The following is a 144179-nucleotide window of genomic DNA, read 5'->3' as shown; positions in this document are numbered from 1 at the left end:
TCCCGTAGCACGCACGTATGGTGAACCGCTATGTTAGGTAGTCGGAGCATAATTGATCTATTGATTGTCATCCTTTGTGTTGCGGTCGGGATCGCGCGATGGTTAACACCTACCAACCCTTCCCCTAGGAATATGCGTTTAGCACTTTGTTTCGATTACTAATAAAACTTTCGCAACAAGTATGTGAGTTCTTCATAACTAATGTGAGTCCCTGGTATAGATGCACTTTCACAATTCCACCATTGCTAGCCTCTCTAGTGCCGCGCAATTCTCGCCGGTACACAAACCCACCATATGCCTTCCTCAAAACAGCCACCATACCTACCTCCTATGGCATTTTCATAGCCATTCCGAGATATATTGCCATGCAACTCCCACCCTTCCGCCTCATGACTTGTGCCGTCACTCTCATATTACCATTGCATGATCTTAAGATAGCTAGCAATATGTTTCATTGTCATACGCCAAGATAGATCGTTGCACATCCCGGTACACTTTCGGAGGCATTTCCTATAGAGTCGTCACCGTTCTGACCTTTGAGCTGTGAGTAAATAAAAGTGTGATGATCATCATTATTAGAGCATTGTCCCATGTGAGGAAAAAAAGAAGAGGCCAAAGATCCCAAAGAAAAAAAGAAAAAAAAGAGGCCCAAGAGCCCAAATATAAAAAAAGAGAAAAAGAGAGAAGGGACAATGCTACTATCTTTTTCCACACTTGTGCTTCATAATAGCACCATGTTCTTCATGATTGAGAGCCTCTCGTTTCGTCACCATGATATGCTAGTGGGGATCTTCATTATATAACTTGGCTTGTATATTCCAATGATGGGCTTCCTCAAAATTGCCCTAGGTCTTCGTGAGCAAGCAAGTTGGATGCACACCCACTAGTTCTCCTTTTGAGCTTTCACATACTTATAGCTCTAGTGCATCCTTTGTATGGCAATCTCTACTCATTCACATTGATATCTATTAATGGGCATCTCCATAGCCCTTTGATACGCCGAGTCAATGTGACCATCTCCTCCCTTTTTTGTCTCACAACTACCACCACACTCTATTCCACCTATAGTGCTATATCCATGGCTCACACTCATGTATTGCGTGATAGTTGTAAAAGGTTTGAGAAAGTAAGAGTGTGAAAACAATTACTTGGCCAATACCGGGGTTGTGCATGATTTAAATTAGTTGTGTGGGGATGATGGAGCATAGCCACACTATATGATTTTGTAGGGATAACTTTCTTTGGCCTTGTTATTTCAAAAGCTCATGATTACCTTGCTAGTTTGCTTGAAGTATTATTGTTTTCATGTCAATAGCAAACTATTGTTTTGAATCTTACGGATCTGAACATTCATGTCACACGGAAGAAATTACAAAGGACAACTATGCTAGGTAGCATTCCACATCAAGAATCCAGTCTTTATCACTTCCCTACTCGAGGACGAGCAGGAGTTAAGCTTGGGGATGCTTGATACGTCTCCAACGTATCTATAATTTTTGATGGTTTCATGCTATTATCCTTTCAAACTTTGGATGTTTTGTATGCCTTTTATATATTTTTGGGACTAACTTATTAACTCAGTGCCAAGTGCTAGTTCCTGTTTTTTCCGTGTTTTGACCCCTTTCAGAGGAGGATTTTAAACCGAGTCCAAACGGAACGAAACTTCCAAAAAGATTTTTTCGAAATAGAAGAAGATCGGGAAACTTGAGAACCAAGCAGGGGGCCACCAGGGACTCCACAAGCCCGCTAGCCACGGCCAGGGGGGGCGCCACCCAGGCTTGTGGGCTCCCTGGGCCACATCTGCCCTAGGTCTTTCGCCTATATATTCCCAATAATTCCAGAAAAAATCAGGAGATCATCGAAAGTACTTTTCCACCGCCGCAAGATTTTGTCTCCGCAAGATCACATCTGGGGCACGTTCTGATGCCCTGCCAGAGGGGGGATTCGGATACGGAGGGCTTCTTCATTAACACCATGACCTCTCTGATGATGCGTAAGTAGTTCACCATAGACCTACGGGTCCATAGCTAGTAGATAGATGGCTTCTTCTCTCTCTTGGATCTTCAATACAAAGTTCTCCATGATCTTCATGGAGATCTATCCGATGTAATCTTCTTTTGCGGTGTGTTTGTCAAGATTCGATGAATTGTGGATTTATGATCAGATTATCTACGAATCTTATTTGAGTTTGTTCTGATATCTCTTATGCATGATTTCATATCCTTGTAATTCTCTTCGAGTTGTGAGTTTTGTTTGGCCAGCTTGATCTATGATTCTTGCAATGGGAGAAGTGCTTGGTTTTGGGTTCATACCGTGCGGTGACCTCACCCAGTGACAAAAGGGGTAGCGAGGCACACATTGTGTTGTTGCCATCAAGGGTAAAAAGATGGGGTTTTCATCATTGGTTTGAGTTTATCCCTCTACATCATGTCATCTTGCTTAAGGCGTTACTCTGTTCGTCATGAACTCAATACACTAGATGCATGCTGGATAGCGGTCGATGTGTGGAGTAATAGTAGTAGATGCAGAAAGTGTCGGTCTACATGTCTCGAACGTGATGCCTATATGTATGATCTTTGCCTTAGATATCGTCATGACTTTGCGCGGTTCTATCAATTGCTCGACAGTAATTTGTTCACCCACCGTAATATTTGCTATTTTGAAAGAAGCCTCTAGTGAACACTATGGCCCCCGGGTCTACTTCACACCATATTTTCAGCCTTACACTTTTTCTTCGTTGCACTTTCTGCCTTCGGATCTCACTTTGCAATCAATCTTGAAGGTATTGACAACCCCTTTATAGCGTTGGGTGCAAGCTATTTTGTGTTTGTGCAGGTACTCTGGACTTGACGAGATTCTCCTACTGGATTGATACCTTAGTTCTCAAACTGAGGGAAATACTTACTGCTCCTGTGCTGCATCGCCCTTTCCTCTTCAAGGGAAAAACCAACGCAAGCTCAAGAGACGACAGAAGATTTATGTTGCCGTAGCAGCTAGCCGGCGATGCCAGAGCCATCCCACGTCAACTTTAGGCATTAGGCATGTCACGGTCTTAGTGGGTCGCTCCAAGAATTTAACCACATAGAGAATGTTCTTGATATACCCAACAAAAGCTACTTTAATAGTCTTGCTCCACAAAATAGACAAAGAGTCAATACCAAAGAATGTACTAAAACCCATGAGTGCAAGTTGATGAAGCGAAAGTAAATTGTATGCAAGGATCTCAACAAGCATGACCTTTTCAATGGTAAGTTTTGGAGAAATTACCACCTTGCCAAGACCTAATACCTTTGAAATTGCATCATCACCAAAAGAGACTTGGGTGTCCTTAGACGGGTCGGGATGAACGCCCACCCCCAAGTCCTTGCTTCCGGTCATATGATTCGTTGCTCCACTATCAAGCAACCATGACACTCCACCTGAAGCAAACTCATGAGGGGAACCAACAATTTTAGCAAAGACATTTCCACCACTAGCACAACATAAAACATTAGATGGGTTAAAGTCGCTGACATTGTTGGGAAGGAGAGTTTTTTCCCTTCGTGACATTACCACCCATAGCTTTGTCCTTCTTCTTCTCATGAGTGCCCTCCCCAGCTTTAACAAAAGTTTCCTTAAGAGGGGGAGGTTGCTTGGTCTTGAGCTTCTTGTTTTTCTTGGAATTGGGTGCAAACCCAACTCCTTCCTTTGGAACCACTTCCTTTTGATTGATCAAAAGGTCATTAAGTTTCTTTTCGCCTTGAATGCATGCACAAGGCCTTTTTCAAGTTGCTCTTTTAATTTGGCATTCTCCTCCACAAGATGCACATGCTCACAACAAGGGTTAGTATCATGAGCATTATCAATTAATACAAAAGGAGAGCATGTGGCTATTTCCTTAGTGAGTTTTACTTGGATTTGAACATGAGACTATTTTAGAGAAGCATGAACACTCTTCCAAGCCTTGTGAGCCTTTTCAAGTGTGGCAAACTCTTCCTTGAGTCTATCAAGATCAACCCCAAGTGCAGCCTTTTTGGATGGGAGCACACAAGTAAGAATAAGAGCATGATCATGACCCTTTTGTAATTTAGCAAGGTCATCGTTGTGTGACTCCTCAAGAGCCAAACGTTGACCCTGCTCTTTCTCAAGAGCAATGGAAAGATCCTCTATCTCATCGGCATAGTCACGACTATGTCCTTGTAACATAGAGATAGTTTGTTCATGAGTTTCAATTAGGTCACTAGCCTCTCCTAGTTGTTCCAAGAGAGCAACAAAATGCTTCTTGGCTTTACCCTTGACCTTCCTCATGAATCTATCAAAGTAATTTTCCTCAACATTTACCTCCTCTTGTTCATCTCCACTATCCATAGGATAAGGGGTAATGGAAATTGTAGTTTTGATGTTGGAGGTTACCTTGTTGGATGCCTTGTCCATAAAGCACTTGGCAAAGCGGTTCTTGTTGGGGGCGTCGAAGAGGGACACCTTGCTTGGGGAGGAGAATGCAATAGCCATCGAGGCCATTCCCATAACCTCAACACTTTTGTCATCGTCATCATCCTCATGAGAGAGGTACTATTCTTGAGCCAACAACACCTTTTGGGTCATATTCTTGGAGAAGTTGTTCTTGTTGGGGAAGGACTTGGCTTTGTCTTTGCGAATGAGTTTGCCACCATTGTCTTCCCTCTTCTTATACGGACAATCTACCACAAAGTGACTCACGTTGCCACAGTTATCGCAAGTCCTCACGTGTTGCTTGCCTTTGGACCCACTTGAGTTGTTCTTGGAGAAGTCGGGCTTTGAGTTTCTCTTGTTGCCCAAAAATTGCCTTTACGCAAGATCCATGTGCTCGTGATAAGCATAACTGGTGTCTTTGGGGCAAATTTCCTCTCCCTCTTCTTCATCTTCCTCCACAATAGCCTTGGACTTCAAAGCAAGGTTGGGGGAGTCTTTCCTTGACTATTGGACACGAGCTAGAGCATTGTCAATAGTCTTGTTCAGTATTGTGACGCCCTCAATTTGATCGTACGCTAATCATACACGCAAATGCATACGACCAAGCTCAAGGACTCATGGGAAGATATCCCAACACAACTCTAGACACAAATAAAAACATACAAGCTTCATATTACAAGCCAGGGGCCTCGAGGTCTAGAATACAGAAGCTCGGTAAACACACGAGTCAGCAAAAGCAACAAATATCTGAGTACAGACATGAAACATGATAATGCCTTAGATAAGGCTATTTACAAAAGATACAATGATCGAACGAGGCGAGGCCTCTTGCCTGGGAACCTCCTAAACTAATCCTTGTCATCAGCGGCCTCCACGTAGTAGTAGGCACCATCGGGGTAGCAGTCGTCGGCGGCGGGATACGCCATCTCCTGGGCTCCACATCTGGTTGCAGCCACAAATCAAGGGGGAAAGGGGGAGCAAGGAAACAGTGAGTACTCATCCAAAGTACTCGCAAGACTGACATTAGAACTATGCTAAGTATGCATCAATATCAAAGGAAGGGGTTATATGTGGACTGACTGCAGCAATGCAAGAATAGAGAGAGAAGGCCTAGTCCTATCGAAGACTAGCATCTTCACGAGTCTTGCAGCAATACACGAGAGTAGAAAAGGTAACACACTTAATAGTCATATTGTTGCAGCAATATTAATTAAAGTCATGCCCAGAGATTCTTCCTTGACTCCCTATGAGAAAGCAATCTTGGAGCAAACATTCCAGTTAAATAACAGTTGTAGTCGTATAAGATCGGGGCACAACTCCAAGTCGTCCTGTAACCGTGGACACGACTATGCGAATAGTTAATTTTCATCCCTACAGGGGTGCACCAAGTTTCCCGTCACGATCGGTAAACTCTGGCCGGACACACTTTCCTGGGTCATGTCTGGCCTCGGAACACTGACACGTCGCAGCCCCACCTGGACTCAACAGAGAGGCCAGCCCGCCGCTCTAAATCCTAAGCGCGCAGGGGTCATGGGCCCATCACCCTTTGCACTCCTGCATGATGCGAGGGCGGACGATGTCAGTCCTGGCACCTCTTGTACAAGAACAATGATAATCCAGACCACTCGGGCACGTGCCGCTCCATTGCTGACGTCTAAAGAGCTTTAGCTGATACCACGATGTCGAGTACCCATAATTTCTCCCGCATAGCCGGTTAGTGCGAAAAGGTCTTCGACCAACCCAGATTAAATACCTAAATCCATTATAATTTTAATTAACTCATCAACACATCCACGCGGTAATCCACCCGCCTAACATTTATTCATCAATGTTCCCAGTAACACGGTCAAGTAACTGTGTGGTTGTAACATCATAGGGATCCGAGGTATCACCCTCATTGGATTCCAAACGATGTAACCGTCAAGGTGGCCAGGGAGGAATCACCCCCGATGGGCCACGCTTGATGTGTTGTACGACAGAGTCGTTATCGAAAGTGGTGAACGAGGAATCACCCTCCAAGAACCACCGCCGGTCAACTACACTACAATGCTAACATCAAAGTACGTATAGAGGTATCACCCTCGGTACTTGATAGTAGCTCTGCAACATTGTACAACTAAGGGGGGGTGCAAGTGCGGTGTCGGTTCAAGGCTCGTCGATCATGTGATGGAGACTTGACGAAAAAGCGGGGGCAACTGGTCAAAGAGGTCAAAGGGGATGACTGCTCCACCTATACTAAATAGTTTAGATTGCGGTACAGTAAAGTAGCAGTTCATCAAAAACAGACTATGCATGAGAATAGGAGCTATCTACAACAGTAGCAAAATTCTAATGCAAGTATGAGGGAGAAAGAAATAGGCGATATAGGAATGATCAAGGGGGGTTTGCTTGCCTTGTTGCTCCGCGACAAAGGCCTGGTCGTCAGGTGGGTAGTCATACCCGGCAACAGCGTCAGTCTCAGGGTCTACCGGAGAGAAGCGGGGGAACAAAGAATAAATAACAGCAATAGGTGCAACACGATGCGTGACATGGAAATATGCAGGGCAAGGCATGAGCTAACGCAGTATCATCCGTCATAGACAGATCGGGAAAATATCACACGATATTTCCCGGATCTCTGGCTACTACAGGTCAGGCGAAACAGATGGAGAAGTTCCACGTTCGCTATGTTAGGGACGCGAGACAAACAAACGGATAGCGTGTCCTCGTTCGTCTCGTTTTTCTCATCAACTTTCATGTACAAATTATTTTTATCCCACTTATGGTTTATTTTATATTAATTTTTAAAGTTTTAATAATATCCAGAAATTAAAATAGATTATTTAAATGTAAAAATCAGGATTATGACATCAGTAGGATGTGAGCATGACATCATGAGTCAACACCCGTGTTGACTGTTCAAACTGACAAGTGGGTCCTACATGTCATTGACAGAGTTTTAAATTAATTTAATTAGTAATTAATCAGGTTAATTAGTGAGGTGGGACCCACCTATTATACACTGCTTAGGATAATTAATTAATAGTTTTAATTAATTATCATAGTGGTTAATTAATATAATAACCTTAATTAAGTTAATTAACTTATTACTTAATTAATTAATTAAACGAATTATCTAATTAATTCATTTACTAATTAAATTATTTCTAGTACATATTTTTTTTATCCAAAACATTTTTAGGGGGCACTGGGCCCCCTTTGTCATAGGGCCACGGGGTGGGGGTTAATCCCCCACCAATCCAACCGGCAGGAGAGGCTGGGGCCATGGTCGTGGCCGAGGCCAGGCTTGTGGCGCAGTGCCGACGACCAGTGGCGTGGTGGCCGTAGGGAGCGATGGCCGGCCGCAATGGGCGGGGAGGCCGCCAGCAGCAGGGCGTGCATGCGATGCGGTGGCGGAACGCGAGCGTAAGCGTGGCACGGGGTAGCGAGCGAGCGCGCACGCGGTGAGCAAGGTCGGAGGTGCGCGGGGCTCGCGCGGGGCCGGATTGTGGCCGGCAGCGGTGGTGCAGGGAAGGGGCAGCGGGGCCACGGTGATGGCTGCAGGCGGCCAGAGCCGCGGGGGCTGCGGGAGGCGAGGGAGAGGAGAGGAAGGGTGGCTGGAGCCAGTGGGGAAGATGTTGGGGAGGACCGCCGCGGTGGAGGACAGCGGTGGGGGCGATGGCGGCCGGCGGCGGGGCACCGGATCCGGTCGGTCGAGGGAAGGGCACGAGAGTGAGACTTAGTGGCTTTGGGGGCTAGGGGAGGGAGGAGTGAGGGGGTAGGTGGGTTAGGGTTAGTGGGGTGTTTATATACCCCCAGGGTAGTTGGGCTGGTGGGGTTTGCTGGGCTGGCTGGGGCCGGTCTAGTGGGATTGAGTGGGGTCTTTTCTTTTTAATTTCTTTTCTTTTCTTTTCCCTTTTCCCCTTTTTGTTTTATTTACTTTCCACATTAATTTTCTGCAGCAAAAATATGTAACAAGTTCCAATAAATACCTTGCAATATTCTGTATGGCCACACCAAGTTTGGGCATTTTTAGAATTTGTTATAATTCCCTATTTGAAGTTAGGAGCACTTTTAGATACTTTAAGCTTCTGCTTTGGTTGGTGGGGTCCGCACCAACATCAGGGGGATGTTGTTTTCCTTAACATTATTTGTTTTAATATTTTCAACAACTGTGCAACATTTTTTCCATGATGTTTGAGGATTTATTTTATCACAATAGATTCCTAGGGCATTTAACACGGGAATTTGAAATGAGATATGAAATCCATATTGATCATGCACTGTTTAACAAAATGATTAGGTACTCATCAAGGGGGTCACTGTAGCTTAATTACAATGATCACTATAGCATAATCCGAGGATGTCACAACTCTCCCCTACTAACAAGAATTCTCGTCCCGAGAATTTAGAGGTAGAAGGAAAGAGCTCGTGGTATTTGTCACGAAGATGATCCTCGTGTTACCAAGTGGCCTCATCTTCAGAATGATTTGACCAGTGCACTTTAAGGAATTTGGTGACCTTGCGACGAGTCTAACGTTCAATGTGATCGAGAATGCGGACCAGATGCTCTTTACAGGAGAGGTCTTGTTGCAGCTCAAGCATATCATGATCCACTGCTCGAATATGATCTTTGAAGCAGCGACGAAGCTGAGACACATGGAAGACATCGTGAACGTGAGAAAGGTTCGCGACAGTTCCAATTGATAAGCTACTTCTCCACGCCTTTCGAGAATAGTGAATGGACCAATATAGCGAGGAGCTAACTTGCCCTTGATCCCAAAACGGTGTGCACCTCTCATTGGTGTGACACGAAGATAAGCCTTTTCGCTAGGTTGATAGACCATATCTTGATGATGACGGTCATACTAACTTTCCTGACGAGACTGAGCAGCCTTCAGATTCTCATGAATAATGCGGACTTGATCTTCAGCATGTTGGATAATATCCGGATCAAAGAGTGATCGTTCCCCAGTTTCTGACCAATTCAGAGTAGTTCGACACCTTCGTCCATACAACACTTCGAAAGGGGCCATCTTCAGACTAGCTTGATAGCTATTGTTGTAGGAGAACTCGGCATACGTGAGAGATTCCTCACATTTCTTAACGAAAGAAATGACATAAGCTCGAAGCATGTCGTCGATAATTTCGTCGACTCATTCAACTTGTCCTTGGGATTGAGGGTGAAATGTGGTGCTGAAGGACAAATGGGTCCCCATTGCCTTCTAAAAACTTTCCCAGAATTTTGAAGTGAACAAGCTGCCACGGTCCGAGCTTATTAACAATGGAATACTGTGAAGTGAAACAATCCTGGACATATAAAGATCTGCTAGGTGGCTAGCATTAATTGTTTCTTTGACGGCCAGAAAATGTGCATCTTTGGACAGTCGGTCAACAACGACAAGAATAGCATCATTACCTTTTTGAGATCTAGGAAAACCAGTGACAAAGTCCATTTCAACATGGTCCCATTTCCATTCAGAAATAGAGATAGGTTGCAGAGTTCCAGCAGGCTTTTGATGTTCTACTTTGATTCGCCAACAAATATCACACTCTGCAACATAGCGTGCAATGTCTTGTTTCATATTTGACCACCAGAATCTTTGATGGGTGTCTTGGCACATCTTGGTACTACCCGGATGTATAGACAACATGGTATCATGAGCTTCTTTCATCACCTTTCCGGTCATTCTGAGGTTTTCCTTTTTTACTTGAGGCGAATAGGCAACCCTTGAAGTACAAGGCGCCATCTTCATCAACAATGAAAGAAGAGGGTTTACCTTGTCTAAGGTAGCATTTAATTCTTTTGACATCATCGTCATAACCTTGTAGAGTCTTGATGGTGCCCACAAGACCTGGTTCAACAACCAGGTTACTGAGGGAACCCTGATTAACAACACGGAGGTTCATCTTCCGAAACTCTTCGGGAGGGGGGAATAAGATAACCCTCAAGAACAATATGGAGGTTCAGGTTACGAAATTTCTCTTCAAGACGGTCATGAACCTTATGAACCTGGAGGTGGTTGCAGTATGACTTGCGACTCAAGGCATTAGCCATTACGTTAGCTTTGCCGGGGTATATGATATACCACAGTCAAAATCTACTACACGCTCCATCCATCTCTGTTGACACAGATTCAGATCCGACTGAGTGAACATATACTTCAGACTTTGATGGTCAGTGTAGATCTCACAGCGATTACCGAGAAGGTATTGTCTCCATTCTTTCAGTGAATGTACAACTACGACAAGTTTGAGATTATGAACTGGATAGTTCTCTTCATGAGCACGCAGCTGACGTGAGGCATAAGCAATCACTTTGCGATCTTGCATCAGGATACAACCTATTCCTTGACGAGAAGTGTCACAATATATAACGAAATATCTTTTTGTATCTGGAGGAGCAAGTACTGCAGCGGATGTCAGTTTGTCCTTGAGTGCCTGGAAACTTTCCTGACATTTATCAGTCCACTCAAACTTAACACCTTTGTGAAGCAGATTGGTTAAGGGCTTTGCAATCTTGGAGAAGTTCTCAACGAATTGACGACAATAGCTGGCGAGTCCGAGAAAACTCCTAACTTGCTTGACATTCTTCGGGGGAGTACAATCAAGAATAGCTTGAACTTGTTCGGGGTTGACCACAATACCATCCTTGGAGATCACATGACCAAGGTACGTCACTTCGTCCAGCCATAATTTACATTTGCAATACTTCGCATAAAGTTTATGCTCCCAAAGCTTATCCAGTACAAGATGAAGATGTTCGACATGATCTTCTTTATTCTTCGAATATACCAGAATATCATCCATATATACCACGACGAATATGTGGAGGTAGTCCATGATTATATAATTCATTAGCTGACGGAAGGTTGCCGGTGCATTGGTTAAGCCGAAGGACATGACAGTGTACTCGTATGATCCATAGTGAGTAACAAAGGCGGTCTTTGGGATATCCTCCTTACGAACACGGGTCTGGTGGTATCCCAACCTCAAGTCGAGCTTAGAGAAGACTGAGGAACGAGCAAGTTGATCATACAAATCATTTATCCGAGGAAGAGGAAATTTGTTTTGAATAGTGGTCTGATTGATAGGATGGTAGTCTTGAACCAAACAATTTGTTCCATCCGTCTTCTTAACAAAGATAGAAGGTGCTCCTCAAGCAGAGGAACTCGGACGAATGGAACCCAAACGAAGCGAATTGTCAATTTCTTGCTTAATTTCATGAAGTTCATGTGGTGGCATTTTATAAGGACGTTTGGCGATAGGAGTGGTACCGGACACCAAGTCAATGAAAAATTCGACAGCTCGAGCAGGGGGAATCCCTGAAAGTTCTTCTCTAAAGACATCCTGGAATTCCTGAACAACATGAGTGTTTTCGACCCCTTCAAGAGGAGATGCATTTAATGCATTCAAGGCATATAGCCCTGCCTCAGCATCTCAGATGAGATGAGCATGATAGCTTATTAATTCATTTGAAGGGTGCAGGGGGTGGACGGTCTTGGTGGCACAAATGGTTGAAGCCTTATGAGCTTTCAACCAGTCCATTCCCAGTATGAGGTCAATGTTGGAAGAACTCAATAACATGGGAGAAGCAAGGAATTCCAATCCTTCAATTTCAACAGGGACACTGGAACAGATCACAGAGGGTCGACATTGGCCCGCGGGGGTGTTTACCACTATAGGGATGTTTATCTCTTCATACTTAATGCCATGCATGAATGCAAAATTTTCTGACATGAAGGAATGCGATGCTCCTGTATCAAACAATACAGAAGCATGTACTGAGTTAACGAGAAGTGTACCCATCACGGTAGCAGGATGGTCTTGAGCTTGACCCATATCAATATTGTTGGCCTGACCACGAACATAAGCACGCTTCACATTGTTGTTGCGGTTCTGGTTGTTGCCACTGCCAGTTGAAGGAAGTGCCAGCTGGTTCGGATTCTGCTTGCAGTCTCTAGCACGGTGACCTGGATGGCCACACTTGAAGCACATCCTGCCTCGGGACAGGAAGGAGGAACTCGAGGCGTTGGAGCTGGAAGCCTCGTCTGCCTAGGTTGTGGGGGAGGCAGACGAGGTGGAGCATAGGACGACCTAGGAGTAGGAGCAGGTGCATGGTGCATGTTGTGGGGAATCCAGATCTTCCGCTTCTGTGCAGATGGGCTCGAAGATGAACCCATGTGATGGTTGTGCTTGCTGCTATCCTTGTATTCCTGCAAACCAGTCTCAACCTGAATGTCCTTGTTCAACAGGGTGGCGAAATCGGCATAGTCCTGAACAAGGAGCGCCAGCTTGATGTCAGGGTGGAGGCCCTCACGGAATTTCTCCTGCCCGCGTGCATCAGTTGCAATGTCTTCTTCAACGTAGCGGGACAAGTCCAGAAACTCCCCTGATAAGCATCCATAGTTTTGTTGCCATGGTCAAGGTTGCGGAACTCACGCTTCTCCCGGTCCATGATTCCGTGAGGAAAGTAGCAAGCACAAAAGGCAGCCTTGAACTCCGTCCAAGTGATGACAGTTCCAGCGGGCTAAGAGCGCCTGTGACTATCCCACCATTGATTAGCGGGACCCTTCAAAAAGTAGGCTGCAAAGTTGACATAGCTCACCAGGGGCACATTGGTAGACTCTAGCTCATAAGCAATGTCACGGAGCGAGTCATCAACATCAAGAGGCTGAGTTGAGGTGCAGTAAATCGCAGGGTTGAGGCGGCTGAAGTCTTGTAGTGTCACGCCTTGCTGCTGATTCATGTTCGGCCTTTGGAACTGGTCCATGAGCCATTGCATAACCGGTGGTTCAGTTTAAACTGTTGGATCATCCCCACCATATATTCAGGAGGCGAGGGTGGTGCATCATTGGCGGGGCCATGCGTGCGGCCAACTGGTCTAACCATCCTGCTAAATATTTAATACGGGTAGTTTAGCATAAGGTAATTGCAAAGTCATTGTAGTCATTCATGAAGTAATCAAGCATGACGAAATGGAAATGCGATAGATACTCCATAGTAGTTAAGTTCGACATACATACCCATACATAAGTTCGATTATAGACCATCGGTTACAAATTCGAAATTTGGCGATAACCTGGACGCATTAGATGATTATCTGGACTCACTAGGAGGCACAAAGGCACGCGGTGGAGGGATACAACAACAAGACATAACGATAAGGCTACATCAACGTCGGAGAAAACGACTAAATCCAGGTAGCTGATGGTGACATTGAGAGGAGAACCTAGGAGCGGGATTCTGCATCTCGTGGTGACTCATGTGCTCATACCGCATTGACTCGGGGAGCAGAGGTCCAAGTGCAGGGGTACGTCCTCCAACAACAGGCCACTCTAGACCTGGTGGTAGCTCTGTCCTACACGACTGGAGGATGAACGCATGGTGGATCCTCGCGTTGACTGCTGGCTGCAGTTGTGTCAATGCGTTGTAAAGACGGGTACGCGTGGCGTACAACTCCAAAGTCTGAGCTCAGAAGGCATGATGCAGCACCTCAGTGTACTGCACCAGAACCTGTGAGTCGTAGCGATGACTCACGTATGGGGTACATAGATCGATGTAGGACCGGTCGTTGCGCTCACTGAGCAGTGTAGGCAGTGAGATCAGATCCAGTCTCATCCCAAGCCGGAGTATATGGGGTGTATTTGAATGCAGTCTCCTCTAGGCAAGGGTACGCTCCATGGAGGCGGGTGATAGCAATATAGGCCGCATCATGGACGGCCATATCAATCGACATCCCAACACCACAGAAGGTGTGGAGCTCGTTGGTGGAGGTGTGCGTCCGATCGAAGATGCGAACCTCCGTCTGGTACTGGTACTGGTTGAACTCAAGGAAGTCCTCGTACACCGTGTACTTGGCGTACGAGCGATATCCCAAGCTAGTGAAGAGGTCGACCAGAACGGCCGGGAACCCAATCACATCGATAGCCATAGTGAGGCGTACGACGTGCCTTGCGTGACGCATCTGAAAAGGAAGATTTAAGGATGTGAAATGACAGTGTGTGTAATATATTATCAGAAGAACAAAAACAGATAATCCAGCTCTCCGTGTCGATGTAATTATGAGAACCTAATGTTAGAGTTAGCAAAATATTTAACCCGAAAGAGAAGAGAGATAGAACCCAGAGTATAGAAAAAGTGTACAAGATACTAATACCACCCGATTGAGATTTGGGCCCATAAGCCACACAACAATGTTAGTAAAAGTTTTTCAACTACTAGACTCAACTTTGGCCAAGCAGTTAGAAAGGGGGCTACCTACAAGCAGTTGGCTCTGATACCAACTTGTCACACCCTCGATTTGATCGTACGCTAATCATACATGCAAATGCGTACGACCAAGCTCAAGGACTCACATGAAGATATCACAACACAACTCTAGACACAAATAAAAATATACAATCTTCATATTACAAGCCAGGGGCCTCGAGGGCTAGAATACAGAAGCTCGATAAACACACGACTCAGCGGAAGAAGCAAATATCTGAGTACACACATGAAACATGATAATGCCTTAGAGAAGGCTAGCACAAAAGATATAGCGGCCGAACGAGGCGAGGCCTCCTTCCTGGCAACCTCCTAAACTACTCTTGGTCGTCAGCGACCTCCATATAGTTTTAGGTACCGTCGGGGTAGTAGTCGTCAGCGGCAGGATACGCCATCTCCTGGGCTCCATCATCTGGTCGCAGCAACAGATCAAGGGGGAAAGGGAGAGCAAGGCAACGGTGAGTACTCATCCAAAGTACTCGCAAGATTGACATCAGAACTATGCTAAGTATGCATCAGTATCAAAGGAAGGGGTTATATGTGGACTGACTGCAACAATGCGAGAATAAAGAGAGAAGGCCTAGTCCTATCGAAGACTAGCATCTTCACGGGTCTTGTAGCAATACACGAGAGTAGAAGAGGTAATACACTTAATAGTCATATAGTTGCAGCAATATTAATTAAACTCACGCCCAGATATTCTTTCTTGACTCCCTGCGAGAAAGCAATCCCGGAGCAAACATTCCAGTTAAGTAATAGTTGTAGTTGTATAAGATTGGGACACAAGTCCAAGTCGTCCTATAACCGTGGACACAGCTATCTGAATAGTTAATTTTCATCCGTGCACGGGTGCACCAAGTTTCCCGTCATGCTCGATAAAATCTGGCCGGACACACTTTCCTGGGTCATGCCCGGCCTCGGAACATCAACACGTCGGAGCCCCACCTAGACTCAACAGAGAGGTCAGCCAGCCGGCCTAAATCCAAAGTGCGCAGGGGTCATGGGCACATCACCCTTTGTGCTCCTGCATGATGTGAGGGTGGCCGATGTCAGTCCTGACGCCTCTTATACAAGAACGGTGATAATCCAGACCACTCGGGCGCGCGCCTCTCCATTGCTGGGGTCTGAAGAGCTTCGGCTGATACCACGACGTCAAGTATCCATAACTTCTCCCACGTAGCCTGTTAGTGCAAAAAGGTCTCCGACCAACCCAGATCAAATACCCAAATCCAGTAACATTTTAATTAACTCATCGATACATCCACGCGGGAATCCACCCGCCTAACATTTATTCATCAATGTTCCTAGTAACATGGTCAAGTAACTGTGTGGTTGTAACATCAGGGGGATCCGAGGTATCACCCTCGTTGGATTTCAAACAATGTAACCGTCAAGGTGGCCAGGGAGTAATCACCCTTGATGGCCACACTTGATGGGTTGTATGACAGAGTCATTATTGGAAATGGTGAACCAGGAATCACCCTCTGAGAATAAACTACACTACAATGCTAACATCAGAGTACGTAACGAGGTGTCACCCTCGGTACTCGATAGTAGCTCTGTAGCGTCGTACAACTAAGGGGGGGGGGTGTAAGTACGGTGTCGGTTCATAGCTCGTCGATCATGTGATCGAGACTTGATGAAAAAGCGGGGGCAACTGGTCTAAGGGGTCGAAGGGGATGACTGCTCCACCTATACTAAACAGTTTAGATTGTGATAAAGTAAAGTAGCAGTTCATCAAAAATAGGCTATGCATTAGAATAGGAGCTATCTACAACAGTAGCAAGATTCTAATGCAAGCATGATGGAGAAAGAAATAGGCGATATAGGAATGATCAAGGGGGGTTTGCTTGCCTTGTTGCTCTGCGACAAAGGGTTGGTCGTCATGTGGGTAGTTCTACCCGGTAGCAGCGTCAGTCTCGGGGTCTACCGGAGAGAAGAGGGGGAAGAAACAATAAATAATAGCAACAGGTGCAACACGATACATGACATGGCAATGTGCAGGCTAGGTATGAGCTAATGCAGCATCATCCGTCATAGACGGATCGGGAAAATATCACATGATATTTTCCGGGTCTCTGGCTACTACCGGTCAGGCAAATCGGATGGAAAAGTTCCACGTTCGCTATGTTAGGGACACGAGACAAACAAACGAATATAGTATCCAGGTTTGTCTCATTTTTGTGATCAACTTTCATGTACAAATTACTTTTATCTGACTTATGGTTTATTTTATATTAATTTTTAAAGTTTTAATAATATCTAGAAATTAAAATAGATTATTTAAATTTAAAAATCAGGATTATGACATCAGCATGACATCATCAGTCAACACTCGTGTTGACTGGTCAAGCTGACCAATGTGTCCTACATGTCATTGACGCATATTTTAATTAATTTAATTAGTAATTAATTAGGTTAATAGTGGGATGGGACCGACCTGTCATACACTCTTAGGATAATTAATTAACAGAATTTTTTAATAGTTTTAATTAATTATGAGAGTGGTTAATTGATATAATTAACCTTAATTAAGTTAATTAACTAATTAATTAATTAAACTAATAATCTAATTAATTCATTTAATAATTAAATTAATTTTATTTAATTATTTTTATTACATATTTTTTTATCCAAAAACGTTTTTAGCGGGCACTGGGCCCCCTGTGTCATAGGGTAAGGGGGGTGGGGGTTAATCCCCCACCAATCCAACCCGCAGGAGAGTCCGGGGCCATGGCCGTGGCCGAGGCCAAGCCAGTGGCCAGTGCCGTGGTGGTCGGAGGCGGCGATGGTCGGCCGTAGTGGGCGGGGGAGGCCGCGGGCAGCGGAGCGTGCACGGTTTGCGGTGGCGGAGCACGGGCGCACGCGCGACACGGGGTAGCGGGCGAGCGCACACGGTGAGCGAGGCCGGAGGTGCGTGAGGCTCGCGCCGGGACGGAGCATGGACGGCAGCGGCGGTGCGGGGAAGGGGCAGCGGGGCCGCGGTGGCGGGCGTCGTGGCCGGCAGTGGCTGCAGGCGGCCAGAGCCGCGGGGGCTGCGGGGGGCGAAGGAGAGGAGAGGAAGGGTGGTTGGAGCCCGTAGGCTCACCGACGTTGCCGGGGATCGGGGGCGGCGAGGCTCGGTAGAGCCGGTGTGGAATAGGTTGGGGAGGACTGCGGTGGGGCCGATGATGAGCGGCCGTGGGGCGCTGGAGGTGGCCGGCAGCAACCGGCGAGTGCGCCGGATCCGGCCGGGTCCGGTCGATCGAGTGGAGGGCGCGGGAGCGAGCCCTGGTGGCTGTGGGGGTTGGGGGAGGGAGGAGTGAGGGCGGTAGTTGGGTTAGGGTTAGTGGGGGGTTTATATACCCCCACGGTAGTTGGGCCGGTGGGGCTGGCTGGGCTGGGTGGGGCCGGCCTAGTGAGGGTGAGTGGGGTCTTTTCTTTTTAATTTCTTTTATTTTATTTTTCCTTTTTCAGTTTTTGTTTTATTTACTTCCCGTATTAATTTTCTACACCAAAAATATGTAACAAGGACCAATAAATACCTTGCAATATTCTGCATGGCCACACCAAGTTTGGGCATTTTTTGAATTTGTTATAATTCCCTATGTGAATTTAGGAGCACTTTTAGATACTTTAAGCTTGTGCTTTGGTTGGTGGGATCCACACCGACATGAGGGGGATGTTGTTTTTCTTAACATTTTTGTTTTAATATTTTCAACAAGTGTGCAAAAATTTTCCCATGATGTTTGAGGATTTATTTTATCACAATAAATTCCTAGGGCATTTGAGAGGGGAATTTGAAATGAGATATGAAAACCATATTGATCATGCATTGTTTAACAAAATGATTAGGCATTGATCAAGGGCGGTCACTGTAGCTTAATTACAATGATCACTGTAGCATAATCCGGGGATGTCACAAGTATGTTCATGGCAATGAACTCATGCAACACATCGCTTGCGGACAAGGAGTGAAAGTGCGACCATTGACGGATGACGGAGGACATGGAATTGTTGAAAGGCATGATAGCCTTGAGAAACTTACGCTTGATCCAATTGTCATCCACATCCTTGCTTCCATGATCTTGAGGAGCAACGACAAGTGTTGTCACTCTTCGGTAGAGCTCACTAGGGTCCTCATCCTCAATCAGAACAAATTCATCGACCTCATCAAGTATCACTTCATAGTTAGACTATTGAATACTTGAGCTTCCCTCGTACATGGTAATGATGTGCTCCCAACAAAATCTGGCACGAGTGAAGGGACGCAAATGAGCAAGATCTTCAATGGGAATTGCAGCTTGAAGGATGAACAAGGCAGAGTGATTGAGCTGATTGTCGACCTCTTCTCTTGGAGTGAGGTTGCTTGGATCGTGTGGGTAGTAGCCTTACTCAATGATTCTCCAAATTTGTGTTGAGCTATAATTCAAATGAGCCTTGATACAAATAACCCAATTAGCAAAATCATTCTTAACAAGTTTAGGAAGAGGATCGAGGTTAATAATATGCGGTGGGTGAACCGGTACTCCATAGACCATAGGAGGAGGAACCAAGGAAAAGGTGTTTGCCCCACTCGTTCCTTGAGGAAATTTGTTTCTATCACTACTCGCATTTTTCTTTCTGGAGTTGGTCCCCGAATCTGAAGTTGTGGGATTAACCACATGCAAGGGATTGGTAGGAATTTTGAAGCCATCAAGGAAATCTTTGAGCATGTTTTTGACCTTGATAGCCACTGCGGATCTAAAGGTGGACATAGCCTCATTTAGATCCTCTCAGGTGACCGAGTTCGCAACCGCTGCCTCGGGCTACTCCATAGCCCGTACCTCGTCGTCAACGATACTCTTTGGGTGGTGAAACCCTTAATAAAGAGACATAGCTACCAACTCAAAGGATCAATATGGCTGACTAGAGGAGGTGAATAGGCATCTAACAATTTTAAACTTTTCTTTAACAAATTAAATTAAGCAACAAAAAGGTTGTCTAGATATGAAACTAAGTGAACAATAATACCAAGTAACTAATACAAGTAAAGGTATGAAATAACCACAAGTGGAACCAATGAAGACGAGGATGTGTTTTCAAAGTTCCTTCCCTTTGAGGGGAAGTACGTCTCCGTTGGAGCGGCTTGGAGGCACAATGCTCCCCAAGATGCCACTAAGGCCACCGTATTCTCCTCATGCCCTCACACAATGCGAGGTGTCATGATTCCACTAGTGGTGCCCGTGAAGGCGTCGAACGGACCTTTATAAACAAGTTTGGGGAAATCTACACAACTGAATTGGAGGCTCCGAGTGAAACCACGAAGCTTCACCACAGTGGAATATGGCTTCGAGGTGACCTCAACCGTCTAGGGTGCTAAAACACCCAAGAGTAACAAGATCCGCGAGGGATTGGTGGGGGAAATAAATTTTCTCTTGGTGGAAGTGTAGATCAAGACCCTCTCAAGAGAACCCTAGAGTATCACCAAGTTTTGTTCGCTTGGGAGAGAGATCAGGTGAAAATGGAGCTTGGAGCAACAATGGAGCTTACGGTTAGGAAAGGTAGCCTTATGAGGGAAGAAGAACCCCTTTACATAGTTGGAGGACAAATCCAACAAATACCCATATCCTCGGCCCACACATGAGCGATACTACCACTCCAGGGAGCGGTACTACCAACCATAAGAGGTAGTACCGCTCCAAGGGGAGTAGTACTACCGCTTGGGGCAGAGGGCAGCAGTCCACGAGGGAGGCAAAGCCCGACTGTACCCCGGAGCGGTACTACCGCTGCCACGAGCGGTACTACCGATCATAAGAGGTAGTACTGCCTCCTATATCCGCTCAGGACAAGCTACAAACCTACCAAGAAGAACAAGGGGATTCTGGTGCGATAGTAACAAGCGGTACTACCGCTTGCGTGGCGGTACTACCGCTCTTCACTACCACCCGAGAAACCGCTCAGTCCGATGATGACCCACAAGTATAGGGGATCTATCGTAGTCCTTTAGATAACTAAGAGTGTCGAACCCAACGAGGAGCAGAAGGATCTAACAAGTGGTTTTCAACAAGGTAATATCTGCAAGCACTAAAATTATCGGTAACAAGTAGTTGTGTGGTGAGATGATTCGTAGCAAGTAGCAAGTAACAAAAGTAAAGATGGTGCAGCAAAGTGACCCAATCCCTTTTGTAGCAAGGGACAAGCCTGGACAAACTCTTATAGGAGGTAAAACGCTCCCGAGGACACATGGGAATTTCTGTCAAGCTAGTTTTCATCATGTTCATGTGATTCGCGTTCGTTACTTTGATAGTTTGTTATGTGAGTGGACCGTCGCTTGGGTATTGCCCTTACTTGGATAAGCATTCCACTTATGATTAACCCCTCTCGCAAGAATCCGCAACTACGAAAGAAGAATTAAGACAAAGTCTAACCATAACATTAAACTAGTGGATCCAAATCAGCCCCTTACGAAGCAATGCATAAACTAGGGTTTACGCTTCTGTCACTCTAGCAACCCATCATCTACTTACTACTTCCCAATGCCTTCCTCTAGGCACAAATAATGGTGAAGTGTTATGTAGTCGACGTTCACATAACACCACTAGAGGCAAAACAACATACAACACATCAAAATATCGAACGAATACCAAATTCACATGACAACTTATAGCAAGACTTATCCCATGTCCTCAGGAACAAAAGTAACTACTCACAAAGCATAATTATATTCATGACCAGAGAGGTAATGAGTAGCATCAAAGATCTAAACATAAACTCTTCCACCAAGTAATCCAACTAGCATCAACTACAAAGAGTAATTAACATTACTAGCAACCTTACAAGTACCAATCGTAGTCGCGAGATGGAGATTGGTTACAAGAGATGAACTAGGGCTTGGAGATGAGATGGTGCTGATGAATATGTTTATTGTGATGAGTCCCCTTCGATGAGAGGAGTGTTGGTGATGACGATCGCGACGATTTCCCCCTCCGGGAGGGAAGTTTCCCCGGCAAGATCGTCCTGCCGGAGCTCTAGATTGGTTCTGCTCAAGTTCCGCCTCGTGGCGGCGGCGAATCCTCCGAAAAAGCCTCCTCTTGATTTTTTCCAGACCGAAACCCTTCTTGTAGCAAAAGAGGGGGCCCAGTGGGCCAGCAGGGAGCTCACAAGCCCCCTAGGCGCGGTAGGCCGCGCCTAGCAGGCTTGTGGCCTCCTGCTGGCGCCCCTATGGGACTTCTTCGGCCCAGTATTTTTTATAAATCCCAAAAAAAATCCACGTTGATTTTCACAGCTTTTGGAGTTGCACAGAATAGGCATCTCAAACTTGCTCCTTTTTCAGGCCAGAATTCCAGCTGCCGGCATTCTCCCTCTTCAAGTAAACCTTGCAAAATAAGAGAGAAAAGGCATAAGTATTGTACCATGAAGTGTAATAACAGCCCAAAAAGCAATGAATATCAACATGAAAGCATGATGCAAAATGGACGTATCAACTCCCCCAAGCTTAGACCTCGCTTGTCCTCAAGTGAAAGCCAAGATCAATAAATATGCCCACATGTTTAGGGAGAGACGTGGCGACAAAACAAGATACGAACATGCAGGCATCATGATCATGATCAGAACAGCAATACCATCATATCAACTCTTATGCTAAAGTGACAATTCCTTCACAAAGTAAAGCATGGATCAAGAACCTTACCGAGAATTAACAACCGATAGCCTTTAGTCATTGAAGCAATTGCAATTTATCACAACATCGGAAAGAGTCAAATAAGAGCTTGTAAAGCAAATCCACATACTCAATCATCTTTTCGTTGTCTACAATTGCTACAACTCACGTGGTACTCATGAGATCAAAGTTTGAGTTGGACACAGAGAAAGATAGGGGCTTATAGTTTCGCCTCCCAACCACTTACCTCAAGGGTAATGTCAACAATAATAATTCATGAATACTTACTTCCAAGTTGACATATGAATATAGATCTTTCCCAAGCATATGACGTTAGCCAAGATAAAAGCGAGATAAGGAATTGGTGAAGATCACCATGACTCTTTCAGGGCAAAGAGAAAAGGTACGAGAAAGGCCCTTCGCAGAGGGAAGCAGAGGTTGTCATGCGCTTGTGAGGTTTGGATGTGTGTCCTCTTAGTGTGGAGGAACGTCACTTTATATTGCCTCCTGTGATGAAGAACTTTATTATGTAGTCTGTCGCTTTTATGTCTTCTTCATCACAGGTTCGTACAAAGCTTATTTTCCACACACTAATAGATCATACATATTAGGGAGCAATTTTTATTGCTTGCACCGATGACAACTTACTTGAGGGATGACAACTTACTTGAGGGAGAATTGCCTTGGTGTTGTTTTTGTGCAGAAATGAAAGTTCTCATAACGTCCTAAAAATTTACGGAGAATATTTGTCGAAAATATGAAAAATACCTGCGCAAAGATCCACCGGAGGGGATGGGCTAGTGGGCCACAAGCCCTGTAGCCGCCACCCCCCGGGTGGCGGCTAGCAAGCTTGTGGGGCCCACGTGGCTCTGCCACCCCCAGTCTCAGCTCTATAAATTCACTTTCGTCCCGGAAAAACTCAAGAGAGAAGATTTCGTCGCGTTTGCGATACGGAGGCGCCGCCACATCTTGTTCTTCATCTGGAGGGCAGATTTGGAGTCCGTTTTGGGCTCCGGAGAGGGGAAATCGTCGCCATCGTCATCATCAACCTTCTTCCCTCTCCAATTCCATGAAGCTCTTCATCGTTCGTGAGTAATCTATTCATAGGCTCGCTGGGCGGTGATGAGTAGGATTAGATCTATCATGTAATCGAGTTAGTTTTGACGGGGATTGATCCCTAGTATCCACTATGTTCTGAGATTGATGTTGCTACTACTTTGCCATGCTTAATGCTTGTCACTAGGGCCTGAGTGCCATGATTTCAGATCTGAAATTATTATGTTGTCACCAATACATGTGTGTTTTAGATCCGATCTTGCAAGTTGTAGTTACCTACTATGTGTTATGACCCGGTAACCCCGGAGTGACAATAACCGAAACCACTCCCGGTGATGACCATAGTTTCAGGAGTTCATGTGTTCACCAAGTGCTAATGCGTTGGTCCGGTTCTTTATTAAAAGGAGAACCTTAATATCCCGTAGTTTCCTTTTGGACCCCCCTGCCACGGGAGGGATGGACAATAGATGTCATGCAAGTTCTTTTCCCTAAGCACGTATGACGACACACGGAATGCATGCCTACATCACATTGACGAACTGGAGCTAGCCACATATCTCTCCGTGTTATAACTGTTGCATGATGAATATCATCCAAACAAATCACCGACCCATTGCCTACGAGTTTGTCCCACTGCTACTGTTACTTGTTTTGCTCTGCTGTTGTTACTACTGTTGCTACTGCTGTTACTTGCTACTGCTGTCACTACTGCTGTTCCTTGCCACTGCCGCTACTCGTTACACTGCTGCTACCTGCTACAATTTTGGTTCGCTGGTCGTTGACGGGAAAAGACAATTTCCGTCAACGGGCAACTTCTGGCGCCATTGATACAATCGTTAGGAATAGTCTGCCGTCAACAGATCGTTTCTGACACCGTTGTTATCATACTACTTTGTTGCTGACACTTTGCTTGATGATACTAATCTTTCAGGTGTGGTTGAATCTGACACATTCAACTCCTAATACTTGAGAGTATCCTCTCACCTCCTATCGGCGAATCAACAAATTGGGTTGAATACTCTACCCTCAAAAACTGCCTCGATCCCACGCGCTGGTGGGTTATTGCAAGACAATTTCTAATTGTTGAGCAACCGAGAACATCATTCGTCTAGCTATTGCCAGAGAGTGTTAGTCAGCATTTTTCTGGCGCCGTTGTCGGGGAGGTATTGCTATATTCTCTGAGTTACTTGGGATTTATATCTGCTGATCACTATGAAGAATCTGAAGGATCCGAAAACCAAAGTCTTGCCCTCAACTACGAGGGGAGGTAAGGAACTGCCATCTAGCTCTGCACTTGATTCACCTTCAGTTATGAGTAAGTTTGCGACATCACCTCCTGCTAGAAATCTTGATATGTCGCCTGTGCTTGATGATGCTTATGATACTGCTAGAGATGCTATGCCTGATACTGCTAGAGATGCTATGCCTGATGATGCTAGAGATGCTATGCCTGATACTGGTTTGCCTGATACTGCTAGAGATGCTATGCCTGATGATGCTAGAGATGCTATGCTTGATACTGCTAGAGATGCTATGCTTGATACTGCTTTGCCTGATGATGCTAGAGATGCTATTTTGCCTGATGATGCTATGCTTGATACTACTAGAGACACTACTTTGCCCGATGTTCCACTAGGGGTGTTCCTTGATGCTCATATTGCTAGAGTTACTGCCAATGCTCGTGATGCTTCTGAAACTACCGATACTATTGAGATAGAACCTGCTTTTGCTCCTGCTATATCTAGCTCTCCTAGATATGAATTGCCTGATATACCTGAGGGTTACGTTATGGAGGGAGAGATAGTTGAGGATTTTCTTGCGTGTAAGGATGCCTATGACGCTGAGAAATTACTTCTCAAGTGGAAGGAAAAATCTCTGAAAGCTAGGATGAAATACGACCCGAAGTTTGCCACTTCACCTATCTTTATCACCGATAAGGATTATGAATTCTCTGTCGACCCTGAGATAATCTCTCTAGTCAAATCTGATCCTTTCCACGGTTATGAGTCTGAGACGGACGTAGCCCATCTTACCAAACTACACGATATAGCCACCCTTTTCACTAGTGAGGAGAAGATCAACCACTACTATATTCTTAAGTTGTTTCCTTTCTCTCTAAAGGATGACTTTAAAGCCTGGTTCACCTCTCTTGCTCCTGGATGTGTGAGTAGTCCCCAGGATATGGTCTATTACTTCTGTGAGAAATATTTCCCTGCCCATAAGAAGCAAGCTGCCTTGTAGGAAATATACAACTTTGCTCAAATTCAAGAAGAGAGTCTCCCACAAGCTTGGGGGAGGCTCATCCAGCTACAGAATGCTTTGCCTGATCACCCTCTTAAGAAGAACGAGATACTTGATATCTTCTATAATGGACTTACCGATGCCTCTAGAGACCATCTAGATAGTTGTGCCGGTTGTGTTTTTAAGGAACGAACTATAGAACAAGCTGAGACCATACTGAATAACATCTTGATCAACGATAATGCTTGGACTATTCCCGAACCACCTCCTAAGCCAACTCCTAAGAAAAGAGGTATTCTATTCCTCAGTCCCGAAGATATGCAAGAAGCTAAGAAATCTATGCAAGAGAAAGGCATTAGATCTGAAGATGTAAAAAATCTACCACCTATCAAAGAGATCCATGGTCTCGATAACCCGATACAAGTAGTAGAAGTGAATTCTCTGCGTAGGTTTGATGAGAGTGATATTCCTTTTGACAAACCTGCTAGCCTATGCTTTGATGAATTTGACAACTTTGTTGCCAAACAACAGAGTTTCAATGATTATGTTAGCAGACATTTGGAACAAAGTACTCGTATGCTTAGCCATTTAAGTGCTTGTGTAGACAGAAATGTCAATGATCTTAAACTTCTGAGTAAACATGCCTCTATGATTACTACTCAGGTAGAACAAGTACATAAAGCCCAGAATGACTTGCTCAATGAGTTAAATGAAAACTCTGTCAGAGTCATTACTAGAGGAGGCAAAATGACTCAGGAACCTTTGTATCCTGAAGGTCATCCTAAGAGAATTGATGAAGATTCTCAAGGAATTAATGCTGATACACCTAGTCATCCTAAGGAGAAGAAGGAGGATGATAGAAACCTACATGCCAGTTCACCAAATACTGTCACACCTGAAGTACCTAATGATATTTCTGCGTCTGATGCAGAAACACAATCTGGTGATGAACATGAACCTGGTGACAATATGGACAGTGATGTCCATAATAATGCTCAACCTAGCAATGATGAGGATGCGGAGATTGAACCTACGGTTAATCCTGGTAACCCACAACCTAAGAGATACGATAAGAATGACTTCACTGCTAGGAAGCATGGTAAAGAAAGGGAGCCGTGGGTCAGAGATCTATGCCCTTTCCTCCTAAGCCATCCAAGAAAAAGGATGATGAGGATCTTGAGCGCTTCATTGAGATGATAAGACCCATCTTTCTGCAGATGTGGTTAACTGATATGCTCAAAATGTCTCTGTATGCCAAGTACATGAAAGATATCATGACTAATAAACGGAAGATACCAGATCTTGAGATCTCCACCATGCTTGCCAATTACACTTTCGAAGGTGGAACTCCTAAGAAACTTGGTGATCCCGGAGTGCCCACTATACCTTGTTCCATTAAAGGAAACTACGTAAGAACTGCCTTATGTGACCTTGGAGCCGGTGTTAGTGTTATGCCTCTCTCTCTTTATCATAGACTTGAACTGGATAAGTTGACGCCCACTAAAATTTCTCTGCAAATGGCCGATAAATCAACTGCTTTCCCTAACGGCATTTGCGAGGATGTGTCTGTTGTGGTTTTTAACACCACTATCTTTACAGACTTTGTTATCTTGGATATTCCCGAGGACGATGCCATGGTTGTCATCCTCGGAAGACCATTTTTAAACACTTCAGGGGCTGTTATAGATTGCAATAAAGGCAATGTCACTTTCCATGTCAACGGTAATGAGCACACAGTGCACTTTCTGAAGAAACGATATCAAGTACATTGCATCAATCCTATCGAAAAAACTTCATCGATTCTTATTGGGAGCTTTGAATGCCCTATTCCTCGTGTCAAGATGAAGTATGATTTGCTTGTTGGGGATATACATATCCCCATTGAGTGACTTATTGGCTATTCGAAAATTCTTCGTTCTCTCTTGCGATTCGAGAGGGTTTTGTCATGAGGACTTGATCAACCCCATTGACGGATTTCTTTCGATGACCATGAAATGGACGAATCAAAGAGTCAAAAATCTCTGTTCCAAGCTTTCATTTTCTGTTGCTTAGAAGAAAAATGATAGAATTAGTTTAACTTTTCCTGTTTTCTGTTTTAGTGTCCCGAAGAAAAATACCCCGAAAATAAAAGTTATCCGATGGTCCTGAAAATTTAGTATGATTTTTTCTGGAATATTTGAAAATTACTGGGCCTGAGAGCTGGCCTGGGGGCCAGACCAGTGGGCCACAAGCCGTGCAGCCGCCACCCCCTGGTGGCGGCTAGCAAGCTTGTGGGGCCCACAGGGACCCCCTCCACTCATTCCAGCTCCCATCCTCTTCTTCCACCTCCAGAAAAAATTGTTTCGCAGCTCAAACCCATGTTCTTGCTCATTTGGCTGTGATTTTCGATCTCCTTGCTCAAAGCACCATTCTCCAAACCGTTTTGGGGAAATTACTCCTTGGTAAGTGACTCCTCCATTGGTCCAATTAGTTTTTGCTCTAGTGCTTTATCATTTGCGTATTCTTGCTACCTTGGTGACCCTGTTCTTGAGCTAGAAATGTTGATTTAGCTGGTCCCAAGTAGTTTTAGCGCGTGATACGGTCTCTAGGCACAAGTAGGAGTAGTTGCTACAAGTTAGGTTAATCTCTATTCACTTTTCTTTCAAAGTCTCTAAAAGTTTTAGAATTTTTCAGATCTAGAAAAAGGAAAAGATGAGGAGGTTCTTGAGAGGCTCCTCAAGCCGTAACCCCAACGAGGATGAGAAGAACCACCCCAAGTACGTAGTTCGTTGAGTCACAGAAGTTCGAGCGTGCGAATGGCCAAGTGATGAATTTTTGCGCGCCGCTGGGCTTTATGAAGACTTTTATTACTTGGTGGAGAATGCAGGTCTTACTCCGTTCGTTGAAGATAAGTGCTCGCAATACCTCCTCCTCACCAATATTTCATTCAGAGCTTCAACTTTTATCCGAGGAAGAATCCTCCCATGGTTGAGTTCATGATATACGATTTTTGCAATGTATGCAAATTACCTTATGTTGGGGATATCCGTGACCCTCGTCCACGTGACTTGGAGGATTTCGTTGGTACTATTGCTGTTGGAGAGGAGAGAGGAGTGTCTCGCGCTAGAATTTCTAGCATACATTTTCCTGTGCTTCGGTACTTCTCACTATTTGTGGGAAAATGTTTGATTGGTCGTGGGGAGGCTGGATCACTTAGTTCTTCAGACCTTGCGGTTTTGCGCGAAGGCCTTTATAACGATAAGACTTATAGCCTAGGTGCTATAGTAGCCCAGCGGTTGAACACCAACCGTTCTAAGGATGTCGGCTATGGAGGTATCTATGCTACCCGTCTTGCCAGACACTTTGAGATACCCATTAGACTGGGAGAGGAAGGAGAGATGCTTTTCCCTGAGAAATATCTGGATTATGACAACATGGTTCGCCATGATTTTCTGGATAGAGATGCTAGTAGACGGATGATTTATAACCTGGTATTTAGTCAGGGTACTCGAGAGACTATTACTTTGCCTGCTCCTTCTTTGTTCGATCTTCATGCAGGCAGGTACACTAATATTCCCTCGGACATCTACGCATATTGGGGCTTGGCCCAACCACAGGTGCCCGTGCCCGAGCCGCCAGTCGAGTACCAGACGCCAGTTTATCAGTGGGAGCCAGAGGAGCTCACACAACAGTGGCATCCATAGTCTGCTCTGGAGTATCCCGAAGTTGGTTATTTCCCACCTTGGGAGTAGACCAAGCTAGGCCAAAAGCCTAAGCTTGGGGGAGTACGTGTTCTAACTGACCTTACATTCATGCTTACGCTTTCGCTTTGTTAGCCGGTGTTCACACTTTGCCACTTTATTATCCATGCTAGTTAGTTTTCTTGTTTTCTTGTTTTGTGTCCTTTTGAGAAAACCCAAAAAGATTTTCCTTTCTTCTTTTGCTTGTTGGGAGCTTTCCCGTGTAAATAGTTTTCTTTTCTTTCGGTCAAGGTAGAAGATATTGGTTACAATGTTAAGTGGTTCTTGCATGCTTACCTGTTTAGCTTTCAAAGAGCCATATTACTTTGTCTTCTCCTTTGTGTTTGCCTGCAGATTCAGCTTAGTCCAATGCACGAGCACTCTTATTATTGTTCACATCATTCGATCGTGCAAGTGAAAGGCAATAATGATGATATATGATGAAGTGACTGAGACTGGAAAAGCTGGTATGAACTCTATCTATTTTGTTTTTGTAAATATGACTAGCTTGTCATGCCTGATTCAGCTTTGTTGTGATAGAACCATGTTTGCAATGACAACTTAGAGATCATAGTTTCTGATGCCATGCTTAACTAGTTGAGAGCTTATAATGGTTTGTCTTGAATGCCAACATACATTTTGAGATGACTATGATGTAGTATGATAGGATGGTATTCACCTTTGAATGATTCAAGTGTCTTGACTTGGCGCATGTTCATGCATGTAGTTGAAACAGAATCAACATAGCCTCTATGATGTTCGTGTTCATGGTGATTTATATCTTGTTCATGCTTGCATTCAATGTTAGTCAAACTCATTGCGTCTTGATGACTGTTGTCGCTCTCTAGTTGGTCGCTTCTCAGTCTTTTGCTGGCCTTCACTTGTACTAAGAGGAATACTGCTTGTGCATCCACTTCCATAAACCCAAAAGTTTTTCCATGAGAGTCCACCATACCTACCTATTTGCGGTATCTACCTGCCGTTCCAAGTAAATTTGCAATGTGCCACTCTCTAAACCTTCAAGAAATAATCTGGTTTGCATGCCCGAACCGCTTATGTGGTGAAAGGGGGCTATTGGTATCTTCCATGCTAGGAGTGTTATCCTCGACATGTGTTTATTCACAGTCATTCACGGGAAAGGGGCCGGTAATTGGAATGCAAAATTCCACGCTTAAATCGAAAACATAATTGTAAAACAAGACTCCCCCGGGATTGATGTTAGTATGGACGGTACCCGATGATTCGGCTAGCCGTGGAGTGTGATTGATTGGTGGTGGGGGAGTTAAAACTTTACTTTTCTGTTTGGGAACCGCCTATAGCATGTGTAGCATGGAAGATATTGAGAACTCTTGGTCATTGCGTTGACAATGAAAGCATGCCACCCAAAATTATTATCTCTGTTTTCAAAGCTTCAGCTCTGGCACATTGATACGTCTCAAACGTATCTATAATTTTTGATGGTTTCACGCTGTTATCTTGTCTTTTTTGGTTGTTTTATGTACCTTTTATATCTTTTTTGGGACTAACTTATTGATTCAGTGCCAAGTGCCAGTTCCTGTTTTTTCTGTGTTTTTGACTCTTTTCAGATCTGATTTTGGAATGGAGTCCAAACGGAAGAAAAACCCCGAAATGATTTTTTCCCGAACGGAAGAAGACCAGGGGCTTTTGAGCCAAGCCAGGTGGGCTCCAAGGAGCCCAAAAGCCCCCACTCCGCCACCAGGGGGGAGGCGGCGGTGGGCAGTCTTGTGGCCTCCCTGGCCGCCCCCTGACCTAGGTCTTTGGCCTATAAATTCCCAAATATTCCGCAAAAACGAGGGGAGCCTCGAAAATACTTTGCCGCCGCCGCAAGCTTCCGTTTTTGCGAGATCTCATATGGAGACCCTTCCCGGCACCCTGCCGGAGGGGACTTTGGAATTGGAGGGCTTCTTCATCATCATCATCGCCCCTCAATGACTCGTGAGTAGTTCACTTCAGACCTACGGGTCTGTAGTTAGTAGCTAGATGGCTTCTTCTCTCTCTTGGATCTTTAATACAAAGTTCTCCATGATCTTCATGGATATCTATCCGATGTAATCTTCTTTGGCGGTGTGTTTGTCGAGATCCAATGAATTGTGGATTTTGTGATCAGATTATCTATGATATATATTTGAGTCTTTGCTGATTTCTTATATGCATGATTTGATATCCTTGTAAGTCTCTCCGAGTCTTGGGTTTTGTTTGGCCAGCTAGATCTATGATTCTTGCAATAGGAGAAGTGCTTGGTTTTGGGTTCTCCCATGTGGTGACCTTTTCCAGTGACAGTAGGGGCAGAAAGGCACACATCAAGTAATTGGCATCAAGGGTAAAAAGATGGGGTTTTTATCATTGGTTTGAGATTATCCCTCTACATCATGTCATCTTGCTTAAGGCGTTACTCTGGTCTTATGGACTTAATACACTAGATGCATGCTGGATAGCGGTCGACGTGTGGAGTAATAGTAGTAGATGCGGAAAGTATCGGTCTACTTGTTTCGGACGTGATGCCTATAGAAACAATCATTGCATAGATATCGTCACAACTTTGCACAGTTCTATCAATTGCTCGACAGTAATTTGTTCACCCACTGTCTATTTGCTTTCATGAGAGAAGCCACTAGTAAACACTACGGCTCCCGGGTCTATACACATCCATCGTTTACACCTCCGCTTTTACTTTGCTTTGTTACTTTTTTGCTTTCAGTTCTCACTTGGCAAACAATCTATAAGGGATTGACAACCCCTTCATAGCGTTGGGAGCAAGTTTTTGTGTTTGTGCAGGATCTTGAGATACTCCTCCACCGGATTAATACCTTGGTTCTCAAACTGAGGGAAGTACTTACCACCGCTACGCTACATCACCCTTTCCGATTCGAGGGAACACCAACGCAAGGCTCCAAGGCCGCGGGGGAAATCCTTTGCATACTTGCCTGGGAACTCCCTTATGGCATAGCCGCAGCTGAAGGATTCCTGGTGCCGTTGCTGAGGAGTATCAAGCAACACTCCTATTTCTGGCGCCGTTGGAAGGTCTTCTGTTGCAGTAGCAGAAGTATTTCTAGCACCGTTGCCGGGGAGGAGAAATCAAGATCTATCCAAGTAGGTCTCACAAACTCTTCTCTTGCATTTACTTTTGTTGCCAGTTGCCTCTCGTTTTCCTCTCCCCCACTTCACATTTGTCGTTTTCATTTGCCTTTCTCCTTCGCCGTTTTCTTTTACTTTTTTTTCGTTCGCCCTTTTTTTCCTCGCTTGCTTTCTGTTCGCTTGTGTGCCATGTGCCCTCAATATGCTTGCATCTTCGCTTGCTGAAAATCTAATGATATGAATCCTCATCCACTTGCTAGTCTCTTTAAGAGACCCACTCGTGTGGAACAAATTGCTAGTTAGTTGAGGGCAATTGACTATTTCTTTAGAGTTTTGCGTAAGATGCATGAATCTGAAAATTGTGAGGAAGAAATTCATGAAGTGATTCACGAGGGCTCCTTGGATGAAAAGCATGATTGCAATGGTTTCACTATAAATTCTATTAGTGATAATCATGCTAAAATTATGCAAAACCCTAATCTTGGGGATGCTAGTTTTGCTTTGACCACTACTTGTTGCAATAATCATGATTGGGGTGATGATCTTTCTTATGATCTTGAAAATTTGTTCAAACCCCGTGATGAATATGATAATTGCAATAATATTGGAAGTGGGTTTGGAGACGTCATGACTTTGGTTGATGATAATCCCACTATTTTTGAAGAGCATCAACTTTGCATGCATGTGGATCATGAAAAGAATATCCTATGGGATAGCTATATTGTTGAATTTGAATATGATCCCACATGTAATTTCTATGAGAGAGGAAAATATTTTGGTAGAAACTTTCATGTTACCAAATCACCTCTCGTGATGTTGAGATTGCTCTTGTCTCTTTCTTCTTCTTTGCATATGGCAACTATTGGTTGTCTTGACAATCTGTTTTCCTATAAAATGCCTATGCATAGGAAGTATGTTATACTTAGATGTGGTTTTCACATGCTTTAGGATGCTCTCATTGTGCTTCAATTCTTGTCTTTTGTGAGAGCATCATTGAATGCCTAGCTAAGGGCGTCAAACAAAAGCGCTTGTTGGGAGGCAACCCAACGGATCTATCCTTTTTGTTTCTGTTTTGTGTTTTCCACACTTTCATAATTCTGTTATGATTGTATTTTTTGTGTTTCTTTTTGCGTTTGTGCCAAGCAAAACCGTTATGATTAGTCTTGGGGATGATCGTTTGGTCATGCTGGAAAAGACAGAAACTTTCTGCTCACGAAAAGAATTTTCTTTTTTTTCTGTAAGAGCTTTTGTGTTTATTCTTTTTTCTTCTCATTGCTACACAAATTCTTGAGACTATCATAATTTTTCAGAATTTGTGAAGTACCATAGGTATACGAAATATACAGATTGCTACAGACTGGTCTGCTGTTAACAGATTCTGTTTTTGTTGTGTTGGTTGCTTATTTTGATGAAACTATGGATAGTATCGGGGGGTATTAGCCATGGAAGATTGAATGTACAGCAACCCAACATCAGCACAAGTAGAATTTAAGTTTGCTACATTACCTAAGGAAGTGGTGGTTTGCTTTCTTGTACTAATGTTATCACGAGTTTCTATTTAAGTTTCGTGTTGTGAAGTTTTCAAGTTTTGGGTCAAGTTCTTATGGACAAAGAGATAAAGAGTGGCAAGAGATCAAGCTTGGGGATGCTCAAGGCACCCCAAGAGATTCAAGGATGTCGTAAAAGCCTAAGCTTGGGGATGCCCCGGGAAGGCATCCCCTCTCTCGTCTTCAATCCATCGGTAACGTTACTTGGGGCTATATTTTTATTCACCACATGTTATGTGTTTTTGCTTGGAGCGTCTTGTATTGTAGGAGTATTTTATTTTTGTTGTGTCACAATCATCCTTGCTGCACACCTAGAGAGAGAGACATGCACACACCGTGATTGTCGAGCTTCACTTATATCTTTTGGTAGACAATTCAGCTCACATGTGCTTCATTTATATCTTTTGAGCTAGATACTTTTGCTCTATGAGCTTCACTTATATATTTTAGAGCGCAGCGGTGCGTGGCTTGGTAGTTGATCTATGCTTTGAAAGTAGTCTCAAAAGGGGTAGTTATCCAAAGGGATACGAAAACTTCCACCTTCACGTGCATTGAATAGTTAGAGAAGTTTGACTCATCTCAATTAGTTTTGAGTTGTGGTTATGGTAATATTGAAGTCATGCTAGTAAGGTGTTGTGGATCTAGAAATACTTGTGTTGAAGTTAGTGATTCCCATAGCATGCACGTATGGTGAACCGCTATGTGATGAAAACTGAGCATGATTAGTATATTGATTGTCATCCTTTGCATGGCGGTCGGGATCGCGCGATGGTTTATACCTACCAACCCTTCCCCTAGGAGTATGCGTTGAATGCTTTGTTTCGATTACTAATAAAACTTTTGCAACAAGTATATGAGTTCTTAATGCTAATGTTGAGTCCATGGTTTAGGTGCACTTTCACCTTCCACCATCACTATCTTCTTAGTGACGTGCAACTTTCGCCGGTGCCAAAAACCCACCATTAGCCTCCCTCAAACAGCCACCATACCTACCTACTATGGCTTTTTCAAAGTCATTCCGAGATATATTGCTATGCAACTACCACCATGATATGTGCCACCACGTCAACATTGCCATTGCATGAACGTAAGATAGCTAGCATGATGTTTCCATTGATGTCTATGCCATGCTAGATCATTGCCACGGTACACTACCAAAGGCATTCCATATAGAGTCATCGTTACTCTAAGTTTTGAGTTGGAAGTGTGATGATCATCATTAATGGAGCATTGTCCCATGTGAGGAAATAAAAGAGGCCAAGGAAGCCCACAAAAAAAGAGGCCAACGAGCCCACCAAATAAAACAAATGAGAGAAAAAGAGAGAATGGACAATGCTACTAGTTTTTCCACACTTGTGCATATTAAGCACCATGATCTTCATGATTGCGAGTCTCTCGTTTTGTCACCACCATATAGCTAGTGGAAAATTTGCATTATATAACTTGGCTTGTATATTCCAATGATAGGCTTCCTCAAAATTGCCTTAGGTCTTCGTGAGCAAGCAAGTTGGATGCACACCCACTAGTTTTCTTTAAGAGCTTTCACATACTCATAGTTCTAGTGCATCAATTGTATGGCAATCCCTACTCATTCACATTGATATCTATTGATGAGCATCTCCACATCTCATTGATATGCCTAGTTAATGTGACTATATTCTCCTTTTTGTCTTGCAACCTCCACCACATTCCACACCATCTATAGTGCTATAACCATGGCTCACACTCATGTATTGCATGAGAGTTGAAAAGGTTTGAGAAAGTAAAGGTGTGAAACAATTGCTTGGTCAATACCGGGGTTGTGCATGATTTAAATTTGTTGTGCAATGATGATAGAGCATAGCCAGACTATATGCTTTTGTAGGGATAACTTTCTTTTGGCCTTGTTATTTTGATAGTCCATGATTACTTTGCTAGTTTGCTTGAATTATTATCGTTTCCACGTCAATAGCAAACTATTGTTTTGAACCTAATGGATCTGAACATTCACGTCACATAAGAGGAATTACAAAGGACACCTATGCTAGGTACCATGAAAGCATCAAAAATTCATTCTTATCACTTCCCTACTCGAGGACGAGCAGGAGTTAAGCTTGGGGATGCTTGATATGTCTCAAACGTATCTATAATTTTTGATGGTTTCACACTGTTATCTTGACTTCTTTGGTTGTTTTATGTGCCTTTTATATCTTTTTTGGGACTAACTTATTGATTCAGTGCCAAGTGACAGTTCCTGTTTTTTCTGTGTTTTTGACTCTTTTCAGATCTGATTTTGGAACGGAGTCCAAACGGAAGAAAAACCCCGAAACGATTTTTTCCCGAACGGAAGAAGACCAGGGGCTTTTGGGCCAAGCCAGGTGGGCTCCAGGGAGCCCACAAGCCCCCACTCCGCCACCAGGGGGTGAGGCGGCGGTGGGCAGGCTTGTGGCCTCCCTGGCCGCCCCCTAACCTAGGTCTTTGGCCTATAAATTCCCAAATATTCCGCAAAAAACCAGGGGAGCCTCAAAAATACTTTTCCGCCGCCGCAAGCTTCGATTTCCGCGAGATCTCATCTGGAGACCCTTCTCGGCACCCTGCGGGAGGGGACTTTGGAGTTGGAGGGCTTCTTCATCATCATCATCGCCCATCCAATGACTCGTGAGTAGTTCACTTCAGACCTATGGGTCCATATGTAGTAGCTAGATGGCTTCTTCTCTCTCTTGGATCTTCAATACAAAGTTCTCCATGATCTTCATAGAGATCTATCCGATGTAATCTTCTTTGGCGGTGTTTTTGTCGAGATCCCATGAATTGTGGATTTGTGATCAGATTATCTATGATATATATTTGAGTCTTTGCTGATTTCTTATATGCATGATTTGATATCCTTGTAAGTCTCTCCGAGTCTTGGGTTTTGTTTGGCCAACTAGATCTATGATTCTTGCAATGGGAGAAGTGCTTGGTTTTGGGTTCTGCCATGTGGTGACCTTTCCCAGTGACAGTAGGGGCAGCAAGGCACACATCAAGTAGTTGCCATCAAGGGTAAAAGGATGGGGTTTTTATCATTGGTTTGAGATTATCCCTCTACATCATGTCATCTTGCTTAAGGTGTTACTCTGTTCTTATGGACTTAATACACTAGATGCATGCTGGATAGCGGTCGACGTGTGGAGTAATAGTAGTAGATGCAGAAAGTATCGGTCTACTTGTTTCGGACGTGATGCCTATAGAACAATCATTGCATAGATATCGTCACGACTTTGCACAGTTCTATCAATTGCTCGACAGTAATTTGTTCACCCACCGTCTATTTGCTTTCATGAGAGAAGCCACTAGTAAACACTATGGCCCCCGGGTCTATTCACATCCATCGTTTACACCTCCGCTTTTACTTTGCTTTGTTACTTTGTTGCTTTCAGTTCTCACTTGGCAAACAATCTATAAGGGATTGACAACCCCTTCATAGCGTTGGGAGCAAGTTTTTGTGTTTGTGTAGGATCTTGAGATACTCCTCCACTGGATTGATACCTTGGTTCTCAAACTGAGGGAAGTACTTACCACCGCTATGCTACATCACCCTTTCCGCTTCGAGGGAACACCGACGCAAGGCTCCATGGCCATGGGGGAAATCCTTTGCATACTTGCCTAGGAAGTCCCTTAAGGCGTAGCCGTAGCTGAAGGATTCCTGGTGCCGTTGCTGAGGAGTATCAAGCAACACTCCTATTTCTGGCGCCGTGGGAAGGTCTTTTGTTGCAGTAGCACACCTCTGCAAATCAATGCTTCCCTCTGCGAAGGGCCTGTCTATTTATTTTCCTGTTGAGCCATCCTCCTCTTAGATAAGCACCAATTAGAGAGCACCTCTGTCATTTTTATGCTTTGCTTTTGATTGATATTGAGTATGACTATGACTGGATCTTCATTGCTATGAATTACAATGTTTAGTCAGCCCTTGATCTTTGAAAGTGCTGTGCATTTATGTTTTGCGGTCTCAGAAAGAGTTAGCGAGATACCACCTATTCATATTGCTTCATGCTTGTTTTGATTGAAGTGTTGGTATTTGAAACTCATTATTATTTGCTCGTTAGCTGATTATGCCATTGATATTAGTTTACCGTGAGACCTTTGTGTCATTTGCTTTTGTGGTTAACTTGTGATCTTGCTGAAATTCTGGTTATGAGTTAGACATAGTTGCAACAATAAGATCAAACAGAGTTTGTCAAAGTTTTTCTTTCTCTCTCAGTTTGTCAACTGAGTTGCTTGAGGACAAGCAAGGTTTTAAGCTTGGGGGAGTTGATACGTCTCCATCGTATCAACTTTTCCAAACTCTTTTGCCCTTGTTTTGGACTCTAATTTGCATGATTTGAATGGAACTAACCTGGACTGACGTTGTTTTCAGCAGAATTGCCTTGGTGTTGTTTTTGTGCAGAAATGAAAGTTCTCAGAACGTCCTAAAAATTTACGAAGAATATTTCTGGAAAATATGAAAAATACCTGCGCAAAGATCCACAGGAGGGGATGGGCCAGTGGGCCACAAGCCTTGTAGCCGCCACCCCCTGGTGGCGGCTAGCAAGCTTGTGGGGCCCACATGGCTCTGCCGCCCCCAATCTCAGCTCTATAAATTCACTTTCGTCCCAGAAAAAATCAAGAGAGAAGATTTCTGGCGCCATTGATACAATCGTTAGGAATAGTCTGTCGTCAACAGATTGTTTCTGACACCGTTGTTATCATACTACTTTGTTGCTGACACTTTGCTTGCAGATATTAATCTTTCAGGTGTGGTTGAATCTGACACATTCAGCTGCTAATACTTGAGAGTATCCTCTCACCTCCTATCGGGGAATCAACAAATTGGGTTGAATACTCTACCCTCAAAAACTGCCTCGATCCCACGCGTTGGTGGGTTATTGCAAGACAATTTATAATTGTTGAGCAATCGAGAACAACATTCGTCTAACTATTGCCACAGAGTGCTAGTCAGGCAACTCCCCCAAGCTTGGCACAAGCCAAGGGGATTGCCCATACCCGTGCTTAGTTGTCTTCCTTTGGAGGTGATGGTGGTGGAGTTGTTGCAACATGGGTTTGATCCTCCGTCTTCCAAGGCATAGGTGCTCCATCATGGAAAGATGACCGAGTCTCCGGAATCCTCAAATCTGCAGCCAACCGTATTGATTTAAATCTATACTCATACTCACAGTTTTGGTTCTTCAGGTCATAGATCTAGGTTTGGAGGTGATCAATTCTGTCATAGAGCCTGGAGAGGTGCTTCCCGATGTCATTGGCATCGATCTTGTGCTTGTTGGTGAACTCCGTGATCATCATGTAGTTGGCGTTGAGTCCACGCTCCACCACCCCTTGGCACTTGAAGACATGTTGCTCCTTTGCTTCGAGCCTCGCCTGCATGCTTCCGGTCTTCTTGGGCCCCTCAACATCAAGGATGTGCAACATCCCCTCACACATCTCGATAGATTGAGGGTGTTGCAGCACTCCCGTGAGGTAGGGATTGATGACCTTCTCGAAGATCTTGTCCTTCGGAGCTTTTGGGGATGCCATAGCGATCTAGATCTGCAGCACAAACAGGCTCAAAACGAAAACAGAGGAAATTTGCGTGATACGAGGGTCAGACATTATGGGAGAATATATAATGATTTTTTCAGACCAGAAGAAGTACTCCGCAAGAAAACGGAGTCCGGGAGGCACACGAGGTGGCCACAAGCCCCCCAGGCGCGGTCTGGGGGGTGGCCCGCGTCTGCCAGGCTTGTCGCCTCCTCGTGCACTTTCCGGACTACTTCAAAATTTTCTATTTTTCTAAATATTCCAAAACGGAGGAAAAAATCCTACTGGAAAAGTTTTGGAGTCTGTTTACTTACCGAATCACATACCTCTTCATTTTTGGAGTCTGTAACAGGCTGATAAATATCCCTTAGGTACTCCTCCGGAGTTATGGTATTGATAATATTGCTTTCAACATTTATGGGAGTACCTGAGATATAATGCTTGATTCTCTGCCCATTTACCACTCTCGACCAATTACCTTCCGTGTTGTTGATCTTGATAGCACCAGAATGATATACTTCCTCAACAATATAGGGACCTTCCCATTTAGAGAGAAGCTTGCCTGCAAAAAATCTTAAACGATAATTATATAGCATGACATAATCACCTACATTGAACTCACACTTTTGTATCCTTTTTTCATGCCACCTCTTAACCATTTCTTTGAACAACTTGGCATTTTCATATGCCTGAGTTCTCCACTCATCAAGTGAGCTAATGCAAATAACCTCTTCTCACCAGCAAGTTTGAAATCAAAGTTGAGCTCTTTGATTGCCCAATAAGCGTTATGCTCTAGCTCAAGAGGTAAATGACATGCTTTATTGTACACCATTTTGTACGTAGACATGCCCATGGGATTCTTATAGGCAATTCTATAAGCCCACAATGCATCATCGAGCTTCTTAGACCAATTCTTTCTAGAACTCTTGACAGTCTTTTGCAGAATTAGGTTAATCTCTCTATTGCTTAGCTCTACTTGACCACTGGACTGAGGGTGATAGGGAGACGCAATTCTATGATTGACATCGTACTTAGCAAGCGTTTTATAGAAAGCACCATGAATGAAATGTGAACCACCGTCGATCATTAGATATCTAGGGACTCCAAATCTAGGGAAAATAACTTCTTTAAGCATCCTGATAGAGGTGTTGTGATCAGCACTACTAGTGGGGATAGCTTCTACCCACTTAGTGACGTAATCAACAGCAACCAGGATATGAGTATACCCGTTGGATTTTGGAAAAGGTCCCATATAATCAAAGCCCCAGACATCAAATGGTTCAATGACAAGTGAATAGTTCATAGGCATTTCCTGACGTTTACCGACATTACCTATTCTTTGACATTCTTCACAAGACAAGAAAAAATTACGGGCATCTTTGAAGAGAGCGGGCCAATAGAAACCTGATTGCAATACCTTGTGTGTAGTTCTATCTCCTGCATGGTGTCCTCCGTAGGCCTCGGAGTGAAACTTCTGTAGGATTTGTCCCTGTTCATGTTCAGGTACACAATGTCTAATAACACCATCTACTCCTTCCTTATAAAGGTGAGGATCATCCCAAAAGTAATGTGTCAAATCAAAGAAGAATTTATTCTTTTGTTGGTATGTGAAACTAGGTGGTATATATTTCGCAACGATATAGTTTGCGTAATCAGCATACCACGGTGCACTACGTGAAGTATTGATGACATTCAGTTGCTCATCAGGAAAGCTATCATCAATAGGTTGTGGGTCATCAAGAACATTCTCCAACCTAGACAAATTATCAGCTATGGGGTTATCAGCACCCTTCCTGTCGACAACGTGCAAATCAAATTCTTGTAGCAAGAGAACCCATCTGATAAGTCTAGGTTTAGCGTCCTTCTTCTCCATGAGGTACTTAATAGCAGCGTGATCAGTGTGAATAGTGACTTTGGAATCAACTATGTAAGACCTGAACTTTTCACATGCAAACACGACTGCTAAAAATTCCTTTTCCATAGTAGGATAGTTTCTTTGGGCACTGTCTAGAGTTTTACTAGCATAGTGAATAACATTCAACTTCTTATTAACTCTTTGCCCTAGGATAGCACCAACAACATAATCACTAGCATCACACATGATTTCAACAGGTAAGTTCCAATCAGGTGGTTGAACTATAGGTGCAGTTATCAAGGCCTTCTTAAGTATTTCGAAGGCTTCCTCACAATCATCGTCAAAAACAAAAGGAATATCCTTTTGCAAGAGATTGGTAAGAGGCTAGAAATCTTAGAGAAGTCTTTAATGAACCTCCTATAGAAACCAGCATGACCAAGGAAACTTCTTATACCTTAGATATCTGTGGGGTATGGCATTTTCTCGATTGCATCTACCTTAGCCTTATCGACTTCAATACCTCTTTCAAAAAATTTATGTCCTAAGATGATGCCTTCATTAACCATAAAGTGGCACTTCTCCCAATTCAAGACAAGATTGGTGTCTTTACATCTCTGCAACGCTGAGGCAATCATCAAAAGAAGACCCGTAAACGGAGAAGTCATCCATGAAAACCTCAAAAATCTTTTCACAAAAGTCAGAGAATATAGCCATCATACATCTTTGAAAGGTGGCAGGTGCATTACATAAGCCAAAAGGCATACGTCTATAAGCAAAGGTACCGAAAGGGCATGTGAAAGTGGTTTTTTCCTGATCAGATTGTGCAACTGGTATTTGGGAGAAACCAGAATAACCGTCTAGAAAGCAGAAGTGTGTGTGTTTAGACAGTCTTTCTAACATTTGGTCGATAAAGGCAAAGGGTAATGATCTTTCCTAGTGGCTTTATTCAATTTCCTAAAATCGATCACCATCCTATAGCCAGTAATAATCCTCTGTGGGATCAATTCATCCTTATCATTAGGGACAACGGTAATACCTCCCTTCTTAGGGACGCAATGCACCGGACTCACCCAATCACTATGAGCAACATGATAGATAATACCTGCTTCCAGGAGCTTTAGTATTTCTTTTTTTACTACCTCTTTCATCTTAGGGTTTAATCTCCTTTGATGATCAGCAACTGGTTTGGAATCAGGATCAGTTTTAATCTTGTGCTGGCATAGAGTGGGACTAATGCCCTTAATATCATCAAGAGTATATCCAATAGCAGCACTGTGTTTCCTCAGAGTTTTTAATAACTTCTTTTCTTCATGCTCTGAGAGGCTAGCACTAATTATGAGAGGATATATCTCTTTTTCATCAAGATAAGCGTACTTAAGAGTATCCGGCAACTGTTTAAGCTCGAACACAGGATCACCCTTTGGTGGGGGTGGATCCCCAAGCAGTTCAACATGCAAGTTATTCTTAAGGATAGGATATTGTTCTAACACAACTCTATCTATCTCATCCCTTTCATCCATATGCATATCATTTTCATGCTCAAGCAAGTATTTCTCTAAGGGATCAGTAGGAGGCACGACAATAGAAGCTAAGGCAATAGTTTCATCCTTACTAGGCAACTCTTTTTCATGAGGTCGTCTATCAAACTTGGAGAAACTGAACTCATGTGACACGCCTTCAAAGCCAACAGTGACAGTTTGCTTCTCACAGTCAATATGAGCATTGACGGTATTGAGGAAGGGTCTGCCAAATATGATGGGACAAAAGCTATCTTGGGTTTTAGCAAGAATGAGGAAATTAGCAGGATACTTCGTTTTACCACACAAGACTTCAACATCCCTAACAACTCCCATAGGACAGATAGTATCTCTATTGGCAAGCTGAATAGTGACATCAATGGGTTCTATCTCGACAGGTGCAATCTCGTCTTTGATTTCATCATATAAGGATTGAGGTATTGCACTAACACTAGCACCCACGTCACATAAATAATGATAACAATGATCTCCTATCTTAATAGAAACAACAGGCGTGCCAACAACAGGCCTATGTTTGTCTCTAGCGTGTGGTTTAGCAATTCTAGCAACATCTTCACATAAGTGAATATTATGGCCATCAACATTGTTGGATAGGAGATCTTTGATAATGGCAATGCTAGGTTCAACTCTAATTTGCTCAGGGGGTGTAGGTGTTCTAATGTAGCCCCTACGTATGACAGTTGAAGCTTTAGAATGATCCTTTATCCTAACAGGGAAAGGTGGGTTCTCAATGTAAGCACTGGGAACAATAGGATCATTATAGGCAATGACTTTCTCTTCAACTAGATTAGGTTTAACTACATTGACTTCTAAGGGAGGATGATATTTAAACCACTTCTCTTTGGGGAGATCAATATGAGCAGCAAATGATTCACACAATGAAGCTACTATCTCACAGTCAAGTCCATACTTAGCGCTAAAATCACAAAAAGTATTTGTTTCAACAAATGATTTAACGCAATCAAACTTGAAATTCATACCTGACTCCATACCTTCATCAAGCTCCCAATCTTCAGAGTTGCGTTTAATTCTCTCCAATAAATTCCATCTGAAGTCAATATCTCTCTTCATAACAGAACCGGTACAAGAAGTGTCAAGCATGGTGCGATCATCATGAGAAAGCTGAGCATAGAAGTTCTGAATGATGATTTCTCTTGAGAGCTCATGGTTGGGGCATGAATATAACATTGATTTAAGCCTCCCCCAAGCTTGAGCGATGCTTTCTCTGTCACGAGGCCAAAAATTATAAATATAATTCCGATCACGATGTACTAGATGCATAGGATAAAACTTTTGATGAAATTCCAATTTCAACCGATTGTAGTTCCATGATCTAGTATCATCACATAGCCTATACCATGTCAACGCCTTATACCTCAAAGATAAGGGAAAGACCTTCTTCTTGACCTCATCCTCGGGCAAACCTGCAAGCTTAAATAAACCACAAACTTCATCTACATAGATTAGATGCAAGTCTGGATGTGATGTTCCATCTCTTGTAAAAGGATTAGCCAGCAGTTTCTCAAGCATACCCGAAGGAAATTCATAGCAAATATTTTCAGTAGGTGCAGAAGGTTGAGGAGAAACTATTTGTGCTTCCGTTGGAGGTGAACATACCCCGAACAAGCACCTCAAAGGATTAGTTTCCATAGTGACAAGTGACAATAAATTTCAGCACACTATATAAATGTTTCCTTACCAAGTTCCACTTACCAAAGGCGCTTCACTACCCGGCAACGGCGCCAGAAAAGAGTCTTGATGACCCACAAGTATAGGGGATCTATCGTAGTCCTTTCGATAAGTAAGAGTGTCGAACCCAACGAGGAGCAGAAGGATCTGACAAGTGGTTTTCAACAAGGTAATATCTGCAAGCACTGAAATTATCGGTAACAAGTAGTTGTGTTGTGAGATGATTCGTAGCAAGTAGCAAGTAACATAAGTAACAACAGTGCAGCAAAGTGGCCCAATCCCTATTGTAGCAAGGGAAAAGCCTGGACAAACTCTTATAGGAGGTAAAACGCTCCCGAGGACACATGGGAATTTCTGTCAAGCTAGTTTTCATGATGTTCATATGATTTGCGTTCGTTACTTTGATAGTTTGATATGTGGGTGGACTGGCGCTTGGGTACTACCCTTACTTGGACAAGCATCCCACTTATGATTAACCCCTCTCGCAAGCATCCGCAACTACGAAAGAAGAATTAAGACAAAGTCTAACCATACCATTAAACTAGTGGATCCAAATTAGCCCCTTACGAAGCAACGCATAAACTAGGGTTTAAGCTTCTGTCACTCTAGCAACCCATCATCTACTTACTACTTCCCAATGCCTTCCTCTAGGCCCAAATAATGGTGAAGTGTTATGTAGTCGACGTTCACATAACACCACTAGAGGAAAAACAACATACAACACATCAAAATATCGAACGAATACCAAATTCACATGACTACTTATAGCAAGACTTATCCCATGTCCTCAGGAACAAAAGTAACTACTCACAAAGCATAATCATATTCATGACCAGAGAGGTAATGAGTAGCATCAAAGATCTGAACATAAACTCTTCCACCAAGTAATCCAACTAGCATCAACTACAAAGAGTAATTAACACTACTAGCAACCTTACAAGTACCAATCGGAGTTTCAAGATGAAGATTGTTTACAAGAGATGAACTAGGGTTTGGAGATGAGATGGTGCTGATGAAGATGTTGATGGTGATGAGTCCCCTACGATGAGAGGAGTGTTGGTGATGACGATGGCGACGATTTCCCCCTCCGGGAGGGAAGTTTCCCCGGCAGGATCGTCCTGCCGGAGCTCTAGATTGGTTCTGCTCAAGTTCCGCTTAGTGGAGGCGGAGAATCCTCCGAAAAGCCTCCTCTTGATTTTTTCCGGACCGAAACCCTTCTTGTAGCAAAAGAGGGGGGCGGTGGGCCAGCAGGGAGCTCACAAGCCCCCTAGGCGTGACCAGGGGCGTAGGCCGCGCCTAGCAGGCTTGTGGCCTCCTGCTGGCGCCCCTCTGGCACTTGTTCGGCCTAGTATTTTTTATAAACCCCCAAAAAAATCCACGTTGATTTTCACGGCTTTTGGAGTTGCGCAGAATAGGCATCTCAAACTTGCTCCTTTTTCAGGCCAGAATTCCAGCTGCCGGCATTCTCCCTCTTCAAGTAAATCTTGCAAAATAAGAGAGAAAAAGGCATGACTATTGTACCGTGAAGTGTAATAATAGCCCCAAAAGCAATAAATATCAACATGAAAGCATGATGCAAAATCGACGTATCATCCGACACAAAAAGTGTCGAGACCCAGTGGCAGCGACACTAGCTAGCGGAATTTGCGAGAGCAAATCTGCCCCAGAGTAGTAGTACCGCCCCCATGGCGGTACTACCGATCATAAGAGGTAGTACCGCTCCAGGGAGCAGTACTACCGCTTGGATCCTTCCAGGCAGGGCTGGGGCAAGGTTAGATGCTCCATTGAGGTAGGAAGGAGGGTGCGTAGGAATGTGTACGTGATGATTCCACCCAAACCTTTCTGATGTGGATCCCCTCTTATTAGTATGACCTTTCCTACGACTCAAGTCCACCGACAAACAAATGAAGGAGAGAAAACCGTCTTCATATTAAAACACCGAGGGGCATGAATCGTCTTGTGCCAAATGATAAAATACCTAAAAGGCTTAGTACACATGGTTAGTCCGCAAACCCATTGTCATAAATCACCAAAACCACTATGGTAGAAATATGACCTTACAATATTCCCACATTGGGACAAGCCGGTGCTCGCAGGGGAGAAGGCAGCGATGCGGCATCACCTGAATTACGTTGGTGAAATCGATTTTCTCCAGTAGATCGGAGATCCTCTTTGTAAGTTCCTTCAGCTCCGCTGCCTCCCCCAATCTAGGGCCTTTTCCGTTGAGAACACGAGACAAGTGGGACGGTCATATCTAAACACGAGAGGAGTTGCCTCGCCTACGGTGCGCAGCTTGGTGATATAGAACCACTCCTTCTGCCGCGACTTGATGGTATCAATGAATGTGCCCTTCGTCCATGTGGTCCCATTGATCTTGCCGATCATCGCCCCTCCGCAGTTAGTCTTCTCGCCATTAACGACCTTGGGCTTGACATTGATAACCTTCAACCACAGACCACAGTGGGGTTTGACTTGCAAGAAGGCTTCATAGACCATGATGAAGGCAGAGAGGTGGGTGATGGAGTTTGGGGGGAGATCGTGGAAGTCAATCCCATAGTACAACATGACCCCCGAACGAATGGGTGAAGGGGAAAACTTAAACCCCACATGAAATGGGGGACAAAACTACTCTTTCCCCATCTTTGTTTGTGGGGATGACCTAACCTTTCTCCAGAGCACAGTGGGCTATGTTCTCCGGTAGGTATCCGGAGCTCTTCACCTCCGGGAGGTCCTTCTTAGTAATAGAGGAGGCTTCCCACTTGCCCTTGGAACCAACACTTGTCATTGCTGGATTGATGAAGGGATCCAAAAGGATGGGAGGAGCAGGAAAACTTGAGCACTGGAGCTTAGGAGGCAGGGAATGGCGACGATGTTGCAAGATCTGAGGAGCGTGAAGGGGCCGAGATGACGGTTTAACCTTTTATGGCTTGCCAAAATACCAAAAGCCCCACCACCGCGCAGTAAACTCTGTCGTTTCCTGATAAAATCGTGCCATTATGGGCACGTGGGATAACCCAAATCATAAACCATATCCCCGAAAAAGGGGACACGATCTCCATGATGTAACGTGTCAGTGAAAACACTCTCGAATCGCTCCTTCATAAAACAATTGTGGGCCTTGGCCAACCATTACCTCTCGAAATTTATATATGTACATCTTTGTCTATGCATTTAAAGGAGAGGAAGTCATCGGTAGCCGCACTATCATCGGTTAAAGGAAGAGACGAACTCGCCTCGCAAGCCGGAGCTCCTATGACATCATCAAAGGAAGAAGATTTCATCGTTGGAGGCCAGTTCGGGTGCTGCTGAGGGAGTCCGGGATTAAGGTGTTCTTGGGCCGTCTACCTATTCTCATGGGGCGGACTCCCGGGCCTGTTCGACTGTGAGTAGAAGTATCGGACTCAAGATGGACTCTTCCAAAGATTTGGCATACAATCCAAGGCAACGTAGGAATCGACATATTCCTTCTCTATTGTAATCAACCTTGTGTAACCCTAGTACCCCTGGCATCTATGTAAGCCAGAGGGTCGTAGTTCATAAGACACATTAAGCTCATTACGATTAGGGTTTAGACCACAACATCCAATCTCGCAGTAGATCAACAATGTACTCTGTACTACCCCATCAATAACAACAAGACCATCACGTAGGGTTTTACCTCCATCAAGAGAGCCCGCACCTAGGTAAAACACCTTCTTGTTCGTCTCTTGTTACCCATCGACCCTAGATCCACAGTTCGGAACCCCTACTCGAGATCAGCCGGTTTTCACACTGACAACACCGAAAATAGTTGCTTTAGAAGAGAGAAATTACATCATGAGGGGGAAGAGAGTGTAGAAGGCACACCCGTGATAGCTAGATGTGAGTAGCCCGGTCAAGGTGAGCATGAGCCTGCTCAGAAACTGTATGATCCTGGTGATCCCAGAACCTGCATGACCACAGGTCACGATAACCTATAGTTTTGCATAACACGTCACACACAGTGCGGTTTTGGTGGTTGAAGATGTTCCTGACCTTCGAAATCTATGAGAGGAGCACCATGTAGCATTCCTCCAAGGCAAAGTTTGACACTCCCAAAGGCTGCTGAGCAGCAAGGATCACTGCAACCATTGCAGGCGGAGGATGAAGACCAACTTCCCCCAGATGGATGAGCTCAAGGGAACACCTCGCTAATAAGTGGTCACAATCTTCAGTTTCCGAACATCAATCACATTGTTCAGCGGGGGAGCAGTTCTTCTAGCACAGATTCAAGCGTGTGCTCATGCGATTGGCCGTAAGCAAAAGCATGAAGATCTTAATTTTTCAGGGGAGTTTTGACCCCCAAATCTTGACTGCATGGCATGATTGCACTGTTGGAAATATGCCCTAGAGGCAATAATAAAGTGGTTATTATCATATTTACTTGCTCATGATAATCGTTTATTATCCATGCTATAATTGTATTTATTGGAAACTCAAATACATATGTGGGTATATAAACAACACAGTGTCCCTAGTGAGCCTCTACTAGACTAGCTCGTTGATCAAATATGGTTAAGGTTTCCTAACCATAGACATTTTTCATTTGATAATAAGATCACATGTTAGGAGAATTATGTGATGGACAAGACCCAACCATAAGCATAGCATTTGATCGTGTCACAAAGCTTATTGCTATTGCTTTCTACATGTCAAGCATCTATTCCTAAGACCATGAGATCATGCAACTCTGTGACACTATAGGAATGCCTTGTATGTATCAAATGTCACATTGTAACTGGGTGATCATAAAGATGCTCTACACGTATCACCGAGGGTGTTTGTTGGGTTGTCTTGTATCAAGACTGGGATTTGTCACTCCGTATTATGGAGAGGTATCTCTAGGCCCTCTCAATAATACAACATCACAATAAGCTTGCAAGCAATGTGACAAAGTAGTTAGTCACGGGATCTTGTATTACGAAACGAGTAAAGAGACTTGGCGGTAATTAGATTGAATTAGGTATGGAGAAATCGATGATCGAATCTCGGGCAAGTAACGTACTGCTGTACAAAGGGAACTACATACGGGAATGATTGAATCCTTGGCATCATGGTTCGACCGATAAAGATCTTTGTGGAATCTGTAGTAACCAATATGGGCATCCAGGTCCCCCTATTGGTTATTAACCCTAGAGGTGTCTCGGTCATGTCTACATGATTCTCGAACCCGTAGGGTCCGCACGCTTAACGTTTGATGACGATATAGTATTATTGGGTTGTGTATGTTTGTGACCAAATGTATTTTGGAGTCCCGGATGAGATCCCAGACATCATGAGGAGCTCCAGAATGGTTTGAAGGTAAATATTTATGTATGAGGAGTCGTATTTTGGCTACCGGAAAAGTTTCTAGTTTTTTGTTATTGTATCGGGAAGCTTCTAGAAGGTTCCAAAAACTTCCGGAGGAGTCTAGAAGTCCACCAAGGGTTCCACCACGTCCCAAGGGATTGCATGGGCTGAGGGGAGGCGCCTTGGTATTATTGGGCGAGGCGCAAAAGTCCCTGAAGGCCCATGCAGTTAGGAAAGGTGGACAGTCCACCTTTGTATGGAAGGGAAGGAGAAGGGCTAGGATTCCACCTCCTCCTCCTTGGCTGTGCCCTAGGGCTAGGAGGGGTTGTTCCCCATGGCCCTCCACCTATATATAGAGGGGAGGGGGCACCCCAAGGGTACACAAGAAGACCTTGGCGCCCCTCTCTCTCTCCCTAGATCGTTTCTCTTCCGTTCACGGTTTCGGTAGCTCTCGGTGTAGCCCTGCCAGGATAGCACGACCACCGCCGCCACCACACCATCATGTTGCCAGATAACTCATCTACTATTCTGCCCTTTCTCACTGACCAAGGAGTCTGAGACGTCATCGAGTTGTACGTGTGCTCAACATGGAGGTGCCGTCCGTTCGATGCTAGATCGGGACGGATCGTGATTGGACCACGAAGACGTACGACTACATCAACCGCGTTTCTTAACACTTTCTCTTTGCGATCTACAAGGGTATGTAGATGCACTCTTACATCTCCATAAATATATCTTGGGTGTTTGTAGGACTTTTTTTTGTTTCCCATGCAATATTCCACAACAATTGCATCATGAGCTAGGACTATGCGTAGATGATATGCACGAGTAGAACAAAAAGTGTGTGTGGGCATTGATGTTTAGATTGTTAACCTCCTTAGTCTTATTTTTTATTTGGTATTATTTGGTATGAAGCAGCCCAGACCAACCTTACTTGTCCACGTACAAGAGACCGGTTGACCGACTGACATGCAACTTGTTTGCATAAAGGTGGTTGACGGGTGTTTGTTTCTCCTACTTTAGTTGAATTGCATTCGACAAAGGCGGTCATGGGAGAAGTTTAAATAGAAGTTTAATATCACCGTTGTGGATTTGCGTAGGTAAGAACTGTTCTTGCTAGTTTCCCATAGCATCGATGTAAAACTTGCAACAACAAAGTAGAGGACGTCTAACTTGTTTTTGCAAGGCATGTTGCTTTTTGATTTGGCCAAAGACGTGATTTGATATATGTGATGTATGAGATGATCATGTTTTGTATAGATTATCACGACTTGCATGTCGATGATAACGACAACCGGCGGGAGCCATAGGGCTGTCTTTAATTTATTTGTGCCATTTACTTTACTTTATCGCTATGAGTTAGCAATAGTTGTAGAAGCAGTGGTTGACATGACATCCATGCGACAACACGATGTTGGAGATCATGATGACAGAGATCATGGTGTCATGCCGGTAATGATGGATATCATGTCGATGCTTTGGATATGGAGATCAAAAGCACAAGATGAGGATGTTCATATCATGTCACTTATATGATTTGCATGTGATTATTATCTTTTATGCATCTTATTTTTCTTAGGACGACGGTAGCATTATAAGATGATTCCTCACTAAAATTTCAAGATAAAATTTTGTTCTTCCCAATTGTGCACCGTTGCGAAAGTTCGTCATTTCGAAGCACCTCCTGATGATCGGGTGTGATAGACTCTATGTTCACATACAACAGGTGTAAGCTAGTTTCGCACATGCAGAACACTTGTGTTAAACTTGACGAGCCTGGCATGTACAGACATGGCCTCAGATCATAGAAGATCGAAAGTTCGAACATGAGTCATATAGTAGATAATATCAACATGGATATGTTCACCATTGAAACCACCTCATCTCACGTGATGATCGGACTTGGGTTGGTGGATTTGGATCATGTCACACTTAGACAACCGAGGTTTGTTGATTTGAGTGGGAGTTCTTTAGTAATATGATTAATTGAACTCATTATCATGAACATAGTCAATTTTTCTTTGCAAATTATGGTGTAGATCAATAGCTCGCACTGTAGCCCCCCTGTATTTTGATATATTCCTAGAGAAAACCAAGTTGAAAGATGATGTAACTATTATGCGGACTGGGCCCATAAACTGAGGATTGTCCTCATTGTTGCATAGAAGGCTTATGTCCTTGATGCACTGCACGGTGTGCCACCCCCTCAAGCGTCGTATGTGGGTGTTGTGAACATGTGGAAGACATGTTTTTGATGTCTACTTCATAGTTTAGTGTGGCATGCTTTACGACTTAGAATTGAGGTTCCAATGACGTTTTGAACGTCACGGAGCATATCAGATGTTACAAGAGCTGAAATTGGGATTTCAGTATCGTGCCCGTGTTGAGAGGTATGAGACCTCTGACAAGTTCTTTGCCTGCAAGATGGAGGAGAATAGCTCAATCGGTGAGCATGTGCTTAGATTGTATGGGTGCTACAATCACTTGAATCAAGTGGGAGTTGGTCTTCTAGATAAGATAGTGATTGACACAGTTCTCTAAGACAGTACCACCAAGCTACTAGAGCTTCGTGATGAACTATAACATGCACGGGATGGAGATAATGATCCCTGAGCTACTCGCAATTTTTTACACCACAAAGGTAGAAATCAAGAAGGAGCATCAAGTGTTGATGGTTAATAAGACCACTAGTTTCAAGAAGGGCAAGGGAGGAAGGGAAAATTCAAGAATGGCAAGTGAGTTTTCGCTCGACTGAAGAAACGCAAGGTTGAACCCAAATCTGAGACTGAGTGCTTCTGTTCTGAGGGGAACGGTCATTGGAAGCGGAACTGCCCAGGTACTTGGCAGATAAGAAGGCTGGCAATGTCAACAAAAGTATATTTGATACACATGTTATTGATGTGTACCTTACTAGTGCTCGTAGTAGCTCGTGAGTATCTGATACCGGTTCAGTTGCTAATATTAGTAACTCTAAACAGGAGTTGCGGAATAAATGGAGACTAGCTAAGGGCGAGGTGACGATGTGTGTTGGAAGTGTTTGCAAGGTTGATGTGATCACCATCGCACGCTCCATCTACCTTCGGGATTAGTGTTAAACCTAAATAAATGTTATTTGGTGTTTTTGTTGAGCATGAACATTATATTGATCTTATTTATTTTGAGACGATTATTCATTTAAGTCAAAGAATAATGGTTATTATGTTTACATGAATAATATCTTTTATGATCATGCACCCAATGTGAATGGGTTATTGAATCTTGATCATATTGATACATATGTTCATAGTATTGATGCCAAAAGATGTAAAGTTAGTAATGATAGTATCACTTGTGGCACTACCGCTTAGGTCATATTGGTGTAGAACGCATGAAGAAACTCCATGTTGATGGATCTTTGGGCTCACTCGATTCTGAATCGTTTGAGACATGTGCACCATGCCTCATGGGAAAGATGAATAAGACCCCATTTACTGGCAAGATGGTGCGGGCAAGTGACTTATTGGAAATAATACATTTTGATGTATGCAGTCTAGTGAGTGCAGAAGCATGCAGTGGATATTGTTATTTTCTTACTTTGCTGATGATTTGAGTAGATACGACTATATTTACTTAATGAAACACACATAAAAAATATTGAAACAAGCAATTTCAGAGTGAAGTTGAAGATCAACGTGATAAGTGTCACATGCATGAATCCCTAATAGATATAGCAAGTTTGTGCTCATGTCTTCTTCTTTGCATCCAAGTAAATGAAATGAAACCAAAAGCAAACGAAAGAAAACAAAAGCAAACCCTAGCAACCCTATATTCAAAAGCAATTCAAATTGGTGACAAATTAAAGATTCCAAAATGGCTATTAGGAAAGTTCATCATTTATGATAGAAGTTGAAAACAAAATATCACGGGTGAAATATATTTTCAAAATACTTTTGGCATTTTATTTTAAATTTAAAATCTACTCAAATCAAATATATAATTGATCTCAAATAATCTAAAGTTTTCAAAAATGTTGAAACTTTTGTTTATACTTGGAAATATTCCAAATAACACTTCAACATGTTTCAAACTATTTTAGGAATAGTTTGGAGCCAAAAATAAAACAAAACCATATTAGAAATGTTTTAACAGAAACAGAAAAGAGAAAAAAATGAAAATACCTTACATGTCGCTTACCTAGCCCAGGCCTAGCTCCTCCCCTGTCGTCTACCTTCTGCCAGTCGACAGTAGGAGGTGGCCGCCGCTCCCTCCGGCGCGGCCACACACCTGCGTGCCTGCCTGGCCGCCGCTTCGCGCTGGCGAGGAAGGGATAAGCCTCCCGAGCTCGTTCCCATCCTCTCCCCCCTGATCATTCGCCCCCTGTCCTCTCCTCTCTCGGCCGCCATTGCTGCGAGCTAGACCTTGAGCTAGCCATCGCTCCGGTCGCCCTCCCTCACCTCTGAGTGTGCCGTTCACTCCGCCTCGACGAGCTGGTCGTCCCTTCCAAAGGAGAAGAACCCCCGAGCCCTGCAACGCCCTCGTCACCGTCGTCTTCAACCTTCGGCCGCCGACAAGCCACCGTTGATTCGCAGGATCCAGTGCCTCCCCGAGCAGCCTGAGCATCCCTTCATCACCGCAGTGAGCTCCGGAGTGTCACCCCCCATTTTCCCCTCTCTTTCCCGAGCTCTAGGCCTAGTTTCACCGGAGCCCGACGAGGACCGCCGATGTAGTTCATCGCCCGTGACCCTACGATGACCGGTTGGTCCAGCCGAGGCCTGCAACAGCTTCAGCTCGTCGTGTAGGTGCTTTAGCAGCCCAGCCCCGTGCGTTTTGCCCCTATTTTCGATGACCTCGACGATGGCCGAGCTTCGGCCACCGCCAAGCTCGTCACCGGCGTCGATTCCGGCCACCCCAGCCCCTGGGGTTTGTTCCATTGTGCACGCCATCGAGTGGTTGTTCTTCCTATGCCCTCTACCGCTTGAATGGTCATCGGAGATGCATTTCTGACGCCCTCCGCCGTCTCTGGTGCTGCCGAAGGCTCACCGCCGGCGAGATCGACCTCGTCGCCGGTGGGTTCAACCCCCCTGAGCCTATGATAGGTGGGGCCAGCCCCTAAGTAGTTAAGTTTAAGTTAATAAAAATAAATAAATCCCTAACCAGGCACTGACATGTGGGTCCAGCCCTGTTAATTAGCTAATTAAGTTTAAACTTAATCTAAATCCGGCCAAAGTCACTGACCAGTGGGTCCCACTGGTCATGTTTGACTTTCAACGGCGAGCTGACCTGCTGATGTCATGCTGATGCAATAAATCTAATTCTGGTTTTAATATAATTCCAGAATAATTGCAAAACTTTGGAAATTCATAGAAATTTGAATATAACTCCAAATCAGACAAATAATATATGCAAATTGATCAGAAAAATTCAAGGAACACAATGGTGCTACTTTCATGCATGAAAAACAAAGTTATGAAACAACATCATGTCAAATCAATTAAATAACTAAGATGAATATGCCATTTCAAATAATATTTGAATTTGGATTTCAAACCAGATAAAACTAAGGTTTCACCAACCAAATTGAATCTTATCACCTTTCATTTCATGCCATGTTCATGCACCATGATTGTTGCATATGATTGTTAATATTTGTATGTTGTTATTCGGTAGGCCCCGCCCCTTCGGATACGACTCATTATCCGGCCGATGGATATCACCCCTCTACTGAGCAACAAGGCAAGCAACCATTTTGATCATCTCGATAAATCCCATGTTCTCACTCCTGCTCTTACTTATTGCATTAGGTCAAAATGCTTCCAATGCTTTTACCACGTTAGCTGAACCCATTCCTTTGCATGACCTGTCTTTGTCACAGTAAATAGCTAAACCTTGTAACCTAGCATACCTGGTAGATACTTGAGCCATCATGTGTCTTATCCTGCTATGCATGCTATGCTTAGAGTTGTGTATGGTCTGTCATCTGGGTGATGAACAGGATCGTGAGATTGTGTTCAGTTAATAAAGGTTGTGTGTCGAACCTGAATTGGTAAAGGTACCGGTGAAAGGCTATGTAGGAGTACATGGCGGGTTGTTTCATTGGAACCGTCCATAGGAATTGAGTTCCGTGTATGTAATCCAAGACTAGATACTACCACACGTTGGGATATTTAATTGACCCTCTCGACTTATTAATCGCCTAGTACTCGGTCCAGGAGTTGCAAGTAGTTTCTGGTGTTTATAGTAATGCTGGAGTCCGTGCATAGTGTTGACCTTAGAGGTGGCCTATGATGCGGTAGGCAGTGGCACGATGTACCAAGTGGCACCCAGATGGTGGGCTTGGGAACCCTGCGCACATAGTTTGGGGCCGTGGCAGAAACCTCGGCCGGACTTCCATGCGGGTTACCCTCAGATAGGCGATAAACCTGGACTAGGTATTAGCGTGGTTAACGGTCGTGGTCGACTCCCTCGCTGGGCTTCCGCTTGAAGGTTGCCGAGGTGCATGACGTGCACATAGAGATAAGTGGCGAGAGCGTGTGTGAAGAAGTACACCCCTGCAGGGTTATGATCTATTCGAATAGCCGCGTCAGCGGATATGGACTACTTGGAAACATATGTTGTTCATAGACAACTATAATGGCTACTCATAAAAATGTCAAGATAAGTGTGAGTGTCATGGATGGCATTTCCGTAGGGAGACGAAATGATTCCACGATGGAGTATTGTTGTGGTGTTAGTGGACTCGTGTGCGAGAAAACAAAGTTGTCAAAACTATTTGAAAATGTAGTTTGTCTAGCCAAGAGTCAAATGCTGGCTTTGTGCATGAAACCCCACAACTCCTTGTTGATACACTGCATGAGTAGATAGATTTTTCTAAAGTCTTGTTGAGTACTTTTGTACTCACGTTTGCCTAATAAATTGTTGCAGAGGTTGTTAATGACCCTAATGGTGGGTTCTATCTAGACGTTGACGACGACGAGTAGCTGGTGTCCCAGCTACGATCTGGCCCTAGGTTGGGCCTGTAGATAGTCAGGCCATGTGCCTTTTACCTTTCCATCTGTCTGAACTCAAACAGTTTTAATCTTCCCCTGGCTTGTAAGAGTTGTTTAAATAACTTGTGATGATGGGTCGTGAAACCCCTATCTGTGTAATATTATGTGTGAGGCTCTTCCGAGCCTTCTAAATAAAGTTTATATGTTTATGGTTATGTTGTGATGCCATCGATGTATCTATGGATATCGGTATGGCATGCGTACGTGTGTTGTACTTGATATGCATGGGGTTCGAACACCTAGTCGTATGCCTTAGTAGCACTCCTTACAGGGAAATGCCCCTTTGTGATTCCATCGAGCCATGGTAGTTCGCTACTGCTCCGGACACATTGGTTGACCGGCATGTGTCCTTCTTAGCTGCTGTGTCTGTCCCTTTCGGGAAATGTGACGCGGTGTAATGGAGTCCTTGTAGCTTGCTACGACTCGTCTACACTCGCTGATGACCAACACCTGCTTTGCTGGGTCATGTATGCGTGTCCCTGTACGGAACTGCCACTTGAGTTTATGACTAGACATGTCGATCCGGGTTCTTTGACATCGGAATGCTAGCGACACAATTGCATACGCGAGTCAAAAGGCACAAACGGTCCCGGCTAAGGTAAGTCTACAGCCGCGGGGATAACTGTGCGTGAGACCGCAAAGAGATGTGATGTGTTACAGGCTGGATTCCTATGGCTTAGGATCAGGGTCCCAACAGCATTGGTGTCAGAGCCTGACTAACTGTAGGATTACCAAGCCAAACTGGTCAAAGTTGAGTCTAGAATTGCTTTAGTTATATATAAGGGAATTGTTTGTGGAAGGGAACGTAAGATCCTTGCTTCTCTTCTCAGGTCATTCTATTCTGGTCATCCTCGTCTTTTCTGCGGGGGTTAAGAACTAGGTTACTTATCTTTCTCTCAGGATTGTGTATTGCTGACCGGTAGATTATAGGACAACGAGTCGAGAATTACTTCGGGTCCTTTTATTCCAAGGGAAAGAAAGTAAGTTTTGATGACCATGGAATTGAACTTCATAGTTGAGTGGTTATGCTATCCTATCTTTTGTGGGTTATCTCAAAATTGTTTTTGAGCATTTACAACCGTTATGCTGCCCAATTTTGTCTCCAGAGCTCTAATGCCTGTGCATTACTCTCTATTTTCATATGCCTGGTCGTCCTTCTCGTAAGGTGGTCCGTCTGACTAGGTGCATTGATGTGCCGGGTCACACGGCCATGCTAGTCAGAATGATGTCAGTAGCCGGTTACCGCTGGTACCCAGAGTATATAGTGGAGGAGCAGTACCGGGATTTTAATCAGAGTCAGTATCTGTGCACTGTTAGGGTATTCCCAGATTACCCTGGAGCCGAGGAGCCGATCCATTGGTCTTATGGATTGGGGGTTACTGTTGACATGGCAGTACAAGATGCTGCCTATTCAATGTTGACCATTATGAGGGCCAGACATGCACTGCTGCAGAATTCAGAGTTCTGCTATGTTCCTGCCTCTCAGCCAAGAGAAGAAGGATACCTCAGTGGGGTCTACTTTGATTCCTCTATGGAGGATCTGCTGCTGCAGTCCACCATTGAGATGTTAGAGAATAGAGACACGGATGCTCGTGCCCTTCGTATGGAGCTCTATGCTACTCGCGCCCGTCTGTGGACAGCTTTGACACAGCTCACACCTGTAGTCCAGACAGGGTATGGAGATATGGAGATGCTGAACCCTGTCAGGACCCATCTTCCGGCTCATGTTGACTGGCCTGCTATAGGAGGAGTCACCCCTCTTCGGGGACCTCTACTACCACCAGTCAGGGGACCAAAGCCAGACCCGTGTCCTTCCGGTTCCCAGGGGTCTCAGGCTCGAGTATTTCCTGATCCGCAGGTTGAGCTCCCAGACCATGGAGGCAACCTTTATGAGATGTTTTATGCTGATGCCTGAACCCGTTAGTGGAAGAGTAGTATGGTAGTAGCTGTACTTTCACAGTCCTGTGTGTCTTGTGGAGTATGCTTATGTCGTGAGATGAGTTCCGGAGGCATAGATAAATAATGTATAGGAAGCCTGTAAAGCCTCTGATGAGTAGTATCATCTTTTCAGTAGTTTTCTCTTCGGTTAAGGTTGTACTAAACTATGTAATGGTGTGTATGAACCAAGGTGTATATATAGCACTTGCTTGTTACCATGTTGTTTGGATGTTTATTTCCGCATTCCATGTGTTCAGTGCATTATTAATCCATAGCTGGTATTGATGTTGATATTGGTCTAAGCTGTGAGTTTGTTTGTTAGGATGGTGTTCACCAGGTTGAACCGTGCCCCTGCCCATGAGCAGGAAGAGGGTAGTCAAGCACCGTAGGAGGAATTTCCTCACCCGCCTTCCCTGGCAGAAGTTATGCTTGAGGCGGAAATAAACAAAAGGGAGACCAACCGTCTGCTAGAGCATATTGAGCAAACTACGGCTCGTCAGCCGAGGAATGATGCAATGTCCCTCAATGACTTCGTGAAGCTGAATCCTCCGAAGTTCCATCACTCCGTCGATTCCCTCGATGCTGATGACTGGTTGTGCAGTATAACACGCAAGATTCGATCTGCAAATGTTTCTGAGGCCGATAAGGTGACCTTTGCGGCGTACTTTCTGGAAGGACCCGCCAATCCGTGGTGGGAAAACTTTGAAGCTATGCGTCCTGCCGGACCAGCAGCCACATGGGCGGACTTTAGTGCAGCCTTCCGTCAGCACCATATTCCAGAGGGTCTGATGGACAGAAAGAGAGAGGAGTTATGTGCCTTCACCCACGGAAAATTGACCGTGGATGCTTATAGCCGCGAGTTCGATAACCTTGCCCTCTATGCAACTGAAGAGGTGTCAACTGATGCCAAGAAGCAAGCAAGATTCCACAAGGGTCTGAGCCCTGAACTTCGTCGTGACCTGCGCCTCCACGAATGTACAAGTTTTCAAGCTCTTGTCAACAAGGCGATCAGTGCCGAGACTGGTCATACCGACTATGAAGCCACGAAGAAGCACTCCCGTGACTCTGGCTCGTCATCTGGTTCCGCGTTCCCAAAATGCAGGCTATGGGTTCCAAATAGCTCTCTGCCGCCAAGATATACCCCGAGGCCATCGTATGTGATGCCTCAGGCGAATCAGACCAACCCTCCAGCAAAAACCTATGGTGGTCCAACTAGCAATGCTGCACCACGTGCCAATCAGGTGATCTGTTATAAGTGCGGAGAACCAGGGCACTACTCACGAGAGTGTCCTCATAATATGGGTGCCAAGCAACCTGGAAAGTCCGTTGGGCAAGGCAAGTCGGGCAAAGCTTACTATGTGAATCCAACTCCTGCACGTGGCCGCGTGAACTATGTTTCAGCAGAAGAAGCTGCAGAGGATCCCGACGTTATATTGGGTACGCTCCTTGTCAATCATCACCCAGCGTCTGTTCTTTTTGACACTGGGTCATCTCATTCCTTCATTTCAGAAAGTTATGCACAGTTGCATAACATGTCCTTTTGTGATATGCCAATCCCATTGGTTGTCCAAACCCCTGGTAGTAAGTGGGAAACCTCGAGGATAACCTATGACAATGAAATTCTAGTAGACATGCTAGTTTTTCTAGCATCTTTGATAGCCCTGAAATCTTCGGATATCAATATCATCTTGGGTATGGACTGGATGTCAACTCATTATGCCAAGATTGATACTCATTCTAGAAATGTTCAGCTTACCCATCCCTCGGGTGAGATAGTCAATGTCTCTACTCGAGTTGCCAAATGCCAACTCTATTCCCTCAATGCCAACCCTCTTCCAAAACTTGAAGACATTCCGGTAGTCCGAGACTTTTCGTATGTTTTTCCAGAAGAACTGTCAGGAATTCCACCTGTCAGGGATGTAGAATTTGTGATAGACCTTGTTCCGGGAACTGTTCCAATAGCCAGAAGACCTTATAAGATGGCACCCCTGGAGGTAGCCGAACTTAAGAAGCAACTAGATGAGGCCTTGAATAAAGGTTTCATTCGTCCTAGCTCTTCTCCTTGGGCTTGTCCCGTCCTCTTCATCAAGAAGAAAGACGAAACGGATCGGATGGTTGTAGATTATCGACCAGTTGACCTGGTCACCATAAAGAACAAGTATCCGCTCCCCAGGTCAATGATCTATATGATCAGCTTGCTGGATCCTCAGTCTTCTCCAAAATGGATTTGAGGTTGGTTTACCATCAAATCAAGATCAAGAAGAGGGACATTCCAAAAACGGCTTTTGTCACTCGTTATGGCCAATACGAGTACACCGTCATGTCCTTCGGTTTAACCAATGCCCCAGCCACCTTCTCTCGCTTGATGAATTCAATCTTCATGTAATATTTGGATAAATTCGTCGTGGTATACCTCAATGATATTCTCATCTACTCGAAGAACGAACAAGAACATGCCGAGCATCTAAGGCTGGTATTGATGAAACTTCGAGAGCATCGCCTTAATGCCAAGTTTCCAAAATGTGAATTTTGGTTACCAGAAGTGACCTATCTAGGCCACGTAATCTCTGGTAAGGGTATTGCTGTCAATCCCGAGAGAGTTCAAGCTGTCCTTGATTGGACTCAACCTAAATCGGTTAAGCAAGTTAGGAGTTTTCTTGGTTTAGCGAGCTATTGTCGCCACTTTGTCGAGAATTTCTCCAAGGTTGCAAAGCCTCTAACTGAACTCCTCAAGAAGGATAAAAAGTTCGAGTGGACACCACAGTGTGAGCATAGTTTTCAGGAACTGAAAAGACGCGTGACCTCCGCACGTGTGTTGCTACCACCAGATTTTTCTAAGGACTTTTTTATCTATTGCGACGCCTCGCGACAAGGATTAGGTTGTATTGTCATGCAGGATTGTCATGTGATTGCATACGCATCTCGACAGTTGCGTCCACATGAGGATAATTATCCCACACATGATCTTGAGCTTGCAGCTGTAGTCCATGCACTTAAAACCTGGCGACATTACCTTCTTGGTAATCGTTGCGAAATATTCACTGATCACCAAAGTCTGAAATATATCTTCACCCAGCCGGATTTGAATCTCACGCAAAGACGGTGGGTTGAGTTGATCACAGATTATGACTTAGGTATAACTTACACCCCGGGGAAGGCCAATGTTATGGCTGATGCACTAAGTCGTAAGTCTTATTGTAACAATCTGATGTTACAAGGAGGTCAACCACATCTCTATGAGGAATTTCGAAACTTAAGTCTTCACATAGTTCCTCAAGGATTCCTTTCTAACCTGGTGGCAGAACCTACACTTGGGGATCAAATCATAGCCGTGCAGACATATGATAAGGGTATATCCCGGATCAAGGAGAATATTGCTAGCGGAAACGCTAGGGATTTCTCTATCAATGAGCAAGGTGTCGTGTTCTTTCAGAACCGTCTAGTGGTTCCTAAGAGCAAACGTCTGCGGCAGTTGATCCTCAAGGAGGCTCATGATTCTCCTCTCACTATTCATCCTGGTAGTACTAAGATGTATCAGGACCTACGCCAGAGGTTTTGGTGGACTAGGATGAAGAGAGAAATTGCTGAGTTCATTGCTAACTGCGATGTTTGTCATCGAGTTAAGGCAGAACATCAAAGGCATGCTGGTACCCTTCAACCTTTAGCTATTCCTGAATGGAAATGGGATAAAGTCAGTATGGATTTCATCACTTGATTTACCAAGACCAAGAAAGGAAATAATGCTATCTTTGTGGTCATTGACCGTTTTTCCAAAGTAGCTCATTTTCTTCCAGTTCGTGAGAGTATAACAGCTAGCCAGCTAGCAGAGTTATATATCTCTCGAATAGTGTCTCTTCATGGTGTTCCTCTGGAGATTAACTCCAGACCATGGAAGTATCTTTACTTCTCGCTTCTGGGAGAGTTTTCAGAATGCCATGGGGACTCACTTATCTTTTAGCACTGGTTTCCATCCTCAATCAAGTGGTCAAGTAGAAAGAGTGAATCAAATCCTAGAAGATATGCTCCGAGCTTGTGTTATATCATTTGGTATGAATTGGGAGAAGTGCCTTCCATTTGCCGAATTTGCTTATAACAATAGTTATCAATCAAGCTTGGGCAAAGCCCCTTTTGAAGTTCTTATGGACTAACATGTCGAACACCTCTTAATTGGTCAGAAACCGGAGAGAGGTAACTCTTTTGTCCGGATATGATCCAGGAAGCAGAAGAGCAAGTTCGCATTATTCGTGAAAAGTTGAAAGCAGCCCAGTCTCGTCAAAAGAGCCAATATGATCGTCATCATAAGGCTGTGACCTTTGAAGTTGATGAGAAGGCTTACCTTCGGGTTACACCTTTGAAGGGTACCCATCGTTTCAGTATCAAGGGCAAATTGGCTCCTCATTATATCGGTCCTTTTTGCATTCTTGCCAAACAAGGAGAAGTTGCCAACCAATTGGAACTTCCTCCGCATCTTTCCAACGTTCATGATGTATTCCACGTCTCGCAACTCAGGCGTTGCTTTTTGGATCCTATCCGTGAAGTGGACCACGAAACGCTTGATCTCCAAGATAACCTTTCATACCGAGAATACCATGTTCGTATTCTTGATCAGGCTGAGCGTACCACTCGACGTCGAAACCTCAAGTTTCATAAAGTTCAATGGTCAAATCATTCTCAAAAAGAGGCAACATGGGAAGGAGAGGATCGTCTTCAACTTGAGTATCCCGCGCTATTCCCGACGACTTCCAAATCTCGGGACGAGATTCTTTTGAGTGGGGGTGAGTTGTCACATCCCTGAATCCCTAATAGAATATAGCAAGTTTGTGCTCATGTATTCTTCTTTGCATCCAAGTAAATGAAATGAAATCAAAAGCAAAGCAAAGAAAACAAAAGCAAACCCTAGCAACCCTATATTCAAAAGCAATTCAAATTGGTGGAAAATTAAAGATTCCAAAATGGCTATTAGAAAAGTTCATCATTTCCGATAAAAGTTGAAAAAAATATCAGGGGTGAAATATATTTTCAAAATGCTTTTGGCATTTTATTTTTAATTTAAAAGCTACTGAAATCAACTATATAATTGATCTCAAATAATCCAAAGTTTTCAAAAATGCTCAAACTTTTGTTTATACTTGGAAATATCCCAAATAACACTTCATCATGTTTCAAACTATTTTAGGAATAGTTTGGAGCCAAAAATAAAACAAAACCATATCAGAAATGTTTTAACAGAAACAGAAAAGAGAAAAAAATAAAAATACCTTACCTGTCGCTTACCTGGCCCAGACCGAGCTCCTCACCTGTCGTCTACCTTCTCCTAGTCGGCAACAGGAAGTTGCCGCCGCTCCCTCCGGCGCGGCCACGCACCTGCGTGCCTGCCTGGCCGCCGCTTCGCGCTGGCGAGGAAGGGATAAGCCTCCCAAGCTCGTTCCCATCCTCCCCCCTCCTCATTCGCCCCCTGTCCTCTCCACTCTCGGCCGCCATTGCTGCGAGCTCGAGCTCGAGCTATCCATTGCTCCAGTCGCCCTCCCTCGCCTCTGAGTGTGTCGTTCGCTCCGCCTCGACGAGCTGGTCGTCCCTGCCAAAGGAGAAGAGCCCCCGAGTCCTGCAACGCCCTCGTCACCGTCGTCTTCAACCTTCGGCTGCCGGCAAGCCACCGTCGATTCGCCGGATCCAGTGCCTCCCCGAGCAGCCTGACCATCCCTTCGTCACTGCAGTAAGCTCCGGAGTGTCCCCCCCCCCATTTTCCCTCTCTTTCCCGAGCTCTAGGCCTAGTTTCACCGGAGCCGGGCGAGGACCGCTGTTGTAGCTCATCGCCGGTCACTGGTTGGTCCAGCTGAGGCCTGCAACAGCTTCAACTCGTCGTGTAGGTGCTTTAGCAGCCCAGCCCAGTGCGTTTTGCCCCCGTTTTTGATGACCTCGACGATGGCCGAGCTTCGGCCGCTACCAAGCTCGTCGTCGGCGTCGATTCCGGCCACCCCAGCCCCTGGGGTTTGTTCCATCGTGCGCGCCATCGAGTGGCCGTTCTTCCTGTGCCCTGTGCCGCTCGAATGGTCATCGGAGACAAATTTCCGACGCCCTCCGCCGTCTCTGGTGCTGCCGGAGGCTCACCGTCGGCGAGATCGACCTCGTCGCCGGTGGGTTCAACCCCCCTGAGCCTATGAGAGATGCGGCCAACCCCTAAGTAGTTAAGTTTAAGTTAATAAAAATAAATAATTAATTAAATCCCTAACCAGCCACTTACATGTGGGTCCAACCCTCTTAATTAGCTAATTAAGTTTAAACTTAATCTAAATCTGGCCAGAGTCACTAACGAGTGGGTCCCACTGGTCAGGTTTGACTTTCAACGGCAAGTTGACGTGCGGATGTCATGCTGATGCAATAAATCTAATTCTGGTTTTAATATAATTCCAGAATAATTGCAAAACTTTGGAAATTCATAGAAATTTGAATATAACTCCAAATCAGAGAAATAATATATGCAAATTGATAAGAAAAATTCAAGGAACAAAATGGTGCTACTTTCATGCATGAAAAACAAAGTTATGAAACAACATCATGTCAAATCAATTAAATAACTAAGATGAATATGCCATTTCAAATAATATTTGAATTTGGATTTCAAACGAGATACAAACTAAGGTTTCACCAACCAAATTGAATCTTATCACCTTTCATTTCATGCCATGTTCATGCTCCATGATTGTTGCATATGATTGTTAATATTTGTATGTTGTTATTCGGTAGGCCCCGCCCCTTCGGATACGACTGATTATCCGGCCGACGGATATCACCCCTCTGCTGAGCAACAAGGCAACCAAAATTTTTGATCATCCCGATAAATCCCATGTTCTCGCTCGTGCTCTTACTTATTGCATTAGGTAAAAATGATTCCAATGCTTTTACCACGTTAGTTGAACCCATTCCTTTGCATGACCTGTCTTTGTCACAGTAAATAGCTAAACCTTGCAACCTAGCATACCTGGTAGATGCTTGAGCCATGATGTGCCTTATCCTGCTATGCATGCTATGCTTAGAGTTGTGTATGGTCTATCATCTGGGTGATGAACAGGATCATGAGAATGTGTTCAGTAAATAAAGGTTGGGTGTTGAACCTGAATTGGTAAAGGTACCAGTGAAAGGCTATGTAGGAGTACATGGCGGGTTGTTTCATTGGAACCGTCCATAGGAACTGAGTTCCGTGTATGTAATCCAAGACTAGATACTACCACACGTTGGGATACTTAATTGACCCTCTCGACTTATTAATCACCTAGTACTCGGTCCAAGAGTTGCAAGTAGTTTATTGTGTTTATAGTCATGATGGAGGCCGTGCATAGTGCTAACCATAGAGGTGGGCTATGATGCAGTAGGCAGTGGCACGGTGTACCAAGTGGCACCCGGATGGTGGGCTTGGGAACCCTGCGCACATAGTTTGGGGCCGTGGCGGAAACCTCGGCCGGACTTCCGTGCGGGTTACCCTCAGATAGGCGATAAACCTGGACTAGGTATTAGCGTGGTTAACGGTCGTGGCTGACTCCCTCACTGGGCTTCCGCTTGAAGGTTGCCGAGGTGCATGACGTGCACATAGCGATAAGTGGCGAGAGCGTGTGTGAAGAAGTACATCCGTGCAGGGTTATGATCTATTCGAACAGCCGCATCCGCGGATATGGACTACTTGGAAACATATATTGTTCATAGACAACTATAATGGCTACTCATAAAAATGTCAAGATAAGTGTGAGTGTCGTGGATGGCATTTCCGTAGGGAGACAGAATGATTCCACGATGGAGTATTGTTGTGGTGTTAGTGGACTCGTGTGCGAGAAAACAAAGTTGTCAAAACTATTTGAAAATGTAGTTTGTCTAGCCAAGATTCAATTGCTGGCTTTCTGCATGAAACCCCACAACTCCTTGTTGATACATTGCATGAGTAGATAGATTTTTCTAAAGTCTTGCTGAGTACTTTTGTACTCACGTTTGCCTAATAAATTGTTGCAGAGGTTGTTAATGACCCCTAATGGTGGGTTCTATCTAGACGTTGACGACGACGAGTAGCTGGTGTCCCAGCTACGATCTGGCCCTAGGTTGGGCCTGTAGATAGTCAGGCCATGTGCCTTTTACCTTTCCATCTGTCTGATATCAGACATGTTTAATCTTCCGCTGGCTTGTAAGACTTGTTTAAATGACTTGTGATGATGGGTCGTGAGACCCCTATCTGTGTAATATTATGTGTGAGGCTCTTCCGAGCCTTCTAAATAAAGTTTATATGTTTATGGTTATGTTGTGATGCCATCGATGTATCTATGCATATTGGTATGGCATGCGTACGTGTGTTGTACTTGATATGCATGGGGTTCGAACACCTAGTCATTCCACCGAGCCATGGTAGTTCGCTACTGCTCCGGACACATTGGTTGACCGGCATGTGTCCTTCTTAGCTGTTGTGTCTATCCCTTTGGAGAAATGTCACGCGGTGTAATGGAGTCCTTGTAGCTTGCTATGACTCATCTAAACTCCTGATGACCGACACCTGCTTTGTTGGGTCATGTATGCGTGTCCCTGTACGGAACTGCCACTTGAGTTTATGACTAGACATGTCGTTCTGGTTTATTTGACATCGGAATGCTAGCGACACAATTGCATACGCGAGTCAAAAGGCGCAAACGGTCTTGGCTAAGGTAAGGCTGCAGCCGTGGGGATAACCGTGCGTGAGACCGCAAAGAGATGTGATGTGTTACAGGATGGATTCCTATGGCTTAGGATCGGGGTCCCGACAATAAGAAGATAAAATTTCTATGATATGATCGTGGAGGTGAATATCTGAGTTACGAGTTTGGTATACATTTAAGACAATGTGGAAATAGTCTCACAACTCATGCCATGTGGAACACCATAGTGTAGTGGTGTCTCTGTACGTCGTAGTCATGCTCTATTGGATATGGTGCATTCTATGATATCTCTTATCGATTTGCCACTATCGTTTTGGGGTTGTGCATTAGATACAACCACATTCACTTTAAATAGGGCACCATCTAAATCCGTCGAGACGACATCGTTACTTAAAGTTTGGGTTGTGATGCTTATGTCAAAAAGCTTCAGCCTCATAAGCTCAAACCCAATGCAGAGAAGTGTGTCTTCATAGGATACCCTAAGGAAACAATTGGGTATACCTTCTATCTTAGATCTGAAGGCAAAGTCTTTGTTGGCAAGAATGGATCATTTCTAGAGAAAGTGTTTCTTTTGAAACAATTGAGTGGGAGGAAGGTAGAATCTCATGAGGTTATTGAACCGTTGATGTGTACTTCACAACCTTCTTCTTATAGACTCGTGTTAGGACTCCAAGCGTAGAGTTTTGTAGGAAAGTAGCAAATTTCCCTCAAGTGGATGACCTAAGGTTTACTAATCCGTGGGAGGCGTAGGATGAAGATGGTGAAAGTGCGTTACATCGACTAGAGGGGGGTGAATAGGAGATTTCTAGAATTTCATCGCTGAGGAAATTCCTTTTGAGGAAATTCCTCACTGATGAATAACGTGCAGCAGAAACAACGCAAGATTACAGGTGCAAAGATTACAACAACACTTTTATTGATGAAGATTATGAAAAACGGCTTGCACAGTATGCAGGCACAGAATAAGTAGGTGAAGATTAACTGGTATGAAGAATTTGAGGTTGAGGAAATTCAGAGAAAGTGTTCAGAAAATTCTTCAAACAGAGACAATGAAAGTCTTCAACATACAATATTGAGGAATTTAAAAAGTTGAAGAAGTACAACCCGTATCACGATTAGGGCAGTTGTTGATGACCCAGTTCCAACTGCTATGACAGTCGTACGTCTGGTTTGGAGCGGCTTGGTATTGAAACCAAAGGACACACAGTCCCTACCGTATTCTCCTTGAGGTAAGGACACATAGTCCTCGCCCAACACTCGTGGTAAGTCTTCAGGGCAGACTTCTAAACCCTCACAAACTCGGTCACCCGGCGATCCACAATTGACTGCTGGATTGCTCTAGACCATGACGCCTAACCGTCTTGAGGATGCACAGTCCTCAGAGGTAAAAGGATTAAGTTCCACACAGGAACAAATTATTTAGTGATGCTCAATCACTTGGTTTTGGTTTGTGGTTTGGTGTTTGGGGTATTTCCTCACTGATGATTTACTCTCGAAGACTCTAAGGAATTTGGGTTGCTCTAAATGACAAGTGTCAGTTTCTCACGGAGCAGCCAACCCGCTAGTGGTTGTGGGGGCGGCTATTTATAGCCTGGGAGCATCCCAACATGATTTCAAATAAATACCCTTAAATATTGTGACCGTTGGTGTGTATAAGATCGGTGAGGTGGCGCGAATCGCGACAATGGTCGGGACTATCAACTGTGAGAGTCCTCATGTCTCTCATATTCCTCACTAGAGGCTTTTGTAGGTTTAGGCTTGGGTCGAGCATCATGAGGAAATTGATTATGTAGTATTACCTCGACCCCCTTTCATCGTATGGTGTTCCTATGACTCAAGAGTAAAGAAAATGAAACATAAAGAAAAATTATTCACGCTTCAAAGTCTTCGGACTGATTTTCTACAGGACACACCAATTTCTTCAGCAGAAGACATACATTTTTAGGGGTCGATATTAATCGTATAACTCAAACTCCTCGGCGACTTATAGAGCATGTGTACATTTATAAACACATTAGTTACTTAACCTATAAGTCTTCAAACCACCAAAATCACTAAGGGCACTAGATGCACTTACAATCTCCCCCTTTTTGGTGGTTGATGACAATAAGGTTAAGTTTTCAAAGGGGACAAAAATATGAAGTGTAAATACTGAGTTTGAGGAATTTGAAATCAAGATACTGAGAGACTCCCGCTGAAGATGTGCATATGTTGAGGAATTTTCTTGGCACAGAAAATGCACATTGATGATTTATATCATGGAGATCTCCCCCTGTATCTTGTAAATCATGCATACGTTTGACATATAAAATGAGGACTTTGAGAATGCATGATGAGAAATGGTATCTGACAAATTTCAGCATGCTTGCATTAATATATTTTGAGGAATAAGCATTCACAGAAAAATGTTCAAAAGCGTCAGAGTACCATCGAGCTTAAGTTACAACTCATTACATAAAACACTTCAGAAGAACCAAGAGTTTGTAACTTAATAAAGTTCATAAGACCCAAAATATATCCCGCATGAAGACTAACTTAGATTTCACCCCCTTTGTCATCAAGTGACGAAAAGGGACAAAACTGAGGACTAACGCCCCATGAAAACTTTCACTTCTTGGCTGATGAAGAGGCATGAGGATTATTGGCGACATGCTTCTTCCTTGGACCAATTGCAGTGTCTTCTGGTTTTTCATCAGACTCTGCAGTGCGGAATGAAGAAAAAGAACTACCCTCAAGGTCAGGAACTGGGATTGGCTTGAATTTTCTCTTGGGAGGCCACGACCAGTCAAAGTCCTGAGTAAACTCCAATTCCTCAAGTTCCTCTTGAGTCTTTAGATGAGCCAAGGTGGCCCAGGTATGATCAAACACCTCATGAATATAATAGTGATTTTTCCTCACTCCATTCCGAGTCTCGTTGAGGGTTTTCACAATGGCACTGAATTGACGTTCGACCCATTTGTGATTGCGATCGACCTGCTGATGAAGACTAAGGAGTAGCTCTTTGTTGTCCATCACTCTTGGGGAAGTTGGGCTTGGTGGATCTTGAGTGGCAGTGTCATCATATGAAGAATATGATTCCACTTCACGAAACTGGTCATCAAGGGGCAGATTTCCTTCATCAATGACAGATTTCCTTTGCCTTCAACAGGCTCAAATGTCTTCTTGATGACTCTGATGGGTGGCAGATATCCAATGTGATTAGGAAAGTCAACATGGTAGTTGATGCCTGACCTGCTTCTCATGAATCTCATGATCCAAGGAGCATAAATCTTCATGTCGAAAGGCGACAGAGCATTATCAGCCAAAGTCCTCAGGAAGAAGTCATGAAGGTTTATTGGGATGCCATGGATGATATTGAAGAGGATATTCCTCATGATGCCTACGACATCTTCTTCATCATCATGGCCTTTGATAGGAGCGATGACATTGGCCAGGATTTTGTAGACCATTTGTGGTTCATACTTCAAGTCTTGAACCACAAAGGGAGTCCTTGGAGGTTGGTACTTGTACAAAGGCTTCACGAGGACTTCCACCAGTCTGTTGGGCAGCTCCCGTTCATCATACATTAGCATTGCATTTTCCGAGGGAATTGAGACTGGGAGCGCACAAAGCAACTCAGTGGCAGGCGCTTTGTAGTGCGCATGCTGAGTCATCCAGTCCAACACTCAAGTGTTGACATCCTTCGGGTCTCCAGAGATATGCAAAGTAGCGTAGAACTGAAGAATTATGTCACAGTTCCAGTTACCTATGTTAGTGCGGAGAGGGAGTAGTCCAGCTTCGTGAAGAACATTGAGGACTAGAGTGAAGCAATGAATTTCTTCCATGTCAACGTGAGGAATATGCTTGTGTTGAAGTATTTTGTTCCTCTCACAGAGCACAGAGGCATAGTAGTTAAGCTGAGTCCTCGTCTAGAATTTCCGGTGCCTGATGCGAAGCTTATCATACGGATTTGCGCCTGTGAAGTACATCTGTTCTTCATAGAATGCTTCCTTTTGAAACTTTGGCCTCCTCGAAAAAGGCTGATTTTGCTGTGGTTGAAGATTATGCTGCTGTTCTTAAGGAGGAGCTACTATCATTGTTGTTTCTGTGTTGACCACAACAATAGCAGTTTCGGTGTTAGGGGCAGGAGCATTTTCTTCATTTTGATCTTTTTCTTCAGGTTGAGGATTTTCCTCAGCTTGATGATTTTTCTCAGCTTGAGGAATTTGCTTGGTGGAGCAGGCAGTTGCAGCATTGGTCGCTGCATTATCTTCAGCTGATGCAGCTGATCCTTGAGCAGATTCTTCACAGACGGTCTTCCCATCAGATCCTGTGAGGATTTTTGTTGCAGCAGGAGTAGGAGGGATTTGGGTAGACCTTGGTGAGCGATGATTCTCTTCGCAGACGTCATCATGAAAAACTGGAGTGGTGCAATCAATGTTATCAGAGGTCTTTTGAGGAATGGAGGGTTGAGGAATGTCATCGATTTGAATTTCCTCATCCATGATTTCTTCAGCTTCAGCATCTTCCATTTCCTCATCTTCTTCAGGAATGACATAGTCATTTCTGAAGGGAACCAGTGAGTAGGATGGAGCTACATTCAGAGGCGTAGCATCCACTAGGGCAGTTGAAGACTTTGTCTGAGTGACCTTTGGGTGCTTGGCCTCTGAGGATTCTGAGGTCATTGAAGCTTTTATTTTCTTTGCTTCTTTCTCAATAGCTTTGGTCTTCTTCACGTCTTATGCAGACGGAATCATCTTCTTCACATTTGAGGGTTGAGGTGATGGAATTGTTTCTTCAGGAGCTGGTGCAGACACAGTCCTGGCAGTTTCCTCAACTGAAGCATTTTCTTCAGCTGGAGCAGATTCATCAGCTGGAGTATCTTGAGGAATTTCCTCAGCAGCAGGTTCATCAGCTTCATCTTCTTGTGTCAGCTGAACCGAATAGCTAGACTCAGGTAGCTTTTGCTGCACAGGAGGAGCAGCTTTCTTGTTGTATTCATCAACTGCATCTGTTGCAAATTTGATGAAATTCACCTTGATACTTTGACGATCAGATAGACTCGTGTACTCATCTGTCAAGGTTTTCACTTTAGCCTGGGTTGAAACAAGAGCTTCAGGTGTCAGATTGAGGAGATTCTTCTTGAGGAATTTCTCCTTCTTTAGTTTAGCAGCCTTTGCTTGCTTGGCTTGTTGTTCTTTCCATTTTGCCTCATTGATGAATGTGGCAACCATGTGGCTGAGACCAGGGGGAAGCTTCAAGTTGTCAATGGGAGTGTTTGGATTTTCATACCAGACATTGATGAAATCCAGCAGAACCTTGTGGTCCATGGCACGGGGAATAGAGCTGCCTGAGGCTTGTGCAACTCGTTCCTGCTTGTTTCTTATGATTGCTTCAAGAGTTTCATCATCGAATTCCTCACTTCCTTCTGATGCAGAAGAAATGTTGATGACTTTGCTTGGACTGGGACTGATGCCTCTTCCAGCAGTCAGTTTAGTCTTCAAAAGAGTTGGTGAAGACTTTGTAGCGGAGCTCGTGGCAGATGGCACTAAGGAGATGGAATGAGCATGCTCATGCTTAACTATTTGCTTTTGTTCAGGCTATGAGGACTGTGGTGCTGTTGAAGGTTTTGGCACTGGTGCAGCCTTCTGAGGCAATTGCTCTTATGGCACTGAGGCCTTTGGTTTCTTTGGCACAACCTTCTTCTGAGGAATAGTTGTACCAGATGCTTCAGCAGCTGAAGAGGTGGCGGCAGTGGCAGGAGCAGCAGAGTCCTCATTGAATTTCTTCACTACGGCTTCTACTTTCCTCTGTAGCTTAGACAAATGTTTATCTTTCTCCTCAGGGTAATACTCAATTGTTTCAACACTTGAGGGATGTGCAGCCCGTTGATTACCCAGAGGAGGCCTCTTGCATGGTGGCTTGAGGGTGAATTTCTTCGCATACTTAGGAGTTACATAGCGATATTCCTTCCACTCCTTAGTCCACCCGTGTTCAACTTTTTGAAGCCTTACCTTGCGCTTCGGCATGGTTTCTTTGCCATATATTTCCTCATCAGGTGTCCAGTAGTCAGCGTATATTTATTTAGGAATATCAACTGCAGTGTTCTATTCAAGTTTCTTTCCTCCTTTTTGCTTTATGTCATCTTCCATTTTCTTCAACTGAGGCTTTTGCTGAGGAATTTGCACTCTTGAAGATTCTGATGACACTCGTAAAGTTTCTTCGAGGAACGCTGCAAATGAGTTAAGTTGATGAGAACCTAGTGCTTCATCAGCTGACATTTTGTACCTGTGAACAGAGTATGGGTACGAAGAATTTTGAGAGGTCATATGCGTTCTCAGATTTGAAGAAATTGAAGATTTTTAGAAGTTGAGGAATTTGACTAGTGGGTTGAGGAGTTTGACTAAGCATTCTAATCTTGGGTTCCAGAGTTGTGCAGATTCGAGAATTTACACAATTGAGGAATCTCATTAAGAATTTGAGTGGCTTAGTGAATTTCATCAAGTGTTTGAGGAATGAGTGTGCGAGGCTGACAAACATTGAGGAAAAACAGTTTTCGCGGATCTAAAGTGAAATAGTAGATCAATAGAGGCAGTAAAATAATATTTTAATTACCCTGAGCAAAGAACACGAAGAACAGAAGCAGTAAAAATGAGAAGCTCTTCGGTTCAGATCTTCTGCGCCCTAACTTGGCGGCAGAAGAAAGCTACGGTGGTGGTGGAGGAAGAGATTCCGCTTCCAGCGTGAGTTCGGCGACGACGAGGGCGAGGTAGTGAAGTTGTTCCTCACCGGCGACGAGATTGCTAGCGGTGGTGCTAGGTTTGAGCTCGAGCGGAGAGGTGACGAGAGGACTAAGGGTTGTAGCTGAGGGGGGTAAGGACCTATTTATAGCTCAGGTGAAAAACTGTTCAGGTGAATCTTTCGGACCAAACTGCCCTTGCGTGTTCGTCTCCACACGACACGTGGAGCACACGATTGAAGTGGTGGAGATCGTGCTTATCCGAGCGTGGGAAGTGGGTTCAGTTACTATGTAACGACATAAAATTTATTTTTTGAAGGTTTTGAGAATCTTGAGGATTTTGTGACAAAGCGTCAGGTTGATGATATTCAACTTTGAAGAAAAACAACTTGAAGAGTTTCAAAGTTTGGTGTTGGCGTGACCCACCGTATAAGAATGATGATTTCAGGCGACGCGTACAATTGTCGTAAGGCCTTGAGAACCAAATTCTTCATTAATTTCCTCACACTAAGAGTGATATTCTTCATTGATTGAAGAGAATCGATTCTTCGTGTGTTGCACATCTAAGTCATCAATTTTGCATAAGTGTCGGGATGTGTGCATGTTTTCACAAAACATTTGAAGACTCTAAGATATTTAGCTCACACCTCAACTTACAAAACCTTTTCTCATCCAAGGGCTTAGTGAAAATATCTGCTAGTTGATCGTCAGTCTTCACATGGTCGATGATGATATTGCCCTTGAGGACACGGTCCCGAAGAAAATGATGACGAATGTGGATGTGCTTAGTCTTCGAGTGTTGTACTGGGTTGTATGCGATCTTGATTGCACTCTCATTGTCACAGTAGAGATGCACATTCTTCATGTCGATGTCGTAGTCCTTAAGGGTTTCCCTCATCCATAGTAGTTGAGCACAGCAGGATCCCGCAGCACTGTACTCAGCTTCGGCAGTGGAGAGAGAAACACAGTTCTGCTTCTTTGAGGACCAGCAGACTAATGATCTTCCGAGGAAATGACAAGTGGCAGAAGTTGACTTGCGATCCACACGGTCACCAGCATAGTCAGAATCAGAATATCCCACGAGATGAAGATTTGAGCCCTTGGGGTACCCTAATCCTAGTGTTGGTGTGTGAGCTAAGTATCAAAGAATATGCTTCATAGCCTTATGGTGTGATTCCTTTGGTTTTGCTTCAAAACGAGCACACATGCAAACACTAAGCATTATATCTAGCCTAGATGCACATAGATACAATAAAGAGCCAATCATCGAGCGATATACTTGTTGATCGAAAACTTTACCATTTTCAGCAGTGTAGAGGTGGCCGTTGGTAGGCATGGGATTCTTGGCGCCTTTGCATTCATGCATGTCGAATTTCCTCAGAACATCCTTGAGGTATTTCTCCTGTGATATGAAGATGTGATACGTCTCAAACGTATCTATAATTTTTGATGGTTTCATGTTGTTATCTTGTCATCTTTGGATGTTTTATGTACCTTTTATATCTTTTTTGGGACTAACTTATTAATTCAGTGCCAAGTGCTAGTTCTTGTGTTTTCTGTGTTTTTGGCTCTTTTCAGATCTGATGTTGGAACGGAGTCCAAACGGAATAAAACCCCCGAAATGATTTTTTCCCGAACGGAAGAAGATCAAGGGGGCTGTGGGCCAAGCCAGGAGGGCTCCAGGGAGCCCACAAGCCCCCACTCCGCCACCAGGGGAGGCGGCGGTGGCAGGGCTTGTGGCCTCCCTTAGCGCCCCCTGACCTAGATCTTTGGCCTATATATTCCCTAAAATACAACAAAAACTCAGGGGAGCCTCGAAAATACTTTTCCGCCGCCGCAAGCTTCCGTTTCCGCGAGATCTCATATGGAGACCCTTCCAGGCGCCCTGCCGGAGGGGACTTTGGAGTTGGAGGGCTTCTTCATCGTCATCATCGCCCCTCCAATGACTCGTGAGTAGTTCACTTCAGACCTACAGGTCCGTAGTTAGTAGCTAGATGGCTTCTTCTCTCTCTTGGATCTTCAATACAAAGTTCTCCATGATCTTCATGGAGATCTATCCGATGTAGTCTTCTTTGGCGGTGTGTTTGTCGAGATCCGATGAATTGTGGATTTGCGATCAGATTATCTATGATATATATTTGAGTCTTTGCTGATTTCTTATATGCATGATTTGATATCCTTGTAAGTCTCTCCGAGTCTTGGGTTTTGTTTGGCCAACTAGATTGATGCTTCTTGCAATGGGATAAGTGCTTGGTTTTGGGTTCTACCATGTGGTGACCTTTCCCAGTGACAGTAGGGGAAGCAAGGCACACATTAAGTAGTTGCCATCAAGGGTAACAAGGTGGACTCTGTCATTTATATGAGATTGTCCATCTACATCATGTCATCTTGCTTAAGGCGTTACTCTGTTCTTTTGGACTTAATACATTAGATGCATGCTGGATAGCGGTCGACGTGTGGAGTAATAGTAGTAGATGCAGACATTATCGGTCTACTTGTTTTGGACGCGATGCCTATAGTTATAATCATTGCCATAGATGACGTCACGACTTTGCGCGATTCTATCAATTGCTCGACAGTAATTTGTTCACCCACTGTCTACTTGCTTTCATGAGAGAAGCCACTAGTAAACACTACGGCCCCCGGGTCTATTCACATCTATCGTTTACACCTCCGCTTTTACTTTGCTTTGTTACTTTGTTGCTTTCAGTTCTCACTTGGCAAACAATCTATAAAGGATTGACAACCCCTTCATAGCGTTGGGAGCAGGTTCTTTGTGTTTGTGCAGGATCTTGTGATACTCCTCCACTAGATCGATACCTTGGTTCTCAAACTGAGGGAAATACTTATCACCGCTGTGCTACATCACCCTTTCCGCTTCGAGGGAACACCAACGCAAGGCTACAAGGCCATGGGGTAATCCTTTGCATATTTTCCTAGGAAGTCCCTTAAGGCGTAGCCGCAGCAGAAGGATTCCTTGTGCCATCGACACGACTATTCCTGGCGCCGTTGCCAGGGAAGCACAACTGACATCAGAAGTATTTCTGGCACCGTTGCCGGGGAGGAGAGATCAAGATCTATCCAAGTAGGTCTCACAAACTCATCTCTTGCATCTACCTTTTTGCCAGTTGCCTCTCGTTTTCCTCTCCCCCACTTCACATTTGCCGTTTTCATTTGCCTTTCTCGTTAGCCTTTTTCGTTTGCCCTTTTCTCTCGCTTGCTTTCTGTTCGCTCGTGTGCCTTGTGCCTTCATTATGCTTGCATCTTCGCTTGCTGAAAATCTATTGATATGGATCCTCATCCACTAGCTAATCTCTTTAAGAGACCCACTTATGTGGAACGAATTGCTAGTGAGTTGAGGGCACTTGACTATCTTTACGGAGTTTTGCTTGAGATGCGTGAATCTGAAAATCGTGATGAATAAACTTATGAAGTGATTCACGAGAGCTCCTTGGATGAAAAGCATGATTGCAATGGTTTCACTATAAATTCTATTAGTGACAATCATGCTAAAAATATGCAAAACCCTAAGCTTGGGGATGCTAGTTTTTCTTTGTCCACTACTTGTTGCAATAATCATGATTGGGGTGATGATCTTTCTTATGATCTTGAAAATTTGTTCAAACCTCATGATGAATATGATATTTGCAACAATATTGAAAGTGGGATTGGAGAAGTCATGACTTTAGTTGATGATAATCCCACTATTTTTTAAGAGCGTCAACTTCGCATGCATGTAGATCATGAAAAGAATATCCTATGGGATAGCTATATTGTTGAATTTGAATTTGATCCCACATGTAATTGCTATGAGAGAGGAAAATATTGTGGTATAAACCTTCATGTTACCAAATCACATCTCGTAATGTTGAGATTGCTCTTGTCTTTTTCTTCTTCCTTGCATATGGCAGCTATTGGTTGTCTTGACAATTTGTTTTCCTAAAAAACTCCTATGCATAGGAAGTATGTTAGACTTAGATGTGATTTTCACATGCTTTATGATGCTCTCGTTGTGCTTCAATTCTTGTCTTTTGTGTGAGCATCATCAATGCCTAGCTAAGGGCATTAAACAATAGTGCTTGTTGGGAGGCAACCCAACGAATCTATCCTTTTTTCTTTCTGTTTTGTGTTTTCCACACTTTCATAATTCTGTTATGATTGTGTTTTTTGTGTTTCTTTTTTGCATTTGTGCCAAGCAAAACCGTTATGATTAGTCTTGGGGATGATCGTTTGGTCATGCTGGAAAAGACAGAAACTTTCTGCTCACGAAAAGAATTTTCGTTTTTTTTCTGTAAGAACTTTTGAGTTGATTCTTTTTGCTGCTGATTTCTACGCAAATTCTTCAGACTGTCGTAATTTTTCAGAATTTTTTAAGTACCATAGGTATACGAAATATACAGATATCTACTGACTGGTCTGCTGTTAACAGATTCTGTTTTTGTTGTGTTGGTTGCTTATTTTGATGAAACTATGGATAGTATCAGGGGGTATTAGCCATGGAAGATTGAAAATATAGTAACTCAACATCAGCATAAGTAGAATTTAAGTTTGCTTCAGTACCTAAGGAAGTGGTGGTTTGCTTTCTCATACTAATGTTATCACGAATTTCTGTTTAAGTTTCGTGTTGTGAAGTTTTCAAGTTTTGGGTGAAGTTCTTATGGACAAAGAGATAAAGAGTGGCAAGAGATCAAGCTTGGGGATGTCCAAGGCACCCCAATAGATTCAAGGATGTCGTAAAAGCCTAAGCTTGGGGATGCCCGGGGAAGGCATCCCCTCTCTCGTCTTCAATCCATCGGTAACGTTACTTGGGGCTATATTTTTATTAACCACATGTTATGTGTTTTTGCTTGGAGCGTCTTGTATCGTAGGAGTCTTTTATTTTTGTTGTGTCACAATCATGCTTGCTTCACATCTAGAGAGAGAGACATGCACTCACCGTAATTTTGTCGAGCTTCACTTATATCTTTTGGTAGACAATTCAGCTCACATGTGCTTCACTTATATCTTTTGAGCTAGATACTTTTGCTCTATGTGCTTCACTTATATCTTTTAGAGCACAGCGGTGCGTGGCTTGGTAGTTGATCTATGCTTTGAAAGTAGTCTCAAAAGGGGTAGTTATCCAAAGGGATACGAAAACTTCCACCTTCATGTGCATTGAATAGTTAGAGAAGTTTGATTCATCTCAATTAGTTTTGAGTTGTGGTTACGGTAATATTGAAGTCCTGCTAGTAAGGTGTTGTGGATCTAGAAATACTTGTGTTGAAGTTAGTGATTCGCGTAGCATGCACGTATGGTGAACCGCTATGTGATGAAATCTGAGCATGATTAGTATATTGATTGTCATCCTTCGCGTGGCGGTCGGGATCGTGCGATGGTTTATACCTACCAACCCTTCCCCTAGGAGTATGCGTTGAATGCTTTGTTTCGATTACCAATAAATTTTTTGCAACAAGTATATGAGTTCTTCATGACTAATGTTGAGTCCATGGTTTAGATGCACTTTCACCTTCCACCATCACTATCTTCTTAGTGCCGTGCAACTTTCGCCGGTGCACAAAACCCACCATTAGCCTCCCTCAAAACAGCCACCATACCTACCTACTATGGATTTTTCAAAGTCATTTCGAGATATATTTCCATGCAACTATCACCATGACATGTGCCACCATGTCTACATTGCCATTGCATGATCGTAAGATAGCTAGCATGATGTTTTCATTAACGTCTATGCCATGCTACATCATTGTCACGGTACACTACCGAAGGCATTCCATATAGAGTCATTGTTGCTCTAAGTTTTGAGTTGAAAGTGTGATGATCATCACTAATGGAGCATTGTCCCATGTGAGGAAATAAAAAAGGCCAAAGAAGCCCACCAAAAAAAAGAGGCCAAAGAGCCCACCAAAAAAATAAAAAATAAAAATGAGAGAAAAAGAGAGTAGGGACAATGCTACCACTTTTTCCACACTTGTGCGTATTAAGCACCATGATCTTCATGATTGAGAGTCTCTCGTTTTGTCACCACCATATAGCTAGTGGGAAATTTTCATTATATAACTTGGCTTGTATATTCCAATGATAGGCTTCCTCAAAATTGCCTTAGGTCTTCGCGAGCAAGCAGGTTGGATGCACACCCACTAGTTTTCTTTAAGAGCTTTCACATACTCGTAGCTCTAGTGCATCATTTGTATGGCAATCCCTACTCATTCACATCGATATCTATTGATGAGCATCTCCATAGCTCATTGATATGCCTAGTTAATGTGACTAGCTTCTCCTTTTTTTGTCTTGCAACCTCCCCGACACTCCACACCATCTATAGTGCTAAAACCATGGCTCACGCTCATGTATTGCGTGAGAGTTGAAAAGGTTTGAGAAAGTAAAGGTGTGAACAAATTACTTGTCCAATACCGGGGTTGTGCATGATTTAAATTCGTTATGCAATGATGATAGAGCATAGCCAGGCTATATGCTTTTGTAGGGATAACTTTCTTTTGGCCTTGTTATTTTGAAAGTTCATGATTACCTTGCTAGTTTGCTTGAATTATTATTGTTTCCACGTCAATAGAAACTATTGTTTTGAATCTAATGGATCTGAACATTCACGTCACATAAGAGGAGTTACAATGGACATCTATGCTAGCTAGCATGGAAGCATCAAAAATTCATTCTTTATCACTTCCCTACTCGAGGACGAGCACGAGTTAAGCTTGGGGGTGCTTGATACGTCTCAAACGTATCTATAATTTTTGATGGTTTCATGTTGTTATCTTGTCATCTTTGGATGTTTTATGTACCTTTTATATCTTTTTTGGGACTAACTTATTAATTCAGTGCCAAGTGACAGTTCCTGTTTTTTCTGTGTTTTTGGCTCTTTTCAGATCTGATTTTGGAACGGAGTCCAAATAGAATAAAACCCCGAAATGATTTTTTCCCGAATGGAAGAAGATCAGGGGGCCTGTGGGCCAAGCGAGGAGGGCTCCAGGGAGCCCACAAGCCCCCACTCCGCCACCAGGGGAGGTTGCGGTGGCAGGGCATGTGGCCTCCCTGAGCGCCTCCTGACCTAGATCTTTGGCCTATATATTCCCTAAAATACAGCAAAAAATCAGGGGAGCCTCGAAAATACTTTTCCGCCACCGCAAGCTTCCGTTTCCGCGAGATCTCATCTGGAGACCCTTCCCGGCGCCCTGCCGAAGGGGACTTTGGAGTTGGAGGGCTTCTTCATCATCATCATCGCCCCTCCAATGACTCGTGAGTAGTTCACTTCAGACCTACGGGTCCGTAGTTAGTAGCTAGATGGCTTCTTCTCTCTCTTGGATCTTCAATACAAAGTTCTCCATGATCTTCATGGAGATCTATCCGATGTAATCTTCTTTGGCGGTGTGTTTGTCGAGATCCGATGAATTGTGGATTTGTGATCAGATTATCTATGATATATATTTGAGTCTTTGCTGATTTCTTATATGCATGATTTGATATCCTTGTAAGTCTCTCTGAGTCTTGGGTTTTGTTTGGCCAACTAGATCTATGATTCTTGCAATGGGAGAAGTGCTTGGTTTTGGGTTCTACCATGTGTAAGTCTCTCTAAGTCTTGGGTTTTGTTTGGCCAACTAGATCTATGATTCTTGCAATGGGAGAAGTGCTTGGTTTTGGGTTCTACCATGTGGTGACCTTTCCCAGTAACAGTAGGGGCAGCAAGGCACACATTAAGTAGTTGCCATCAAGGGTAACAAGGTGGGCTCTCTCGTTGATATGAGATTTTCCATCTACATCATGTCATCTTGCTTAAGGCGTTACTCTGTTCTTTTGGACTTAATACACTCGATGCATGCTGGATAGCGGTCGACATGTGGAGTAATAGTAGTATATGCAGACAGTATCGGTCTACTTGTTTTGGACGTGATGCCTATAGATATAATCATTGCCATAGATGACGTCACGACTTTGCGCGGTTCTATCAATTGCTCAACAGTAATTTGTTCACCCACCGTCTACTTGCTTTCATGAGAGAAGCCACTAGTAAACACTACGGCCCCCGGGTCTATGCAGATCTATCATTTACACCTCCGCTTTTAGTTTGCTTTGTTACTTTGTTGCTTTCAATTCTCACTTGGCAAACAATCTATAAGGGATTGACAACCCCTTCATAGCGTTGGGAGAAGGTTCTTTGTGTTTGTGCAGGATCTTGTGATACTCCTCCACTGGATCGATACCTTGGTTCTCAAACTGAGGGAAATACTTACCACCGTTGTGCTACATCACCCTTTCCACTTTGAGGGAACACCAACGCAAGGCTCCAAGGCCACGGGGGAAATCCTTTGCATATTTGCCTAGGAAGTCCCTTAAGGCATAGCCGCAGCAGAAGGATTCCTGGTGCCGTCGACACGACTATTCCTGGCGCCGTTGCCAGGGAAGCACAACTGACATCAAGATGCCATTGCGTTGTTGACGAATTTGAAGACCTAATAAGAATTTCAGCTCCCCCATCATAGACATATGATATTCTTCACTCATCATGTAAGCAAATTCATCACCGTAGCATTTGTCAGTACAACCAAATATGATGTCATCGACATATATTTGGCACACAAATAGTTCATTGTCATAGGATTTTGTGAAAAGAGTTGGATCGAGTGAACCAGGTTTGAAGCCTTTCTTCATGAGGAATTCCTTCAATGTATCATACCACGCCCGAGGGGCTTGCTTGAGGCCATAGAGTGCCTTTTTGAGTCTGAAGACTTTGTCTGGATTATTCGGATCCTAAAAACCTAGGGGATGAGCAACATATACTTCTTCCTCAAGCTTACCATTGAGGAATGCACTTTTCACATCCATTTGATATAGAGTAATATTATGATGATTAACATAAGCAAGTAGAATTTGAATAGCTTCAAGTCTAGCAACAGGTGCAAAAGTTTCATCGAAATCAATTCCTTCAACCTGTGTGTATCCTTGGGCTACAAGTCGTGCCTTATTCCTCACCACTTGACCATCCTCATCTTGCTTGTTTCGGAAAATCCACTTGGTGCCGATGATATTGTGCTTGCGAGGATCTGGTCGTTTGATGAGTTCCCACATGTCATTTAGCTTGATTTGAAGAAGTTCATCTTGCATCACTTGAATCCACTCAAGTTCCATGAAAGCTTCAGCAACCTTTGAGGGTTCTGTGATAGACACAAAATAGGAATGCCCACAAAAGTTAACTAAATGTGAAACTTTTGAGCGAGTGAGAAGACCTGGTGCATTGATGTCATCAAGGATTTTGTCAAGTTCTACTTCATTTGCAATCCTTGGATGAGCTCGTTGAGGATTCTGTCTGGGCTGAGGAATTTTCTCTGGAGCTATTTTCTCAGGAGCACCTTCTTGAATCTCATCAGTGCTGGGGACGATTTCTTCAGCAATTTCCTCAGTGGGAACAATGTCTTTAGTAGCTTTGAACTTGATTGCTTCCTCAGGAGATAATTTATCTCGCACAGGAGGCAATTGCTCTCTTTGCGAGCCATTAGTTTCATCGAACCGCACATCTAAAGTTTCAACAACCTCGTTGTGATAGGTGTTGAAGACTCTGTAGGTGTGCGAGTCCTTTTCGTAACCAAGCATAAAATCCTCATGTGTTTTAGGTGCAAATTTTGAGCTATGGTGAGGATCTCTAATCCAGCATCTTGCACCGAAGACTTTGAAATAACTTACATTGGGTTTCTTGTCAGTGAGGAGTTCATATGAGGTTTTCTTGAGGAATTTGTGGAGATATACCCTGTTGATGATGTGGCAAGCAGTGTTGATTGCTTCAGGCCAGAAATGACGAGGAGTCTGATATTCTTCAAGCATGGTCCATGCCGTTTCAACCAGAGTCCTGTTCTTTCTTTCAATGACGCCATTCTGTTGAGGAGTATAAGGAGCAGATAATTCATGAGTAATACCAAGTTCATCAAGACCAGTGTTTTTGAATTCTATCCCATTATCACTCCTGATGTGTTTGATCTTGACGCCGAAGTTCGTCGAGGCCCTTGAGGAAAATTGTTTGAATACTTTCCGCACTTCAGTTTTATACAGAATGATATGCACCCAAGTATATCTAGAATAATCATCAGCTATGACAAAGCCATATAAGGATGCTGCATTGGTTAGAGTAGCATAATGTGTAGGTCCAAATAGATCCATGTGAAGCAATTCAAATGGACGAGTAGTAGTCATGATAGTCTTCGAGGAGTGTTTGGATCTGGTCATTTTCTCAGACTCACAAGCACCGCAGAGGTGGTCCTTGAGGAATTTGACTGATTTGATGCCAATGACATGCTTTTTCTTCGCCAGCGTGTGCAAGTTCCTCATGCATGCATGACCAAGTCTTTGATGCCATAGCCAACCTTCTGAGGTTTTTGCTAGTAAGCATGTGGCTGGTTGAGGACGTGTGAAAAAATCAACAATGTACAAATCTCCTCTCCTAACACCTTCGAACACTTTGGATCTGTCAGATTCCATGATGACTACACATCTATATTTTCCAATGATAACAACCATATCAAGATCACAAAGCATTGAGACTGACATGAGGTTAAACCCAAGGGTTCAACAAGCATCACTTTGTCCATGTGCGTGCCCTTGGAAATAGCCACTTTGCCAAGTCCCAATACCTTGCTTTTACCTTTGTTAGCATATGTGATTTGCTTCAGTGGTGATGGAGTCAGTGGCATATTCATCAGCAAGCTTTTATCACCAGTAATGTGGTGTGTGCAGCCACTATCAAGAACCCACTCAGTGCTCTTGGGTTTGTCCTCCTGCAGATGAATTAGCGCAGCTTACCATCTCATATGCTTCAGACATGAAGAATATGATATCAATTTCATCAGACAGGAATTTCATCATAAACAGTAAATTTGAGGACGTGTGAAATGTTATCATTTCATCAATTTTAGCTTGCGTCCAAACAAGCATTTTCCTCAGGTCTCCAACAAATTCTTCAGATGATGATTTTCATCTGGAGACCTGACCTGCAGAAGTGATAAGTTCAATTTCTTCACCACCCACATCTGAAGGGGTGGTAAAGAGTTCATCATCCTACGAGCCTCATATGAGAAAGGGGGCATTGAAGCTAATGCGCTTCTCCTCATAGTAGGGGGTTAGAGTACTCAAATGAGCAGGCAGAGAAGTTCTTTGAGGATTTATGAACATACTGATTTGAGGTATAATGCTCATATTCATATCCCTTGTAATTTCCCTGCATATCAGAAGCATTAGCACGAGTAGAGCATAGTTTTGACCAGATGAGGATTTTGATCCTCCTGAAGACTTTGGTCCACCTGAGGAATTTGATCTGGGGTTCAGGTTCTTCACAGGTGGTGTCATGAGGACATTCACCTGAAGATTTTCCAAGCAACTTCTAGGGACCCAAATTTTCCTCAGGATGGTCCATTCCTGCAGTTAGTTCCAACATATCGAGCAAATACTTCACCAAATTGATTTTTGAATAGTTTATAGTTGGAGTCAAATGACTCATTTGAGGAATAGGATAATTCACATGCAAAGCATGTTAGATTGGATGGATCAACAGGAGGTCCTTTAGCAGCAACCCATGAGGTTTTGGGATACTGCTCAGGTTTCCAGTATGATCCATCAGCATTCAGTTTCCTTTCAAAGGCAATTCCTTCTTTCCTCGGGTTCCTGTTCAATATCTGCTTTTTGAGCACATCACAAAGGGTTTGATGCCCTTTGAGACTTTTGTACATGCCTGTCACATACAATTCCTTCAGCCCTGCATTTTCGTTAGTGACATTTGTGGTTTCCTCAAGTGAGGAATTTGATACCACATGAGCAATTGAAGAATTTGTAGCAATAGAAGCATTTGATGATTCTGGTGAAGAATTGGCAGTTTCACGCTCGATGCATTTGAGACATGGTGGAGTGAATTCAACCTGAGCGACACTGATCTGTTGAGAAAGTAATGAATCATTTTCCATTCGAAGATCATCATGAGACATCTTCAACTTCTCAAGATGAAGTTTACTTTGAAGAAATTCATAGGCAAGTTTATCATGATCATCCAAGAGTGTGCCATAACGATCTTGAATACTATCAAATCTGGACTGAAGACTTTTCACATCTTCAGTGAGGATTTGGGTATGATTCATTTCATCATTCAACAGGTCATCGCTTCCGTCTAGCAGTTTTTGAAGCTTTTCAATGGCACTTTGTTGCTTAGTTGCAATGTTGGCAAGTTTAATGTAACTGGGTTTTTTATAATCATCAGGTTCACAGTCACTAGAATCAGAGGAGGAAGTGTCATTCGGTACCTTTGAACCTTTTGCCATGAAGCAATAGGTTGGAGCGAAGTCATCAGAATAGTCATCAGTGTAGATAGCGTTGTCATTTTCTTCAAGGCAGTGACTAATGTGGAAGCTAGTGCAAGACTTGCCACACCAGACTCCGAGTCTTCTTCCGAACCTTCCTCTTCATCACATTCCTCAGATTCTTCCTCAGAATCCATTTCCTTGCCAATGAGTGCCCGAGCCTTTCTGAAACTAGTCTTCTTGTGCGATGAGGACTTTGAGGATGAGGATTTTGAAGATTTCTTCTTTTTCTTCGAGTCATCAAAACTTTCATCCTTGTATTTCTTCTTCCTTGATTCCTTCACCCAGCAAGGACAATCAGCAATATAGTGACCTGATTTCTTGCATTTGTGGCAGGTTCTTTTCTTGTAGTCCTCAGATGAAGATTCTGATTTCCTCATATCTCTTCTTGAAGATTTACCAAACTGGCCACACCTTGTAAACTTCTGGAATTTCCTCATGAGCATTGCAAGCTCCTGTCCAAGTTCTTCAGGATCATCAATGCTGCAATCTGAGTCTTCTTCTTCAGATGAGGATATTGCTATGGCCTTCAGCGCACGAGGTCTAGTGTAGCGTGGTCCATATAGATCTCTCTTTTCTTCCTGTTGGAATTCATTCGTATTGAGTCTTTCGAGTATATCAGCAGGATCAAGCATCTTATAGTCTGCTCTTTCTTGAATCATCAGAACCAGTGTATCAAATGATGAATCCAGAGATCTTAGCAGTTTCTTCGCAACTTCATGGTTAGTGATGTCTCGAGCTCCCAGTGCTTGCGATTCATTTGAGTTGTCAGTGAGGCAATCAAAGGTATCTTGGCAGCTTTCATTGTCAATCCTCTTGAAGCGATTGAAGAGATTGCGAAGAACATCAACACGAGAGTCACACTGAGTTGATATTCCTTCATTAACTTTGGACAACCTATCCCAGATAAGCTTTGCAGTGCCCAAAGCACTCACTCTGCCATACCGACATTTGCTCAGATGGCCACATATGATATTCTTTGCTTGAGAATCAAGTTGCTTGAATTTCTTCACATCAGCAGTAGAGACAGTAGCAGCGATGGAGGGAACGCCATGTTCCACAATGTACCAGAGATCATTGTCACTAGCTTGAAGATGCATCTGCATCTTGGTCTTCCAATAGGGAAAGTCCTTTTCCTCAAAGGTAGGACATCCTGCAGTAACCTTGATCATACCTGCAGTCGACATAACTAAAACTCCAGGTGGTCAAACCAAAATCACACAGAACAAGGGAGTACCTTGCTCTGATACCAATTGAAAGTGCGTTATATCGACATTCCTTTTGAGGGAATTCCTCACTCATGAATAACGTGCAGCGGAAACAGCGCAAGATCAGAGGTGCAAAGATTACAACAGCAGCTTTCTTGATGAAGATTATGAAAAATGGTTTGCACAGTATGTAGGCACAGAATAAGCAGGTGAAGATTAACTGGTATGAAGAATTTGAGGTTGAGGAAATTCAGAGAAATTCTTCAGCAAATTCTTCAAACAGAGACAATGAAAGTCTTCAACATACAATATTGAGGAATTTAAAGAGTTGAAGAAATAGAACCCGTATCACGATGAAGAGAGTTGTTGATGACCCATTTCCAACTGATGTAACAGTCGTACGTGTGGTTTGGAGCGGCTTGGTATTGAAACCAAAGGACATACAGTCCCTACCGTATTCTCCTTGAGCTAAGGACACACAATCCTCGCCCAACACCCGTGGTAAGTCTTCAGGACAGACTTCCAAACCCTCACAAACTCGGTCACCCGGCGATCCACAATTGACTGCTGGATTGCTCTAGACTATGACGCCTTACCGTCTGGAGGATGCATAGTCCTCAAAGGTAAAAGGCTTCAGTTCCACACAGGAACAAATTCTTCAGTGATGCTCAATCACTTGGTTTTGGTTTGTGGTTTGGTGTTTGGGGTAATTCCTCACTGATGATTTACTCTCGAAGACTCTGAGGAATTTGGGTTGCTCTAAATGACAAGTGTCAGTTTCTCACGGAGCAGCCAACCCGCTAGTGGTTGTGGGGGCGGCTATTTATAGCCTGGGAGCATCCCGACATGATTTGACATAAATGCCCTTAAATATTGTGACCGTTGGTGGGGATAAGATCGGTGAGGTGGCACAAATCACGGCAACGGTCGGGACTCTCAACTGTGAGAGTCCTCATGTCTCTCATATTCCTCACTAGAGGCTTTTGTAGGTTTAGGATTGGGTTGAGCATCATGAAGAAATTCATTCCATAGTATTACCTCGACCCCTTTAATAGTATGGTGTTCCTATGACTCAAGAATAAAGAAAATGAAATAGAAAGAATAAATCTTCATGCTTCAAAGTCTTTGGACTGATTTTCTTCAAGACCGATGAATAGCAATTTCATCGCAATTTCTTCTGGATCAAATTCTTCAGCATAAGACCAATTTCTTCAGCCGAAGACATACATTTTTAGGGGTCGATATTCATCGTATAACTCAAACTCCTCAGCGACTTATAGAGCCTGTGTACACTTGTAAACACATTAGTTACTTAACTTATAAGTCTTCAAACCACCAAAATCACTAAGGGCACTAGATGCACTTACAGATGGTCTCTCTCAAGAAACCCTGCAATCAAATAACAAAGAGTCTCTTGTGTCCCCAACATACCCAATAAAATGGTAAATTGTATAGGTGCACTAGTTCAGCGAAGAGATGGTGATACAAGTGTAATATGGATGGTAGATATAGGTTTTTGTAATCTGAAAATATATAACAGCAAGGGAACAAATAGTAAACAACAAGCAAAATGTTGTATAAATGCTTGGAACAAGGCCTAGGGTCTATACTTTCACTAGTCCATACTAACATAGTTGAATCATATATAAATCCCGCACGTGCGACAAAGAGTTCACTCCAAATTCACAAATAGCGGAGAACAAACTAAGAAATTTTTGTAGGGTACGAAACCACCTCAAAGTTATCTTTTCTGATCAATCTTATGAGCTACCACTATAAGTGTCACGAACAACCCTAGAGTTTATAACAAAGTAACACCTTAAGATACACAGCAACCAAAACCCTAATGTCACCTAGATACTCCAATGTAACCACAAGTACCCATGGGCATGATTATACAATATGCATCACATAACTTCAGATTCATCATTTTCAATCCAACACAAATAACATCAAAGAGTGCCCCAAAGTTTCTACCGGAAAGTCAAGACGAAAACATGTTCCAACCCCTATGCATAGATTCCCAAAGTCACGGAACCCGCAAGTTGATAACCAAAACATACATCAAGTGGATCAATAGAACATCCCATTGTCACTAGAGATATCCCATCGCAAGACATACATCAAGTGTTCTCAAATCCTCAAAGACTCAAACCGATAAGAAAACTTCAAAGGGAAAACTCAATTCATCACAAGAATATAGAGAGGGGAACACTCCATATGATTCATCTATATTAACAGAGCTCACGATACATCAAAATTGTGCCATCTCTAAACACGAGAGAGAGAGATTGAACACATAGCTACTAGTACATACCCTCAGCCCCGAGGAGGATTACTCACACATTATCATGGTGAGAAAGAGACATTTGTTGATGGAAAGGTGCAACCCCAAAGAGATGCAGGCGATGGCGGCAACGGCACCGGCGACGGGCGGCGGCCCCTTGCCCCTCCTTCTTCCTTGGTCTTGGTGCTGGAATGGAGGAGCCTCTCCCCTTCTTGGCGGCTGCCAAAGGAGAGGCAAATTCGTGGCTCTTGGTGTCTATAACCAAATATAGGGTTTTTCTCTCCTTATATGTGCCTCTGTGATGCTCTATGGCCCTCCGATGGATGGACCCTTGATCCAATGGCTCTCGGGCACCTCTAGAACCTTCCTAGGGACAACTCCTTGGCCGAAGTTGAGTCTAGTCATTGAAAAACTTTACTAACATTGTTGTGTGCCTTACGGGCCCACATCTCAATCGGGTTGTATTAGGATCTTTTACTCCTTTTCTATACTCTGGGTTTTGATCTCTCTTCTCTTTCGGGTTAAATATTTTGATAATTCTAACTCTAGGTTCTCGTAATTACTTCCTTCCGGAGAGCTCCTCATCCCAGATGATGACTTGATTCATCAGAAGACTATGAACATACTCCCTGATGTTCTCTCGAGAACTTGCGCTTGTCGCTTTTGCGATTCCCTTCCTCCCTTAACCCCTATGGATGACTGCATACAAATGTCGTTCATATTTTCTTTCCAGTTGTTCTTATTATTACAAGGTACAAGGTTCATCTCAGTTGTTCATGTCTTCCACAAAGTCCTTTGAATTGATGTCTAATCTTCCGAAATCCTCAGTAGCCTATTGCTCTTGTCCTTCCTCGCCTTCTTGCATTATGGTTAATTCCATCTGTCTAGCAACCATCATTTGTGATTGTCCTTTGGTATTATTGACTCAACCTGTGTATGAATGCGCACAATCATCAATTGATACTCATAAATTAGCTTTCCGGCTCAGACGTCCTTCCAGACAAGAGATGGTTCTCGACAAATCAACCTTTATTGATTGTCCCTCTAAGCCCATTCATCTTACTTGTATTTGATCGGAGCATCTGAATCCGATACACCTACCTGGGAATCATAAATTCCTTTGGTATTTAAGTATCGATATTTTTTAGATGTTCTATAATCCAATGCCTTGCATTCTATGTCCCTCTGAACGACTACCGATACTCACATGAGGTCCTCTGTGGACCGTCAGACCCATTGTTGGGTTATTTTCCGACTACGTCCTTTACATTCAAAAAATCCTATGATATTCTTCCCCTGATACATGATGCCATTGGTAAATTGTGTTTTCTCCCTCTGGTAAGTTGTATCCTATGCTTTTGTCAGCCATGCTCTATTGTCAAGCATGCGTTAATTACTCTTGAAGTTGTGGTATATGTTCATAAGATGCCCCGATGGGTTGAACCTATGCCTTCCTAATCCGTGTGATCACAAGAGTTTTCACGAGACTTACTCGTGTGGTGTTTTGCCGGACATTCTTTCAGAGCAACAACTTCATCAAAGTAAAGGAGTAAATGGCAGGTGATGCATTGATGAAGTGGGATTCGACCTTGAACTTTGTGTTCATGCCCATGGAAACGACGTTGATCCTATCATAGAAGCTTCTCGTATCAATAATAATTCATTGTAATGATTTGATCTTGTATCCGTGATTTGGTACTTTGCAATCGTGGTTCCGACCACAATTGTTCTTCTTTGATCCCATTTTTAGGCAAGTTAAAGCACTTGTCCTCTTCAGATCAATACATTGGTCCAAGCTTTAATGTTGATCTACCTCCGAGTATTATCCCTGGTATCTCGAGAATATCACGGAGCTATATAACTTCTTATAAGCTCCTTGTCGACTATGAAATCTCACTCATTCTAGTTTCCTCGTGTTTTGAGTTGTTGTACACTCAAGGACACCGATAACTAAATCATGTACGCTTTGCGATTCCACAACTCTTAGTAATCTTTTTTGCTTATGAGCTGTACTTGATCTTGTCATTCCAAGCTATTAGGCTACATCATTATCGTCATGCTAGAGCTTGACCATGCTATCTCTGTTCTTCATCCCTGGAACACATTTCCAACTGTGCATTAAGCTTACATTGAGCTTTCAACATCATGTTGGTTGTCTAGAAAGGCAATTTCGATTCTAAGCTAGCAATCTTATTTGTGTTTCCGACAACCTTTAACTTCACCGTTCCTTTGCTTGATGTTGTTGCTGATCGATTACATCTTCATGGAACTTTTCGACAAATGTGTCGTGATCATCACCAGCATTCTAAGCTCTTCCAGGATATCAATCAAAATACATGATGAGAATCACCATCCTTGTCCATCGATGATTTGAATTATCATCACATCCTTATTGCCTTCCCTCCAACACAAATGTGTTCATGTTTTGTATTGACCCTTGAGTTCCTTGCCATTCAACTTATTTTATGTTCTACCTTGGAGTATTATGATCTCTTACATCCAGAATGTTGTAAGAATTGTTGCACCTCTTAAGAATTCTTGATATAGTGTACTTCTCGCCATCACAATTCATTTCTTGGTCCCCGTGTTGCTCCTAACCAGAATACCGACAAGTAAACTCTGATGTGTGATTCCAATACTTCTAGCAACCCTATTGCTTTGAAGTTAATAACTGATTGTTTCATTCTTAGTGTGTCAGTTGTTGACTCACCATTTTAGCATTGGTCATGCTACTCTGTCCGTATTTACGGGTGCACCTTTTGGCCAATGTTTAATTGTTATTGTTCCCTCGAGCATACGTCATTATATCATTTGAGTTGACAAATGCCATCTCCTTGATCTTATAGTTTTGGAAATTCATCCCTATCAAAATCTTAAGGGATTATTGATGAGACCATCCGCCACAACCTAAACTTCTCCATGGTACGTGATGAAGCTTTTGAAGGCATTGTCATTGTGCCTAGCTCATGAACAATATGTTTGAGAGAAGAAGTGTTTTCCCAAAGTTCATGTGCATTCTTGCCACCGTGAATATGAGAAAGTTTTGTTTCACTTCCTCTGGGATCATTCAAAATCATTCACACATGTGCGAAGTGTTATATGTTTTGAAGATATGCTATGTTCACTTCATATAACTTTCCTAGCACCCCAAGACACTAACTGATTTGATCAAGGGAAAGAAGTTCCTCCATAAGAACTAATCCAGGCTTACACAAGAACCATGATATCCTCGATGATGGTTCCCAAATCAAAATCCGGTTGCATTTTGTTGTCAGAATTCCATGTGGGCACGAAGGCCTTGACATTGTGTTCATGTGTCTTATAATCCAGCTCATGATTCAAGACTTGCTTCTGTAGTTCATATCCTGAGAATCTTGCATCATCATCTTTTCTTCTCATGGATCCTAGGTCTGAGGTATCCTAGCACGAATCAGATGTGAATATCGGGCAGATATGATGGTTAGAGCTTTTCCCAATAGTCATAACTTTGGTCTTTACATAAACTGGTACGGTGCTGTCTTGTCCAACACACATGGCCGAATGACCTATTGTTATATTACCTTCCTTGGTAAGGTTATCCATTCTCCCGTGAGGAAATTGTATGACTTATTTTATAAGTTGTTCCTGATGGGTCCTTTGTGTACCCAAGGTCCGACCGTTACGTGATGACCATCTCGATGCTACCCCGAAGCACGGATGTGGTACTTCAAATTTCAACAGGAACATTGGAAGCGCAATGCTAAATTGTTCCTAATCAATTATCCAAATCGTATGGTATGGGTAAACATCATGATTCTCCTTGCCCTTTTATCAAAATGGTTATGTACTTGATGACCTATCATGTATACCATACTCTATTTTCCTTGAGAATGGTATACTCTAAATACTTGCGTGTGAACACATTTTCCTTTCTATTGGTTTGTTTAAACCTTCTTATAATCTAATTTATCCGAGCATTGATAATTCCTTTCTTAGGTAAAAAACCTCAATATACAACTCTATCAGTAAGACCCTTTTCTATTGTGGAAAACATTCCAGTAGCCACCGGTGGACGAGAACTTTGCCTATTAGTCCGCCTCGTTTCAACGAGCAGGAAAATGGTTCTATTCGTCCCCCCGCCCTTGGTACCGACGTTGTTGCAAACATATCTGACAGGCTATCCCCTAACATGTCTTGCTACCAAGACCGTACAAGATGTCACCTCTCTACCTACTCTTGGCCCGCATGATGGGCCGAAAACCCAAAGCTCCACACAATCGAAACCGGACTCTCCTGTACATCTTTGACTCCAAAGTATCCTTTGCACCTTGCTTCTTGTGAAATCCAGAGCCACCGTCCAATGGGACGATGTATTCTTGTATCAGACACAATACTTATTTCCGTTGCTCTAAATCCCCTTTCATATTTGTTTAGGCATCAAACGATTGCCTAATCGTTCTAAACTTTTGTACCATCACATATTATTCCCAATGAATTCTGTGAGTTTCAACTTGAGGAATAATTCATGTCTTCTTCCATGAGCTCGCCGTCAGATGCCTAACTTGTGTAGGTATGTTCTTCCAACATTTTCCCCTATTATCCCATTCGTAGGACGGTGAAGATCCTGAAGGGAGGACGGCGACTTCATTAGGATGACATGTTTTTTTGAAGAATTCAACAAAAAGGATAAATTTCTTCGAGAAGAGGGACCAAGATAAGAAGACTCATTAGAATTTTGTAATCAAACGTTTCCCCCTTACACCTACTTCTTAATTCTCGGGACGAGAATTTTTTTTAGTGGTGGAGAGTTGTGACATCCCCGAATTATGCTACAGTAACATGGTGATTAAGCTAATAATTTTTGGTAATCCAAGAATGATCACTTTTGGAATCAAACCCGCATTCAAATTACTTTTCAATTTAAATTCATTTCAAAGGTGGATTTAAAAGTGTTGCAAACATCAAATTAAAAATCATGGATGGGTTGCTAATAATCAACTCGTAATTATAAATTTTAACCAATATTTTTGTGATTAATTAAAGGCCTTAAAACAATTAAAACTGAGGCCAAACAATAATTCTAATGCCCTTTTTAAATCATATAGATCTCCAAACCCCTTTAAATAAATGTCAAACTTTTGTGACAGTGTCAAAAAATGTAATATAAATTATGGACCCAATGCCATAATTTTATAAAAGTGTTTTGTAGCTAAAATATAAACAAACATAAACAAATAAAATAAAATTTAGATAATAAGAAGAATAAAAGAAAAATAAACCTCCCCCGGGGCCTCGGCCCAGCTGGCCAGGCCAGCCTATCCACCCTTTCCCCCGGCCGGCCCATCCAGCCCCACCACACCGGCCCACACCAACCCCTCACCCCCAGCCTATATAAAGGGGCCTCACCCCTCAACCCTAACTTTTTCCCACTCCCTCCCCTCACCGTCCTCACCCAAGCGACGCCCTCTCCCTCCTGTGCGCCCGAGCGCTCCAGTGCCTGCCGGCCATGTCGGCCATGGCGCCGCCTCGACGCCGCTTCGACTAGTGGCCGCCCCGAGCCGCCCTTGCCGGCGCTAGCCGTCGGCCCCACCTTGCCCCACCTCAGCGGTCCTCTACTGCCACCACTGCCGACACCGACCACCATCGCACCACCTCCCCGACTCTTCCCCACCAATGGTTTCCCCCGCCTCGCCCCGGAGCAGTTTGCCACTCCCCTACAACGGCAGTGAGACCCGCCCCCTCCTCTCCTCTTCTTTCCCTCCGATGGCCCCCTCCCCTCAACGTGCAACCCCTCGCTCCGGCGAGCCCCCACCGACGAGAAACCCCGACTGTCACTCGCATCCCTCTCTCCCTCACTAGACCACGCCCATGCGCCCCCGCCTTGCTCGCCCCCTTGTCCCGCGCCCGCACTACGGCCCCGCTGCACCGCGCGCTCACCTTGACCGCGTTCCCCTCGTGCCGCTCGCACACACGTGGTGCTCGACCGGCCCCGCTCATCGCTGCTGCCGCTGGCAGCCCTCCGACCACCACACGCACATCGCCAGCCGCCTTCGTGTGCTCCCCGATGTTGGCCCCGTTGGCCCTGCCGGAAACCGCAGCCACTCGTCCCACGGCCGTCGGCACCACCACCGCCGTCGCCTTTCCGGCCACGGTGTCGTTGCCTTTTTCGGCTGCCCCTTTCGGCCCCGGGCCTCTCCCTGTCCACCATGGGGTCACCCCCAGTAAAACGCCTTAATTAATAAATTACTATAAAATGAATATAAAAATGAAAATGAAACAATAAGTAAATAATATTAAACGAGTTAATTATATAATTGTGTTTAATTAGTTGGCTTAATTAACCCTTGATTGATTTGTCTAATTAATGAAAGTAATTAGTTAAGTTAGTTATACCTAATCTAATTAATTAATTCTATTAACTGAATGTGAGTGTATGACATGTGTGTTCCCTTACTAATAAATCAATAGTTGGGTTTAATATACCCTCGTTAGGCGAGTCTGTATGACAATGGGGCTCACTGGTCAAATTGACGAGTCAACTGAGCTGTTGACTGACATCATGCTAATGTGATAATATCATTTTTATAATTAAATTAAATCTATTAATTCTAAAATATTAATAAAACCTTGATAATTTAATATAAAATAATCCGTAAGTGAGATGAAAATAATTTATAAATGAAAGTTGATCAGAAAAACGAGACGAATCCGGATACGCCGTTCGTTTGTCACGCGTCCCTATCATAGCGAATATGGAACTTTTCCATCCGTTTCGCTTGTCTGGTAGTAGCCAGAGACCCGGGAAATATCTCAGATATTTTCCCAATCCGTCTATGATGGGTAATACTACGTTAGCTCATGCCTAGCACTGCATATTGCCATGTCATGCATCGTGATGCATTTGTCTACTTTATATTTATTGTTTATCCCCCTCTTCTTACCGACAGACCCCGAGACTGACGCTGCTGCCAGGTACGACTATCCTCGTGACGACCAGCCCTTTGCCGCAGAGCAACAAGGCAAGCAAACCCCCCTTGATCATTCCTATGCTGCCTATTCTTTCTTCCTCATGCTTGCATTAGATTTTTCTACTGTTGTAGATAGCTCCTATTCTGATGCATAGCCCGTTCCTGATGAACTGCTACTTTATTCTACCGCACTTTAAACTACTTAGTATAGGTGGAGAAGTGATTCCCATTTACCCCCCCTAGTCCAGTTGCCCCTGCCTTTTTCATCAAGTCTCAATCATCTGATTGATGAGCCAAGACCCGTCACATCACTCACACCCCCTTAGTTGTACGACGATGCAAGGCTACTATCGAGTACGGAGGGTGACACCTCCATACGTACTCCTGATGTTAGCTCTATAGTGTAGTTGACCGGTCGTGATTCTCTGTAATGCCCCAAGAGTGTATCTTTCCCTTTTTGGAACCTTCTTTATGTGGGTCCAACTTGTCATTGACATGAGGTTATATGCATGTGATATTTCATGTGATGCTTCCCTTGTTTTATTCTCTTTTGCGTGCATGCATCCATGCCATCACATTCATCCTTGCCTTTGTATTGTTGTTCTTGTGTTCCATGAGTTGTGATGTGATGATGGTGTGTGTGTAATTGGACTTGAGTGGTGCAATTGCTAGTAGGAAACCATGTTGGTTTGCACTAGGGTTTTAGAAAACTCCCCCCTCTCTATTTCGTCGCAATGTCAAGTTTCACTTGATCCTTTCCTGTTTTAAAAATGTCCTTGATTTAATATATTTTGTGGTATTTGTGAGCAAGTGAAGTTGCTATTTTGATCCAAGTTTTAAAGGTGCAAAATATTTTTTTTGAGTGTAAGACAGTAGGATAAAATCCTACTGCATGTCTATATATTGCCAATAGTTACACATGTACATGATTGGAGGGGGGTGGAGTGGGTGAGGGGGGTGAGGTGGGCAGGGGAGGAGTTACATATTATGGGGTGTCAGCTAGGGTTGCAACGATGTTATCTATGGTTTGCACCTTGCTAGCAGGCACACGGTGTCTAAGATTGGAGAAGTCTAATACAAATCTACGTTGCCAGGCCCCCAGAGAGGGAGTTATTTGCTCAAAGCACTTGTTATTTTTTTCCTTCCATAGACTCCAGGCCGCCACTAGGAAAATCTCCATGAACATGTTCCTGGGGTGTTCTGTCCTCTGATGTTGCAGTATCTCCAGTCTATGTCGTCCATCTGACCATTTGATGTTTAGCATATCCCAACAACGTTGGCTAAAGCTGCACTCCAAAGGAGATGTTCAAGGGTTTCCTCCACATGTCGATCACATAGCATGCAGTTAAGAGTAGACCCGATGTTGTAATGTCTTCGTTTGAGCATATTCCTCGTGTTGAGCCTGTCCATCAGCCAGAACCATCCGAACACCTTGATCTTTGGGACACATTTTGTTTTCCATAGCCGGCTAAACGCTGCATGCATCGTAGCTCCTCTGAAATAGAACCGTTGATATGCCGCAATTGCAAAGGTGTCAGCTCCCCAGGAACATACCCAGTCATCTCCTCTAGGGTTTAGCCGCACATCTCTGATTTCATGTTGCATCACCTTGAGTTCTTCATGCGCTTGTTCCGACAGCGGCAATAAGAAGGCTTCCTGTAGTGAGCTTGTCCCCAAGAAGGTCTGAACCGAAACATCTTCAGTTCTAGCGAAGGAGAAGGCCCGGGGAAACTTTTTTGCATATACAGCATTGTTCCAGTCATCTTTCCAAAAGAGCGTCGAGAGGCCATCGTTAGCCCTGACTCGCGTTATCCCTCGGAACACCAGCATAAGTTTAGTTAGTTCTCGCCACCAAAAGGAGCCACATCGATCTCGCGCATGGGGTATTGCGTCACTGTAGTGCGTGTTCAAGATCAATGCTACCCATGGGATCTCTTTTCGGTTATAGAACTTGTGAAGCATCTTCAGGAGCATGGCATCATTTTGTAACTTGAGATTCAGGACCCCTAGGCCGCCATTTTCTTTGGGGCGGCAAACTGCGTCCCACGCTACTAGGGCATTACTTTTAAACCTATCCTCAGTCTTCTTCCTCCATAGACACCTCCTTCGGATTTTATCGAATTGTTCCACGGTCGTTGGGGGAATTCTAAGGGTCCCCATTGAGTACACAAGCAGTGACGTGATGAGTGAGTTCATCAAAGCCAATCTTCCCACATGCGACATCAGCGACATGGCAGCTGTGATTTTCCTCTCCGCTTTACAGACAAGCGGCGTCATGTCCAGGACAGTAGGTTTAGATGTACACAGCGGGAGCCCTAGGTATGTGAATGGCATTGTTGCTTGTGCACATCGAAAGATCGAGATGATGTTGTCGTAGCCGTCTTGCGTCACATTGATAGGAACTAGGGTTGATTTCTGATAGTTAATCCTGAGCTCTATCGTCGTGGCGAAATCGTCCAGTATTCGTTTCATTCGCGCAGCTTGGACAGTACACGCCTGCATGATGATGATGGTGTCATCGGCGTATTGAATCATTGGAAATGTAGCATCACCTCTTGGATCAATAGGGTGAGATAATAAGCCAAGATTCAATTGTTTGTTAATCTCCGTTTGGAGGAGATCAGCCGCCAGCACAAATAGCAATGGTGAGAGGGGGTCTCCCTGTCTTACTCCACATCTGCGGGGAACTGTTTACCAGGGACGCCATTCAGTAATACCGATGATTTCCCTGACGAGAAGATGCATTGGATCCATTGGATCCACTTCGAATTAAACCCCATATGTTGCATGATGGTGATCATGGCCGAGTGTTCAACTGTATCAAACGCTTTAGTGAAATCGAACTTAAGAAGGACCACCTCCTTTCGAGAGCTTTGACATTGGTGAATATACTCGAAAGCCCACGCCAAGCAGTCATGAATAGATCTACCACGGAGGAACCCGTATTGGTTTCGATGCACAATCTATAGAATAATTTTCTGGAGTCACTTTGTCAGTATCTTGGTGATCATCTTGAGGCAGCAGTTAAGAAGGGTAATGGGACGATAGTCGTTTACTGTCTCAGGGGAAGCCGTTTTCGGGACGAGCATGATGTGTCCATAGTTGAGAGATTCTAGGTTGAGATTACCTTGGTGGAATTCATCACAGAGATCATAGAAGTCTTTCTTGATGATGTGCCAGCAGGTTTTAAGGAAGGCGCCGTTAAAACCGTCTGGCCCTGGAGATTTGCCAGCTGGCATCTCTTTAACTACAGCGTCTATTTCTTCTTTTGCAAAGGGGACCGTGAGAGATTCAAAGTCTACACCTTGTCGCCTGAGCTGCATTAAATCAAATTGTATATCCGGAGATCTCGCTGTGCCCATCCTTGTTCTGTAGGTGTCAAACAGGAGGGTCTCCTTGTTGGAACGTGTCTCAACCACGACCCCTTCATCAGTTTTGAGCGTGGCCACATAGTTGCGCCGATAGCGTTCAGTTGCCACCGTTTGAATTTTTTTTGGTATTTTCATCTCCAAACTTGATCCATCTGATCGTGCATCTCTTGTGCCAGTAGTCTTTCTGTTATTGTAGCAACCTGAGAAGGTGATTTTTGAGAATGTGCCGGAAGTTTCTTTCTGGCGTGGTGAGAGTACGCCTGTCTTCGATGGCATCTATCTCCAGTAATGCCTTGTTGGTGTTGATGGTCGCTACCTTTAGACGGGAGATACTGCTGCTCCATCTTTTTAGCGCAAAGCGTACTGCCTTAAGTTTCTGACAAATTATCGCCGCTGCATTGCTATTCCTACCATGTTTGATGGGTTTATTCCAAGCTTGTGAAACCGTATCCATAAACCCCGGGTGAGCAATCCAGTAGGTTTCAAAGCGGAAGATTTTGTTGCTTGGAATGTTAGTTTGGATTTCTACCGAACAGGGGATATGATCTGATACAGGTAGCGCCAAGGGACGTACCAAAGTGTTGGGAAAGGAGGTGGTCCAATTCAGATAGGTAAAGAACCAGTCGAGCTGTTCGAGTAGGGGGTTTTGCTGCATATTCGACCATGTATATGCTCGGCCTTTGATTGGGATCTCTATTAACTTCTGCTCGCTGATGAATTCATTAAACGTAAACATGTCTTGAATGTCACCTCCGTGTAGATTGCGGTTTGTTGGGGCTTTAATGTAGTTGAAATCCCCTAGGATCAACCAGTCCTCGGTCGCCACAATATCAAGATCAAAGAGCCAAGTGGTGAAACGAACTCGTTGTTCCCCTTGGCAGGGGCCACCGTTGATTGCTTTGATGAGAACTGGACCCCTAGAGTGAATTCCTCTTCTACAAACGTATCTCCTATGAACATAGAGCTGTTCCAAATCGTGACTAGCCCACCAGAGGCCCCTCTGGAGGGAATATATGCAAATTTGTCAAATCGTTTGGGACACAAGGTACATAAGTCATTTTCATCGAACCAGGGCATTTTTGTTTCTTGTAAATAAATGATAGAGCAGCTGCTGTCACGAATAGCATTCGATAGAGCTAGATGTTTTTGGGCGAATTAAGACCACGAATGTTCCAACATAAGACATTCCAACTATTCAAAAGCACCATAAAGACTAAAGAAGTGGTAGGTCAGGCACAAGTTCAAGCTTGGCCATCTTCAGGGCCTGGATCTTCGCGAAGGAGCTCCTTAGCTGCAAGCTCTGCTTCAGGTATGGCACAAAGTTGTGTTCCAATGGCTTGCATGGTGTTGATGGCAGTAGGTGGGGGTACCTCAAGTGTCAGAGCACGGTCATCTTCATGTAGTGCAATATTAGGAATCATCCTGGGTTTAACTTTTGACTTAGTGATCTTACCCTCTGCCATGGATGGGATCTTGAAACCATCATATTTGTTTGAACGCAGGCTGCGGCGAAGGTTAGCAGTATCCACTTGTAGCTTCATTTTGCCGTTGTTCTTTAGAGGGATCATGCTGACTTGTGGCTCCTGATCCATGTTGCACTCTGCTTCGAATGGATGTGTTTGCTCTAGAGTTGAAGACAGAGGCTGCTCAGGGGATAATGCTTCTATCACAACAGCACATGATGAGCTGATCATGGGGGAGTAGAACATGTGTTGCTAAAGATTATACCATCATTTCCCAGAGCCACTTCAAATTCCACATTCAGACATTCATGCTTGAAACCAAAACCATTATTCCAAGGGCCTCTAGAAGCTAGGAGAGGTTTTATGGTTCTAAAAATGAAGTCATTTAGCTGTTGTCTTGGAGCTGGATCAGTTAACATCAGGGTGAGCACTGATTCTCCATGCTCAGATAGACCAAAACGAATTCCTTCATTGTGAACTTCAAGAGAGATTCTCAAAAGGCCCTCAGAATGTTGCTGCTGAAGTGTTTGAGAGTTCATCACTAGTGGAGGCAGTGATCCAGTAGAGATAGTGGTGCTAGCAGAACTGTTGGAGTAAGAGATAGCATCATTCCAAGCCTGAGAAGCACTATCTGAAATATTATCCTCAGGAACCAAACCATCTTGCACTTGGAGTCCCTGACCAGCAAGCCAAGCTTGAAAATTGTAGAGGTAGGGAGGTAACTGTGGTGGTGAAGCTGGCCACACTCCCCATCCATTGTTCTGATCCTGTTGCTGTGGGGCTACATTAGCAGGAGGAGCCTCATGAGGTTGAGCTCCATTTTGAACTAGCCAGTTATGCACTTGCTGTTGGTATAGTTGCTCAGCAGTTAGTTCAGGGCCAAACTGAGGGTGTGGGTTGCCATCAGGGCGAGGTGGTTCCTCCCCTGCAGGGAGAACTTCAGGCAACAAACCATTCCAGTCATTGCTACGCAAGATAGTAACTTGAATAGTCCAACAGTCTCTAGCACCACCTAGTTGCCAAACTACAAAGCTCTTTGGAATTAAACGCATATTGAGGACTCTCACTTTGAGCAGAACAAATCTCCTATCCTGTCTCGGGTTATACCAGGAAACAAGAGCACCAAAACCACCTAGAGATTTCTGTATATAGTACTCTGTCTGATAGTCATAGGGAAACCCAAAGTACATAATCCAGAGTTCAGGCCCAAAGGTAGTGCTATGGTGATTCAGAGCTTCGTTGCGAGGTACAAAAGTGATGAGGAGATCCTCGTCCTCAAGCTCTAGGGGAGAAGCAATGGCGGTATCTCTCATGAAAGCATCCGCAAATCCAAATATCCCAATGCCCAATGGATGATCAGAAGATTCAGTGGTGAATAAGTGAGCTTCGTGAAGCAAACCTTCGATCTGAGCTCGGATGGCTTCGCGGCAATGAAGATGAACATAGTGACTTGCCTCCGCAATCGCCAGGAAGTCGTGGTTGAGGGGTGGAAACGGCCCAATCACCATGCCACTCCGCACGATTCTATCACTCGGACCAGGTTCCACGGCGAATCCGGGCGGGAGGAACGGTACTGGGTTTAGTGGATAGTTAGCCATGGCAATGGAGGTGGTTGACAGCCGAGGAGACGGCGATGAGAAAGAAGACAAAGGAGGGTGTGGCGGCCGTAGTCTCGGAGGGGACAGGAGGGTGATGAGCTCTGTGGGGGAAGGCGCAGAATTCGAAGCGTGAGGGGTAGAACTGGAAACTTTAGGTATCCAAATCCATTTAGAGTATTTTTCTCGCTTAAAACAGAAATGGATCTTGTGTCCATATGCCCCACACCAGTCGCACCTTGTATCGCGAGACGTTTGCCTGGAGAGGGAACCAAGCGGGAAACGACAACTTTGGATTGATTGCAATCTCTGGTGCTAATTGCCCGAGTAGTAGTCGTGTCGGCCGACAGACTATGCTTAATAATCGTAGGGAAGCAATCATCTTGTGATTAGGAGCTGAGCAGTTAATGCAAATCACGCGCGAGAAACAGTCCCGTTTATGATGCCCCATTGAAGGCATCTTGCGCATAAAAACGGCCAATTAATGGCTAATTCCGAGATTTCCTCGGCAGAGTATTGGGCTTGCGCTAAATCTGCCTTGTGACGAGCCACTAAAACCGGCGGCCACTCCGAAGGCTGTGGCACGTATTTAAACGTTGATGTAAGGAAACACTGCGGTGGAGTAGGATATGGAACATTAAGACGAAATCGGAAACTGCCCAAATGATGGAAATTGGAATTAGAGGCAGATCCCACTTCCTCCAAATCCGCTAGGGCGACATAACTCTCCATTAAACGCATATGCGGGCTTTCCTCCGAGGATGGCGTTGTTGTATTCAAACTTGCATGTGCCATGTTACGTTGATTGTGGGCATGCGTTACTGCATGTGAGGATGATGCTTCACCCCCATGACGATTGCAAAAGTTGCTAAGATCAAGCTTAACCAAATTTGAGGAGTGGAGCAAACCCGATGTAGTATCATTGATAATCTCTTTGCCAAGAAAACTTAAATCAGTTTTGATCGCCATAGACTTCCTAGAAGAGATGTTAACCAATTCCTCATCTGCATGCCAATGATAATCATGATGTATAGCCTGAGCAAAACGTCCCTTGAAGAGGTGGAAATGACAAACAAAATCTGGCCAAACTCTATCTTCGAGTCCATAGATGAAGTGACCCACTTTGTTGTTGGCAACACTAAACCGAAAGGTTCTTGCTGATATTTTTCGGACAGAGAAACCCGAGCTTAAACCACCCAAGCAACATTGGAGAGAAATGCCCACTGAATATTCATTCAAGGGGAAAGAGGCCGAGGAGAAAGAAACCACCAAGTAGAAAACTTTGCCTGTCCGGGGAGAAGAAAAATGCACCATGGTGCCAAACTTGAGCCTCACCTGTTTGGCCACGGCTAACCCTGGTGAGAAATCCCAATGTATGAGCCCTTCCATCTTGATTAACATGAGAAATCTTCATGGTTGGAAGGATTGGAGAGGCTGTGGAGATGGAGGTGGGAGGAGGAGGAGGAGGAGGGGAGAGAGGGAGAGGGAGTCATCTCCGTCTATTAGGTGCAAAATATTCACAAAACAGCCCAACATATTCTGTTTCGTAAATATTTAGAGGCTCATAAAAAATCATTTTCCATTTTTCTTAAATAGGTTATATTATCTTATGACCAGGGGTGTGCTAGTTTTATTTTTAGCATCTATAGTTTAGCCTGTGCTTTATTTGCTTTCTCTAGTTATTTGAAATTGGATAAAACTCCAGGAGTTATATTTCTCGTATCTAGCGGTACTAGTGGGCTCCCTCCCACTAGCAGGCCCATTCCTCCCTCTCTACGGGCGCAGCAGCCCAGCCTCCGCGTCCCTCCTTCCTCCTCCTGATGGCGTCTACCCCTCTGCTCGCTTTTCGTCAGACAACCGAGAAAGAGAGAGTCGCCGTGAGGGCTCACGGATGTCGAGGCCCCCCCATATAGCCTCGGCGTGCGTGCCCCCTTCCCTTAGGGTTCCTCCTTTCCCCTCCTTGCGCCGCCACTCTCCCCCATCTCTTCTTCCTCCCCCAAGGTAAGTTCGGTAGCCGATCTAGCAGAGAGAGAGAGAAGAGCCCCGCCGTCGTCTACCCTGCTCCCGTCGTCTCCGGTGCCGGCCGCCATGTCCACGGGCTCGGGGCAGGACCCCATGCTCCATTCCCGTCCTCGGTGAGGCCGGGGAGCGACCTCACCCACGGGCAGGAGCTGGCCAACGGCGCGGTCCCGTCGGTCTTCTTCCTCTCCTTCGGCTCTGCATCCAGGACGTCTCTAGGCTTCGTCAGGGCGTCTTCGTTCCTCTCCAACCTGCCTCCTCCTCCAGTCGGCGTACCCTTCTCCTTCCCTAGGTGAGGATGCCCTCTTCTCTCCCTTCCCCTCGATTAGATCCGGCGATGATCGTCACCGTGCTTCTCTGTTCAGAGAAGAGGTCGGCATGTCATGGGTGTTCTTGTTTGTTCTGTGTAGTGTATGTGCTCGAGTAGATGCAGTAGCAGTGTAGAGGTTTTTCCTCGCAGCAGTAGGGTAGTTCTTCCCCCTCGTAGAGCAGCAGTAGCTAGCTCAGGCTGCCCCGGTGATGTCCTCTGCCGCCGACGTCTCTCTGTGCTCAGAGCCAAGCAGCGAGGCTTGGTAGTATACCTAGTATACCCCCCTCTGTTCAGTCAACTCCCCGTAGCGTATCCTAGTGGTTGCAGTGCATGGTGTTGTCTGTGTTGGCGTGAGGGGCAGGGTTCGAGTCCCAGGGTTGCCACCCCCCTTTTTATTTCCTTTGTTTCGCACAGTAGCGCAGAGTGCAACCTTACCTTGCAAGCTTTCCCTTCTCTATCGAGCTAGTGCAGGTTAGCAGAGTGGTTTGGGTCTGTGGCTTGAACCAGGGGCTCCAGGGTTCGACCCCTCCCCCCCAAAACCTTTTATATTTTTGTTGCATTCTTCCTGTTTTTGCATTGTATGCTTGCATAGATGTAAGTGGGGTGGTAGATCTTCATGTGGGTATTTTTTTTGCTTGCCTCCAACAACATGTGTTGCTAGTATTTGCTAGCTTAGTAGTTGTTATATGCATGTGTAGGTTGTGTGGTGTATGTATGTTTAAGTATCATGTGTGTGTGTGCACCTTGTGAGTGTATGGCACTAAGTGATGATGCTTATGTGGTGTGCGTGTGAAACATATATGCATGATGAGAGTTGAGCTCATGCACTATTGCTTGAGAGTGTGGTGTGAGTGTGTGTGTGGGTTTCCCCCCTCACCCACCTTGTGTTTATGTGGGTGCTCTTGTCATGAGTGTGTTGTAAGTGTGTGGTGACCCACACATACCCAAGGCTTGGTTAACCTTGGATGAGCACTTGAGCATGTTCATATGTGTAGGGGTATGGATGATGTGGTGTCATCTAGTGTGTGTGTCCTTATTAGCATATGTAGGTGTTGTGATGCTTGTGCTTGTTGTAATGCTTGTGCTTGTTGTATGTGTGTGGGTATGGTGAGGTGCTATGGAACACATGCATGAGGTCTAAACCCTCATGTCACCATTGTGCTTGTGAGAGTGTGCATATGCTTGTGTAGATGTTGTTCTAGTGAATAGCACATGTGATGATGCACTATTCACCATATGTGATTCCGAGAAGTATTCTTTTCTAGTTTCTGCCCATTTGTTCTATGCAAGTGCCCATGTATTATATATGCTTTTGGGGTAGAAACATCTCAGGAATCCATTGGTGAAGTCAGTTTTGACTTTGGAACACTTTCTGGGAATGTCATATTTCAGATTTGTTCAATGTTTGGAGCTTGGTTCCATGAGATGTGGTGAGCCCAAGAGGTTGATTCCTTGTTGTGACATTAGAGGGTGACCCCCTCTATGGCATGTTGGTTTTGTTTCATGCTTAGTAGCTCATATGTGCAAGTTGTGCCTAGTCAAAGTAGGCATGTGGCTGAAATTCCAGTTTAGTGAAAATCTGTGATTTTCACCAAGTCTGAGGACGTCATTTCTTGTTACGTTGTTTCCCGTTGATCCGTAGCTCCGATCGTTACGTTCTTTATATGTTTTTGCATCGTTTTCGCGTGACGCTTATGTTCATGTCATTCTCATGCATGTAAAGATATCTTAGAGTGTGGTTCTGTCCAGGAACTTGTATTTACTTCTCATGCTTGTGCTAGTGACTAGAATAGAGATGCATGTTCATTTTCATCTCATGCATCATGTGCTTGTTGCATTTGAGGTGTTGTTGTTCATTGGATGTTATTTTTATGTTGGGTAGCACCGGGATCGGAGAACGAGTATGTGGATCCGGGAGAGTACGTGCAGGACGAACAAGAGCAGTTCTAAGCTGAGGACATGACAGGCAAGATGATATGACCTTGATTCCATCTCTAGACATGTTATGCTAGATTACGTTTCTTCGTCATATGCTCGCTGCCTACCACTGAAATAATTGCCTCCTGAATTGCCATGAAACCCAAACATTTTCCCTTCCTAGCAAATCTTGAATGGCTATGTAGGCTTTGCTAAGCTTTTAATGTTAGCGTTGCTAGTTGCGGGTGCTTAGTCTCATGTGATAACATGAGCTTGATATCATTATGCTAAATCTGTTATTTAATTAATGCACCTATATACTTGGTAAATAACGGAAGGCCTAGCCTTTTGCCGGGTGTTTTGTTCTGTTATTGCCGCCATAGCTACCGGCTACCGGTGTTTGATTCCATAGCTGTTCACTCCTAACACGTTCGGGGTTGTTATGGAACCCCCTTGATAAATCGCGTAGTGTTAAGACTTGTTCGGCAGGACCCAACCTTGGTGTTAATTTGCTAATCACTTAATAATAATCTGCATAGGGAATGGCCTTCCCGAGGAATTTAATCAACAACCCGGGCCAGTGCTCCTCATGAGTGTTGGTCCAAAAATGGACAGACTGCGGGGGCCACCACAGGGAAACTTGAGGTTTGGCTCGTGTAGGCTTTTCCATCCGTCGTGTCCTCAGACTGAGATACGCGGCTCTTATCGGGGTCGTCGACACGATGGGAGGTCCTGCTAGAGTTGTCTTACCTTAGCGATATATATTGCGTAAAGGAATCCCGGTGAAGCTTTGGTTCTCTCCAGAGTTGAGGTTTTCCTCTAAGGAATTCGACGAGATCACGAGATTCGTGATAGAGGATTACTTTGCGGCCCGTGATCGTTTGTGATGGACTAGTTGGAGCACCCCAATAGGGTTTAATCTTTCAGAAAGCTGTGCCCGCGGTTATGTGGCAGCTTGGAATATTTGTTAACATCCGGTTATAGATAACTTAAACATAACTCTAATAAAATTGCCAACTGTGTGTGTAACCGTGACTGTCCCCTTCTAAGACCTCTCTTCGATCGGGAACATGGTGGGGTTATGATTGACGTAAGTAGGTGTTCAGGATCACTTAGTGATCAGCTATACCACGATCGCTAGTATAGACCACCTTCATACATGTTCTACGTAAGTTAGCCACTATAAAGCTTAGGATGCTGCAACCTAAATACTCCACCTTCCTTACCTAATAACTTGACAAATTCTGGCACCGAGGTCATAGATTGCTGAGTCCCCGTGGCTAACAGATTCCTTCACAACACCAACAGGTTCAGGTACCCCCGAGACAGGTGATCCCGACGGCACGCAGCTGGCGTGGCAGTACGATGAGGAGAACGACCGCCTGTACGTGAACTATCCATAACACTGAGGCGTGGTCGTGATCATGGGCAAGCATGGAGGGTAGCATAGTCATTTCTCATGTTTTGTAGTCCATAGTAGAACTACCTTGTTTGGATGCGTGATGTAACTCTGATATATTTATGAGATGGCAGTTGAATACCTTATTGTCATTCTACTATTATTATGTATGTGCTATGTTACCGTGCTTGCGAAACGCTTAGATGCGCTTCTTTCCAATTCGGGGCCTCGTTCCCTAAATCGGAAAGGACCGCATCTTAGTCGTTACAAGTTGGTAATTAGAGCCTTACGACCATAGGAGCCTTTGTGTGATCGTACTTGGCCGAGTCGAGTCTAGTAAAATGTTTTGAGTCTTAGTTATACCAGAGAGTGGGATTCTTTTTTCTCCTCTTCCATGCTCTGGTGAGGTTCCCGACTTAGGAAATCTTAAATCTACTCCTCTTCTCACTCAAAAAAAAATAGGTTCACGCGGGTATTTGTGAAATCTATATGATTTCGATGTGACGGAGTTCTGTTTTGGTGCCTCCTGTCAGCCTTTATTTCTTTCGGGGAGTTGAGCTCTAGGGGATTCTTGTGCACATCGCCATCATTCAGATTTCTGAGTATCTAAGAACGAAGGATGTTCGTTATTGCTTCAATACTAGTAGTGGCGAGATAACCCCGATGTCCCCAGTACTGGTGCAGATTGTTCGGGAGTACTGCCATACTTTGTATCATTGTGATCACGAGGGTCTGTTGTAGATGAGGGTCCAAGATTCTGGTTATGTGTTTACGGATGTGATACAGGTGCGGGTTAGTATAGTAATTGTGTGAATATTACTCCTTGTATCCGTGTACCAGATTGCATGACCAGATATTTCGGGAATTCATAGGTGGGATATCAAGTAGTAACTTATAGGACAATCTTCCGACAGATGCATGATGTGAGGTTGGGATTCGATGTTCAGTGGGTATGTTTGTTCACGGTCGTTTTACAACGGTTCTCGTTGTGTCTTAAAGAGTCCTTGTAGCTCGCTACGACTCGCGGATACTTCGTAAGTCGTGTACACTACCTTGCACAGGATGTCTACCGTAAATTCGAGCCCGTGCGATCTTATCCATGAAGATATCAGATGAAATCTCGATCATATGTTTGTTCCGAGCAGTTCTAGCTCATACTTGTTTGCAAGTGGTCTTAATCAGAATTTTGTCGATCATCACTTTGAGGAAGCATTCTTACTATTTTGTCGAGTGCAATTGCTATATTCCTGTTGTTTTGATTCAGCTATATCTTCAATTTATTCTGTGGGGCTAATGTGTTGTCCATCTTCAGGATGGCTCCACCAACTCGTCAGAATCCAGGGCGTGAGGATGTGCCGCCACCACCTCCTCCTCCGGGGAATCCTCCTCCTCCGCCGCCTCCTCCTGCAGAGGCTTGGCAAGCGATGATGGCTGCTACAAATGCAAACACTCAGATGCTGCTACAGTTGTTGCAAGAGAGGGCTAATTGGCAGCAAGGTAATTTCCAGCATGGTGGCAATCAATTTGCTAATCTGAGTCAGTTCCTATCGAATCAGCCGAAGACTTTCACTTCCTGTGACCAGCCGTTTGATGCCGATGATTGGATCCGCGACATGAATAAGCATTTTGTGTGCAACAATGTTCGTCTTGACGATTTCGTCAAATTTGCAACATTCCAGCTGAAGGGGCAAGCATCTATCTGGTGGCAACAGTTGAAGGATTCCAGGGGCGCTAGAGTGATCACTTGGGATGAGTTCTACCGTGACTTCAGATCCCACTACATTCCGTCCAGCTTCGTGGAGGAAATGCGTGAGAAGTTCAGGCGCTTGAAGCAGGGTGGTAACTCCGTGTACAAGTACAACGTCGAGTTCCACGAGCTAGCCCAATACGCCTTGCAGGATATCCCTGATCAGAAGAGCAAGATTTATCAGTTCAGAGGTGGCTTGAAAGAAGATTTGCAGTTAGCTCTCGCTTTGCACGATCGTGAGGAGTTCGACAAGTTCTACAACTTAGCTCTCAAGGCAGAGGCAGCCTTGCTCAGGGTGGAGAATTTTAAGAAGCGCTTCAGAGATTCCAGCTCTTCCTCTACTCCGGTGGTTCAGAAGCAACAGAAGTTTTGGGTGTCTCCTCCTCCTCCTCGACACTCGCAGCGGCTTAAGCATTCTGGTGGCCGTGGTTCTTCCCACCCACCCAACCCAGTCTTTCAGCAGAGATTCCAGCATCAGAAGCAAGGGCCTCCTCAGACTCAGTTCCGTCAGCCAGCAGATGTTACTTGTCACAAATGTGGGCAGAAAGGTCACTATGCCAACAAGTGCACTTCTCAGCCCCGTCTGCCGCCTCCTCCTCCAGGCAAACCTCCAAGCAATGCTCTCGTGAAGTTCAACCCCGGGTCAGCTCGAGTCAACATGGTGAATGCGGTTGAGGCAGAAAACTCGTCAGATGTGATCATGGGTAACCTCGTCGTTAATGATATTCCTGGTAAAGTGTTATTTGATTCCGGCGCTTCGCATTGCTTCATGTCATATCCATTTGCATCCAAGCATAATCTGCGTCAGGAGCAGTTGTCTAAGCCATTGGCAGTCGTTTCTCCTGCGAAGCATTTGAGTTCTAGTTTGTTTGTTCCGGGTGTTTCTGTCAAGATGGGTAGCTATTCTTTTCTAGCATCTCCTATTGTCTTGGGCAATTCCGACATTGATTTGATCCTTGGTATGGACTGGTTGGCCATGAACAAGGCATCGATTGATTGTGAAGCTAAAGAAGTGAAGCTTACTCACTCGTCGGAGGACGTGATTACATTCGCGGCACGCGATGATACAATCCGTGTGTTCTCTTTGAATGAAAATGGTGAGATTAATCCTATTTGCAAGTCCCAGTGGTCTGCGAATATGAAGATGTGTTTCCAGAAGAGCTGTCGGGCATGCCTCCGCACCGAGAAGTTGAATTTGTCATTGAGCTTGAACTATGTACTAAGCATGTGTGCAAACGGTCATACAAATTGGGTCCAGAAGAGTTGAAGGAACTTAAGAGGCAACTCGATGAGCAGGAGCGTTTGGGTTTGATCAGACCGAGCTCGTCTCCGTGGGGCTATGGAGTTCTGTTTGTCAAGAAGAAGGATGGCATGGACCGGCTGTGTGTCCATTACCGTCCATTGAACAAGAAGACAACGAGGAACAAATATCCACTTCCGAACATAACTCAGTTGTTTGAACAGTTGAAAGGTGCTAAGATATTCTCCAAGCTCGATCTTAGAATGGGCTATCATCAAATTCGCATTCGCGAAGAGGATATTCCAAAGACTGCTTTCAGGACTAGTTTTGGCTCGTATGAGTATACCGTCATGTCTTTTGGTCTAGCAAATGCTCCTCCGACATTTTGTCGATTGATGAACTACATATTCTCTCCGTTCAAGAATGACTTCGTCTTTCTCTATCTCGACAACATCCTGGTCTTTTCTGAAACTGAGGAAGAACATGAAGAACATCTCAGATTGGTGCTTGATAAGCTGAGAGAGTACAAGTTGTATGCCAAGTTTTCGAAGTGTGAGTTCTGGTTGAAAGAAGTCGTCTATCTTGGTCACATTATCTCTGCTGAGGGCATCAAAGTTGTTCCGTCGAAGGTGTAGGCCATTGTTGAATGGGAGCCTCCGCAGAATGTGAAGCAGCTTCGAAGCTTTCTCGGGCTCGCAAGCTATTGCATAAGGTTCATTGAGAACTTCTCCAAGATTGCTAAGCCGCTCTCAAGTCTTCTTCAGAAAGGTGTGAAGTATGCTTGGTCTCCAGAGTGTTAGTTGGCCTTCGACACACTCAAAGAGAAGCTCACCTCTACTCCAGTCTTGGTTCCTCCGGATGATTCCAAGCCTTACCAGGTGTTCTGCGACGCTTCTCTCCAAGCTCTTGGTGCAGTTCTGATGCATTAGAAGAAAGTGGTTGCTTATACCTCCAGGCAGTTGAAGCCAGCGGAGAAGAATTATCCTGGGCATGATCTTGAGCTAGCAGCTGTGGTACACGCTCTGATGACTTGGAGACACCTCTTGTTGGAACGAAAGGTTGAATTGTTCACCGATCACAAGAGTCTCAAGTACATCTCCACTCAGCCTAACCTGAATCTTCGGCAAACTCGTTGGGTGGAAATGCTCCAAGATTTTAATCCGATTGTTGAGTACACGCTAGGCAAAGCTAATGTCGTGGCAGATGCCTTGAGCAGGAAGGTGTACTGCAATAGTCTTATTCTGAAACCTCTCCAGCCAGACCTTTGTGAGTCTTTCAGGAAGCTCAACCTTCAGTTAGTACCTCACGGATTTCTTGCAAACCTTCAGATCTCTCCTACCTTGGAAGATCAGGTCCGAGCAGCACAACTTCTTGATGCAATGGTGAAGAAAGTAAATATTGGAGTGGCAAAGAGTCTTCCCAAATATAAGTGCTTCACTGTTGATGCCAGAGACACGTTGTTCTTTGAGGATCGTCTTGTCGTTCTGAAAGGTGATCTCAGAAAGGTAATCATGGAAGAAGCTCATAACTCTCTGCTCTCTATACATCCTGGAAGCTCGAAGATGTATCAGAACTTGAAACAGACCTTCTGGTGGACTCGTATGAAGCGTGAGATTGCTCAGTTTGTAAATGAATGTGATGTATGTCGAAGGGTGAAAGCAGAGCATCAACGTCCAGCAGGTCTTTTGCATCCATTGCCCATTCCCGAGTGGAAGTACGATCATATTGAGATGGATTTCGTCACCGGGTTTCCGAAGTCCAAGAAGCGTAATGACGCCATCTTCGTCGTCATCGACAAGTTGAGTAAAGTGGCTCATTTCCTTCCAGTCAAGGAATCCATTTCCGCAGCTCAACTTGCAGAGTTGTACACTTCCAGGATTGTGTCTTTGCACGGTGTGCCTATGATGATTTCTTCGGATCGCGGAAGTATCTTCACTTGCAAGTTCTGGGACTCTTTTCAGTGTGCGATGGGCACGAAGATCCGCTTCAGCACAACTTTTCATCCTCAGACTAGTGGTCAAGTGGAGCGAGTCAATCAAGTTCTTGAGGATATGCTGAGAGCATGTGTTATCTCTTTTGGCATGAAGTGGGAGGATTGTCTGCCTTTCGCTGAGTTCTCGTATAACAACAGCTATCAAGCTAGTTCTGGCAAGGCTCCGTTTGAAATTCTCGATGGCAGGAAGTGTCGTACCCCGCTCAACTGGTCCGAGACCAGCGAGCGTCAGATTCTTGGGAATGACTTGATAGAAGAAGCTGAGGAGGTGTGTCGGGTCATTCGGAACAACCTTAGAGCAGCTCGGTCTCGTCAGAAGAGCTATTATGATAGCAAGCATCATGACATGTCTTATGAGCTTGATGACTTCGTCTATCTCAAGGTGTCGCCTATGACGGGTACGCATCGCTTTGGCATCAAAGACAAGCTTGCGCCTTGTTTCGTTGGTCCATTTAGAGTGGTTGGCAAGAGAGGCGACCTTGCGTACCAGCTCGAGCTCCCGTCAAACTTTGCAAATGTGCATGATGTGTTCCATGTCTCTCAGCTCCGGAGGTGCTTCAAGACCCCCGAGCGCACTGTTCATCTTCAAGACATCGACCTTCAGCCTGACCTATCTTATCGTGAGCATCCAGTTGCGGTTCTCGAGGCAACTGAGCGCAAGCCCACAACAAGACTGTCAAATTTCTCAAAGTGCAGTGGTCACACCATTCCGATAAAGAGGCTACTTGGGAACGCTAGGATCACCTCCGTTCTGAATTTCTGGAGTTCTTTCAGGCATAGATCTCGGGGCGAGATCTTTTTGTAGTGTAGGAGAGTTTGTAATGCCCCAAGAGTGTATTTTGCCCTTTTTGGAACCTTCTCTATGTGGGTCCAACTTGTCATTGACATGAGGTTATATGCATGTGATATTTCATGTGATGCTTCCCTTGTTTTATTCTCTTTTGCATGCATGCATCCATGCCATCACATTCATCCTTGCCTTTGTATTGTTGTTCTTGTGTTCCCTGAGTTGTGATGTGATGATGGTGTGTGTGTAAGTGGACTTGAGGAGTGGTGCAATTGCTAGTAGGAAACCATGTTGGTTTGCACTAGGGTTTTAGAAAACTCCCCCCCCTCTCTATTTCGTGGCAATGTCAAGTTTCACTTGATCCTTTCCTGTTTCAAAAATGTCCTTGATTTAATATATTTTGTGGTATTTGTGAGCAAGTGAAGTTGCTATTTTGATCCAAGTTTTAAAGGTGCAAAATATTCACAAAACAGCCCAACATATTCTGTTTTGTAAATATTTAGCGGCTCCTAAAAATTCCTTTTCTATTTTTGATAAATAGGTTATATTTTCTTATGACCAGGGGTGTGCTAGTTTTATTTTTAGCATCTATAGTTTAGCATGTGCTTTATTTGCTTTCTCTGGTTATTTGAAATTGGATAAAACTCCAGGAGAGAGAGAGTCGTCGTGAGGGCTCACGGACGTCGAGGCCCCCCATATAGCCTCGGCGTGCGTGCCCCCTTCCCTTAGGGTTCCTCATTTCCCTTCCTTGCGCCGCCACTCTCCCACATCTCTTCATCCTCCCCCAAGGTAAGTTCGGTAGCCGATCTAGCGGAGAGAGAGAGAGAAGAGCCCCGCCGTCGTCTACCGTGCTCCCGTCGTCTCCGGCGCCGGCCGCCATGTCCAGGGGCTCGGGGCAGGACCCCGCGCTCCATTACCGTCCTCGGTGAGGCCGGGGAGCGACCTCACCCACGGGCAGGATCTCGCCAAAGGCGCGGTCCCGTCGGTCTTCTTCCTCTCCTTCGGCTCTGCATCCAGGACGTCTCCAGGCTTCGTCAAGGCGTCTTCGTTCCTCTCCAGCCTGCCTCCTGCTCCGGTCGGCGTACCCTTCTCCTTCCCTAGGTGAGGATGCCCTCTTCTCTCCCTTCCCCTCGGTTAGATCCGGCGATGATCGTCGTCGTGCTTCTCTGTTTAGAGAAGAGGACGGCATGTCATGGGTGTTCTTGTTTGTTCTGTGTAGTGTATGTGCTCGAGTAGATGCAATAGCAGTGCAAAGGTTTTTCCTCGCAGCAGTAGGGTAGTTCTCCCCCCTCGTAGAGCAGCAGTAGCTAGCTCAGGCTGCGCCGGTGATGTCCTCTGCCGCTGGCGTCTCTATGTGCTCAGAGCAGAGTAGGGAGGCCTGGTAGTATACCTAGTATACCCCCCTCTGTTCAGTCAAGTCCCCGTAGCGTATCCCAATGGTTGCAGTGCATGGTGTTGTGTGTATTGGCCTCAGGGGCAGGGTTCGAGTACCAGGGTTGCCACCCCCCTTTTTATTTCCTTTGTTTTGCACAGTAGCGCAGACTGCAACCTTACCTTGCAAGCTTTCCCTTCTCTGTCGAGCTAGTGCATGTTAGGAGAGTGGTTTGGGTATGTGGCTCGAACTAGGGGCTCCAGGGTTCGACCCCCCCAAAACCTTTTATATTTTTGTTGCATTCTTCCTGTTTTTGCATTGTATGCTTGCATAGATTTAAGTGGGGTGGTAGATCTTCATGTGGGTATTTTTTTGCTTGCCTCCAACAGCATGTGTTGCTAGTATTTGCTAGCTTGGTAGTTGTTATATGCATGTGTAGGTTGTGTGGTGTACGTATGTTTAAGTATCATGTGTGTGTGTGCACCTTGTGAGTGTATGGCACTAAGTGATGATGCTTATGTGGTGTGTGTGAAACATATATAAATGATGAGAATTGAGCTCATGCACTATTGCTTGAGAGTGTGGTGTGAGTGTGTGTGTGGGTTTCCCTCCTCACGTACCTTGTGTTTATGTGGGTGCTCTTGTCATGAGTTTGTGGTAAGTCTGTGGTGACCCACACATGCCCAAAGCTTGGTGAACCTTGGATGAGCACTTGAGCATGTTCATATGTGTAGGGGTATGGATGATGTGGTGTCATCTAGTGTGTGTGTCCTTATTAGCTTATGTAGGTGTTGTGATGGTTGTGCTTGTTGTATGTGTGTGGGTATGGTGAGGTGCTATGGCACACATGCATGAGGTCTAAACCCTCATGTCACCATTGTGCTTGTGAGAGTGTGCATATGCTTGTGTAGATGTTGTTCTAGTGAATAGCACATGTGATGATGCACTATTCACTATATGTGATTCTATGTAGTTTTTCTTTTCTAGTTTGTGCCCATTTGTTCTATGCAAGTGCCCATGTATTATATATGTTTTTGGGGTAGAAACATCCCAGGAATCCATTGGTGAAGTCAGTTTTGCCTTTGAAACACTTTCTGGGAATGTCATATTTCAGATTTGTTCAATGTTTGGAGCTTGGTTCAATGAGATGTGGTGAGCCCAAGAGGTTGATTCCTTGTTGTGGCATTAGAGGGTGACCCCCTCTATAGCATGTTGGTTTTGTTTCATGCTTAGTAGCTCATATGTGCAAGTTGTGCCTAGTCAAAGTAGGCATGTGGCTGAAATTCCAGTTTAGTGAAAATCTGTGATTTTCACTAAGTCTGAGAATCTGCTTATATTTTCTTCTCCTGTTGTTGTGCTTGTAGAGGTCCATGTGTACGGAATGAGCCTTTGCTATCAACTGGAAATTTATAGCTTTCGTGTTTGTCTAGCTCTATGTAAATTTTCATTCCATTGGGGGTCATGTAGATATTGTTTTGGCTGCTGTCAAAATGCTTCAGAGCATAAACAGCTAGTGAGAATCTGGAATTTTCACTAAGTCCCTAAAAACTGATATTTTTGGCCAAGTTAGCAGCTGTGTAACTTTCTGTGTGAAACTCCTTTGTATTATCTTTTTGCTTGTGCTTGTAGTAATCTTTGATAGATTCTGCCACATATATTAATTGGCATATTTGGGTGGCTGTAGGTGCTTTGCATGTAGCCCTCAAACTGCTACGATGTTGTTTATGGCAGCATGTATAGTTTTGATGTTTTGATGCTTGTGAGTGCATAGATGATGGTGTGGTGATATTCCTTGCACCACCCCATCCATGTTGGTTTGTTTTATGTCTTGGCAACCTGGAAATAGCAGAAGTATGCCATTGGTGAGTGTTGTGATGATTTTGATACGTAGGACGTCATTTCTTGTTACGTTGTTTTCCGTTGATCCGTAGCTCCGATCGTTACGTTCTTTATATGTTTTTGCATCGTTTTCGCGTGAAGCATCTGTTCATGTCATTCTCATGCATGTCAAGATAGCTTAGATTGCAGTTCTGTCCAGGAACTTGTATTTACTTCTCATGCTTGTGCTAGTGACTAGAATAGAGATGCATGTTCATTTTCATCTCATGCATCATGTGCTTGTTGCATCTTGAGGTGTTGTTGTTCATTGGATGTTATTTTTATGTTGGGTAGCACCGGGATTGGAGAACGAGTACGTGGATCCGGGAGAGTACGTGCAGGACGAACAAGAGCAGTTCCAAGCTGAGGACATCACAGGCAAGATGATATGACCGTGATTCCATCTCTAGACTTGTTATGCTAGATTACGTTTCTTCGTCATATGCTCGCTGCCTACCAATGAAATAATTGCCTCCTGAATTGCCATGAAACCCAAACACTTTCCCTTCCTAGCAAATCTTGAATGACTAAGTAGGCTTTCCTAAGCTTCTAATGTTAGCGTTGCTAGTTGCAGGTGCTTAGTCTCATGTGATAACATGAGGTTGATATCATTATGCTAAATTTGTTATTTAATTAATGCACCTATATACTTGGTAAATAACGAAAGGCCTAGCCTTTTTCCGGGTGTTTTGTTCCGTTATTGCCGCCATAGTTACCGGCTACCGGTGTTTGATTCCATAATTGTTCGCTCCTAACACGTTCGGGGTTGTTGTGGGAACCCCCTTCATAAATCGCGTAGTGTTAAGACTTGTCCGGCAGGACCCAACCTTGGTGTTAATTTGCTAATCACTTAATAATAATCTGCATAGGGAATGGCCTCCTCGAGGAATATAATCAACAACCCGGGCCAGTGCTCCTCATGAGTGTTGGTCCAAAAATGGAGAGACTGCGGGGGCAACCACAGGGAAACTTGAGGTTTGGCTCTTGTAGGCTTTTCCATCCGTCATGTCCTGAGACTAAGATACGCGGCTCTTAACGGGGTCGTCAACACGACGGGAGGTCCTGCTAGAGTTTTCTTACCTTAGCGATATATCTTGCGTACATGAATCCCGGTGAAGCTTTGGTTCTCCCCAGAGTTGAGGTTTTCCTCTGAGGAATCCGACACGATCACGAGATTCGTGATAGAGGATTACTTTGCGGCCCGTGATCATTTGTGATGGACTAGTTGGAGCACCCCTGCAGGGTTTAATCTTTCGGAAAGCCGTGCCCGCGGTTATGTGGCACCTTGGAATATTTGTTAACATCCGGTTATAGATAACTTAAACATAACTCTAATAAAATTGCCAACTATGTGCGTAACTGTGACTGTCCCCTTCGAAGACCTCTCTTCGATCGGGAACATGGTGGGGTTATGATTGACGTAAGTAGGTGTTCAGGATCACTTAGTGATCAACTATACCACGAGCGCTAGTATAGACCACCTTCATACATGTTCTACGTAAGTTAGCCACTATAAAGCTTAGGATGCTGCAACCTAAATACTCCACCTTCCTTACCTAATAACTTGACTAGTTCTGGCACCGAGGTCATAGATTGCTGAGTCCCCATGGCTCACAGATTCCTTCACAACACCAACAGGTTCAGGTACCCCCGAGACAGGTGATCCCGACGGCACGCAGCTGGCGTGGCAGTACGATGAGGAGAACGACCGCCTGTACGTGAACTATCCAGAAGACTGAGGCGTGGTCGTGATCATGGGCAAGCATGCAGGGTAGCATAGTCATTTCTCAAGTTTTGTAGTCCGTAGCGGAACTACCTTGTTTGGATGTGTGATGTAACTCTGATATATTTATGAGATGGCAGTTGAATCCCTTATTGTCATTCTACTATTATTATGTATGTGATATGTTACCATGCTTGCGAAACGCTTAGATGCGCTTCTTTCCAATTCGGGGCCTCGTTCCCTAAATAGGAAAGGACCGCATCTTTGTCGTTACATTCTCCGAGGGTGATTCCTCCTTCACCACCTCCAATAATGACTCTATCGTACAACCCATCAAGCTTGTCCATCGAGGGTGATTCCTCACTGGCCACCTTGACAGATACATCGCTCGGAATCCGTGAAGGGTCATACCGCCGGTCCCACTTATGTTACAACCACACAGTTACTTGACCGTGCTACTGGGAACATGAATGTTGTGTCGCGGGTGGATTCCCGCGAGAATGTGACGAGGCGTGGCTGGGCATTCTCTTCCTTGCCACACATCTTCGAGATTAATTAAAATGCTAATGGATTTGGGTATTTGATCTGGGTTGGTTGTAGACCTTTTCGCACTCACCTTCACGTGGAAGAAGTTATGGGTACTCGGCATCGTGGTATTAGCCGAAGCTCTTTAGATGTCAGCAATGGAGTGGCGTGCGCCTGAGTGGTCCAAATAAGCATTGTTCTTGTATAAGAGGAGCCAGGACTGACATCGGCCGCCCACGCATTGTGTAGGAGCGCAAAGGGTGATGTGCCCATGACTCCTTGCGCTTAGGATTTAGACCGACAGGTTGGCCTCTCCGTTGAGCCTAGGTAGGGCTACAACGTGTTGATGTTCCGAGGCCGGGCATGACCCTAGAAAGTGTGCCTGGCCAAAGTTTATCGAGCGTGACGAGTAAGATGGTGCACCCCTGCAGGGATGAAAATTAGCTATTCGGATAGCCGTGTCCACGGTTACAGGACGACTTGGAGTTGTGTCCCGATCTTATACAGCTACAACTGTTACATAACTGAAATGTTGCTCCGGGATTGCTTTCTCGCAGGTAGTCGAGGAGGAATCTCTGGGCGTGACCTTAATTAATATTACTGCAACAATAGGACTCTTTAATTGTGTTACTTGCTCCACTCTTGTCTATTACTGCAAGATGCTGAAGATGCTAGTCTTCGATAGGACTAGCCCTTCTCTCTCTATTCCCGTGTTGCTGCAGTCAGTCCACATGTAACCCCTTCCCTTTGATACCGATGCATACTTAGTATAGTTCCGATGTCAGTTGTGCGAGTACTTTGGATGAGTACTCACCACTGCTTTGCTCCCCCTTTCCTCTTTATACCATTGCTGCAACCAGATAATGGAGCCTAGGAGATGGTTTATCCCGCCGACGACAACTGCTACCCCGACGGTGCCTGCTACTACGTGGAGGTCGTTGATGACCATGAGTAGTTTAGGAGGATCCCGGGCAGGAGGCCTCGCCTCATTCGATCGATGTATCTTTTGTGCTAGCCTTCTCTAAGGCATTATCCTTGCTTTATGTCTGTACTTAGATATTTGATGCTTCTGCTTACTCTTGTGTTTATCGAGCTTCTGTATTCAAGCCTTCGAGGCCCCTGGCTTGTAATATGAAGCTTGTATGTTTTTATTTGTGTCTAGAGTTGTGTTGTGATATCTTCCCATGAGTCCTTGAGCTTGGTCGTACGCATTTGCATGTATGATTAGCGTACGATCAAATCGAGGGTGTCACAACTCTGCATGTGTGAAACTAGCTTACACCCGTTGTAAGCGAACGTAGAGTCTATCACACCCGATCATCATATTGTGCTTGGAAACAACGAACCTTCACAATTTAGGAAGAACACAATTTTATCTTCAAATTTTAATGAGGGATCATCTTATAATGCTACCATCATTCTAAGCAAAATAAGATGCATAAATGGATTAATGTCACATGCAAATCAAAATAGTGACATGATATGGCCATCATCTTGTGCTTTTGATCTCCATCTCCAAAGCACCGACATGATCTCCATCATCACTAGCATGACACCATGACCTCCATCCTCATGTCTCCATTGGGGTTGTCACGCCAACTATGCTTCTACCACTATTGCTAACTCATAGCGATCAAGTAAAGCAAAAAGGCATAAATTATTAAAGACAAACCTATGGCTCCTGTCGGTTGTCGTACTCATCAACATGCAAGTTGTGATAATCTATACAAAACATGATCGTATCATACATCACATATATCTCATCCTATCCTTGGCCATATCATATCACAACACACCCTACAAAAACAAGTTAGATGTCCTCTACTTTGTTGTCACATGTTTTACGTGGCTGCTATGGGTAACTAGCAAGAACCGTTCTTACCTACGCAAAGCCACAATGGTGATAGTCAAGTTGCTATTTAACCTTCTACGAGGACCTCCTCTATCAAATTTGATTCAACTAAAATGGGAGAAACACACACCCGCCATCCATCTTTATGCAACAAGTTGCATGTTAGTCGATGGAACCGGTCTCTCGTACGTGGACAAGTAAGGTTGGTCTGGGCCACTTCATCCCACAATACTTCTGAATCAAAATAAGACTAAGGAAGACAAAAATCTTAATATCAACACACACAAACACTTTGTGTTCTACTCGTGCATGTTATCTATGCATAGACCTACGATGCCACTGTTGGGGAACGTCGCATGGGAAACAAAAAAACATTCTACGCTCAAGAAGATTAATATATGAAGATCAACATCAATGAGAGGGCAGTGCATCTACATACCCTTGTATATCGCTAAGAGGAAGCGTTGAGAAATGTGGTTGATGTAGTTGAACATCTTCGTGATCCAATCATGATCCGTCCCGTGATCCAGTCACGAACGTCTCGATCAAGTGCCGAACGGACGGCACCTCCGCGTTCAGCACACGTACATCTCGATGACGCCTTCACCACCTCGACCCAGTGAGCATGAGTGAAGTGGTACTTGAGTTCTCCGGCAGCACGACGGCGTGAAGATGATGGTGGTGGTGCGATCCTAGGAGGGCTTCGCCAAGCGTTGCCGCGATGCGATGGAGGAGAAGAACTACTAGAGGGAGAGAGGGAGGGCTGCGCCATGGCTTGTGGTGCGACTGTGCTCCCTCTCCCTCTCTATTTATAGGAGGAGGAAACTTGGAGGAGGAGGAGGAATAGTGTCGCGTGAACAGTACCACGTGAATAGTACACGTGTGAATTGTACCACATGAACAGTAATCCTCTTTCCTAAGTAATACCTCTTATCTCCTATTTTAAAGGAATTTGATCTTATCACTTGGGACTGTCGCAAGGGCCAAGTGGAGTTGATGTGCCTGGCCCTTGAAGGGCTGGCGTGTCCCCTTTAGAATCCATATGGACCCTCTGTGGACTTTCAGAACCCTCCGGAACCTTCTGGAAGTCCGGGATCTCATCCTGGACTCCGAACAACATTCGGTCACCAACATACATAACTCACTAATACCATATTTTCATCGAATGTTAAGTGTGCCGACACTATGGGTTCGAGAATGATGTAGACATGAACGATACACTCTCTGGTCAATAACCAATAGCGGGACATGGATGCCCATCTTGGTTCCTACATATTTCACGAATATCTTTATCGGTCGAACCATGATGTCAAGGATTCACACAATCCCATATGCAGTTCCCTTAGTCCATCGGTATGTTACTTGCCCGAGATTTGATCGTCGGTATCTCCATACCTAGTTCAATGTTGTTACTAGCAAGTCTCTATACTTGTACTGTAATACAAGATCCCATGACTAACACCTTAGTCACATTGCTTGCAAGCTTCTTGTGCTGTTGTATTAGTGAGTGGGCCAGAGATACCTCTCCGTCATACAGAGTGACAAATCCCAGTCTTGATCCATGCCCACTCCACAGACACCCTCGAAGATACCTGTAGAGCATCCTTATAGACACAGTTACGTTGCAACATTTGATATAGACAAGGCATTCCTCCGATGTGAGTGAGTTGCATGATCTTATGGTCATATGAACATATACATTTACATGTAGAAAGCAATAGCAATAAACTAGATACGATCAAATGCTATGATTAAGGTTTGGGTCTTGTCCATCACATCATTCTCCTAATGATCTGATCCCGTTATAAAATGACAGTTCATGTCTATGGCTAGGAAACCTTATCCATCTTTGATCAATGAGCTATTCCAGTATAGGCATACCAGGGACACTCTTGTCTATGTACCCACACATGTATTTGAGTTTCTAATCAATACAATTATAGCATGGATAATAAATGATTATCATGAACAGGGAAATATGATAATAACTACTTTATTATTGCCTCTAGGGCATATTTCTAACATGAATATATCTTATTGACATGGGCTAAATGCCTATGTCAAAGACACCCCACGTCAACTTTAGACATTAGACATGTTGTGGTCTTAATGGGCTTCTCCGAGAAGTTGACCACATAGATACCATTCTCAACATATCCAACATAGGCTACTTCAAGATCTTGATCCATAAAAGGTCCATGGTATTAAGATCAAAAAAATTAGAAAATCTCATGAGTGCGAGTTGAAAAAGGAAAGTAAATTGTATGCAAGGGTCTCAACAAGCATGACTTACTAAATGGAAAAGTCCGGCGAGATCACCACCTTTCCAATACCAAATACCTTTGACATTGATGCATCACCAAACTGCACATCAGTGGGCATAGATGAACTTTCTTGAACATCCACCACCAAGTCCTTTCTTCCGTACATATGATTTTTCTATCCACTATCGTGCAACCATGATCCTCCACCATAAGCAAACTCCAACATAAGATCAATGCTTGGTAGGGTGTATAGCTGGAAATGGAAATGGAGTTCATTGCAATCCCTTCACCATTGGCACCATTATCATCATCATCGGAGCCATACTCTTTTCACACCATCAAAACCCTTTTGAGGCACCCTCTTCATGAAGTTTTCCTTGTTAGGGAAAAACTTGGACTTGTCCTTGTGGATGAGCTTTCCTCCATTCTCTTCCCTCTTCTCATAGGGGAAATACCAACAAAGTGAATCACATTGCCACAATTGAAGCAAGTCCTCACCTATTAGCTCTTGCCCTTGGATCCACTTGAGTGTTCTTGAAGAAGTTGGGCTTGGAATTCCTCTTGTTTCCCCCAAAATCGCCTTAACACAAGAGCCATGTGCTCGTGGAAAGCATATTTGGTGTCTTTGGGACACACTCTTCTTCTTCCTCTTCTTCCTCTCGCATAATTGCCTTGGCCTTCAAAGCAAGGTTGGGATTCTTTGTTCGTTGTACCCAAGAGAGAGCGTTGTTGGTGTTGTTGTTCAAGATGTCCATTGCAATGAACTCATCCAACACATAACTTTAGGGCAAGGTGTGGAAGTCCGGCCTTTGGTAGATCACACAGGACATGCTCTTGTTGAAAGCCATGATAGCCTTTATAAACTCACACTTGACCCAATTGTCATCCCTTTATCCCATGAACTGGAGAAATATTGAAGAGGGGTTAGTCTCTGGTAAAGCTCACGACGGTCTTCATCATCATTCATCACAAGCTCATCGACCTCATCAAGCACAACCTCGAAGTTGGAGTGTTGAATGCTCGAGCTTCCCTTGTACAAAGAGTTGATGGGTTCCCATGCATCTTTTGTGATGGTGAACGGGCTCAAGTGTGCAAGCTCTTTGAGAGGGACGGCATCTTGAAGAAAGAACAAGGCGGATGCATTAAGTTTGTTGTCCACTTCTTCTCTTGGGGACAAGTTGCTCGGATCATGCGGATAGAAAACTTGTTTGATGACCCTCTAAAGTTGAGTTGAGATATGATTTAGATGAGACTTAATACCAAAAATGCAATTAGGAAAGTTGGTCAAATCAAACTTATGAGGTGTCCCATGAGAATTTATATGAGGTGAGGGAATCAGTCCACCATAGGCACGAGGAGGGGCATTCGCGGCATGAGTGCTTGACCCATTCTTTCCTTGAGATGAACTAGGCTTTAAGTTATTACTTCTCTCCTTACCGGAGTCGGCATGTATTTCCAAGGAAGTAGGATTAACTACTTGCTTGGGCTTGATGTGCGATTTGATGTTCTCAAGGAATTTAGTTAGTGCATCCTTGACCTTGTCCACTACGGATTTTCTAAGTGAGATCATAGGTGCATTTAGAGCAGCTTGAGTGATCGAGGAAGTGTCCACGACCCCAAGAGCCTCCTCATCTCCAATAAAGTTGCCAGTCATACTCTTTAGGCAGTAAAGCCCTTGATAAAGAGATATAGAGCCCTTAATAAAGAGATGTAGCTCCGATACCAATTGGAAGGATCGATATGGTCGACCGGATGGGGGTGAATATGCGACTAAAAAAATTTAGATTCTTCTAATAAATTAGGCTAAACAATAAAATAGGTTGTATAGATATGCAACTAGGTGGACAACCTATATGATGGGCTCAAAAACAACAATATTAGAAAGCACAAGATGCAAACACAATATAGCTTCCGCAATGTAAAGATAGAAATAACCACAAGTGGAGTCAATGGAGACTAGGATGTGTTAGCAAAGTTCCCTCCCTTTAGAGGGAGGTACGTCTCTATTAGAGTGGTGTGGAGGCACAATGCTCCCAAGCAGCCACTAGGGCCACCATATTCTCCTCATTCCCTCGCACAATGCAAGATGTCGTTATTCCACTAGTGGTTGATACGTCTCCAACGTACCTATAATTTTTGATTGGTTTATGCTATTACTATTTTAATCGTGTCTGCTTTATACATCATCTTATATCATTTTTCGGAACTGGAAGTGCTAGTTATCGACTAGAGGGGGTGATTAGGCGATTTTAATGAGTGGCTTTGGAACATTCAATGTCTTCAAAGTAAGCGGAAGGGAATAAATATCTATTTAGGGATATGAACAAGGAAATACACAATGCATGCAACATAGTGAGGACTTACAGATATGGTAAGCATAGACATCATGCATACAAAGTTGTATAAAGATAAACCCAAGCAGCTCGAAGACAAATAGATAAGCAGATGAATGCCTTCGATGAATGTCTTCACACACAGTCGAGCAAACAATGCCTTCATAAAGCAAAACTATAAGTAAAGGAGTGAATGGATATAACCAGTTGCTCGATGAAGACAATTGATTTGTTAGACCAGTTCCAACTATTGTGACAGTTGTACATCTAGTTAGGGAGGATGAGATTCAACTTAGAAGGCCGCATCTTCACCTTATTCCCCTTTAGCTAAGCTCACTCATACCTCGCCCAATCATTCAGGTAAGTTTTCAAGGTAGACTTTTGGAACCTTCACAAACTTGGTAAGCCTACCATCCACAATGACTCTTGCATGCTCTAGACCATGATGCCTAACTGTCTGAAAGATCATAGTCTTCAAGTGTAATAAGTCGTTGGTTCTCTCATAACATAGTGACTTCGGTGATGCTCAAACATACTAGCTCTAGGTGTTTGGGTTTATCCTTGCATGATTTCTCTCTCTCAATCTCTTCGAGGTGGGTTGCTCCAAGTCGACAAAAGCCATGTAATAACTCAGAGCACCAACAACTTATGGTGGAGGGGTGGGTTATTTATAGTCACGCCAACCTGACATGATATGAAAAAAATAACCCTGGGTTAATGGCCAACTGACATGTGTTCCAATGGTTGGATTACAAACACATGTTGCAACTCTACTTGGGCTAGAAGCAAAGTTGACTCAACCAACACTGGAAGAGATTTCCTCTCATTGTCTTCACTGGAAGACATTGGTTTTTGGGTTGAGCATCACGTCATATTCCGGCTTTGATCACCTTGACCCCACTTAACAGTGCAGTGGTTCATGTGACTCGGGAAAGAAGGAAAATGAAATTACCAAAAGAAAAATTCTTGGGATCCCATTATCTTCATGCATATATCTTCGCGCACCACCAATATCTTCAATGTCTTCAATGTCATCGGACATTTTTAGGGGTCGTCTTCAATGGTTAAACCAAATCTCCAAGGACTTCTATCTATGTTGTCCTGTGAACTCTCATAAACAAATTAGTCCCAAAACCAAGTTTGTCTTCAATACTCCAAAACCAACAAAGAGTGGCATTGGATGCACTTAGACGAACTATCCTATTAACCCAGCGCCAAGTGACGGTTGTTGTTTTCTTCTTGTTTTTGGTTTTTTATAAAAATTATACCAAACAAAGTCCAAATGCTACAAAAATGTTTGATGATTTTCCTGGACCAAAACGGACCATGTAAGCTTTGGGAGGAGTCAAGATATCACACACATCAATGACAAGGCATACAGGCATGCCCTGTCCCCTTGTGGCCCCCTATGGCTCCGAACGCCCTATTCTCTAGCCTATAAATACACATATATATATTCCAAACAAACCTAGAGGAGCACCTCAAATAATTTTTCCGCCGCCGCAAGCTTTTGTTCTTCCACAGTCACATCTAGAGCTTTTTCCGGTACTCTGTCGGAGCGGGAATACATCGTAGAGGCCCTCTTCATCAACCATTATGCCTCGCTCCACAAGGACCTACGGGTCCATAGCTCCAGCTAGATGGCTCTCTCTCTCTCTCTCTCTCTCATTTTATCTTCAATACAATGATCTCTTCGAAGACCTGTTCGATGTAATCTTTGCGATGTGTTTGTTGGGATCCGATGAATTGTGAGTTTATGATCAGATAATTCATTGAATGTATTTATTGTGTGTGATTTCATATAGATATGTATGCTTTCTGATCTATAAGTTTACTTTGGCCAAGTTAATGAGTAGATCTTCAAAGGAAGTGGTGCATGGTAGTAGATTCGATTGTGCAGTGTCTTCACTCTATGACAGGAGGAGTAGCGAGACACGTATTTGTATTGTTGCTACTAAGGATAAATAATGGAGTTCGAACATATTAATTGATCTTAATTTCTCTACATTATGTCATTGTGCTCCAAGCATTACTTTGTTTGTTATGAACTTAATACCATAGATGCATGCTAGATAGTGGTCAATTGGTGGAGTAATAGTAGTAGATGAAGAATTGTTTCAGTCTACTTTTCACTTATGTAATGCCAATATATTGATCTTGCTACGAATAACATTAAAATTATTTGCTTTTCTATCAATTTCCCAATAGTAATTTGTTCATCCATCGTTACTATGCTCATGAGAGAGAGGACTCTAGTGAACACTATGGCCCCCGGGTCCATTCACCTATTTTATTTACCAAAAACATAAAATATGATTTCTATAATTTATTATATTTTTATCTATAATTATCTATCCTACACTATGATAAGTAATCCTTGTAATTAATGAGTACAAGTGGATTAACAACCCTCTTGCCCGTGTTGGGTGCAAGTATTTGATTTTGTGTGTCAAGGTGCTATCGGCAGTCCGTTTTGTGGTTTAATATTGGTTAGATAGACCTTGGTTCTTAAATGCAAGAAATACTTTTTGTTACTTTACTACATCACCCTTCATCTTCAGGGAAAATCCTAACGCCATCAAAAGTAGTAGAAGAATTTCTGGTGTCGCTACCGGGGAAATCATCAAATAATCGCAAGGTCCCTTCATACACAGTATCATTTACTTACTCTACTTTTTACTTGCTTTTCTTTTCAGTTATTCAAAATTAAAAAATATCAAAAATATCATGTGTGTTATCTTGCTTGAATCGCTATTATGTCTACTTAAGACAATACTAAGTTGTGTGATTTCTCGAACACTAGTAATAATGATTTTATTAGTTACTCTAGTACCTCCCGCCACTACTGTGGAGTCATATGACATAAATGTTGCATTTTTAAATCTTGTTATGAAAGAACAGTTTTCTAGAAGTCCTAATGAAGATGCTACGTCCCAACTTAATATCTTCATTGGATTATGTCATATGCATGAGAAAAAAGATGTGGACAATGACATTGTGAAACTGAAATCATTTCCTTTCTCACTAAGAGATAGAGCTAAAACTAGGTTTTCATCCTTGCCTCATAATAGTATTGATTCTTAGGATAAATGTAAGGATGCTTTTATTGCCAAGTATGTCTCTCGTGCTAAGATAATATCTCTTAGAAATGAAATCATGAATTTTAAACAACATAAGCAAGAACATGTTGCACAACCTTGGGATAGAATTAAAATTATTATTAGAAATTGTTCCATGCATGGACTAAATATGGATGATAATACAAAATGTATATGTTGGATTACACTTTTCTCAAGAAACCTTATAGATTCATCTACAAGTGGCACATTTATGGGAGTAACACTAGGAGAGGCCATGAAGCTTCTCGACAACATGGCCACAAAATTTTCCTAGTGGCACACCGAGTGAGCTCCAACTGATAAGAAGGTAAATTCTATCAAAGAAGTATCTACGTTGAGTAATAAAATGGATTCTATTATGAATATTCTTGCTAGTAAGAAGCTCGAGTGTCGGTGCTAAATATGGCTGATCTTTGGTAGGGGGGTCCCGAGTTGTGGATCTAGGATTAGTGGGCAACAAGAGAAGAGGGGGACAAAGTTTACCCAGGTTCATCCGTCTCGAAGAGGCAAACCCTATGTCTTTCTCTCATTATATTGATATGAGGGGGTATTGAGTACAAGGAGATCTAACTCGAGATCGTATGAGTATGCCCTAAACCCTAAGGTGTGTGAGTGTGTCGCTATAGACCTAAACCCCTGGCTTATATAGATGCCAGGGATATCTAGGTTTAAATTGGGTCGGTTGCTAACTAAGGAATAACATGCCGGATACAAGGCCCGTCCTTGAAGTACACGCCAAGTCTTCGGTGGCTTCCATCTTGCTCACGATGAGGCCCGCAACTTCGACTGTCCTCTAGGCGGTTGGTTAAGTGGGTCCTAGTTCGGCCCATGGACATAAAACTAGACACGCTAGTAAGCCCCTAGTTCGGGACACCCTCATCAAGTTTACCCAAATGATATTCCACTATCTACCTTGATTGAGAAAAATAATGATGTTGTTGCTGTGAATTTGATTACTATAAATAATTTCAACATCAATGCTTATAGAGGGAATTTCAATAATCCTAGACCGTATCCTGGTAATCCCTCTAATAGTTACGGTATTTCCTATGGAAATTCATATAATAATAATAGGATGCCTACTGAACTAGATAAAAATATCAAGGAATTTATTAGTTTTCAAAAGACTTTCAACAATATGATAGATGAAAAAAATGAACAAAGTAGATGAATTGTCAAGAAACATGGATAGCCTTGTGCATGATATGGATACTATCAAAATAATATTCTTCCCACCTAAAAAGGATATATCTGAACCTCTAAAAGCTATCCAAGCAACATGGAAAGGATGAGAGCTAAATGTGAACTTTAGAAAAGGTGTTTGCATCCATTTTTCATGAAAATAATGATGAAGATATTAAAATGATTGATGTGACACCTCCTGAATCTTTATTTAGTAATATAAAAATTGATGATACACAGGTTGGAGATGAGGCAACTCTAATTAGAAGGCATCTCAATTGTTTAGAGGGTGATGATCTTGATGCTAAAAATGACAAAAGTGGGTTTGAAGAGGTCAAAACTTTAGATAGTAATATGTAGCGACCCGACTCAAAACGATTCAAGCATCTGTGTTTATGTGCCATCCCTGGATCAGTATGCTGGCACACACAGTACATCAATGTATATATCAAAGTGCAATCACATGTAAATAGCGTAAAACTGATATATACCTTAAATATCTCAGCGGAAGCAGTCAAGGGAGTGGAGTCCCAATAAACACCAACGGCAAGTTGAGTCTAGACCGTAACCCTGAATCGTACTCTTACTCGTTGAGGAAACAATATCTGCAACATAAGACGTTGCAGCCGTGTAGGTCAGCATATTGAATATGCCGGCAAGTCACATATGAGAGGGGGTAAAATATCATCTATACTATATGCTTATATGGCAGGTGTTGTTGTAAGTTTTAGCGTAAAGCAAATTTTCTCCTACAACAAGAAGGGCTAAAAGCAAAATGTTACTACATTGTTGGTTGTTAACGAGATGGTTCCGCCAACCAATTCTCGTACCCGAGCTGTCAATAATTCCCACATCAATATTATTATTTGTGTTGAGAATTTTAGATAACTTTAGTTCCTTTGGCTCAAGTTGTCCATGACCGTGGACAGGACTAATCGATTAGGTTTGAGTACTCTGCAGAGTTTTGCACACGTTCCCCACAAGATTTGATCGCCTCCGTGTATGTCCTCGCACTTCACGGTGTTTGAAGACCGGATGGCCAAAACATGGTCTTCCAACGGGTCCCTCTGAATCCCTGTCGGTGCCCATCCAATCCTACCATTCTTCTACATCTGCTAGCACCGCCTGTCCAGAGCCGCCGCGTTGTCCAACCAAGCCAGAGCCCATAATGACTTGTGGCTGTGCAGGTAAGCCTTGGGTCTTGAAAATATCCGTTCGTCTCTTTGAGCCTGGGTGAAGCTTTCCGCAGGATGTCATGGCCGTCTCCAGCATCCCGGGTCATCCACTGGGTTCTCCAGGGAGCCGATCAACCGTCCTTCACCCAGAGTTGCATTGCATCCGAGGTCTTGAAAATCTTGTCTTAACCGGTCTTGATTATTTAATCAACCTCGCATCACTCGTGTTATGCACTCAAACGAAATCCCGTCTACTCAAGCATAGCAATATGAAATTTGTCGTCCCGAGGCCAAGTATCGGGGTTGTTGCGTGCCTACCACATGATACTACAATCTATACTAAAATTTCCATGTACCTAAGCAACATGCAATTGGGCAAATAAAGGTGCAACTACCATGCATCGAAAAAACATAGGAAATTGTATGATCAAAATGACTTGCCTGGCGATGTTGACGAAGAAGAATTTCTCGAGAAATAACTTGATAGACTACTCGTCACTCTCCGATGAAATCTATATAACAAACATATCATTCACATAAGCACTCATACTAGCAATCATTCTAGCAATCAAAACAAAAGAGAGACGAATAGGAATCCGAAGTAAACTTCAAATAAGCCTAGGGAGTCTTCTACTACATCAAACACTAAATAGTTTTTGTCCAACGGAAAATAATAACAGGGAACTAAGATATAAATTTAACTAAGATAAAATAAAGTATTTTTCACAAAATGTTTTGAAAGTATTTCCAAACGGGATTTGAAACAGTGGAGAAACCAATTGCAAGTTATTAGAGAACTAGAATTGATTTCATGATAACATATAAAAATCAAAATCAAAACTTGTTGCAAACCTACTGTTAACTAACATAAACAAAACATTATCTTTCTGAAATATAAAAGAAAATAATTTAAAAACAATTATAGAAAAGGAATTAGCCGTAATCCTAAAAGAGGTGAAATAGAAATGGTTTCACAAGAAACAGTGAGCTAAAATACTCAAACAAATCTGAAAGTTTTACCACCGGTAACTAGGATCACTAGTGATCAGTAGCAAAAAGAATCAAATTAAAATCTATTTTTAAACTCCTGGAATAGGCAAAACAAGGTTTAAACTAAAGCTGATCTAATTCAAATTTGAAAATTTCAAACATAGACAAATTATATGTTTTTAAAAACTACAGAAAAATTGTGATCTACTGGAAAAATAATCAACTCCATTGGACTTAAGAATCAAAAGTTATGAGCCAAACAAAATTGGAACTATCTCTGTTTTTGAATTAAACTGAAAATAAAAAAAGTCTAACTAGTGAACAGGGGGTCCACGTGGCGCGTCCTGAGTGGCTAGGAGGTGTGCGCTGCGATGACTAACTAGCGGACGGCCGCAAATTAAACAAAATCTCTCTGGCTAAATAATAAGTGAAGAAAACCGTTCGGTTTTTGTTTAAAAACCAAAGGGTTATCCTGCTTCTAATCGTGCGCGTAAGATCTAGATCGGACGGTTATTAACGGGAGGGGAGCTCACAGGGGTGGTGGTGCTCCGGCGAGGTCGCCGGCGAGGCCGAGGCAGAGCTGGCGATGGGGAGGGGCTCCGGTGATATGTGGCGGCGTCTGGAGGGTCCAGGAGGTGGAGGAATTCCTCCTCCTTCGTTCGGTGGTGGCGGAGAGGAGCTCGGGGTGATGGAGCTCGAGCTCCTGGAGCTTCTGGTGGCGGCCGATACTCCGGCGAGGGGAGGCGCGGTGGCGTGGGGCGGCGAGGGTGGCGAGGGGAATGGAGTGCGGGGGTGGTGGCGAGGTTATGGGTGGCATCGGGGGGGGGGGGGGGTTCTCGGTGGCTAGGGGAGGCGGAGCAGGGCGAGGATTCTCTAGAGCCTTTGCTCCGGCGAGCAGCGGGCTCGGGTGCAGGGGCGGCGAGGGGTGGAGGCTATGAGGGGGGGGGGCGAGGTGCGGTGGAGGGGCTGGCCTTAAATAGGGAGAGAGGGGGTCGGGGAAGGAAGGGGATCGGGGAGAGAGATCCGGCGAGCAGGGGGGGCTCGGTCGGCTGGAGAAGGAAGGAGGGAACGAGGGAGGAAAGAGATGATCGACTCGGGTGCAGGGCTCGGTCGTGGGCCCCACTGGCAGGGAGAGGAGGACGCGGACGCAGGGCTCGGTCGGCCGGATCCTAAGGGATTCGGTCCCGGGCTAAGAAGGTATGGGCCGATTCGGCTATAAAGCGCCCGAGGTGCTTTCCTAATTAAAAAAAACCTTCCCGATTTTGTATTTTTTTAAAAAACAGAAAGTAAAAATAATAAAAAGGAAACAAAATAAAATAATTAATATAGGGTATTATATACCAAAACTTTCAGAAAAATATCCTCTACTCGATTAACATTTTTCCAAGGCAAAAATAAAAACTTTTAAAATAATGTTTTTCAGAAAATCCCCTAAATGCTTTTTTTTTTGGCAATTATTTTCACAATAAAACTTTGGCTTTCTTGGCTCCAAAATATTTCAAAAGTGCCCCTTGTTTTTGGAGGGTCATATTCCTCCTCTCTTTCTTGCTTGCAAGAAATTATTTCCCGGCACTACTTGCACGAAGAAAACAAATAGAAATGCAAAAGAATTCAAATGCAAATCTTCGTTCAAATTCTTTATAGTTGAAGAAGTCACTTCATCTTCTCTCTTTGCTTTTAAATGAATGAATATGAATTCACCGGAGAAGGGGAAAGTCATTTTATTCCCTCTCATTCAAAAGTTTTGAAAGGTTTCAAATTCTCACTCAAGTTTCAATCACTCAAGCAAGCAAACAAACTAACTAATAATTTTATTAACATTCCAAAATTTGGGATGTTACAAACCTACCACACTTAAAATGAATCTCGTCCTCGAGATTCGAAGAGGCTAGAAAGAAAGGTTAGGGTTTGGTGGTCTTCTAACAAATCCAACTTCCGGCAAAGTGGGATGCTACCACACTTAAAATGAGAGGTACTGGTCCCTTAAGATGTTTTAATGATCCTCTGGGGTTTTGGCAACTAACATCGCACAGTCTTCATATTAAATCCTTTGGTGATGCTCTCCCGTTATATTCATAACGTTTTCCATCAAAATCGAGTGCTCTTCCGTTGATATAAGCTTCTTCCTTTACTGGGTCTTCTTAACTCACAGTCTCGCGGTCAATTCTAAATAACTTATCGATGATTCTCATGGTGGTCTATCATTTGTGGTTATCCTGCAGTGAAATGGGTCTTGGCTTCACCCTCACCGTAAAATTTCCTACGCATGACAACAAATGCCATGTACATGGGGCTTTCATCATACCATTCTAAGGCTTAAACCAAAGCTTGAAAGAACATCGTCTCTCACTATGGGTAAGTCTCTCAGATTTACCATTCCGAATAACAAGATAAATGATAAGAGTAAGTCGTGATGGTGATCAATCCATTCCGCACCCAAATCATTTCTCTGTATAAGGTTTCGCGAATCTCGCATTCTAACACTTGGGCATCCTCACAAGCGTTGCAGAATTTCTCTTGTCCACGAACGAAGTTCGGATAATCCATTGGTTCTGCAAGCTAAACGAAACATCTATCGTATCTTCACAACTCTCAGGTTTTTCGTATGCTCCTAAGAAAACGTTTGCTGATCCATCATAGCTTCTTCCATAAATCATATTCATTTCATAATCAATCCTTTATTACATCCTTGCTTTCTTCAAAATTCCAACTCAAAATTAATTTCTTACAAATGCTGCCATCCACATTGTTCGGTATTGTCAAGCATTTCTGCCAACATTATTCATCTATCTCTCTTCGAGATATTTTAGTTCCACTCGAACTTTCCAAGGTGCTCCTTGAAATCATCCATCTTTTGCTTCATCACGGTGGCCATGAGCTTCATGTCCATCATCTCTGCACGTACCTCACTCAGGTATTCCTGGGTATGACGGAGTCTTGCTTCAAGTATTTCTCCAATCTGACATATGACCTCCATGGCAGCTTCACGAACAGCATCAAAGAAGGTTGCTCGTGGTACACGTGAAATGAAAAAGTATTGCCCCATAGTCTTTGGACAAACTCCTTTCACATGGTGGAGGTGTACTTCCACGTACCAGAGTTCTACTCCACTTTCCATGAATGGGTAGCCTTTGTAGACTGCATCTCCTTCAAGATGAATGTGCTTCATCATGTCCTTCAGGATTTTCGGGTAATCATGATCACTGGTCAGGGTCATGATCGTTTCTGGGCCCTTGAGGAATGACTCGTAGAGAGTTGTCATCTGCAGGTGTCAGTAAATAGGTACTCAGAGAAATGTATGTGTCTCCTTGGTAATCATGGTACACTCCTACTCAATGGTTCATGTGGGTTTACCGATTACTACCACACTTAAAATGAATTATACTCATGCCTGCATAGACCATATTTTCTGATATCCTCATAATTGTTCAGAGATCTTTGTTCGAAGAGAAACAACGCATACAGTTTCAACATAGACAATCATGAGACAATAAATTCCATTTATTCATGATGTTATTACAATCTTAGGGACTTCTGTTACAAAAAATTTCACTCCATGATCTCATGAAAAACAAGAGTTCTTCAGATTACACTAATTGCCGCGGTCAAAACTTAACTATTCCTTCTTAGCTTTCTTCCTTTGTGGACAATCGCTAGTAAAATGTCCTGCCTCCTTGCAATGAAAGAAAATGAGTTCTGACAAGTCTCGAGGCGTCTTAGTGTTTGCTTTTTCTCCTTTGGTTTCCGGCTTCCTTCCTGAGCACATGTATTTGTGGTGGCCGAATTCCATACACTTGTAACATCTGACATGACTCAGGTCTATGTCTGCAGAGATTTGGCTTTTTCGAGGGTACTTTTTCTTCTTTCCGGACTCCTTTATTTTGGCCAGTTCTTCTATCTCAAGTGGATCAAACTCCACTTTTTCCGTCGGGAAGTTTCCCAGATACTCTTGGCTTCTCTTCGTGCAGTCCTGTGAATAATGTCCTTCTTCTCCACATGAGTAGCATGCATTGGAGAAAAATCTGGTCAGACCTTGTTCATCAGGGTCTTCTATATTTTCAATCATCACAGATTCTTCTAGAATCTTCTTCTTGAGGGTTTCCTTCATTGCTTCTTTCTGCTGCTGGACAACTTGTTGCACCTTGGGGTAAATGTGACACTAAGCTGGGTAGTGGATGGTTCCTTCACAAAGAAAACAAGTCACCTGACTACTTGGGCACTCCTCAGCTGGGTGATTTTCTGCACAATGAGTGCATCCATGCTTGTGTTCTTCCTGGGTGTGTCCTATTTCTCCACAGATCTTGCATGCACAAGTCTTCTCTTTCGGATTATCATAGCATTTCCGAATAAGTCGGGATCTTAACAGAGTGTTCTTGAATTCGTCCCAAGTTTCTGCTCCGCTAAATCCTTGTATGGCATGGTGCATTTTCCACCAGATTGCAGCACTTTGTGTAAAGTACTGAAAAGCGTGTTCCACTTCATACTTCCTTGAGATCAAGTTGCTCCCGAAGTGGTTCTCCATGTTCTGAATCCATATTTCAGTCTCCAGCTGGATCATTGGTCCAGAGACTACAAGTCCAGCTTCATACTCCATCTGGTAGGGTTGAGGTTTTGGGGATGAGATGGGTAAGAGAGGGAGGGAGATACACACAATACAAACAATATTTTTGAGAATAGGTTTTATTTGTGGCCGTCGGAAAACACACACCAATGACGGCTTACAAATCATCGCATCTAACGTGGGTATATAACAGGGGTTTGGACTTCTAATGGTCATATAAATATTCAAACGCTTCAGGGTCTTCGAATTCTTCGGGTCTTGAGAGTCTTCGATTGGTGCAGCTTTAACTCTTCAAATGCATGATGAAATCCTCTTTACTTTGAAGTGGGACTCAGTTGATCCTTCATGAGGTCGAAGGGTAAGGGGATGGTATAACTATTTGACGTGAGAGAGAACATTTGATGAAATCAAAAGAGATGAGAAGTAAAAGGTGTTCTTAAAAAAATAGAAATTTTGAGAGATCCTTTCCTAAGAAATTTCCAGTTTCTAGGGTCACGTCCTACAGTCAACATGTGCTCTGATAGCATTTCTGTAGCGACCCGACTCAAAACGAGTCAAGCCTCTGTGTTTATGTGCCATCCCTGGACCAGTATGCTGGCACACACAGTACATCAATGTATATATCAAAGTGCAATCACATGTAAATAGCATAAAACTGATATATACCTTAAATATCTCAACGGAAGCAGTCAAGGGAGTGGAGTCCCAATAAACACCAACGGCAGCAAGTTGAGTGTAGACCGTAACCCTGAATCGTACTCTTACTCGTCGAGGAAACAATATCTGCAACATAAGACGTCGCAGCCGTGTAGGTCAGCATATTGAATATGCCGGCAAGTCACATATCAGAGGGGGTAAAATATCATCTATACTATATGCTTATATGGCAGGTGGTGTTGTAAGTTTTAGCGTAAAGCAAATTTTCTCCTACAACAAGAGGGGCTAAAAGCAAAATGTTACTACATTGTTGGTTGTTAACGAGATGGTTCCGCCAACCAATTCTCGTACCCGAGTTCTCAATAATTCCCACATCAATATTATTATTTGTGTTGAGAATTTCAGATAACTTCAGTTCCTTTGGCTCAATTTGTCCATGACCGTGGACACGGCTAATCGATTAGGTTTGAGTACTCTGCAGAGTTTTGCACACGTTCCCCACAAGATTTGATCGCCTCCGTGTATGTCCTCGCACTTCAGGGTGTTTGAAGACCGGATGACCAAAACATGGTCTTTCAACGGGTCCCTCTGAATCCCTTTCGGTGCCCATCCAATCCTACCGTTCTTCTACATCTGCTAGCACCGCCTGTCCAGAGTCGCCGCGTTGTCCAACCAAGCGAGAGCCCATAATGACTTGTGGCTGTGCAGGTAAGCCTTGGGTCTTGAAAATATTCGTCCGTCTCTTTGAGCCTGGGTGAAGCTTTCCGCAGGATGTCATGGCCGTCTCCAGCATCCCGGGTCATCCACTGGGTTCTCCAGGGAGCCGATCAATCGTCCTTCACCCAGAGTTGCATTGCATCCGAGGTCTTGAAAATCTTGTCTTAACCGGTCTTGATTATTTAATCAACCTCGCATCACTCGTGTTATGCACTCAACCGAAATCCCGTCTACTCAAGCATAGCAATATGAAATTTGTCGTCCCGAGGCCAAGTATCGGGGTTGTTGTGTGCCTACCACATGATACTACAATCTATACTAAAATTTCCAAGTACCTAAGCAGCATGCAATTGGGCAAAGAAAGGTGCAACTACCATGCATCGAAAAAACATAGGAAATTGTATGATCAAAATGACTTGCCTGGCGATGTTGACGAAGAAGAATTTCTCGAGAAATAACTTGATAGACTACTCGTCACTCTCCGATGAAATCTATATAACAAACATATCATTCACATAAGCACTCATACTAGCAATCATTCTAGCAATCAAAACAAAAGAGAGAGCGAATAGGAATCCGAAGTAAACTTCAAATAAGCCTAGGGAGTCTTCTACTACATCAAACACTAAATAGTTTTTGTCCAACGGAAAATAATAACAGGGAACTAAGATATAAATTTAACTAAGATAAAATAAAGTATTTTTCACAAAATGTTTTGAAAGTATTTCCAAACGGGATTTGAAACAGTGGAGAAACCAATTGCAAGTTATTAGAGAACTAGAATTGATTTCATGATAACATATAAAAATCAAAATCAAAACTTGTTGCAAACCTACTGTTAACTAACATAAACAAAACATTATCTTTCTGAAATATAAAAGAAAATAATTTAAAAACAATTATAGAAAAGGAATTAGCCGTAATTCTAAAAGAGGTGAAACAGAAATGGTTTCACAAGAAACAGTAAGCTAAAATAATCAAACAAATCTGAAAGTTTTACCACCGGTAACTAGGATCACTAGTGATCAGTAGCAAAAATAATCAAATTAAAATCTATTTTTAAACTCCTGGAATAGGCAAAACAAGGTTTAAACTAAATCTGATCTAATTCAAATTTGAAAATTTCAAACATAGACAAATTATATGTTTTTAAAAACTACAGAAAAATTGTGATCTACTGGAAAAATAATCAACTCCATTGGACTAAAGAATCAAAAGTTATGAGCCAAACAAAATTGGAACTATCTCTGTTTTTGAATTAAACTGAAAATAGAAAAAGTCTAACTAGTGAACAGGGGGTCCACGTGGCGCGTCCTGAGTGGCTAGGAGGTGTGCGCTGCGATGACTAACTAGCGGACGGCCGCAAATTAAACAAAATCTCTCTGGCTAAATAATAAGTGAAGAAAACCGTTTGGTTTTTGTTTAAAAACCAAAGGGTTATCCTACTTCTAATCGTGCGCGTAAGATCTAGATCGGACGGTTATTAACGGGAGGGGAGCTCACAGGGGTGGTGGTGCTCCGGCAAGGTCGCCGGCGAGGCCGAGGCAGAGCTGGCGATGGGGAGGGGCTCCGCTGATCTGTGGCGGCGTTTGGAGGGTCCAGGAGGTGGAGGAATTCCTCCTCCTTCGTTCGGTGGTGGCGGAGAGGAGCTCGGGGCGATGGAGCTCGAGCTCCTGGAGCTTCTGGTGGCGGCCGATACTCCGGCAAGGGGAGGCGCGGTGGCGTGGGGCGGCGAGGGTGGCGGCGAGGTTATGGGTGGCGTCGGGGGGGGGGGGGGGTTCTTGGTGGCTAGGGGAGGCGGAGCAGGGCGAGGATTCTCTGGAGCCTTTGCTCCGGCGAGCAGCGGGCTCGGGTGCAGGGGCGGCGAGGGGTGGAGGCTACGGGGGGGGGGGCGAGGTGCGGTGGAGGGGCTGGCCTTAAATAGGGAGAGAGGGGGTCAGGGAAGGAAGGGGATCGGGGAGAGAGATCCGGCGAGTAGGGGGGGCTCGGTCGCCTGGAGATGGAAGGAGGGAACGAGGGAGGAAAGAGATGACCGACTCGGGTGCAGGGCTCGGTCGCGGGCCCCACTGGCAGGGAGAGGAGGACGCGGGCGCAGGGCTCGGTCGGCCGGATCCTAAGGGATTCGGTCCCGGGCTAAGAAGGTATGGGCCGATTCGGCTATAAAGCGCCCGAGGCGCTTTCCTAATTAAAAAAAACCTTCCCGATTTTGTATTTTTTTTTAAAACAGAAAGTAAAAATAATAAAAAGGAAACAAAATAAAATAATTAATATAGGGTATTATATACCAAAATTGTCACAAAAATATCCTCTACTCGATTAACATTTTTCCAAGGCAAAAATAAAAACTTTTAAAATAATGTTTTTCAGAAAATCCCCTAAATGCTTTATTTCTTTTTGGCAATTATTTTCACAATAAAACTTTGGCTTTCTTGGCTCAAAAATATTTCAAAAGTGCCCCTTGTTTTTGGAGGCTCATATTCCTCCTCTCTTTCTTGCTTGCAAGAAATTATTTCCCGGCACTACTTGCACGAAGAAAACAAATAGAAATGCAAAAGAATTCAAATGCAAATCTCCGTTCAAATTCTTTATAGTTGAAGAAGTCACTTCATCTTCTCTCTTTGCTTTTAAATGATTGAATATGAATTCACCGGAGAAGGGGAAAGTCATTTTATTCCCTCTCATTCAAAAGTTTTGAAAGGTTTCAAATTCTCACTCAAGTTTCAATCACTCAAGCAAGCAAACAAACAAACTAATAATTTTATTAACATTCCAAAATTTGGGATGTTACATAATATGTCCACTACTCTAGATTACAAGGGTGTTAATTTTGATAGTTGCTCGCATTTCCTTGTAACAATCCATGATCAATTCACCTAATTCTTATGAACAAAACAAAGCTTTTACTAAGCATATCATAGAAGATCTTATGAAGGCTCGTGAAGAAAAACTTGAACTAGAAGTGTATATAACAAGAAAATTGCATGATGAGTGGGAACCTACAATTAAAATCGAGACTAAAGATTCAGAATTTAATGCTTTGTGTGATCTAGAAGCTAGTGTCTCTATTATACCAAAATCTTTATGTGATGTTCTAGGTCTCACCGATATGGATGAATGTTCCCTCAACTTGAATTTAGCGGATTCAACAATTAAGAGACCATTGGGTAGGATTAATGATGTCCTCATGCTTGTTAATAGAAAATATGTACCCCTGAATTTCATGGTACTTGATATTGAATGTAATCCATCTAGTCCTATAATGCTTGGTAGATCGTTCCTACGAACCATAGGTGTAGTTATTGATCTGGAAGAACGCAATAAAAGATTCCAATTTCCACTAAATAAAGGGATGGAACACTTCCGAAGAAATATATTTAAACCTCCATAAGAATCTATTATGAGAGCCACCTATGGTATTCTTTGAACAATGACAAAACGTGAAACTTTGCACTATTTCTAGCTAAGGGCATTAAAAATAGCGCTTGTTTGGAGGCAACCCAATAGTTATCCTTTTACTTTATACTATTTTCTTATGTCAGCATAGTTATTTCTACTCTAATAATTATGTTTGTATCTTTTTTTGAGTTTCTGCCGAGTAAACCCGTTAGGATGACTTGGACGGTAGTTGAATTGATGTTGTGCACAAACACAAACTTTACGACTAGTATTTGATTTTTTTTACTAGAATGTAATAAATTTCTGAATTTTTTACACATAACTTTTATACAAATTTCCTTTGTTGTTCTAACTTTTTAGAATTTTCAAAGTTACATGAGTATGGTTTTAGTCTAGATTTTTACATATTATTCTATTTTAGACAGATTTTGCTTTCATTGTATAGTGTGCATACTTGATGATGCTATGGATTATTTCGGGGGGTATAATTCATGGAGAAGTTATACTACATTAGGTGTTATGCATGGGAAAATATGAATATATTTATAATAGTACCTAACGTGTATGATCACTTTATTATACTAATGGATCTCATGAAGTTTCTCTTGAGTTTTGTGTGCTGAAGTTTTCATGTTTTTGGTGAGATCAAGATGGATGAAGGAATAAGGACCGCGAGACCATAAGCTTGGGGATGACCATGGCACACCAAGGTAATATTAAAGGAATACCCAAGTGTCTAAGCTTGGCGATGCCCCGGTAGGCATCCCCCTCCAATCCATCAGTAATTTTACTTGGATCTATATTTTTATTGATCACATCATATATGTTTTGCTTGGAGCATCGTGTGTTATATTTTTGCTTGTTTGATTTTTTAATTTTCACAATAATTGTTTTTTGGACACACCTATTATGAGAGACACGCATTCATTGCAATTTATTAGAATTCTCATTATACTTCACTTATATCTTTTGAGTTAAGGCAGTTTTTGCTCATGTGCTTCACTTATATCTTTAGAGTATGGTGGTAATTATATTTTATAGAAATCATATGCAGTATCATACTTCACTTATATATTTTTGAGAGTCTAAATAGTAAGTGGTAATTCGGGTTATATGTGTAGTCGAAAAATAATAGGTATACAAGAGGGATAAAATAAAAACTTTCATGTAGATCACTAAATGAGAAACGTATGATAAACGGTATTGATATTATAATATGGAGGCTTAGTAGTTGATAAAATTTGATTAGTGGAATAATGGTCTTAATGTTTGTGACTCACTATTCATTAAAGTGTCGGTCGTGGCATAACAAGGAAGTTGGAGTGTTCTGTATCATAGATTGATATCCTTGTGTGTTGTGTGGACGGGGGCGCGCGGTGGTTAACTCCTCCCAACATCCTCCTAGGGGCATGTGAGTAGTACTTTGCTTTGATGTCTAATAGATGACGCAATAACTATCTAAGTTCCTTGTGACTAATGTGAGTTGTGGACCATAAGCACTCCCATATTTTCCGTATTTTGCTAGCCTCTTTTGTATCGTGCATTGCCCAGTCTCACCTTGAAACTTCGTCATACTTC

This window comes from Hordeum vulgare, chromosome 5H, assembly GCF_904849725.1.
Source record: "Hordeum vulgare subsp. vulgare chromosome 5H, MorexV3_pseudomolecules_assembly, whole genome shotgun sequence".
Classification (NCBI taxonomy): Eukaryota; Viridiplantae; Streptophyta; class Magnoliopsida; order Poales; family Poaceae; genus Hordeum; species Hordeum vulgare.
Note: the sequence above shows the minus strand (reverse complement) of the source record.